The sequence below is a fragment of the Cavia porcellus genome, unplaced genomic scaffold, assembly GCF_034190915.1.
Source record: "Cavia porcellus strain 051 isolate PalLab524CR breed Dunkin Hartley unplaced genomic scaffold, mCavPor4.1 scaffold_23, whole genome shotgun sequence".
In the NCBI taxonomy this organism is placed as follows: domain Eukaryota; kingdom Metazoa; phylum Chordata; class Mammalia; order Rodentia; family Caviidae; genus Cavia; species Cavia porcellus.
Window position 1 is genome coordinate 7,859,095 of NW_026947506.1, and position 133,406 is coordinate 7,992,500.

Genomic DNA, 133,406 nt, shown 5'->3' on the forward strand with positions numbered 1-133,406 from the left:
CATTGCATGTGAGTTCCTGGTATAAGCTGGATCATATTGTATTTCTGTAGACCTTCCTCCTACAATAGATATCAGGTTGGTATTTACCAGTGTGTCAGTAGCAAGGCTGTACTTGAGTATATCACTATTGTCAACTGAACTGCTTTAGCCAGGTGGTCATTCAGGATATAACCAGTTTTTTTCTCTGGTATGACAACTCTGCATTGTAAAGAATCATAACCATTGAAACACTATTTTGCTTAAATGGTTATATTTTGACTTGTGCTGTTTTGTTGTTATGCCCTCTTTTATCTCAATCTCCTTTTTTATTATTTACTTTTTTATCTTTTTAATTAAGGGAAAAATAAATAAAAAATAGCAGGATATATTATAGTAACCCACTTTGATTTCCAATTAACTTGATTTGAAACCCTGTATTGCTCTCACCATCTTGTTTTGACTGATTTTCCTCTATTCTGTTTTGCTTGATAGTACCAAGTTCAAAAGTATAGGCAACAACTGTGAAGACAATAAGATTCATTATGACGCCCATTCTGGTTTGACTATTATCTTCTTATGAAGTTCTGTAATGTCCCCAATGTTTTGGTTTTATTGGTTTTGTTTTTTACTGTTTTGTTCAATTTTATTGTAACTGATGATATAGGCAATTCTTTTTAAGATAGCAAGAGGCAGTATGGTAACCATTGTTGATCACCTTGTATTTTGTTTTTACATTATGCATTATGTCCATTCTTTCGATGTGACTGACTCTGTTTTGTTATGTCACATTTGGTTTTACTCTCTTTGAAAAAAAGTAATAAGAACTGTGGGAGTAATAAAACCCAAAATACGTAATTGTCATTGTACAAAAGAGAGGAAAAGAAAGTGCTCTAAAGGATATAACTGCATATATATTTAAGTGTATAAGATAGATAACCATATTACTGAGTTTTGTTGGATCATTGAACAGAACTGTTTGCAAACTCACTGTTTGAAAGTCCACTTTATATGCTTTAATTTTGTAACTTGAACAATGATTTCTAAGATGACAATACATAATCTATTAACTAGTGATTTCCTACTGTTTATTTTTCCTGAAATTCTGTATAACTTGTACCCTTTTCCTGTTTTTTTTTCTTTTTCTCCTTAAATAAAATTTTCTAAAAAAGAATCATAACCATCATGATAGTATAGCACCAAAGGAATGGGTCCTAAGTCAAACAGATAGCAATGCCTCAATCTTAATATATTGGGAAGGTAAGCTCTTGGGATAGACATAAAGACCAAGAACCCGCTATCTCTAAAAGACATCTGGAGGAACAAACACTTCCTAGGAAAGACTTGGCACCAGCGATAAGGCTATCTAATGTAAGAAATCTAAAAGCATCAAAGGAGAAAACAAAATAAAACAGAAAATGACAATGACACATGATGACAATCCCACATGCTCAGCCCACCCAGGACAAGTCCAGAATTCAAAGAGATAGAGGAAATCAGCAGTCAACAAATGGAACTTTTTGAAATTTTAGCAGCAGGACGGAAAAGGCGAATGGAAGAGGTCACAGAAAAAAATCTCTAAAGTGAAGAAAATAAATAAACAAATGATTATTAAAATGAAAGACGTCAAAGCAGACACAGATAAAGAGAGGAGCTCAGGAAAATGATGGAAACCATGGATGTCCACCCAACACAGGTAAGAAATGGAATCAGTGAGACAGATCCTAACAGAAATGCGGGAGATTAAAAACCCCACTGGAAGGATTGAATCAGGGTGAGGATTGAATGCAGGTGAGGATAATTCTGTCCTCAGATCTAGAAGAAAGGGGTATGGCTAACGACCAAGAAAAGAAAGATATCTTTAAGATAGCAAGAGACTCTGAACTGTCAATCCAATAGCTATGCCATGCAGCAAAGGACCACATAAGATTGACTGGGGTCAGGGAGAAGCTGGAGACAGCACAAAAGTCACTAAAAACCTCTTCACAGAAATAATGGCAGAAACTTTTCAAAACATGGATAAAAAGTTGTCCAAAATAGATTGTATATTAACTGCCAAAACATGTTTAAGTAAATGTGGAGGATTTGAAAACATCCCTTGACCACAGTACAATGAAACTGGAAACTAATAACCTTCCGAACAATCAATGGGTCACAGAGGAAATTCAAGACAAAATTAAATAGCATATACAATTAAATGATAACACTGATACAGCATAGCAAAACATGGAACACAATGAAAGAAGCCCTATGAGGGAAATTTATAGTGATGAACTCACACATCAAGAAAATAGAATGAGCTTAATTAAGCCACCTAATGTTGAACCTTAAACTTCTAGAAAAAGAAGAACAAATTAAACCCAAAGCTCGTACAAAGGGAAAAATTATAAAGAGAAGAGCAGATATCATTGCAATAGAGACTAAGAAAATAATACAAAGAATCAATGAATGAAAAATTGGCTCTTTAAAAGAATAAATAAAATTGATAAACCATTAGTCAAACTCATTAAGAAGAGCAAAGAAGAAAACATAAATTTAAAGCAATTAAGAATGAAAAGGGGGGAATCACAACAGATCCTACAGAATTCCAGGAGATTATCAATACTTACTATGAGAACCTATGTTTTACTAAGATGGATGAATTTACTAACACAGATGAAATGATAGATTCTTAGATGCAATCAAATGGCCATAAATAAATAAAAACACATAAAAATTCAAAATAACCTAATGTTAGCCAACAAAATTGAAAATGTAATTAAAAATTTACCTGCAAAGAAAAGCCCAAGCTCTGACAAATTCTATAAGAAACTTACAGAAGAACTAATATCACTAGTGCTAAAACTCTTTAAGGAAATTGAAAGGGAAGCAGTTCTTCCAAAATCATTCCAAGAAGCAAGTATTATCTTGATTCCAAATCAGAGAAGAAACCAACCAATAAAGAAACCTACAGGCCAATTTCCCTGTTGAACACAGACGCAAAAATCCTGAATAAGATACTAGCAAATCATCAAGAAGATTATACATCATTATCAAGTAGGATTCACCGCAGGGGTGCAGGGATGGTTCAATACAGGCAAAATGATAAATGTAACACATCAGATTAACAGAGCCAAGACAAAAATCACGTGATCATCTCAACAGGTACAGTAAAAAGCATTTGACAAAGTCCAAAACCCATTGGTGATAACAGTCTTATAGAAAATTAGAACAGATGACTTTACCTTAATCTTATAAAAGCCTTCTGTGACCAATCAACAGCTAACATCATATTAAATGGTCAAAAATTGAAAGCTCTCACTCTAAAATCAGGAACAAGACAAGGATGTCAATTACTACTTATTCAATATAGCTCTGGAAACATTAGGGCAATCAGACAAGAGAAAAAATACCAGGAAAAAAGATAGGAAAGGAAGAAATTAAACTAGCATTATTTGTGAATGACATGATACTCTACATAGAAGACCCCAAGAACTCCACTAAAATCTTGTAGATTTAATATCCAAATTGAGCAGTATCACAGGATACAAAGTCACTCCAAAATCAACGGCATTGCTGTACACAAGCTGCAAACTCACAGAGAGAGGGTTTATGGAAAGCATATCCTTCACAATAGTATCTTTAAAAATGATATACTTAGGAATAAATATGACAAAGAATGTAAAAATATGTACAGTAAAAATTACAGTACCCTAAAAAAGGAAACTGAAGAAGATATCAGAAAATGGAAAGATATTCCTTGCTCTTGGATAAGAAGAGCCAATATAGTGAAAACGGCCAGCCATTTAGATATAATGCAATTCTAGTGAAAATACCATTAGCACACCTCACAGATCTAGAGAAAACACTCCTAGAATTCATTTGGAGCCAAAAGAGACCTAGAATAGCAAAAGGGCAGGTAAGTCAGGGGGCATCACAATCCCAGACTTGAGATTATGCTACAAAAATAGTGTGATAAATTCAGTACAGTATTGGGGGAAAAATGACCCGAGGATAAGTAGAACAGAAGATGCAGACACGACCCCAAACACACTCTGCCACCTTATCTTTGAAAAAGGAGTAAAACATATTCATTGGAAGAAAGACAGTCTCTTTAATAAATAGCACTGGAAAAACTGGCTCTCCGCATACTAAGACTAAAACTGGACCCGTGTCTATCATCATGCATTAAACTAAAAAAAAGGATCAAATGTCTAAATATTAAAAAATACCAAATCTATCAGGAGAGAAAATAGGTAGAATCCTCAAAGATACAAGTGTATGCAGGGACTTCATGAACAAACCCAAGAGATATATCACAAAGAATCAACAAATGGAATCTCATCTTATTAAAAAGAATTTGCACAACAAAAGAAATCATCAACAGGTGAAAAGACAACCCACAGAGTGGGCAAACTGTCCCTCAGACAGAGGACTTATATCTAGAATATGTAAAGAAGTGGAAAAAGGCCAGAACCCCCAAATTCAAAGACTCAATCTAAAAATGGGCATCTGAGATGAATACACAATTCTCAGATGAAAAACTACAAATGGCAAATAAATACATGAAAAAATGTTCAACATTGTTGATCATTCAAGAGATGCAAATTAAAATAGCAGTGAGACTGCATCTCTCTCCAGAAAGAATGGCTCAAGAATCATCCAGAAATCAACCAATAACAAACGCTGACCGGGCTGCAGGGGAAAAGGAACCCTTCTCCACTGTTGGTGGGAGCGCAGAGTGGTACCACCACAGTGGAAATCAGTGTGGAGATTCCTTTAAAAACTAGATTAGAGGTCCCATTCAACCCAGGTATTCCCAGAAGAACTAAAAACATCATACCACAGTGATATATGTGCTCTGTTTATAGCAGCACACTTTGTAATAGCTGAATCTTGGAAGCAACCCAGATGCCCATCAACTGAAAGTGGATAAACACAGAAGTGTGTATTTATATATACATATAATGGAGCCCTACTCAGCCATAGGAAGGATAAACTGGGGATTTTAATAGGTAAGAGAATGCAACTCGAGACCAGACTCATAAGTGAAATAAATCAGAACCATACGTGTAAACTTCATGCTGCATTGTTAGTCTGAGAAGCTGAATAAGATACTAAGGTCCAAAGTGTACAACAGATATTGTGAATTGGGAAGAAATTGCTCAAAGAGAGGACAAACTGTGGTGGGGGGAGGGGAAGGGAAGGAAGGGAAAAAATATATATATATACACAAGATAATTAACTTAACTATCTTAAGTTACACAACTAGTTTCTTTAGTTCATCGAAAAGCAAGGTTTGTGCTGACCTTGTTTGTACTTTGAATAACTACTACAAAGACAATACACAATATATTAATTATCGTAACGCTCCTACTAATGTTTTGAAACTGTGCTTTATTGTTATTTTTTCTTTTCTCTTTAAAGTTAAAAAAAGTTACCTTCCAGTTGCTAATTCTGCCTTCAACTGTGTATAACTTGCTGTTTAACCATCTGCTAAGTTCTTAATTTCAGTTATTACAGTTTTTAGTTCTAAAATGTTTCAATTTAGTGTGTGAATTAAAAGAATTTTATTGGTCATGTTATAGACTTTCCAGGTCTCTGCCAAAAGTCATGGTCCTCCCTTTTATTTCCTTGATCAGAAGTAGCACAGTTCCCACCCCCCTCCCTAAATCTATGGCTGGTGTTGCTCCTGTCTGGATTAACTGCGGTCCATTTCTGTTGTCTGCTGCTGTTCTCTTTTGAGCATGTGTGAGACTCTGGGCGTGTGAGTGTTTGTGTGTACACATACTATGTTGTTTTCTCATGCACCTCGATGCTATTTTTAATATCTTTGACATCACAAAAAAAATTACAGAAACAAAATCATTGCAAGTTTAAGATGTTGCTACCTCCCCAAATGGATTTAGGTTGGTTTTTGCAATCTTCTAGCTTTGTTAAACAGAACTCCGACTTCTAAACACAACTTCAGAGATTCTTATGAGTTAAACTGGATGTAAGTGCTTCTGGGTCAGATTTCTCCTAAGGATCAGCCCCACAGCGCCCGGCTCAGAGCTGGGAGGGTTAAGGAGAAGCTTTGGACTCTGACCCCTGGAAGCTACCTGGAGTTCTCCTCAGCTCTCAGCCTCTCACCCCTCTTCTGCGCTGTAGCTGGGGGAGATTTTTCAAAGTTAAGATCACCTTTGGGTTTCTTCTCTTAGATACTAATCATATTATTCTTTACAGTCTTGATGCATTTTACCTAATGTTTAACAAATGTATTTTGCCAGGCTTCATAGGAAAAAGTTCCAAATGGCCTGGCCACACTTCAGGAGGAGTGTCAGGTCCTAGAAGCGGTGTGCTCCCCAGGAATCCACCATGGCAGCTCCTAACCCCAGCTCACAGCCAGGCAAGACCCCAGCAGAAGGCCTTCATGAGGTGGATGACCTGCTGGTGAATTCTCCAAAAAGCCTGTTATATTAGTGCGGATTAACCTGGCCATGAAACCATTCAAACACATAAATGTAGACCACTATCCTTGAGAGATTTTCGGATGACAAGTCCTTCTCCAACCGATGGAAAGATATATCAGAGTTCACACAGCCCAGCAGAGCTTGGGGGCACACCCACATCGAGCCTCACCTTCTCCACCCTGCTCCCTAAAAACCCCACTGTCAGAGCCCCTGGCACCAGGGAGGAGCCCAGGGTCACTCTGTGTCACCCATCCCAGACTTTCCCGCACCGGGAAAAGTCACCCAAATGCCTCCTGCCTCCCCTTGAGCTCCCTCCCCACCTCTCCACGGTGGCTCAGGATATATACATTTAATTAATTCAGCTTTACCTCCAACGTGTGGATAGTGGGAAATGTGTCAGATTTACATGGCGGATAAATAACAAGAGCTTCCCCAGAGACTCCATCCCGGTGAAAGGGGGTAACTGTAATTTTCAGCCGTGAGTAATTGTACATAATATAATCCTAAATGATTTTTCTTCTGTAATTTCATTAGAGTTTAGAAATTTAATTAGATTTTGAATCACTTTGAAATAAAGTAGCAAAATACCGAGAGACGGAGAGCAGTGGTTATTTTGTCCTCGGAGGCCGCCTTCTTGGTCTCAAACTGGCACGTCTTCATTAGGAGGAAGTTTGCAGAACTTCTTGATATATTATTGTCTTTCAGAATGGACTCTGAATAGGTCTTCGGAGAGCATTAGAAGAGTACACAATTATTACGCACTCTCTTCGTGAGGTTTAAGATCATCTGCCTTGCATATACTTAATAAAAATATGTCTCTAAAGTTGCTTAAGAAACTATGGAGATAGGAAAGATGTTCCTTGAATGCCCAATGCTGTTCCTGGATTATTAGCAGCTACCTGTATGTTATGATGCAGCGCGGGGCTGTTTGCTTAACTTTAATGATTATGTAAGGTTTATGGTTATTTTTATTGCTGCAACATATGAACTGTCATGGTGGCTGTAATTAGAGGCAAGCTAAAGTGTTACCGCCGCAGCCCCCTGGGAATGAGGAGCAGCTACTTCCTTCTTATCAACTTTGCCTGTGTGCAAGAGTTGTCAGGAAAAGAAAATTAAAGGATTCAAACTGAACGTGCAGTCCCTGCCTCGAAACAGGCTGTGATAGAAAAAGACCGCAAAGGACATTAAAACTGGGGTGGTGGGTAGGAAGCCGTGGGCATCACTGTGGACTCGGGACGGCAGAGTCCTGTCTGTGGCTGTGTACAGGATGTGTGAGGGGCAGAAAGTTCCAGAAGAGGCTTTCTGCAAGGTGGTGCCTCCGGAAGCCCCTGGCGGGGGAACAGGAACCACCCTGCAGGAGCAGGTCTGCAGCTCTGTACACGAAGGCTGCTCAGAGAACCACAGCACACTGGTCCTTCGGCACCAACAGCATCTTCTCTTTCAGACTTTCGGGAACAAGGACGTCTCATTCATTTTTATTCCACCAAACACACAGAAGTGCCAGGTATGCAACAGGAACTCAATGAATGGATGGATGGATGATGGATGGATGGATGGATGGATGGATGGATGGGTGGGTGGGTGGATGGATGGATGGATGGATGGATGGATGGATGGGTGGATGGGTGGATGGATGGATGGATGGGTGGATGGATGGATGGATGATTATACAGCCCGAAGAAACCAAAGGCTATGGTGAAAGTTAAAACCTAAGAAAGAATCAGTAGTGATGCCTAGATGACACTGAAATAGAGCTCTCCTTGGGGAAGCCAGCTGGTCATTATAAACCTTTTCAAAACAAGCACACTCTTGGATGTGCAAGGGTTAGGGTTAGGGTTAGGGTTAGGATTAGGTTAGGGCTAGGGTTAGGGTTAGAGTTAGAAATTTTTCCTACTGCTGTGAAAAATAATAAAATGCTCATCAGTGCTGGGGCTGAACTACTTCGTATGCAAGAATCGAGGTCTTGCCCTCCTGGCTTTTCTGTATTTTCCAAACATTTGATGCCAGCAGAGTAACCACTGCGAAGTCTGTTAGCTCAGCCTACTTCAGTTCTCCCCCAGCACTGCCCCTGGAGGTCCTGTCACCCTTGAAGGCTTTTACAGAATCATCTTTGTGTTTAGCCCCTTGGTGATTTCTCCCCACAGAAACTGTGATGTTATATGTTGATTATCAGCTTAACTTAGAGGTGGCTAAAGAGTTGGGGGAGCACACTCCAAGGTCTGTGGTGACTTGAGATTATATCTGATCCCTACCCTCTTCTGTGGCCCTTCTCTTGGGCTCTGTGTGCTGGCTGCCATGGATTGAGCAGCTCTCCATCACCATGTCCTTCTGCCATATGCCCCCACCTTGGAGCAGCTGACTATGGACCGAACCTCTTGAAGCCATGAGCCAGGTTACATGTCTCCTCCTTTAATTCATGTGCCTCAGGTATTTTTCCAATGCTGCTAAGAGCTAACACAGACACTCAAACACAGTCCCACAGAAAATGCACAGTGACTCCAAGCCACAGAGCTGCACTGAGTTTTGTGTCTGTCCTTTGCTTCGGAGGACCGGACCACGGCCATGCATGGCTTTCAGTGTGGCGTAAGCAGTTGGGGTGGAGGCTACTCCAGGGGCAATTCATGCCCTTGCTCCCTGGCCTCTATTTATGCTGCAGTTCTGGTGAAGGTCCCCAGTGGGACCACTCTCCCCACTGATTCATACCCTGCTGTCATTTTTATGAAACTGAGCCTTTAACCACATCCTAGTTAGAGCAGTCTGGAGGAGCTTCCTCAGGAATCAAACTCCACCTCCCAGCATGGCCTCAGTGACTCTGGGTGTGTGTTATGCTTGGTCCTTTCCAGTTCATTGCACTGGTCACCCTCATGCTAAGCCTGAGGCTCCCTGCCTGGTCATCTCCACAAGGAGCTGAGAGGCGGGAGCTGGGGGAGCTGGCAGAGGAGATGAGCTGCTGAGCCGGTCCTGAGCTCTAACTAAAGATGGGTGTCAGGATACTAAGGGAAAACGTGGGGCCCAAGATCAAAAACAAGCAGGCGGGAGAAAGTTAGCAGCACCAGGGTGGAGGAGCAGACCTGTAAAAATAGAGAGGAAGCTGGACCCTGTCCGTGGCTGCTGGGCCAGCACTCTGGGGTCCAGTCACAAATTTGGGGCCGTAAAGTGCTGGCTCTGAGCCCCGGTTACCTCACTCACAGTGGTGCCCAGAAGCTGGGTTCATGGCGTAGCAGGCTGAGGTGTGGGTTAGGGTTAGGGTTAGGGTTAGGGTTAGGGTTAGGGTTAGGGTTAGGGTTAGTGCACAGGTGCGGCTGGAGCTCTGCCAGGGGCTAGGGTGCTGGATCCCATGCTGCCCGCATGCCCCTGAGCCCCAGTTTCCTCGTGTGCAGAATGAGAATGACAATGATGAGACCTGCCTCCCCTCACCGGGGCTACTCCAGGACAATTCACACCCATGCTGCCCGGCCTCAGTCCACCCCAACTGCCTACGCCACACTGGAAGCCAAGCGTGGCTGAGGTCCGGTCCTCTGGCTTCTCCTGGTCTGATCCATCTGCCTGTGGCTGACCCAGCTGGGCCCAGCTCTGAGGTGCCCCCTGAGCTGCCTGGCCTGGTTCTCATCTCCTTCCCTCTTTCTCCTCCCTGGAGGAGGGGTTAGAAATAGGGGCTCATCGCTCTCCCGTGTGTAGCTCAGCATCCCAGCTTCTCCCAGACACAGAAGGGCCCGCAGGTGCCAGGAAGCCGGGGTCCTCGCTCCTCTGCCTCACTGCCCAGCAGTCAGACTTGCTGCTGGTCTTCCTGGCTCGTTCCCACCTGGACTAAGTAGGAGCAGCGAGCCTCCCTGACCTCTTATGGGCCCTCAGAGAGAAGGAAGGCAGGACCTCCATCTTATCTGTCTCTGCTTCCGCAGCCCCCAGGGCCACCATGGCCAACACACCTCAGACCCTCCAACCCATCCTGCCATATGCAGGCACTGAACCAGATGAGATGTGGACTCCAGAGTTACAGACTCTGTCCCTAGGGAAGAGCCAGGATGCAGCCAGTTGGGTCCTGGGGGCCACAGCAGGGGACACGGGTCAGAGAACATTCTAGAAAGACTCAGTCTCTGCTGCCTCCCCAAGGCAGTCCCTGTTTCTCTTGGGGGGTCTCACACTTCATCAGCCTCTATACTCCCCAGAAACATCCTGTATAGCAGCAGCCCTATAAACATGTATCAGAAAGACCCTAGACCCCAAGGACCCCTTTCAGATAAGGAAAGAGATGAGCAGCTTGCACAGGGTCAACACGTCCAACACTGGGGCTGTGTGATCCTCAGGTCCTCCACTTCTTAGAAGAGCCCACTGTTCTGGGGGAGTTGGAGCTTGGGCTCATTCCTGGGAGTGGACCCAGGACCACAGAGCCCTTTCAGTTCATCTAGGCTGCTTTGGCTGAAGCATGGTATCCAGGTGTTAACTGGGGACAGCAAACGGCCTTCCCTCAGTGCCCAGCCACTGAGGTTCCCCACCCATTGCTAAACTAGAACAACTGAAGAGCTCAGAGCTTCTCCTCCCAGCCCTGCAGCCCCCACATGGGTTCTCCTCTGTACAGAGAAAACCCAGGATTCCCTGGCACTGTACCCTTCTCTCGTCTCACTGCAGAAAGCCTGACCAAGAAGCGCCTTTCTGATCTTCTGGATTGGAAGCTCTGCCCACTTGTCCTCTCCTGGGCAGCTTTGGAGGAAATGTTCCCTATTGATGCAGAGAACACTAAAAATACCCAAGCAGGTCAAAAAAACACATCGTATGGTCACTGCTGCCAACTGGGGCATGCTGGGACACAAATGCATGGATTCCACACAGTTCTACTGGAAAGGAGGAAGTCCACGGTAATCTGCATTGGCCTACAAGGACAGAGCTCGGAGACACCTCCTAGGACAGCTCTGCGTGTCACCTGTGCACTCCACAGGACCTGGAGCCATCAGCAAGACCTGGGACTTAGGAGAAGAGTTTCCCACATGGGTTTTACCCTGCCTGTTTTTCCTGGAATGGACATAATATAGACTCCGTGGCTGGGAATCTCATTGCCAGGGGGAGGGAAGTTCCTCATGATTGGCTCAGCTGTCATTTTGCCATGGCCTTTGAATCAGCTTTTTCACATCAAAGACAGGAGAGTCGCCTGGTCTTTGGTCAGCTTGGAGTCAGTCATCTCAGACCAGACAGTTAGATGTCAGCTTAGAAAGCCAAAGCGTTGAACCCAGCTCCGACCTTGCAGGGCAGAAGCTGGGCCCAGACTCCCACATCCTTCCTGAAAATTAGTTCTTCCCCACAGACAGAAGCGGCTAATAGTTCCAGGAGAGATTTAAAATGAACCGCTGCCTAGAATGATTTCCTTTGACATTGTTTTTCAGAATATACCAAATTATGCAAAAGAAAAAAATTATCTGTACATTTTGTATGTAAAGAGCTTCTACCTTGAGTCACATTTTACTGTTTTGAGCCCAAAGTACATGATAGGATTGAGAATAAAGAGCAAATAAACTGCTTTTCTGCATAGTTAAGAGTTACAGAGATCAAATGATGTTGGAACACAACTAAAAAAACATTTAGCATTTCAAAGACCATTCATAAAATAGTGCCCACATGTATTGATTGACTATAAAATCTCTTCAGCACTGATATTTTTTAAAGAGCCCCTGCATATAAGGGTGGCTCCAAACAGAAGGAGGGAGAGAGAGAGAAAGAGAGAGCAGACAGACAGACAGACAGGGAGAGAGACAGAGAGAGAGATCTTAGGATCCAGCTCTCATGGAATTCATCACTGTTAGAGCTACTCAGAGCACCAGGAATTTGGGGTGCGAATGTTGAATAAGGCACTTGTATTCCAGTACTTTGAGGATGGAGGGCACCCCTGTCCTGCCTCCCAAGCTGAGTAGGGAAAACTCTCTGGGTAGTTCACCGTGTTCCGTTCTTTTCCCTAGAAAGCCTCTTCCCCTACAATGAAGATTCCATTTGCCCCACATCTTTCATGCCTCCTGGGGACGCCACAGCCCCCAAAAAGCGGTGGTTTTTAGCTGGCCCCTGAGCAGCCGGTGTCTTGGAACTGTCTCCCGGAGAAGGACACACTTGTGGCTCAGACAGGGCTCTCTGATACAGTGCAAGTCCTCTGCTCAACAACCATCTAGAGCAGATGAGAGGCCAGAAGATGGGAAGGACCACCTTCTTCACACCATTAATCAGGGGCTCCGCATGTCTTCTCTTCTTAGCTCCTGTCTTATCCTTCTGTGACTGAATGGCTTTCTTCTCACCTCTTTGAGGCACTGGTTTGTCCTGCAAAAGTGAACTGCTTGAGAAAAAATCCAGACTTCATTCAGGGCCAATCTAGAAGACCAGGCGTTATAGTTGAACACCAGATGTCAATATGAGAAGTTTAGAAGTTTGACTAAGAGACTCAGCAGGGAGCCAGGATCCTTGCTTTGTAAGTATCCACATCCTGTGCAAGAGGAGGGCACAGAGATTTTGTGAGTGCTACCTCTGCCCTACGGTGTGGGGAGATGGGTGGCCTGCATATAATATAAGGGAAGAGAAGAAGTTTGCTTTCTGCCTCCCTTTTGTTCTGGCTGATTTTGCTGGCTGCTGCCTTGAAGTGTCGTCCTGGTGCCAGGCCACCCTGCCTTGGAGCCGGCTGATAATGGACTGAAACCTCCACAAACTGTGAGCTAAATAAACCTTTTCGTCCTTCATTTCGGAGGTCCGGTTTTTTGTCCCAGCAAGGAGAGAAAAGTAACCGAGACATCAGGTGAGCAGCCACAGGTAAAGGTGAGCAGGTTCAAGGACTTGCCCATGACTTCCATGCTTGGTGGCACAGAGGCCACCCTTGGGGACCAGTCTGTGCTTTGAAACAGTCAACACTGGCAGCTGTCAGGTTCGCCCTCGTCCCTCAGTCCCCACTTGGGATCCACCTGTCCACACCTACAACTCACCTCATCTTCCGATCATTTGCTCTCCTTAAGTATCCCAACCTTCCAGGGAAATAAAAGCTTGATTTGCTCTATTCTTCTGGTCATACTGCCTTGCCCGATCTCCGATCTCCACTCACCTTTCACTAGAATTAACAAATATCTGATTCCCAGAGACACAAACCACCACTATAGAAGCTAACCCGAGCCCTGCTTCACTCTGGCATCGATCGAGTACAAGCCAGGGTCACGGGAGGACTTAGGCTCCATCAGGCTGTGAACATCATGTGCACGGATTGGGGGATCCTGAGCTTCTCCTGGGTGCCAGGCACTCTCTTGTGCCTCCCTCTGTGCAGAGGCTCCAGAGCTCTGGCTCAGTGTCTACGCCCCCAGCCCGCTCCAGCTCAGCCACAGCAGGTGGGCCATTCCAGACACAAGGGGGGGGGGCGCTTCACTTCCTCACTTCCTTGCTCTGAGCTTTCCCTGAGGGTGCAGTCCCCCCTCCCCCAGACCCCTGCTCAGCTCCTATGCAGCCTGTGCACTTGGGGCGGGGCAGGTGACCACTGCTTCTTGTCCACTCAGACAGTGGGACCAGGTGCCTGAGGACACATCCCATTGCCTCAGTGGGAAACGGGTGACGCTTCTCTCAGCGGTCCTGCAGGACGGGTCTCTATCTGGCTCAGGTGTCTTGCTCTCCACACAGACCCTCTTCCTTCCTCCACCTGCCACCTTCTGCCTCCTGCCATGACTTCCCAAGGGATTCTTTGCAGCTGAGCATTCATTTGGGGGTAACATGAACAGGACAGTAAAGCAGAGAGCTCCCCTTCTCCCCATGATCTCAGCTGCCTCTGGGAGGCCAGTGCTGTTCAGTGAGATGCTGCTGTGTCTGCTGAGCCTCCAGATAGCTGCCGTGTGAACTCTGGGGACACCTGGTTCCTGTGGTGTCTGATGCAGGGGCAGAGGGGCCGCTGAGCGAGGGAGGAGTGGGAAGCCCATGGGGGTGTGGTGGGCAGGGACATGTGAGAGGTGAGTTTAGCACAGCATGGCTAGAGGGATCACTGTGGTGTCCCAGTTGACTCCACCCCCACCCCGTGTGGACGGTGTGTGTGTGTGTGTGTGTGTGTGTGTGTGTGTGTAAGGGTGTCCTGTGGCACTCAGAGAAGGTCCAGGTCTCATACTCGTGTCAGTGCTGTACACAGAGGAGCCCCACACCCCTTAAAGGAACTTGGACCTCCAGGTGAAAGATACAGGCTCCTGGGACGTTGGAATGTGGAGCTGCACCCCCAGGTTTTCGTGGCAGGTGGGGTCAGGGTGAACCTTCCTGCCCAGAGGCTCCTCTGCCCTACAGGAGCCATTTGAGGGCCTTGTCTCAGGGTCTGGAGTTTGAGCAGGGATGAAGCATGGGCCCAGGTTAACACCAGGGACCAGAGGGTGCTGTTTCCTGGGAGTGCTGTGGCCCAAAAGAGCCATGGTCCTGCAAGACAATATTATTTCCACGTTGCACTTCACAGCGTGGCTGTTGGCAACTTGGTTTGAGGACGCTCTGTAGACCCCACAAAAGCCCCCTGTTCACTGCCCAGGGGAATGACAGCAGTAGTGCCGGATGGGGGCAAAAATGAGCCAGATTGCTGGGGACTTCACGGGCTGAGGGGGCCAGGCTCCCCGACCTATCCGCTCCCTTCAAAGTGGGTCCCAGGGACCTGACCCATGGGCCTCAGGCTTGCCTGTCTGCACACATACTGCGTGTATGTCCCAGTGGGTAGGGGACACTCGGTGGTGCCCAGTCACAGATCCCGGAGCCTCTGATCTGAGCCTTTTCCTCTTGAAGCTCCTGTACTGTGTCAGGAGCTGTGTCCCTGGCCCACTTGGAAGGCGGGTACCATCCTATACCTAGCAACATGACAGGTCACAAGCAGTGTCTTCTGGCGCCTTTTGTGTAATAATGAACTTGTCCTTCAAGGGACAACAAACAGTTGCAAAAGCCTGGTAAGCAGGACCACCCACTTTACGGATGGGAAGCTGAGGGCCGCTGGGTCTCGTCTGATCACTGCACCCACATACCTGAAATAAACAACACCTCAGAGAGAAGGCTGGCTTTGGCTTGCAGGTCTGGAGGACCCAGACCGTGGCCCAGGGGCCCCATCATTGTGGACCTGTGGGCAGGCAGCTCATTGTGGAGAGCAGAAGCACACAGCAGAACAGAACAGCTGATCCCAGCCAGAAAGCAAGAGAGGACGAGAGCAGGGGCACGGGTCCTGCAGTCCTTTGGTGGCACAGCCCAGCGACTGTGCGAAGCTCTGCCCACCCACAGCATCTCCCCAAACAGCCAGTGGGGGGACCAAGCCTCTGGGGGGGGACATTGATGCACAGGACTGCAGCTCCCTTCCAAGGTACAGCTTGCAGGGTGGAGCGGCCGTGCCAGGGTGCAAACCAGATGAGCAGGTCTCTGATTCTGTCTTAAGTGCTGCTTTAGGGACCAGCAAGTGGGGGTGATGCCGGGTCTGATACGGGGCGCACTGGAGGAGCACGCTGAGTGTTTCCGGAAAAGCATTTCTCAGCCCAAATGGAACCAATCGCCTACTGGGACCCAACACCCCAGCCTGGTGCCTCCTACATGATGACATTTATTTCTAATGATTCTGGGGCTATATGTCCAAGGTCAGGGCGGCAGCAGACTTAGTGTCTGGGAAGTGCTGGCTCTCTGATTCAGAGGACTGTCTTCTGCAACCTCTCTGGAGCCTCTTGTATGAGGGGCCTAATCGTATTCACAAGGGCTCACCTCTGATGACCTAATTGTGTCCCCAAGCTCTGTCTCTTAACTCTGTCTCCTGAGGAGTAGCTTTCACCAATGGGGGGCGGGGTGGGGTACAAACCTTTGGATCACCCCATCCCAGTTCCTGGGAGCAGGAGAGATGGAAGCAGAGGTAGGTGAGATCGAAATTTGCTGGGGACCTGGGAGAGGGTGTATCACTTCACTACTGGTTAGTACTGTTAAATTCTGACCATAGGCTTCATCTGTCAGGAACCGTTCCTCTGCAGGATGTCCAGTCTCTAGAGTGGACCAACAAGAATAGACACCTGGGAGGTTAATTCAAAGAGAATCCTGTTAAACCTGTGATAGAAGCAAGATAAATAAAAAATAAAAACTCGGGGTACGGGGGATACATTACCTCAGTGGCCCAGCAGTAAGACCAGACTCGGGGTTCTGCCCAGTACAGATGATGGAAATCAGCGGGCAATGGAATTGTGCTCTCCATGTAGGAAAATCTACCAGGACCTGGACTCCATATCCGGCTAAAATACTCTGCAAAAAGAAAGGTACAATGCATGTGATTAAGACAGATAAAGGCAGAGACTTCCGCTGCAGGAAAGAAATGCCAGCAGGTTTTCTTTTGCCAGAGGGAAGTGATCACAGGTGGATGCAGAGATGCAGACAGAAAAGTACAGCAGAAAGCAAATTTGTCTAAGTAAAAACAACTCTGGACTACATAAGACAAATAGACTAAATGGACCCGCGGAATTGTATATCTGAAATACATGGTGACGGAAAGTGACAAGATAAGGGGGTGAATGGGGCTACGGACTAATGTCTTATCCCAGCAAGGAGCGCTGAAGACATTAATCTGTATTAGGCGCTAATAAGCCAGTGATGCACTCTGCAGTCTCTAGGGAACGACTCAAATTAGCAAGATAATATGTAAGAGACTTGCTAATGAAGGAGAAAAATAGAATAATTTTAAAAACACTTCATCCAAAGAGGCAAGGAAAGAGCTGCAAAAATATAGATGTAAATCTGTGTGTAGATGCTATAAGTAAACATAATAAAGGTGTGGATCATTCAGGTAGAGAATGAGCTGCTTACAAAGGCACCTGGACAGAGTAAAATTGGGGAGAAGGCCTGGCAGAACCCTGAACACAGGTCTAAGTGCCAGAAGCCAATCTGAAAGGCTGCTTGCTGCAGGAATCTGAGGATGTGACATCCCAGAATGATGGGGACAGTAAAAAGGCCTGTGTCCCCCAGATAGTAGTGTGGGGAGGAGGGGATGGCCAGGTAGACCACACAGGATTTTGGGATGGTGACACTGTTCTGTGTGATATTAGCCTGGTGCGTTTGTATCAAAACCACAGGCCAATGCCAAGAGTGCATCCTGACTCAGGCTGGGGTCTCTCAGTGACAAAGCTGTGGTTCTTCAGCAGTAGCAAAGGCACAGTGTGTTTACCCTGAGCTTTGAATACTGGGTCAACTGTACAGGAACATTGGCTAGCTGAAAAATGTCACCTGAACAATGTTTGACCGACTGTGATTTGTTATTAACCACGCTAAAGTACATTCCCTGCAATCACACAGCTCTGTAAGGAAATGGACACAGAGCACACGTGACTCCTCTTATAAGTGAGATGGCTTTTATTTATCTATTTTTTACTTTTTGGTACTGGGGATCGAACTCATGACCTTGCACTTGCCAGGCAGCCACCGTGCACTGAGCTATGTCCCTGGTCCTGAGATGGCTTTTGAAGGGCAGATTGCTGGCTAGTTTTCAAATTATGATAGCCCCTCCAGAGATTTCTTTTAGAAAAAGTCACTGCCAGAAGTACATTTCAGTGACCCAGAATAGGTCATTAAGCTTTCTTACTCAGGTCTCATATTAGTTCTGCTCAGTGAACTCAATCTGTCACTGCAGCAGAGAATGCTAACTGTGTTCAACCTGGCAGATAAAATGGCTGCATTCGAAGCCAAGTTGAATTACGGGGGCAGTGTGTGAACAGTGGGATTTTGGATGCATTTCAAACATCAGCAGAGATTTTAAAAGGCACTGAGCCAGGGTCTTCTTTCTTTCCACTGGCAGTGATCACATATCTCACCTTTCAAGAGTTTGAGCATTGTTTCCCAGACACAAAGGATCTCTGACTTGGGAAGGAATGGGGTGTGACCCGCGTGTGAACAAGCCAGATGAATCTGAGAGGATCAACCACTGGAGGTCACAAATGATAGTGGACTTAAAAATATGTTTCCAACAACTTCATATCTCACACGTCCTGGGCTACAGTCAAGGAGGAATATCCAGACATTGCCCAAAAGCCCTCCAAAGCCTGCATCCATTTCCAGCTTCCTGTCTTTGTGAAGCAGGGTTTCTGCAGTGATGGAAAGCGAGACGAGACAGTGGAGTGGACTGGACATGAGCAGCCCTTCAGGTGACTCTGTCACCCATCACTCCTGGATGGGACCATCTAGTTGCAGGGCTCCCATCGATTCTTCATTGGGGTGAATTACAGAATTATTTTATTATATATGATGATGTAATAATGCTAGAAATACAGTGCATAATAAATGCAATGCACCTGGTCCATGGAGAAACTGTCTTCCACAAAACCAGATTCTTGCTGCCAAAAATGTTGGACCCCTGAATTAAAGGCTACGGAAGGGATGTGCAGGTTGTGGGTGGAGCACAGATGCAGTGCTGTTTTGTTGAAGATCCTGGAGCACCTGTGGGCTTCGGTGTGCAAGGTGACCCTGTAGATCATCCCCCAGGGCCACCAGGGATGAGAGAGACAGAGGCACAGTACTCCCGAGGGAGGGAGGAGGCCGCTGTAGCAGTGAAGCTAAGGGACAAGGACAGGGTGACAAGAAAGGGGAGGGTGGACTGAAGGACAGGACCCTGCCGTGTTCACTGTGAACAGGAAGAGAAGGATCGCTGGCCCTTTCCATGGGTTCCCAGGCTCCCACTCTGTGCATGGCTTTGTCTGGTTTGGCTGTATCCCCACCCGAGAGGGGAGCCCATTGGATGTGTGGCCCTGCATGTTGGGACTCTGGGTGCCCAGAGTGGGTGTAGGCTGGGACCCCATATGCCCTGTGGGCCCTACACTCTTCTCACAGTGGGTTCTGGACAGCGTGGATGCTTGAGAGAGTCCTGGAGGTGAGATTGTGGACTCACCTCCAGAGGCCCAACTTCACCAGTCAGGGCAAGAAGTGGGTGCTGGCCATCAGCGGCTACAGGAAGCCTGGGAAGGGAAAGGATTTGTCCCCAGGCTACGCCTGAGAGTCAGCCTGAGTGTTGGGACCTACTCCATCCAGCCCAACGGCCTTTCTGCCCTGTCTACTTTTCTCACGGGAAAGAGCTGACCTGGACACCACACTGCCTCCCTCTAGGATCCTCAGCCCCAGGTAGCCGGGAGGAGCTGTCACCTTCTGAGAGACGGCAGCTCCTTCCACCGCGGGAGCAGAGCTGTTTGGTTTAAAATCCTCATAAAAGCAGCAATGCTCATTTCCTGTATTGGGTTGTATTTCCTAATTATGGCCCCAAAGGAGAACTGACGCAGGAGGAGAAGGGGGCAGGGGGCTGGCCGCCTTCCTCCGTGCGTTTAAATAAAGTGTGATTAAAAGCGCACCCCGCGCATTTCCTAAAGCGCTCACCTTCCCCCTGGACCCGTCTCCGGGATGCAGGATGGAACTGCCTGAAAACGTGATCAATCCCACGTAAAAGTAATTGCCACTTATTTTGTTTATAAAGCCAGCTCTGCCAGTGACATCAGATTAGACTTAACTGCATCCTGTTTTGATGCTAACTAATATTTGCCCTAATACTGAGCATAAATAAGTAGGAATTTCTCCTGAGACTCCCCAGATATTACATCTTTAATGGGACCTAATAGTCAGAGGCGGGCCGATTGCCCTGCTGTGGGATTGCAATTATGCACGGTCTCTTTTCCTCCTTTTTAAATTTCACAGAGAGGAGCATTCAAAGCCATTAAGCCTTCGCCAGAAATGTTGGATAAAAATACAACCAGCCACGTGCAAACTCTACCATCATCCATTCCGGAAGGTGACAGCATTCCCCGGCGGCAGTGCCCTGTCCCAGGCTTCCCGGCAAGTGGCCGCTGCCACCCCCAGTGGTTGGCAGGAGCCTGGGCAGGCTGGAGCCCCGTTCCGGGAGAGCCTGCCCTCCCACACCTCCGCAGCCTCCCTGGGTGTCCCTGACTTTGGTCTAGGGCTCTGTGAGAAGGCGGACGGGATGGGGTGGGATTAGGAGGTGGGTTCATGTCAGAGTTGTGTCCAGAGAATCTCAGGCTGCAAAAGCCCGTTGGGAACCTGTGAGAAGCCCCCTTCTTGGGACTGTGCCCACCCCTCCCCTCCAGGGGCAGCTGCCAGCCTGCACAAGCCTCTCTGCCCCTAAAGACCATCATCCCTCTGAGACCTGTTGGTTTCAGTTAACTTTTGCTGCTATAAGCAAAACCCGGACCTTCTGTCTTACAATGTTTAGCATTTTTTTTTTTTTTTAGTACAAAAAAGCACAAAGAAACCATACTGACCCACGGTTCAGACTCTGGAACTGACCACTAAGAGTTGACCTATTGCTTCTCCTGTTTTGTGTAGACAATGTTTGTATGTGCATTAGTAATACACACAGGCAGATACAAAATGGTCACTGATAGAAAGCTTCAGCTGAAACCAGGGCTCTCCTGCTCCCCTCAACTCCGTAGTCCTCTCGAGTTTTTATAATTTACGTAGGCGGTTCCTCAGATCCACCGCTCCACAGCCATGGATCTCCCCACCACGGCTCAAACATACTGGAGAAGACTCAGACTTTCTGTTTTCTTACTGTCCCCCCAGAATGCAGTGCGGTGAGTCTTCCCCTAGTGTTCACGTTGTGCTAGATGATTTATATATAACTCACCTAGAAATGGTGCAAGTTCTACAGGACTATGCAGGCAGATAAACACTACCCCACTTTATAGAAGGGGGTCATAGCTTTGAACACTCAGGGTCCTAGGCACCCCCCAGTACTAAAGGAGGACTGTAGGATGCGTGCATAGGTACTCAGAGAAAACAAGAAATACCATTTGGCATTTTCCGTTTTCGTAAGTAGTTGTAGGATTTGAGGTTTGCAAGGAAATGGATTCAATATAAGACATCTCATTTATAGGATTATTTTATAATGTTCACCCAAAAAGTTAATTGCAAAGGAGTGTAACAGATGTGTTTACACTAGAGATGCAAAGAATCCAGCTGAGGGCCTGGATCCCATGGCAACGTCCTGCACGAGTCCAGCTGAAGGCCTGGAGCCCACGTCACTCTCCCATGCAAGTCTGTACCAAGGACCTGCACTGGGAAGACCCAAAGGCCAGTGGTGGGAGCTAGAAAGTCTGCCCCAGCGGGGTGAAGGAGATGTGCCAGCAGGCGAGGGGTCTGCAGTGGAGCCAGGAAGTGATCATCAACATAATGACCAGAGTTTCCCTGAAGACAACCACAGCCATCCTCAGAGACAGTGAAGACCTGAGCTCCTCTAATGATAACAGCCAAGTTCATATCAGGGAACCAGCGTGACGGACGAGCTCCTACAGGAGAATCCGAGCACCATCTCCCCCCACCCCAACTCTCTTTTTACGCTGTGGGCAACAATCCTCATGTGGGCCTTCCGTACCCAGCATCCCAGCATCGTGCTGACCCAGTTCAGCTGGGTGTCATCAGTTACCTGCACTATGGCATACAGTGATGTCTGTGTATGGTTTTTTTTTTTTTTCACTTGTCGTTAAGTTTTTGAGCTGTGTCCTTGTTGATCTCTTTCATGCTGACCATCATGTTCCTAAGCATGGCATTTAATTTACCCACATGCATGCACGGTGCTGTATACCCTCTCCCCAAACACATACCACACTGCCTCCTGCGGGTGGGCTGCAAGGAAGCCCTGAGCAGTCCTCCGGGCCTCACACTCTAAATACTGAGCCACTCCTAACTTCAAGGCTATGCAGCCACCACCCTGAGACAGATGGCCGCTCCTGTAGCTGATACCCAAGGGGAACATGCTGAGTGATGGGGTAAGTGCATTCTAAATCCCTTCTGGTCTGTGCAGGGCTTTAGCTGGCCATACACAGTCCCAAAATAAACCCTATCAGAGCTCAGGAACATCCGCTGTGCTCTCAGGAGGAATTAGCTCAGGACTGTCTGGGAAACAGACTAAAACTCTTTCACGTGGACAATGCCACTGGGCCTCTGCTTGCTACTGTTGCTAAGTTAGTGTGGACTTTCATTCGTATACATTTATATTTTTAACTACAAGAATATGAAAACGTGCATAAATATAGAGAGACTCAAAGTGCCATTAATACAGAAATAGCAAGTTACAGCTGTGTGATCTCAAGGCAATGAATCTCTTTTAAAAATGAATTTATCTGTAAATATTTATAGTTACAATGTGGCATTTCAATGCATGTTCGTGGGGTATAAAGACCAGATCAGGGTAATTACTGGCATCTCTATTGCCTCAGGCACTGTTACATTTATATCCAGATATCTCCCAAAGTCTTGCACATAGGCGGGGTTTGGGGAGGTGATCAGACCATGAGAATGTGATACCCATCGGTGGATTAGTCGAGGGATGCCTTTATATCTGCGTGTGTTGCTAGGAGATGAAGCGGACTGGACCCTGGCTGGCCACTGGTGGTGCAGCCTAGAAGGCTCCATCACCCTCCTCCTCCTTTGGTCTCTCAGTCCTTCCCAGCACCAAGCCATGAGCTGTCGCTCTTCTGCCTAGTCACCTGCCTTGGAGCCAGCCCACTATGGATGGCAACTTCTACAAACCGTGAGCCAAAGGAACCCTCTGACCCTCAGAGCCCTGAGTGTCAGCTACTGTGTGTCAGTGAGGATGAGGGAACAAAGGCAGGCATTGAGCACTTTTTTTGTGTTGGAAAATCCAGGATGCTCTCGGTTCGGTATTTAGAAATGTTCAATTGCTTGTTGCTAGCCATGATTATCCCACGTGAGCCAGTGAGCCCCGACAACCACGCCCACTTGGTGGAAGATGGACGGGACCATCTCAGCAGGTCGGGAGGGACATCCAGCACGCCCAGTGACTGACCCACTCGGAATGGGGCCCCAGGTCTGAGGCTCCTTGTGCCTACGACACCACCCACAAACAAAACGAACCTGACCGAGCAAGTGCTGGCCCCACTGCCACCGAAATCTAGGAGGCCACAGAAACACGTGAAATGACACCATTTGGAGAAAATCAGAAAAATTCAGGATACAGGGAGTTCTGCAGGATAATCTAGGTCGTCCAAAAATAAATAGAGTGGAAGGGTGCTGCAGTGGATGATTTAAGCAGCATGAGAAGACTTGTGACCAAACCAAAAGTTTAAATGTGTTAGGATCATCATTATTACAAGCCAGCTGTGCAAAGATGCTATCTGCACATCAGGGGAAATTGAACACAGAGAGGGTATCAGACAGTGTTAAGAAATTACTGTTGGCTATGTCCTCTGTGGCTACGTCCAAATCCAAATCCAAATCTCCCAGGTAAACTCCAAAACAAAGACGGAGAGAGAGAGAGAGAAACACACACACACACAGAGCAAAGAAAACTACCCGGATCCCATGCTCTCTCCAGTTAAAAGACAGAACCTGTCCAAACTTTAAATGACTTACGTGAGCAAAGAAACAAACACATTACAACAGGGAGAGCTAAATGGACTGTGGCTGGAGAAGAGGAGCTGTCCGTAGGGGCACCGAGAGGGATACATTAGCCCTGTGGTTTTGGGTTAGGGTTCCGGGCTCCAAAAAAGATTAGACAGAATCGCTAAGTGGGTCGGGAGACTGTGTGTTTGGGGAAGCGTGAGTGGACTGGGTATGTGTCACCAGGGGCCACTACAAGCAACGATGCTCACTAGATGTGGGCACAGTTGGCATCCAGACCTTTGATTTCCAATGGCACATCTGCTCAGAGAAGCCAGCACTGTGTGACAAAATAAATGGCTCCCGAGCCGCAGCATGGTCAGATCTGCAATAGTTAAAATATTAAAAAAAAAATGGCATTATAGATAATGTTCTGTTGCATCCAGGAACCCATCCAGAGGTCAATCAATCAATCAATAGGGCAAAAATTTCTTCCTTACAGTAGAGGTCAGCTAACAGGAGAAAATTTGAAATGAGAAGTCATGGTTTGCTGATCATCAGTTTCCTTCAGGCAAGAGCTATCAACTGATGCAGAAGGCGAACAGAAAAAGTTTGAGGTATTGTAGTTAGAACTGGGGAAATATTTCAAGTGTGACGTGGTTATGCTATTATATATAAGAAACATGGAGAATATTGAAGTTGTAAGTAAAATGTAGACAATATAATTTATTAATATAATTGATGGGTTATAGATTAAAATAGCTGCTATTCATCCTATATGAGCATCCTATGTGACCTATTGATGAATATGCTATAATATTTTGTAGTTGTGTTTGGTTTAACCTTCCTCATCCCCCTAATAGGATTGATATGATGGTTAAAGATAAGATTAAGGGTTGATTGATTGCAGAGAATTATTGGAAAAAGATGACTAAGGGAGAGATTTTTTGTCAAGGATCGGGGGAGATGTGTCATATACATAGGGCTAGTGTTAAGGGCAGAAAATTTTTTCATAGTAAATGTATGAGTTGATCATTCGAAATGGAGAATAGGAGGCTCAAACTCATAAAAATAGGACTGTAAGGGTAAGGGTTTTAGCATAAAGTTTATTGTGAAGGTTTCAGGGGAATTGATTGTTGGCATAATATTAAAGAAGATAATAGTTGTGGGGGCATTTATTATGATGATGTTTATGTATTCGACCATGAAAAATAAGGCAAAGGGGCCAGCGGCACATTCTACGTTAAACCCTGAAACTAGTTCTGATTCTCTTTCTGTTAAATCAAATGGTGCTCTGTTTGTTTCTGCTAAGGTTGAAACAAATCATACCATTGCTAATGGTCATATAGAAAGAAATAGTCAAGTGGTTTTTTGGGTCTCTATAAAGTTTACTAAGGAAAAAGGCAGAGAGACGACCTGGTAACCACAGATTTCCAAAGGGAAACAGTAACTTTACATTTTCTTGACTGGTCAGAGGTGACATCCCAGGAATGGCCCCAATCCTGTATCTCCCGAGACAATGCACTGAGCAAAGCATGTCACACGCGTGCCGTGGCTCTGCCCTGTGCGCCAGCCCTGACTCTAACCACGGGGAACTTTAGAGGTCCCATACCGGGGATGTTCTCCAGGATAACTGGCCTGTGTACTTTGAACATGTAGGTGTCAGGAGAGACAGGAAGAAGGAGCTCGGGACCTTTTGCTGAGTGGACGTAGATGGAGAGAAGACAACTCTGTGTCCTACATGATTTGGGGTTTGGTTTGTTTGTTTGTTGCTTCTTTCGATTTGCTTCTGTTACAAAGAATACCACGGGGCAAAATCTGAATAAAGCCTCTAAGTTAAATGTAGTCTTACATTCAGTCGTGGGCACAGGACAAAATAAAGATTTGAGTCCCTCCTTCAAAACTATCAGGCTGCAGACCAGGAAGCCAGCCTGGGTCCTTCTGAGGCGCGGCTGTGTTGTGCGGCTGTGTGGGTCAGCGCCCAGTTGTGTGATGTGATTTCTTGTAGTCCCTGGACCCCAGCTATGCACCAGAATGACTCAGTTTAGGCGAAATGCACACTGTAAGATTCAGGGGTAAATGGACCTCATATCCCCAAGTTATTTTCAAATGGTTTAGAAAAGCTAAAATGGCTGTCTCAGGAGGAAATTGCCTAGTACATTAACACTGGAAATCCTAAAGAAACAGAGTCCTTTGTACCATTTTGGCTTTGAGTCAAAAATTACGAGTTTTTAAAGGATGCAAAGTAAAAATGATCTATTTTATCTCCATGATGGCCTGTCGCATATATCTTTTTAAACATCGATGAACATCTATTAGATATGTTGAAATACACATAAAGCAAATATTGCAAAAAATTAGTCATCGTGTAACCAAGGTGCTGGGTGTTTGAGAGTTTATTATCTGCCCTGCTTCCTTGAGTACAGAAATTCACAACCGAGTCCCATTCCTGTGACTCGGTCATGAAATGAATTGGCCACTAAATGAGGAATTACTTATAGTGTGTATAGTACAGCATTCACAACCAATGAATGGTCAAAGGGAACTCTGCCTTGATGACTTGGCTTTTATTTGTGTAACTCTTAGAACATAAAACTGCAGTTCTGTACTGTGAGGTGCAATCAGCACAAATTCCAATACTGTATAAATAAGATGTACTGTAGCCAAAAAAGACATTGAGTTACTATAAACAAGATGCACCGAACTGTACAATAGAAGAGATAAGTCGTAAGCCCACACAGGAAGGTGAGAAGCTGGAGGGGGGTCAGCACAGAGGAGGTCAGCGCCATGTGGGGGGCAGCACCAGCAAGAGGAAACAGGTCTGTTAAATGAGGAATAGCTGTATTTGAAATTTTGAAATTTAAGAAGTTTGTTTTGTAAGTCATTCGTAATTCCATCTGGCCATCACACCATTTGTGTGGAATCCCCTCCAGCCTTCGGGGTGAGACACATAGTTCTTGTTGCAAACACCATTCTGACCCTGCTTGTTTTGAGTTTGATGTTGCCGTGAGCTTTCTAATTGGCTGCTTTATGGCTGCGTCTTATCAGCCGGCAGTTCCCTAAAGCACCTCTCATGTGGACGTTGCGGCTCGCTTACGCAGTGCACTCAAACACACAGTGCTGGTCCCTGCTTTTAGTATCCTCTTGTGAAAGATTTCCAGGTGAGCCGTTTCTGGATCACAGACATGGTCCTGTGGACGAATCTCAAAGTGCTTTGCAGATTGCTTTCCAGAAAGTGGTGCCCATTTACGCCATAAGAGGCCAACTGCTGGGAGCAGGCATGAATTTTTTACTGGTGCTGGGGTTGTGCTGCGTGCGTCTTCTGACTTCTCTTTTTCGAGCTGCTCTGTCACAGTGTCTCTGTGTGTGTGTGGGGGGGGTTAATGTATTTCTGACTCAGCCTGGAAGGTGTTGCCTCTCCTGTTGTGCGGCCCCCAGTGGTTTTCTTGTATGAGCATCCACAGCGACGTCCTTGAAGCTGGACATCCCGAGAGGAGACCTGTGCTATGATGCGGTAATCATCACTCAGGACGCAAAAGTTATGTTTGTGTAGAACGTAAAACTTCGTGAAAGGACTTTCTTTAGCCAAAGGCTCTGGCTCTGTTGTCATGATCAAAATAAGCAGGCTCGTTATCTGGCCTTCACAACGCTCTTTTTGGACCAAGTCAGACGATCTCCTGAGAAGTAAAAGCAGATGGGGTTCATAGCTGTGTACAGCTAATCCATAGGAGCAAAAGCCAAGCAGCTTCTACTCTACGGGAAAAACGACTCTCCAGGGTAGATGACTGCTAAATAACTACGCCTGAAACTGACAAAAAAAAAGATACAGGCACAGGGTGCAATGCCCACATTGTCCCAAGAAGCAGCTGATGTAAGTTTAGGCCAGAGCACAGGTGACAGTGCGTGGTCCTCCGTGCCAGGGCACTGGCGTCACCTGAGAGGTCTTCTGCCTCTTCTGTCTGCTCCCTGCAGTATGCACTAGAGCATCACACGTTCACGTGTGGCAGGGTCAGTTCTGGTGGAAGCTGTCTCTGGGGGGATGGGCACATGGGGGGCTTCTTGAGCACCTCCGGCTGCTTCTCCACTAATAGCTGCACCTCCCAAATGTGCAAGCAGATTCCTACCATTTGGATCCCGATAGAGTTTCAGTTAGTGGTGAGTCATTGCACTAGGAGTTGCCTGAGCTCCGTGGGAAGGTGAGCACAACACTCTGGCTCTCATGGCTACTCCAGTCTGTGCACACCCTCAGGGCTTGCTCACACCCACCGGAAGCAATCAGTTCACACCGGAAACACTGCAAGAGGTTCAAGAACCACACTGGTTTATATCAGAGAGGATGTAGTCAGCAGATGAAGATTTTCCATTTGCTGTATCTCTTTTGGAGAGGTGTTCTGTCTCCACCCTACTCCCCCACCATCACCCTGGGTTCCACAAACATAGCTCCTGTTTATGATAGATGCAGCCACACCCACTCATTTGCATGTTGTATAGAGATACAGCTGCACCTGTTCATTTGCATGTATCCAGGGATACAGCCACACCCACTCATTTGCATACCCTCTAGAGATCCTATTGAGCTCTTGTGCAGAGATGAGTCACTGTGACAGGAAACTCTAATGGCCCACAAAGCCTAAAATATTTATTATCTGGCTCTTTAAGGTGATGCTTGCCAAACTCAGCTCTCCCCAGCATTAGATCCATTTCTAGATTCTCCCCAGGACCTCTCTCTTATGAAGGGCCATGTTGACTGTTTTCTGGATTCTGCCTTTAAACTTGCATACTTCTCCCAAGCCTGCAGACACGCACATGGAGCATGACGCACCTTCACTCAGCCAGTGGAAGGACTCACAGGCAGCAGGCCAAGGGAGGAAGGTGCAAAGGATGCTGGGATTATTGCACATCACACTTTAAGAGGCAGAGAGTGGCTGGGGAAGCTGCTTGGTGGGGAGTTCTTGCCTAGCATGCTTTGGGTGTGACCCCTAGCACTTGAGGCTTAGTCTGTACTGGGAGGACCTTCAGGACCCTAATGCAAGGAAATCTGACCCCTGAGATGAACTCCCCTTGCCATTTCTGCCATCAGCAAATGGGCTCTCGCTGTCCTGAGATGGAAGGCGACATGGGAAGCTATCTTAGGGTGCAGGAGGGAGAAAAGGAGGGAGCTGGCTGTGGGACCCCTGCCAACCTGCAGCTCGGTCCAGCTAGGGGAGTGCAGATCCTAAACCAGTGATCTGCCTGGGAAAGCTGTGCAGAGAGAAGCTGTCTCTGACCTCTGGCACCAGCTACACTCCTGACTTTAGCAAAGAGAGGCAGAATGTGGCCAGGGCCCAAAACCTCTCATCCGGACTTTGTCAGCAACAGATGTGAAAAGGTGGTGACATCATTAGCTATGAAAATGCAACACAGAAGCATCGTAAGGACTCTTCCTCCTGCTACTAGGATGGCTAAAAGCAAAGTCAGACAATAGCAAGTGTCATCGAGGAAGTGGTGGAAGCAACCCAGCCAATCTGCTGCTCGGGCTGTAAAATACTGCCACCGGAAAACAGGGTGGTCATCCGCGGATAAACACTGTTGTATTTCTCCAAAAAACAAGGCCCCAGCGAGATGAAAAAAGAATAGGGCAAAACGATGTCGTTTTAAGAAGCACTTTTATTTTAGCTGGCCCAGCAACACAGTGCAGATGGAGTTTGCAAAGCTGCGCAACTGAGTTAGAATTTTGACTGATTTTTATAGTTCATTTATGATTAGCTCATTGATCATTAAGTACATAGCGATGAGAAACAGAAACAAGGTGGGCCTTCGTTCCCCTTTGCTTGAGGTCAGAGGCATTTCGCAGTGGGTGGTTAGCCAGTTCATAGCCCTTGGCCTGCCAATTCCAGGAACATTTGTCTCTCATAAAGGGAACAATGGTTGACAGAGCATCATTTGTCTCTTACAAGGGGAACAAAAGTTGACACAGCACACAGGTTACTGGGGGGGGGTGACGTATTACAGAACAGCACGATGACGCGGTCAGTTAATTTATAAAAAATTTATAACAATGTGGTTGGTGCTCCAGGTACATGGTTACTAGGGCGATAAGTATAGAGCATAACAACACAGAGTGACCCTATGACCCAGCAGTCCACTGCCATGTAGGTACCCAAGAAAAATGAAAACAAATTCTCACCAAATTAGCTATTCACAGTAGTCCACCCAACATGAAGGAATAATAAACAAAATGTGGTACGTCCATACAAAGGCGCAGTGTTCAGCCGTCAACCCGGAGGCCCATTGCTACAATGGACACTGTGGCCAGTCTTATAAACTGACCACTCAGCCACTTCTCATTATGGTTTCTGTTTTGCAGAGACCAGGAGGCCAGAAACTACATTGTTGTGGACAGAGTTTCACAGGTGAGCTAGTGGCCAGATTATGTGGGAGTTGACGGGCATAGCGGAGGCTCTGACCACACAGCAGGACCCAGTGTCCTCCAGGATGCCCGATGATAGAAGCTTTCAGCTCTTTTCTGCAGCTGCAGTGGGCTCTCGGGGCCCGGGTGCCAGGGGCGAGAAGCCATGGGTGGTGGCAGCGTGGAATTTGGCTGGAGCAGCTGTGTGTGCGCACCCTCAGGCAATTTCCTGGCTGTGTGGCGGCCAAGTTCATTCCCTGTTTCTCCCAAAACTCTGCAAGCAGACTGGTATGGTTCTGAAATCTCCTTTCTGATGAAGCTGACTGGTATGACTTTGGCTGATTCCTAGTAAAAATTCTCTCCAACACAGGTGGGGAGCCCAGGGCATGAAGAGTTCCTGGAGATAACTGTGCTTTCAAATACGATCCCTTTCCAACACATCCTCTGAAAGAAGCCACGTGAATTTATAAGCATCTTGCTGAAATTGTGAGGAACGGATATCAAAAGTTTCCAGAGAGGAAGGGCTGGTAAGTGGAAATTAATTATACACTTCCTACAATTATGAATTTATAATGTGCAAGAGGCCGATGGTTTTGTCTTTATTTAGAACACTCTGTGCTTTATTATATTGAAGATAAAAAAAATTATGTAAGTGTTTTGCGGGTTCATTTCTGACCTCAGTCCTCAACACTGTTTGTTTCAAAATCTTCCCAACAATGGGGTTTCAAGGAAATCACTGCTGGCCTTGGCACGGATTCCTGGGCAGTCAAGATGACAAAGCCAGCAATTAATTGAGCGTGGACAGTGATCCTGGCCATTATCTTAAGCAACAGTGAGCGAGCCGAGCTGAAGATGCTAAACTACTTGCCAGCCACAGCATTTGCCACCGCCGATGCAGCCTGTGATTTCTCAGTCATCGGGGCCTCACCTTCCCAAGCTGACCGTGGGCTCCTGATCGGCCAGGACTCTCTCTTAGCCCCAAGATTCCTGAGCCTCTTGTCCACCCCAAAACCCCATCTGAGAGCCAGGAAGGGGGTCAGGGCCTCAGGGCATCTGTCCTTGCTCTGCTTTGAGGAGACTGCTGGGAAGAGAAGCCAGTCAGGCTGGCTCTGCTCTGCTGGACGGGAGAAGGATGCCACCCTGCTTGCTCTGGGTATCAGGATGCAGAGTGGGTTCCCGGCACCAGCACACAGCAGGGGGCACCCCCTGAACCACACTGTGATTCACAGGAGAGGATGAATGTGAGGGCTGTGACAAGGCCATTGCTAAAGTAGTGCCTATTGCTTGGTGACACAGAGCTTGCCCCGCTGGCTCGGCTCACGTGGCTTGACTCTTGAAGCTGAGACATGAATAATCCAGCAGCACTGGGTCTCGAATTCACAGCTGCTGAGGGCTCAATGACCCATGAGGCCACCCTTCCCTACAGTCCGCGGTGGCTCTGCATGGGGAGTGAGTGCCCGCCCTCACCCCAGCTTTTGGGGCTCAGCTCCTTGCCACTCCTCCTGGCTTCAGAGCCATGGTCTCCTCCTGCTCACAGGCATCCTGTGCTTTCCCTTCCCCAGGACATTTGCATGTGCTCTCCCCCTCCTTTCACACTCCCCAACTGCTTGATGATGAGTGTCACTGCCTCCTTTGGGTCTCTGCTCAGTGACAGCAAGGACTTCCTCTCCTCAAGCTAAGCTTACTTCCCCTTAGAGCTTTTAAACACTTGTTCATCGGGAGAAGAAAAGTTTCAAAGAGCTGTGTGATTCCAACCAGGGTGACTTATTCACAGCTGAGGGGCAGAGTGACGCACATTCCCTTCCCTTTTCCTCATTTTGGCTCCCGACTGAAATCTGGGACTGTGCACAGTCGCTGACTATGTCTTTGATGTGAAGCTCTCCTTACATCACGTCGTGGGCTTGCTGGCAGCCACCGTTCCGTGACAGTGACCAGCAGAGTCAGTGCTCACCGCTGCCGGCCTTCCTCCTGCGGAGCCCCCCTATTTCCTTCTCAGTGGCCCGCTCCACTTCTCTACTCCTGACCTGTCACTGAGGACCAGACCGTCGGCACCCTTAGGGAATGTGGCGAGGCTCACAATTCTTTGAAGTGCTGCACCAGGCTGTGACTCTGAAACCAGCGTTCAGTACTTCACACTCCAGAAGCTCATGGGTCCAGGGTGCTCCCGAGCGGGTCCCCAAGTCATCCAGGCGAGTCCCTAACAGGTGCTTTCCCGGGGAGCTGAGTGGGCTGAGGACGAAGCTGGAGGCAGCAACAGCGGCAGCCAGCTCGTGGCCCTGAGGCCAGGCCTGCAGCTCTGGCTGCTCCTGGGTGGGACCTGGGCTCAGAGCCGGAAGCTTTGAACACCATGGGGTGAGGCCACAGCCTTCCGGACCCCGAAGCTGCCTGTCCAGGCGGGAGGGCAGGTCGGATGACAGCTCCGGAGTGCGTGGAGAATTAACTAATAAATGATTGGGAGGCGCTCGGCAAATGTAAAGTGCTATATAAATGCTTAATAGTAACAACCGCCCTGTCAGGCATCCAGGGCTGCTCCTGAGCACTGTGGTCCCTGCGTAATGAGACTGAACCCTGCAAAGTGCTTTACAAATAGTAAATAATTCATCCTCAGGGCGCCCCAGGGAAGCCAGAAAGTACTCCTCCTGCTTAGAGGAGCAGAGAGCCAATATTTGCTGGGGCTGCTCAGCCAGGAGTCCTTGCAGAGCCGAATTTGGATCCTCAGGGCCCTGTGGGTCCAGTCAGGAGGCCTGGGCCCGGGCTGGGAGGGGGCCTGGACCCACTGAGATCTCAATGGTCGGATTCAGGGAGCTGAGGGCCGGGGCTGGGAAGAGAGAAAGGCCCGAGCAAATGAATAAAGGAACCGGAGATGACTTTCTGCTGCCCCTGTCCTTGGCCTTTGAGGAGGCTGGATGCTTCCAGGGCCGTGAGACTGCAGCAGCCACGGGGCCATTACAGAATGGGGAGCACTGGAGGGGAAGGATTTGCACTCAAGCTCCTGTAGCTAGGGTACAGTGTTGTCCTCCAACTCAGGGACAGGCCTGCAGCACCGGTCTAGACATGCACCCCTGTCTCTCAGGGCTCACAGCCTGGCTTTAGCCAGGGAAACAGCTCAGGGCAGTGGGAGAGGTTGGGGCCCCCTGGCCGGGCAGGAAAGTCCTCCAGAGAGACTGCTGCCAATCAGACCTCTAGACCTGTGGACAGGGGTGTCCAGCACAAGGTGGCCAGGTGGGAGAGGGTGGGCCAGAGCCCTCACAGGCCACAGGGCCTTAGGGGCATCTCAGGCACCTTGTCAGCTGTGCCGCCCACTGGGTCACTGTTCCAAGCCCGTTGCAGCCAGGTTCAGAGGAAAGTACAATGTGGAAGGAACAGGGTGGAGCCCACACAACGACCCTGTCATTGAGCAGCAGTTAGGAGAGGAGGGGAAAGATCTTTCCCGGGTCCAGTACAGGGGGAGGTGGAAACCTGTTTTCACAGTCCCAGGGGCCAGTTGCATGTGTTCGCATAAGTGTCCGGCAGGTAACGGATTCAGCTGGGGACAGGGGACAGAACAGTGAACTTGCACAAGGACCAGCTACCAGGACACAGATGGAGCAACAGGACTTGCACCAAAAGCTGATCACTGGGCTTCTAAGGTGGAGTCAGAGTTTCCACAGTGGCACCCGAGGAAGCCGGGAAGGAGATGACACGGGAAAGGAACTCATTTCCAGGAAACGGACTGGTATGGAGGAGCCTGGGGAAGGGGCTGCTGGGAAGGGCATGATGCCAGAGGTCTCCTCAAGCTTCTCTCCACGGCACAGCCAAGCGGTTAGAAAATAAGGGATGTGGAATTTATGAGAATTGTATTGAATAAGAGTGAATCAACAGGCAGAATTCCGGCTGCATGCCCTGCAGGAAACACGCCTCCTTCCCAAGCATCCTGCAGTTTTTACAAAGAAACCATAAAAGCCTGAAAAACAGAAATCAGTCATGCAAGGTTGACAATGCAAGTGCAAACAGAAGGTAATGATGCGATTTAAATGCCCGAGTGGAATTTTTTAAAAGTTGATGGGATGAATTCTTAACTAACCTTCGAGTCATAGAGGTCAGATTTACCATTAGATATTTTGGGTAGAAAAAAAACAAAAATATTGGATTTTGAGGACTACGGAACGTGAGCCACAGTGGAGGCAGAGAAGAGTTTGTGACCCGAAGTGTGTGAAGCTCGCAGGGAAAAAGCAAAGGAAAGCCTAAAGAGAATAGGCAGGAGGAAACAAGGGAGCAAACAGCAGAATTAACCCCACAGCAAAGCAAGTCAGCGTGGGGGCTGGGGATTTAGCCCAGCGGCATAAGCACCTGCCTTGCATGCAGGCGGTCGTGAGTTCGATCCCCAGTACTGGAAATAAAAAATAAAAAATAAAAAAATAAAAAGCAAGTCAGCAGAAAAGGCTGTACCTCAGGAGGAATTGGTAAATCCTCTTCCAGCCGGCCCTCCTCGTGGGGGCACAGAGTCGGGTGAAAAACAGTAAAATGAAGAAATCTTTGTGCAGCTAATCAAGAAAGGGAGAGACACACAAATAAACATGAAAAGAGGTGTAATCAAGTCAGTTACAAAGATTATTATAAAACCTCATGTGGAAATTTACCCCCCAAAGTGCAAACATGAAATCAACCGGGATTTTAGGAAAAGAAAATTGCAGCAAAGATTCCAAATGGCTTTACACAACCAGAAAGCTGGAGGGACAACACCCACGTTGTTCGTTACAGTAACTTTTCAAGGGTGCACTGTAGCCAAATGGCCAAACCCAGTGAGTGTCCCCTTTTGCTAGGAATAATGAATTCTGAGATCAAAACCGCTGGAGAATGAAGAACACAGCAAATCCCCCTCACTCGGGGTGAAGTGACATTCGCTGATTCCAAAACGTGACCAAGACAGCCTCAGGGACGTGAAGCCCCAGGTGTGAAGGTGACTAAGAATATGTAAACAAGAGGTAGGGCCAGCTTTGCGCTGTGATCCTGTGTGGGGAGGTGAGTGGGACCCTGGGCTCCGGTTGTCTGGGCTGCTGCTACCACCTTAGAGGAAGATTAAATATTAGGAAGTCTAGTAACATACCTAGGGAGTGGAGTATGAGGGATATGTCAACAGATACTCAATGCAATGAAACCAAACACAAGACTGATTTTCTTAAAATTTGAAGGTTGAATGGTATGTTCCAGAACGGCAAAAGACAACCTCAAGCCAAAATAAAGAATTAATTCATTAAGACACAGCTTTATCAGCTTTAAAAGAGTTGTGCGTGCCTCTCATCCTGGCTACTCAGGAGGCTGAGATAGGAGGATCTCTTGAACCCCAAGAGTTTCAGGGCAGCCCAGGCAATATAATAAGACCCTGTCTCAAAAAAGAAGAAAGGGGGCTGGGGATTTAGCTCAGCGGCATAAGCGCCTGCCTTGCAAGCAGGCGGTCGTGAGTTCGATCCCCGGTACCGATAAAAAAAAAAAATTTAAAAAAAAGAAGAAAGAAAGGAAAAAAGGGAGGGGGGAAGAAAAGAAAGAAGGAGAGAAAGAGAAAGAAGGAAAGGACGATGGAGGGATGGCGGGAAGAAGGAGAGAGAGAGAGAGAGACACAAAAGCCATGACCAGCAGGGTTGGTGACCACTGCGTGCTCCGGCTGGTGAAAAAAGTTATGGGGACATGAACTAGGCCAGTTCCAGGAAAAGAGCTAAAGTATTATTCACAGACAACACCAGCGTAGATTTTTAAGTCTCAAGAAAGTTGACCCAAACCTTGTTCAAATCAGGGAGCTAACTAAGTCCAAGAGAAACAGAGATACGTCAAAAAGATCACCCGGCACCAGCAATCATTATTTCAAAGGCCTGTAGTGAAAGGACTTCTCCACAATCGACTCTTAAAGTATAAAATAGCCACGAATAATTATGCAATCAAAAAACTGACAAAAGTTTATATATAAAGTAATATGTTAATAAATGGCAAAAAAGAAATTGCAAGTATATTGCAAAGTTGCCAAGGGCCTCATAAATAGGGACAAATAAATGAATAAATGAATAAATGTTCGTCGCTTTCCAATTAAACCGTTAACACAACCTCTGTCAAATACCAGTGGAATATTTTAATGAAACAAATATTCACAAAATAACTCAAAACTTTGAAAAAAAAGAAGCAAGTGAGAAACATTGGAGGCATTTTTTGAAGCGAGGGGACTTCTTGTGCCACATTTTAAAGTATATTCTAAAGTTCCAACAATTAAGTGTTTTATTGCGGAAGAATCTGCAAACAGATCGATGGAGCAGACTAAAGAGGCCCAGAGAAATGTCAAACTGTGTGAGAAGGAGGATGGTGGTGAAGGGAACATCGCGCCCTGGGGAAAGGGGACAATTAGTCATCAGATGGTAAGCTTGTTTACAAAGGGAGCCTCAGAAAAGGGTGTGGACACCTATCAGCCATTACCGAGAGGGGATGGGGAGCTAATTCAAAAATCAGCAGTAAAAATACCACAAAGGGAACACGGGTGGGCGAAAAGGCACAGCCTATGCATGACGGCCATACACAGCTTATGTAAAAGTGTCACATTTGAAAATAGAAGGGCAGGCCCCAGGCTGGGGTGCAGGTTAGTGGTACGGGGTGACGGAGCAGCCTTGAGGGCTGGGCTCCATCCTCAACACCAAAAATATATGTATTGGACTTAAACAGACGAAAGGAGAGAGCAATTTCTGTTTTTGTTTTCTGCATTGAATGCGACGACTCCCTACTATGGACACAAAAAGGAACCTCAGATGGGTGCGTAAAACATGCAGATTCCCCGGAAACAGCTTTGTAGTTTATATGAGGAGCATCAAACATTATCCATCTTTAACTTAGTAATTCCGTTTCTGCAAATCTACACCCCAGAAAGAACAGGTCACAAGAAGACCGAAAGACACATGTGTGTGAAAAGCCAGAACAATATTATCTTTTCCCCAAGTCTCCCTATAATTAATTACTTAATAAGTTCTTTGGCTAAGTTCACGTATTTTAGTTAAGATTCATTTTTTAACCTTTTATTTGAAGATGATGGAGACGCAGGAGTGTGCAGTCCTGAGAGATAATGCAGAGCAATCCCTGTGCCCTGTGCTCCATTTCCGCAAAGTGTGACAGCCTGCGTAGCCATAGTGCAATCCCAGACCGCGGAATGGATGTGGCACCACAGGCGTGTCACGGCTGGGCATATGCATGCCCACGTTGGTGCAGTTTCATCACATGTGGAGGGTAGGGGTCCCCCACCCCAGCACAGCAAAGAAACCACGGGTTCCCTTGTGTTGGCACAGCTGGCTCTGCCTGCCTTGACCCCACCCAAGCCTAGGTGGTCAGTGACCTGCAATTCACCTCCCTCATTGTGACATTTCTGAGATGTGGGAGGCATCAGACAGGGTGGGACCCTTGAGGTTTGCTTTCTCAATCCCCCAAAGTCCCTCAGTGCCTCCCAAGTTGTCACATGTAAGCTTTGTCTTTTCATCACTGAACAGGATCTTGGTGTTTAGGTAGGAGCCTAGCAAATCTAGGATAGACAGGAACAGAAACTGACTCAAATTCCAGCATGTGGCAGACTCATCAGGGCAAGTCATCACCATGCAGGGTCCTAGGTGTGTCTCAGAGAAGAGTCTGTCACTGTGAGCCAGGCAAGTCTTCAGGAGAATGTTCTAGGATTGCCCTCTGAGAAGCAGGGCTCATGTACCTTGAAGACCTTGGGACAACCCCGCTATACCACTGACCCAAACTCTGACCCAGCTAAGGAGGAGTTTCAGGTGGTTTCCAAAAAACAGCAGACTCTCTTGTTGGAAAAATCAACCTCAGTGTTCATGGGTCACCATCCTGTAGGGCAGGTGTCCCAGCCGTGTACTGATCTGTGGCCTGTTAGGAACCAAGGCCACGTAGCAGCAGGTGAGTGGTAGACAGGTGAGCAAAGCTTCATCTGTAATCATGGCCACTTCTAAGCGCACTTACGTCTCCGCCTCACAGCAGCGTAGATTCTCATAGGAGCTTGAACCTATTAGGCTGTGCCCTCAGGGAATCTAGATCGCCTGCTCCTTGTGAGAATCTAATGCCCGATGATCTGAAGTGGAGCTGAGGCAGTGATGGTACCACTGGGGAGCAGCTGCAAATACAGATGAACACTGACAGAGAGGTTTCAATGCACAGAGAGCACAGTGGATCCGTTGTTTTCAGATGAGGGCAAAACTCTAACAGTAAGTGGCAAGGAACAAGCTGCATCTCATGGCAGACTGTGAGTCAGAACCCCACCTTTATTTTACTTTAATTCACCCTTTATTTTACTTACCTATCTGCACCTCTTTCCCGTACTGTGCACTTACCTCCGTCACTGTTTCTGTGAGCCCACAACTTTAGCCTAGGCAAAATGACTGAAAAGCCAAACGTCCCTGGAGAGAGTCTCTAAAAACAGGCAAAGATCCGATCATGAGGCAGCAGGACAGCAGCTGTCTAAGACAACTGCACTTAGAAACAAACACCAGGAGTCCTACTTACAAGTCTTTTGCACAGGCAGCTCCCATCCTCTCAGCCCGTTTGGTATAACACGTGGAGACCAGCAATCCGACCGAGCCATGAAAACTTCAAAACTGCTTCACCACATGGAGTCCAAGCATCCTGCATTAAAAGAGAAGGCTTTGGAATTTTAAAAACATCATAACAGTGCAGAACAGAAGCTCGCTAGTGGTTACCAAAAATGCTAAAGCTGCTAACCCCTTTACCATCGGTGAGGAGTGGATCCTACCTGATGCTAGGGACAGCTGTTATAAACTTGTAGGGAGGCTGCTGTTCAAAAGGTGGCACGTGTTCCTCTGTCAGCCGGCACCTTAACTAGATGCACTCATAAACTAGTGTAGAATGCGGAAGCACTGTTTTTAGGGTTAATGGGTCACAGTGGTGCAAAGTCCAGGTTGACAAAGCTACCACTGTTGACAACAAGGCAACAATGCTTGGCTTTTTTGTTTGTTTGTTTTGTTTTTAACTATAGTTTCCAGGAGGATGTGCATGAAGATTGATCCCTTTTGTTACAACCAATACCACAGCTGCAAAACTCTTCAAGTCTTTGAATGATTACATTCCAGGAAAGCTGAACTGGGTATTTTGTGTTGGTGTAGTCATGGACAGTCCAGATGCCATGACTGCACAGCTGTTTGCTCTCTATACTTGTGTCAAGAGGTTGCTGCTGAATGTGAGTCTGTGTAACATGATCTACAGACAAAGGACAGCTAGACAAAAACTGTCACTTGACCTTAATGTTTTGCAGGAAGACGTGTTTAAAACTATCAGCCATATTAAAGTACATGCGCTTAATTTAGAACATAAGACTGGGTTCAGTGGGCCATCCCTTTTCTGTTGTAAGTTTGTACTTTAATGTAATAGTAGCCAACTGTGTGTTTGGTATTTTCCCCTAAGGGAAACTGGAAGCAATCTATACGTTTCCCACTTGGTGTGATGTGTGGCAAGGTAAGTGCATACAGGCAAAGGTGATACCCATCTTTATGCTTAGTCTAACTGGTTTTCTATCTGTTTATCCACGCATCACAGAGGGTCCAATAGACCCACAACACTCCAGAATTTGCTTTTTAAAACTATTCTTGATTTTTTGATAGAAGTAGCCCAATTCAGTAAAACAGCAATGGAAAACAAGATTTGTAAGTTTTTATAGGAGATCAAAAGTGAATCATCAGATTATTCATGGATGATGATGAAGATGATTCAGGATGATAAAAATGTATGCTTTCTTAACTGAAGAGTGGTGTGGGTGGCTGCTGCTGCTGCTGGGTTGATTTTGATGTTGTTCATGTGAGCCAAAGTTCCGGGAACAGTAAAAAGAAGCAAGAATTGACTGGCACAGGGGAACGCAGACCTCCCTTGATTCGGATGAGGAAGAAAACAGGAATGTGAACACATATTTGACTAGCTGAAATGCTGTGAAGTAGCCACACAGCCAGATGGCACGATCCAGTGTTAGAACTAGGTCCGAAAATATGGTGAGGGTCTTGGAAAGAGTGAAAGGTATTGGACAGAAGGCCAACACTGCCATTCAGGGTTGGGAATTGTAGAAGACAAATGGTACAAGATGCTGTGACATATACAAAGATAGTAAGCTGAATGATGAGCACAGACTAGTCACCCCATCTCCCAAACTAATTGGAACGTGACATTCAATGATTGGTTGACAAGTTTCCAGCTGATGTTCCATTTGCTAACAGAACACAAGTTGACCAGTGCAGGCATTAGATACAGGAACAAAGGAGTCTTTCCAAATGCTGTGATTTCAAAACAGAGAACTGTGTAGTACAATCTTTGAATTTTAGGAAGATGTAACATTGGCTTCCTATGTGTCAAAAGCAAACTGATACTGCTGATACTGCTGATGTCACATTTCACCGTGATGCAAATACTGATAGAGAAACCCCAACAAAACGGAATCCTGAGATGGAGACTTTCAACAACAAAACAAACATGGGGTCGACATTCTTGATGGATTATGCAGCATCTAGGACATCTAGGACCTGAAACACAAAGCATTGGCCAATGGCTGCGTTTCACTCAATCCCAAACATAAATAGTTTGGCAGTTTACAAAAAAAATGACAAGTGCAAAGTGTCACTGAGAAATTTTCTTAGAAGATTGGAACAGGAGCTCATAAGAGATCATTTACAGCAGAGAAAAACCAAAATGTTTCTGCTCAGGGAACTATGCAAAAAATATTGTAGAGCACGCCCATGAGCTGACAGATGGACAGGCAGGCACAGCAGCTCAAAAACCACAGCATCTACTATGACCAAAGGAAAAGAAAAAAAGATGTCAACTCTGCCATATAGGAAAGGACAGGAAAATAGAACATACGTGCTATCACGTTTGCACAAGTAAGCTGCACTTGTGTGGAACACGCCGTTGTCCTGTGTGAAGACTGCGTGGGAGAGACAGTTGAGGCAAAGCTTATTTTTGTTTGGGTTTACACTGCTGTTCCCACAGAATTTTATTTTTGATGTAACCTTTTAGGTTTTGTAAGCAAATAAACAGCTGATGTGAAAATGCTGATCTCTATTCTAAGCACTCATTACATATTTGATCTTTTATTTGACTGATGTCTTACTTCCCTGCTGAGTTCATATTATACAATATAATAGGAACCTCCTGACAAAACAGTGAGACCACCAAGATGCTGTTTGTCCTACAAAAAGTCCAGGAAAGCAAAAGACACAAGCTGTCAGTGAGAGCGACACGTGTGTGTGGAACCTGGCGCTGTCGTGCGTGTAGACATGAGATGAAATAGAGATTATGTTTTGCAGAGTACTCTTGCTATGATCATTGTATTCATATAAGAATTTATTTCTGATGTTCTTTTTTAGACTTTGTATGTCAAAGACCAGTTGATGCTGAAAAGTTTAGTGTTTTTTATAAGCACTCAATCAATATTAAAAATTCAGTACTTTATTGTTGTGATCTTTTTCCTGTTACTCATTGTTTAATATAATAGAATTCACAAAGTTAAAATTAATAATTCATCAATAGAAATATTCTAAAGAATAAACGTGGGAAAGACCCATGTTTGTGAGCTTTGATGACAAAATTAGTCATATGCTCCGAGGGCTGCTTCCCATTTGCATAGTCATCTGCAGAGAAAGCCTGGCTAGACAAAAACTTTCACCAGAGCTCAGTGTTTTGCAGAACAATGTGTTTAAAATTATCAACCACATTAAACTATGTGTCCTTAATTCACATCTGTTTGTGCAGCTCTGTAAGGAGATGGAAACAGAACACACACGTCCTCTCTGACACACAGCGTGTTATGGCTTCCCACAGTGCCCAGCTGGAGGCCAAGCCTGTGACACAAGGACCTGGGGGCACACCAGTGCAAACTACATCAAAGGCGTGCAGTGCTCCGGGGACTTTGGCTCACGCACCCTGCATTGAAAGTGGTGCGAATGTTTTCCTCCGGGATGTGCGTTAGACCTGGACATGCACAAATCTCTTTCCCACAAGGCAAAGGTGATTTCGCTGCGTTCTTGGAGATGCACTTTGCTGCTACATTTCCAGCTAGGCGGAGGGAGCGACAGGGTACACGCCAGCCCTTCCCAGGTCGTGGTACCTGTATGACACAGGGACTGAGCTGTTAAGCCCACCTGGGTGTGAGGTGCCAGCCACCATGCCCACCTGCCCACTGCTAGACACTGACATTTCTGAAACCCACTCCAGCCACCCTGGGAAGTACTAGATTCAAGGAGCAGAAAACGGAGGAAAAGAAAAATTTTGTGTCTTACTTGTCTGATTTGCAGAGTCACTTGTTGCTTGGGTTTTGGCTAAATGCAGAGGGGGACACAGTGCCACCACCCACAGAGGGCATTCAAGGCTGCCACCGGGAGGCCCTCTGCCTTCGTGTCCACAGATCTGCTGTCCTCATCCCGTGCAGAGTCACCCTCCCCTTTGCTGGCCTAAAAGCGTTAGTTCCAAAGTGGGCAAGGCTTGAACTAGGAACCACAACAATGATTCCACTGAACCGGAAGCTGGGTTTTCCCTGGTCACTGTGGCCTCCTGTTTCTCTGAGGAAACAAGCTAAACAGCGAGTCACAATGTGGCCAGGGGTGATTGAGCCAGACTGCCAAAGAGAAACTGAACTCTTACTCCACGATGGAGTACAAGAGCTCCCTTAGGGCGCCTCTTAGAATTACCATGCCCTGTTACTAGATTCAGTGGAAAACTACAACCACCCAATCCAGGCAGAGTGACAGGTGGTCCAGAGCCTTCAGGAATGAAGGAATGGGTCACTCCAAAAATGGAAAGATCCAAGATCTGCTGAGGTGCTTGCTGAAGGCCAAGGGAATACACAATGGGTGGTGGTGGGGGAAGCTAGTTCTACACCAGCTGTGACCTCATGATCGGCTACAGAAGGCTGTAAATGTACGATATCTCTCCCAATTCGGTTCTAATGTAATGCTGATATATCCAGTACTGGCTCTTAAGGATTGTTAGCTCTGTGTTGTAATGTTCAAAGAGTAAGCATCACCCAAAGAAAATTTACCTTCTGTCCTGGGGAGGGAATTAGTACATTTTTGTTTGTACACGAGACAGTTATAACATGTTAAGAGTAATTTGAGTGGGCATTTTTATCTGACAACAGTTTAAAAACAGTGTCTGGTTGCCAAATGGATGTGGGCTGGACTGTAACAGTGGATTGACTGTGTCAACTTGAGGAGTTCAGAAGCTTGCTGAATCAGCTCAGTAATTCCACACCCTAGGGTGTAGAGGACCCACCCTAGAGCAGCTTGTCACCTGGATGGTACAAAGGGGAAACGAGGAACGACAGGTCTGTTACTACTCTTTGAAGAAGCTCCAGTCTTCACCTTCAGCTTGGACATCATCTCCTGGCTTCTATCGCAGACCCATCAGACTCCTCATATGGACTTGCACGGAACACTGCAGTGAACCTTGGGTCTCCAACACGCAGACACCCTCAACTCTTCCTCATCTGACTCGGAGGGTGACCATTGTAAGCCTTTCTTATACATCTGGATATTTCGTGTTACACCTGTTTCTCCAGTAAAACACTGACTGATACAGAATAGGAGCATGTTACTGATGATCTGCAGGCCATTCCCGCCCCTGTCCCTCCACAATGTCAGCCTTGCTCTTATCAGCAAGGTCACAAACTGGCCTCCTCTGTGCCCACACCTGCCACTGCCCCATCACCCCGCCCCTTTACACACATCTTGCATGCTGGGCTCCCTCTGGGGGTCTGCTCCCAGCAAGCCCAGCTTGGGACCAAAATAGCCTCCCGTCCCTCAGGCAACCAGCTTTGCAAGACAAACAATAAAGCAATTTTGTGAGCACCATTGAGAAGCGCAGGAGAGAGTGTGCGTCCAGTCAGACACGGCTATGATGGAAGTTGTGCGTCCCATTTACGCCCCTAGTTGTTCGGAGTGAGTCAAGTGGCTTGAAAAGGACCTGCTTGTCCTCTTTCTTCCCTGTCTTCAAGAATGCATCCTTAGCAGACCACAGAGGATGTCCACCCCAGATACACATGGCAATGCCTGAGTCCCCTTGGGGAGGGAGACTGAGGGACTTCAGATATCCCAAAGATATCCCTTGGTCCCTGTCTGTCAAGCTGTCATCCCAAGCTGTAAATCCCATTGTAGAGGCCTCTAAAGGCAAGGGCCTTGCACCCCCAAGCCCAGCTGACAGCTTTCCAAGTTCCGCTGTGCTATAACCAACTTTGCAAAAGCAGAATCCTTGGCTCCAAACCACTAATGAAGTCCTAGCTCCAGGTTTAATTAGTTTTCATTGCAATATTAATGATCCCAACAAACCATTTCAACTTTCCTGTTGCACAGCTGGAATTCTTTTATTTGGCATTTGGTCTCTTTATAAAAGAATCCCCCATGTACCTTCCTCCCCGCTTGCCCCATCAAGAGGGAATAAGATCACATTCCTATTTTGCTTATCACTTTGGCCAGCCCGGGGACAGTAGCTTTAATAATTTTGAAACTGAGAGCATTAAACACATCACAAACTGCCATACAAATAACATATAATAGAACTCCAGGATTTTAATTACAGTGACTAATATATGTACCAATCCCGAAATCTCTACAGCACCATTAGGCCACACGTGTGGACATTACGGAGAGGTTTCAAATTTGCACAAGGTATGTCATTAGTTGATCCAAGACCTTCCAGGTCCTGAGTTCCCACCTGGGACTCAGAATTCATTTGTTGGGCACTTTGAACCACCCAGCCCAAAGCAGTGCTATTTTCATTAGTGACAGTGAAAAATGATGTAACAGCTCAGGTTGGCTCGCGTTGAGGGTGCTGGAGCTGCGTGCAGAGCAGGCGCTGGTGGATTCCACGCCATCTTTATTTACTCTGTTCCTCCGGTGGAGAGGAGAAGCTGCAGCCCCTGAGGGGGCAGAACTCTGCCTCTCCTCGGGTCTCCAAGCTCAGCACCCAACAGCTATGCTCAGCACCCAACGGCTTAGCAGCCATGCTAAGCTGGCAGTGAGAGACCAAGCTCAGAGACACCCTCAGTGTGACGGTCCCCCGCAGGTCCTGCAGTGGGAGCAGTGAGGAATGCAGACTGGGTGACCGAGGGAGACACCATGGAGCTCACCCTGGCTATGGACACCTACAGCAAAGTTCATCCTCCAGCGAGGCAGGAGCATTCCACCTTCTTCCAGCAGAAGCAGAGAAAAGACTTTAGTGCCCACAGCTCAAGGAGCAGATCAGTCAGGTCCACTGACATGGTCTCACTGCAGGACAGTGCCTGTGACCATTGCCTTCAAACTGTGCCCCTGCCTCTGGCCTAGCTTTGCATTCCTGATGCCCTGGCACACACGGTGGCCAGAAAGCTCTTCCTGGAGCATAACCCTTCCCTGATTATGACCTCTCAAGACCGTTAGGTGGTATCAGGTGCAGTGACAGGGGGCCAGTGCTGTTGGATCTCATGAGATCCATCTGTGTCACACTCCAGGACTTCCTTCTGCTGGGCCCCAGGGCTCTTGGAGAGCTTTCAATAATCAATCCTGAAACAGAGAAGGAGGATAGGACCCGGACTGTAAAATAATTGGAAATAGAGACCCGAATACTTTGAAAAGATACAGAATCTTGTTCAAGGAACTAAGGTAACAGCTTGAAAAATGCACACATAACTTGTTCGTCTTTATCTCCCAAGGACATCAGTTCTTACCAAATTGGTCACATATTCAGTTTTAAGCCCAAGGAAAATTCCAGGAGGTTTTAGTTTTTTAAAAATGAAAAATGACTCTAAATTTACATAGAAATGTGAAGAGCCAGAATAGCTAGGTCAAAAGTCCTGGTAATCAATACTGTGTGATCTGGAAGTAAGAATAAATACAAGTATACTTTACAGTTTTCAGAAATGAAAAATAAAATCAGGTCCCCCACCTTAGTTACTTTCTCTGTTGCTGGGATGCAATATCCAACACCTACAACTCTAAGGAGGAGAGGGTTATTTCAGTTCAGTTTGTAGAAGTTTTAATCCATAGTCTGCTGGCTCCAAGGCAGGGCAACCTGGGAGAGGGGCGTGATGAGGGAGAAAATTTTAACAGCATGGCATCAGGAATCAGAAAGGGATCAAGGGAGGAGGAGGGAGATGGACTCTTCCATGCCACATTTCCACTGATCCACCTCCTCTGACCAGGCTTCCTAGCATCACATTTAGAAATAACTCATCAGTGGGCAAATCCCCCAATGAATACCACACCACCATGATCTAATCACCTGTCCCAAAGCCCCACCTATGAGTACCTGAGGCTTTGGGGGACATCTAGGTATAAACCATAACATCCCCTGTGAGGGAAGGAAAATCATGCATGTACTAGTTATGTTGGGTGGTCCAAAGTACCCAACAAGTAAATTCTGAGTCCCAGGTGAGAACTCAAGACTCAGAAGGTCTTGGATCAACTAATGACATACGTTGTACAAATTAATACATGCATGATTTGTGCAATTAGTACATACACGATTTTACATGATTTTTCTTCCTTCACAGGGGATGTTACTATACTTGGTGCTAAGTGATCATGAAACAATGCTTGAAAACTTCTTTTTTTTTTTATTTAAGAGGAAAAAGAGAAAAACACAAAACAAAACAAAGCAGTGTAAGGTTACACATAATACAGAACTACAAAAAAAAACATAAACTTCTGAGATTAAAAAAAGTATTACTAATCTGAGATTCCTTACCCATACAAAATGTGAAATATAACAGAAAAATGAAGAGGCTTTTACAGATGTCAAGATTTGGAAAATGTACTTGACACAAACTGGGTCTTATGTGTTACTCAAGGGTACACTTCAGCCAAACAAGGGATTCCATGAAGAATAAGGAAAAGACAAGATTCACAGGAAGCACTTGAGTTGAGAGAAAGGAGAGGAGAGGAGAGGAGGAGAGGAGAGGAGAGGAGAGGAGAGGAGAGGAGAGGAGAGGAAAGGAGAGGGGAGGAGAGGAGAGGAAAGGAGAGGGGAGATCCGTAAGAGTCACATGTAGTCAAGATCAGAAACACAGGAGCTACAAGAGGGAGCTAACAAGAATTTTTTAATGACACCTTTAGAGTGAGTTTCTTAGATTATTTTTTTATTGCTATGATCTCAAACTAAGTGCCAGAGAGACTGGAACCCATAATTTCCAGTAACTAAGGGGGATATAAAACCTCCTCTCTGACCCAAGGCCTGGGGAAGGATTAGGGTGCCAGCCTGACTCCCCCACAGCTGCTGCACAGCAGGTGGAAGAGGAGCAGCCACCCTCTTCCTATTCATTAGCACCAGTGAGCTGGATGTGCCCACACGATGCCCATGGAGCCAGGGCCAGCTGCCCACATCCTGCCTCACACAGGCCGCCAGCAGGTGACCTCATCTTGCCTGCAGATGGACACAAGGAGGCCCCGTGGAAAAGCCATCTCCTGCTTCGAGTCAGGCAGCAGAGGTGGCCCACCCTGCCTGCTGCTGCCTTTCCAACAGAACCACGAGGTCTCTTCATTCTGCACAGCACACTCCCTGTATGAGCTTCCCACTGCCATGGAAGAAAATTAACAGAAACGTCACGGCCTGAAATGACACAAATATCTTATGATTCAACAGATCAGAAGTCTGTTGAGGGTCTCACTGAGCTATATAAGGGCACTGCCAGGATTATGCTCCTTTGGGGGGCTCCAGGAAAAAATCCATCTCCCTGCCTTTTCTACCTGCCTGCATTTTTAGCATCTGCCCCCAACCTTTCCATCTTCAGAGTCAGCAGTGGGCAGACAGATGTCCTTTATGCTGCAACTCTTCCAGTTCTCTGTTCCTCTAGCAAAAGTCCTGCTGGTTACTCTGGACCCAACAACATAATTCCAACCGCAAGTTCATTGGCTTTCACTGTGTGTATTATTCCATTTTCTATTGCTATAACAAAATTCTATAGGTTGGGTGTTTGTAAAGAGGTTTGTTCAGTTCACAGTTTGGAAGTCCAGCCAATCCATGATGCCAGTTCTGGCAAGGGCCTCTCGGTCACATCATAGCAGATGATGTTGGGACAGAAGCACATGCCAAAGAGAAACACTGCCAGACAGGAAAACAGAAGTGAAAGAGAGGGGAGAACTACTGGGCTTTTTTTTTTTGCAACAACTTTCTTTCAAGAACTAACCAGGATCCCCCAAGAACCACCTAAATTTCTTCAAGGGTCACTCTCTATCCCAGTAACCTAATCTTTGTTTACTAAGGTCCATCTCTTGAAGGATCCACCATCTCCCAACACTGCCCCAGTGAGGACCAAGATTTCAACCTATGAAACCTGGCAGACATACTCAAACCCCGTGCAAATGAAGCACCCTGAAATATAACATTCTCGGATTATAAAAGTTAAGATGAAACATCTTTAGGGAGCCTTTATTAACCATTATTCTGTCTACCACTTCTACCCAGAGTGCTACCCTCATTTACCCCCAGCAGAATGAGTCCACTCACGAAGACTGCCAGAACCTGTCTTGCCAAACCTGAAAAGAAAAACTGCCTGCTAAAAGATGAGATGTGATGGAATCAAAGGTCTCCTAATGTATTATCCAAAATTCCCAGAATAACATTGAGTAATATTCATTTCAAAACCATGAAAATCATTAACTTGAGTGAAAAGATGATGAAGCTTTGTCCCTGCAGAAATGAATCAGATTTTGAAACTGACAAACATTGTAAGGCAACCATCATGAAAATTAGGTACATCGAATTGTTCTGGTTTGTGTCTAGATGTCCCCCCAAAGCTTCATATGGCCCTGGGTGGGGCTTGTCAGAGGTGGCTGGATCTAGAGTGTGTGATGCTGGGATCATGGGTGTGTGGTTATTAAATTAGTCTGCTGATTGGTTTGACATAGTTCTGGGTAGGATTAAGGGTGCCTTACCCTGGTCACCCTGAGCATGAATGCTCTCCACCCTAAGGGTGGGTAGGCTGGATAAGATACAAGGAATAGGCTGGGGATATAACTCAGTGGCACATGAGTGTGATTCCCAGTACAGAAAAAAGATACAAGGAACAGAAAGAGGGTTGCTGCTTATCATATGTTTGATCCTTGTTGTCTGCTCCCTGCAAGCTTTGTCGTGAATGGTTTTTGTTCTCTGATGCCCCTCTGCCAAGCCACCCTCCTTGGACCAGCTGACTACAGACGAAACCTCTACAAACTGTGCGCCAAATAAACATTTGTGCCTTTAACTTTGGGTGTCAGGTGTTTTTGTCTCAATGACAAGAAAAAATACCATGACATGAATAATGATAAATTCTGTTGAAACAAATAAAAAATACATAAACTAAAGGCAAAGAAACAGCCTACACCCACAAATGGAAAGTATAGGCAAAAAAGTAAATACATAAAAGTTCAGAAAACTTAGACATTTAACAAAAGATTTAGTATTTGTACAACTGGAATTCCAGAAAAAATGAGAATAAAAGTGGGCCTTAAAAAATATTCAAAGAAATGTTTTAAGGGCTCAAAAATTTGGGGAAGCATATAAATTTGCAGAATCAAGAAGCCTGCCAAATTTCAACAGGATAAACCAAGAGAAAATCACATCAAAGCAATGAAACTGAACATCTGAGACAAAGAAAAGCTTAAAGCAACCAGAAAAAGATGACTCTTGACACTCAGGGAAATACTTGAATTGCAGACAATTTCTCATCGGAAACTAGGGCGTCCAGGAGAAAATGGCACCACAAGTTTAAACTGATAAAAGAAAAAAATATCAACTTTAGATTTCATATCCAAGGAAAGCAGCTTTCAGGGAAACCTGTAGCACTAAACATGCTCACATTAGAAAATAAAACAAAAGGAAAATCCTCAAACCAGTAATCTAAGTTCCTAGCTCAAGAGGCAGAGAATGCAGAGCAAAGTAAACCCGAGACAAGCTTAGACGGAATGAAGTCATAAAAATAAGAGCAGAGTTGATAAAATTTTAAAAGGAAATAATAAAGAATATCAGTGAAATCAAATGTAGGAGTCAGCATGTGAATTTCAGAAGGACACAACTGAGCCCATAGCAACGCCCAAGTAATTTCTCAAAAAAGCACAGGAGTAAGCTGACGGGGGCACCACAGCCCTGTGACACACGGTGTTGGGGCCCCTGGACGTCCCAGTGAATGTGGCTCTGAGCCTCATGTCCCCCAGAAAAATTAACATGAAATCGATCACACATTTACAGGACAGGCTCAAAACCACAAACCTCTTAGAATAGAAATAAGTCATTCGGATCTAGAGGTAGCCAAAGAGCTTTTAGACTGGATCTCAAAAGCACCATCCATGGGCCAGATCAAAATGAAAAATTATTTCTCTGCAAAAGACCTGACCAAGAGGCCAAAAAGCCCAGGAGGAAATATTTGCAAAATCTGAGAAGGAATTACACCTAAATATATAAAGAGCTTTCAAAACTCAGGGTTCATCGGGATAAATAACCCAGTCAGGAAAGGGACAAAAGATATGGTCAGTTATTTTACCCAAAAGACTCTACAGATAGCAAATAAACACATGAAAAGACAAACACTTTCAGCAATGCACATTCTTACTGCTGTGAGCTGTGGTCGTACAGCTATCAGGATGGCCAACATCAAACAACCTTTTAAAAGCGAGGCTGAGGGCTAGAGACCACTGTATTGCTGGTGGAGATAGAAAGCGGTACAATTGCTCTGGAAAACAGTTCAATACTTCTTTAAAAACTAGACAAGCAGTTATCGGGTGGTCCTGTGATCGCCCTCTCTGGGAACCTACCCCACAGGGATGGGAATTCATCTTCACACAAAGTCCTGTGCACATGACAGTGGTACCCAAAGCTCGGGAAGGGTTTGTGCAATGTACAAGCTGATGGGTCTCAAGGAGAGTGGTAGGTCCTCCTGGGCAGCCTCACCCCACACTCTGCAAGCCCGGGCTCCTTCCTGTACACTGCCTGTAACCGTGCTTTGTCTTGGTCTCTGACAGAGCCACCTTATGTAAAATGCCTCCCAGAATGGTCAGCAAAGACCAACTAAAGGCCAGCAACAAAGAGACCTAGAATATATGACTTTGCATGACTGCTTGAACCATGGAAGTGTGAGTAAAGTGCAAGGGCACAAGTGATCACAGTGTTTCCTGTACAACTGGGCACCCATTCGTGCATTGTTCATCCACACATCCAGTTATCCATCCATCCATCCATCCACTCATTCATCCACCCACCTAATCATCCATGCAGTCATCCATCCACCTGTTCACCCCTTCATCCATCTGTCTATCTATCCATCTATACCCCCATCCATTTATCTGCCTGTCCAGCCTTCTACCCATCTGTCTATCCATTACTTGTTTAGACTTTTGCTGAGCTCTGGGAGCCCAAAGGTACCAAAGCCTGGAGGTCCTGCTCACCCACGAGCAGCCTGTGAGGGGTTGCTCCTCCCGCCCTTTCTCTGTCCTCTCAGTGCAGCACCAGGATTTGCTCTGACTCCCTGCCCTGCCCAGGTGCACACTCCGGTGGGAAAGCTCACACTCCCAGACCAGCACACTGCTGTCCTCAGCACCCAGTGTGGATTAAGCACCACAACCTGAAGGGTCCAGACAGGCAGGGTGACGTGGGTGAGGTCACACAGGAGGCTCTGTCAGATGCTTCAACCCCAGCCTGGGCTGGGGTCAAACATGACCATAGTGGGTGCTGTGTCATTGACAAGTGCCAGAGCTAAGGGCAGTGTTTGGGCCACCCCAAAGCCCTGGCATGGCCCAGGAAGCCAGGCAAACCGAAAGCGTAAGTGGAAGGTGCCTCGGGAGCTCTGGGCAGGGGCAGAGCCCGAAGGTGGTGACCAAGGAAGGGGAAGGGAACTGGTCAGCTCAGAGCTGGGAAGGGACAGGGATGTGAGGGAAACTGACCCTGAGGGCTCTTACCCAGCAGGGATCGCCGGGCATTAACACTTTCATGGGGAAGAAAACACATGCAGTGTGAAAAGTCCCACACCAGCTCCTCAGGGAGGCTGAAGCAGGAGAGTGATGGGGGAGGGGTCAAGGATACTGGAGGGATCAAGATAAAGGTAAGATTTGGGTGAACGGAAAGGGGAGGGAGGACAGAGCCCAGGTGACCCCATCAGGACAGCTTGTCACATGTGCCTAATGTGTGCCAGGCCATCATAAGCACCTAGTGTGTGTCAGGCACTGCTCTGAGCCCCAAGACAGCATCCAGTTGTGTCACTCAGCCGCACTGTGGGCTAGTTTTGACCCTCCTGGTCTTCCTAGGAAGAAGCCATCTGACATCTGGGAGACAGTGGGAGGGGATGTGTGTGCACCAAGGAGCCATGTGACTCCAGGGCCAGGCATCCTAATAGGACACCCAGGTCACCTGCACTCAGCAAAGAACAGGACACAGCAGGTGACAGCTGACTCAGTTTTGTATGTGTCTTGGTGGCCCAGTGCCAAGCTACAATCAGCTGCGACGCCGTGAAGCCAGGGTGAGGAGCATGCTTCCACTCACGGTATGCTGACCCCAGCATCTGCCTCTGCTGGATCTGCTGGGGACGCATAATCCAGCCCAGTGCTGGGCAGCTCACCCTAAGCCCAGTCACCACCCAGCCTGGATGATACTCAGCTTGTACCGGAGACTTCGGATTAGCCAGGGTTAGTCACCATCAAAGAGCTCCCTGCATAAAGGGCACCACAGAGCCATTCCAGGGCAGCCCAGACGGCAGGGCAGCGGGCATCCCACACCCCAGGGTCTGCGTCATGCGCCCTGTCTCCCGCCTGTCTGCTGTGACCCACCATGCAACAGCCAGCTGTAAATTTCATTCACGACAGGTTGCAGGGAGCTGAACGAACGGTGGTCCCTTAGGAGCTGTGTCCACACCCTAACTCCAGAATCGAGGATGGTGATCTTATTCTGAAAGGATCCCTGCCTGGTCCTCAAGCTCTTGTGATGAGCCGATCTGGAGAAGTGTCCTTGTGTGGCAGGTAGGCAGAGGGACGTGAGAGGACAGCAGAGGAGGCAGGGACTGGAGGGAGGCAGCCACAGGCCAGGCAGTGAAGGGGGCCGCTGGAAGCCAGAAGGGACCCGGGGGCCCCGATAGAACTTTAGGGTGCAAGCTCTGCTCATACCGTGGGTTTGATTCCTGGGCTCCGTAACTGCGGGAGAGTAAAGTTCCGTGTCCCAAAGCCACACAGGACACAGTAACCGGTTAGAGCGGCCATGGGGAAAGGCCCAACACACAAGTTGACCAGGGCCGCCGACCAGAGTCCAGGCTGCTGCGTGCAGCACAATCTGTGACTGCACTGCTTGGGCCACACGGCGGCCCGCTGTGCCCTTGGCTGGAAAGGGAATCCTGGTTGCATCTGCGCTTGGGTGTGGAGCTGCGGGCAGGTGGAGGAGATGAGAAATGGGCCTATTTATAAACAGACAGGGCCCCAGGGTGGGCATGGGGTCAGCCGAGGGCTTCAGCAAGGTCAGAGGCCCTGTGGCAGGGGACGCGGACATCACAGGGAGGAGCGGTGCCTAGCGGAAGGTGGGGCGGAGCGGGGCTCTTGGGCTCTGGACAGCCGGCTCTGGTCCCCTTTGGAGCAGGAATGTCCAGCTGGCTTCCAAGTCATATCTGGTGTCGGGGCAAAGAGCAGATTCTTCCTCGATGCCTCATCACCTCTCTGGGAAAGAAAGCCAGCACTCGGGGAAGCGCCCTGCACAGCCGCGCCACGCTCCTGACACCCACGGGGGACACTGGTGCCAAGCAGGTCTCTGAGTCTCCCACACAATGACTGCTCCCTGCACAGGGCCAGGCGGAGGGACTCGGCCGGTGGTGTCTTTGCCCAGAGTCGTCCCACAGAGGGCAGGATGCTGGGCACTGTGCCAGGGGCGCAGCTGGCAGTGACCCTGCAAGCGAGGGGCCTCTCACCCGTGGGTGCTGGGGACAGCTGGACAAGGGGAAATCATGGTGCACAGGCTGCCTCTCTGGGCCCGTCCACAGGTCTGTGAGGGAGGCAAGGGGTCCTGTGAGCCGTGGGCTGGTCACATCTGTGACTGTATCAGGTGACATTTCTCTGTGCTGTTGCTCCAACAGAAACCAGAATGTTGGCAGAATTTCCCTGCCCAGGTTCAGGGCGGGAGGTGGGCATCAAGACTTAATGAGCCTCAGATTCCAACTCCAATGCCTGCCTAGCTGTGTGACCCTGAGTAAGTCACTCAACCTCTCTGAGGCTGGTGTCCCCGCCCATGACACGGAGATGACAGTCCTGTGTCACCCAGCTCTTGATAGGACTGTAAGGGTGACCAAAGCTCTAGTCCCATGGGGGCCTCTCTGAATCTCTGGCTTCTCCTTCATCTTTCTTTTGAGAAAGTCTTTGGTGGCCACAGGGCCTATCCATGCCAGCCATGGGTGTGGCCACAGGGTGGGCCAGCGTGTCTGGGCCTTCCAGGGCTCCCCTGGAGACTGGGCACCATGGAGGTCTTGGGCAGCCCTGGGGGTTGCAGGATCCGGCAGCTGCTGCCCCTTGAATTCCAAACCTTTCATTTCACACCCACATGTCACCCCAGAAGCTGAGAAGTGCTCCCCCTCTCCCCCGTGGAGCTCAGCTCAAAGTAGAAGCTGAATCTGTAGATGATGGGGTGACCCATGGGGAAGTCTGGCGTCTAGCTCAGGGAGCCCCAGCGGCTGCTCTCAGCATCTCACAAGGTGAGGAGGGGTCTGTTTCCTCTCCATCTCTTCCTCCTTTCAGTGGAGGTAAGCATGCCCCAGGCCCAGGGACGCAAGCTGACCCCGGGCTTGCTTCTGTCAGGCTACAGGGGCTCCGTGAGCTCCAGGCTGCCTCCCTGCTCCTGCCCACCTTCGTGTGAGCTGGGACCCCAGGAGTCATCGGGGGGCTCCATTTGCCAGGCTTAGAGCTAAGAGTCCCTGCAGGGACAGTAAGGGGGCATCAGAGGCCAGCCGGGTCTCTCCAGGGCCCTTTGCTATGCCCCTGGCAGAGCTGTGCTTCTCCACACACAGGGCAGAACTGACCCCAGTCCTCCCCTGAGCTGTCACTGTGTCCCACAAAGCCTTCCTGAGCACCCCCAGCTCCTGGGCTCCCCAAGGCTGCATCCTGCTGCTCTCAGGCAGGTCCCCCCTGTCCACACCACACAGGTACACAGATCACTGCCCAGGGCTCCCCCAGGCTGTCCCCACCCCCAGAAGCTCTCAGTATCCCTCCCCGCTTCTGAGGGCCCCCTGTGCACAGGGGCCAGACCTCTTGTCCAGCTCCAGGACCACACGCACACTTGAGGGGTTCCTGAGCTGGCAACCAGCGCCCCCCCCCCCCCGCCAACACACACATGGAGACTCTCATGGGGGAGGAGAACGAGGGTGCCCTGGTTCCCAGCTTGAATGGAGCCCCTGCCTCCCCTCCAGCCACATCTGCCTACTGTGGCCTTAGCTCTCTGCCTTCACTGGTCCCTGGCTGCCCCAGCCCAACAGAGCCTGGCAAGGGTGGAGAAAGCCTGGGAGTGTGGTACAGTCAGGGTTGGGCACACTGGACAGATGTGGTTGGGGGGGCAGACCCTAGGCCATGACTGAGATGGAGGAGAACCCCAGAATCCACCCACCACAGGGCCTCGGGATTTGCATGGACTCCATGCCGGGCTCACAGGAAGGGACGGTGCCTACCCTGAACCAGGCTAACTCTCCAATGGTCGGGCATCAGCATGTGGATTTGTGCCACCCCAGATCATGACAGAGAGACGACTTCTCTGAACCCACACAGCCCTGTTGCTCCCTCACTCTGGGGTGGGGCTACCGATCTGTGTGTCCGCAAGCTCCTCCCCAGGACTGTGCTGCTCCAGGTGACAGCTGCCCGCCCTCTGGTCGGCCACTGTACACCAGCCCTGATGGCAGCACGGGGCCCCACAGAGCTGTCCCCGAGGAGCTGATCCTCTGGGCCCCGCTGCCCTTCCGGCTTTCACATCGCGGACTCTAAGGCAGGCCCTGCCAAGAGCCAGTAGAGGCAGGACAGGAACCCAGACCCAGTTACAGGTGTGCACAGCCACAACCAAAGAGAGCCAAAGACACCTGGAGGGTCCCCAGGGCAAGACCTGTGCCCCACGGTAGGAAACGGGGAAGGTTAACTCATCAAACGTGCATTAGGGAGGCCTGCGGAGCACAGCACCAGGCAAAGCCACTTTGGATATGAGTCTCAGGCTGCCCCAGAGTGGCCGTCCCCAGCCTCCCTGAGCCCTCAGCAGCTCTGCACACACAGGGGAAACCAAGCGCGTGCGGAGGAGCAACAGGGGTTTGTGTCCCGTGGACCAAAATGAGGAGACAAGGCAGCCCCTCTCAGGAGCCCCTCTCAGCAAGGAGAGAAGCCAGGTGAGAGCAGAGGAGCCTGGGGACCCACAGCCGGGTGCACAGCTGAAGCAGCTCCCGGGGTGACGGTGCGCGGGAGACCAGGGGCTCTGCCCTCCCTAGAGGGGCTCCTGGGTGCCACACTGAAGGCCAGCACCCATGGGAACTGAAGCTGATGTCACAGCACTCCAGAAGGTGGGGAGACCCCAGGTGGGGAGCAGGGCTAGCTGGGAGAGAAGGGCCTGATGATGGGGTGAGCAGGCTGGGGAAGAGAGAGCCAGGGCCTCCCAGAGTGTGTCGAGGCACACATGTCCACGAGCAGGCGTGACAGGATTCACTAGAGGAGCAGAATCAATATCAGTTATACGTCTGATTACACACGGGTTTATGAGGTGGGTTTGCCGGATCAGAAGGGCAAGAGTCCCAGCGGCTGCAGGGTCGGAGCAGGAAGATGGTGAACCCACTACACACTGGTGAGGCTGACCCCGCAGCAAGACCCGGAAGCCCCCTGGCATAGTCGCCACCGTGAGTCCCCATTGGAAAGCCAGAGCCGCCACCGGGAAGGCAGGGAAGCAGAGTCACCTCCAAATGGCTGGAGGAATGGGGGGGGGTCCAAAGGCAATGGTGAAGCCCAGCTCCCCTCTGAAAAGGGGGGGCTTCCTTCTTCTCCTGCTTCCCCCCACCCCCGGTATCTGCCTGTTGGTTGGTGCCGCCCTACCCCAGGGGAGACCAGTGTTTTGGCCTCTGTGTCAATCCCCCAAGATGCTCTAGGGCTCATTACACCCTGCTCAGAGGTTCCTACTTGAGTTGAATTGGCGAATCACAAGTAGCAATCATGACAAATAAGCCATGCAGAGAAAAAGACATCCAGACAAAGTAAATAGGTGGGGGCCCAACGCTTTACTGTCTACACCCCGTGAATCTGTCCAAGGCACCCCAAATTCCTGGATGCTGTAGGCTAATTGTGGCCCCGAAAGATGTGACTGCCTCCTGGACCCAGAGGCAGCGGTGAATGTGCACGTAGTTGAGCAAAGGGGCTTTGCACTGTGATTACATTAAATGAGGAGGCCATCATTCTCCAGCGGGCCCTAAGTCCAGCAGAAAATTGTCCTTATGAGAGACACACAGGAGAGACACCCAGAGAGTCGGAGTCACGTGAGCTGGAGGCAGAGATTGAGCAACCACAAGCCAAGCAACACCAAAGCCACAAGAGGCAGGAAGGGTCCTGGCCCAGAGCCTGCAGAGGGAGCAGGCCATGCCCAGCCTTGGCGCCAGACTTCTGGCCTCCGAGCCGGCGAGGACAGGCTCCATGGTGTGGATCTACCAGGTTGTGACAGTCTGTGGAGAATCACATACCCTTGAGAAGGGGTTCATATCTACATCTTATAGTCCCAGGGGAGGTCCTTTTTTAATCTTCGTAAAAAGAAGAACACACAGCTCTCACCACGGGGCCCTGGAAAGCCTTCTCCGCCCAATTCTAGAAGGACAGCTTGCAGCCTTCAAAGAAGCCAGCAGACAGCAGCTCCTGGTGGGCCGGATCCTCATGTTGTCCAGCGGAGCTAAACACAAGATCAAACGCGCATGCTGTCAGCACGCTGGCCCACTTGGGCTGTCTGGTTGGTAGCTTGCCCTGTATTCTCTAAAGTGTTATTGGCTCGACTTTTCCACATTCCCAACAGGGACACAGTATTTTTCTCAGCAGAAAAAAAGGGGGTGGGGGGAGAGAGCTGTGGTAAATATGGTGTCTTTTTGCAAAAATGACCTCTCTAATATCAGGAGACCCCTCCGGCAGCCCTGGGACCAGGTCTTGCCATTATGAAGCGTGGCCGGTGAGCACCAGAGCTGCAGAGGGCGCTTGTCTGAGGACAGCCGGCTCCTGCACAGCCACGCAGCAGGCCGAGTCCTCCCACCTGTAGATGGGGCTGCAGCTGCGCCTGCCCCCACCTCTGCCTCCTTCCCGACCACACCCAGGACCCAGCCTTGTCCTTCAAGTCAGTTGGTGGCTAAAAGTCCCAAGTGCCCTCCAGGCGGGGATAAATAACAGATCCAAGGCCCTGGGATTCCCGTTTCCTCTTTTTAACTGAAGGATAAATCACTGCTGTTAACTGTTTTTACCTGGCTGCAGGAGATGATACATCGCCATCTTTTAAGAGAAAATTAAGCCTCTAATTCCACAGCGTGTGTAATAAAATGCACTTCGGCTCTCCGGGCTGAATCTATGGCCCGTCGCGTCCTAATTTACTATTTCGACACAGCCTGAAATGCTCTGGAGTTATTAATGTGGCAATATATTCACACACAAAACCTGGCCTTCAAACGCCGTGGAAGCACTTAATTAATGCAATGGATAGGTGTAGGGGAGAGACGGGGTACCAGAAAGAGGTGTCAGCTAGGACCTGGGGACATGGCCAGCCCTGTGGAGCCACCGTGGTGGGCGGTGCGCTGGTGCCTCCTCCTGGAAGGCAGAGACAGGGCATGCCCAAGGAGATACCCCATTCCTCCCTTGCCTGGACCCCAGCTGCGCCCCTCTCTCTCTCAGCCACAAATGCCCCAGATCCTGCCCTTTGTCCTGCCTCTGCCACAGTCCACGGGACACCTGCAAATGCTCCTGCACGCTGTCCACATGCACGTGGGGCAAGACAGCCCCAGGCTCTGAGCTGTCCTTGCTGTGTCCTAGAGACAAGGCCTCCGCGATGCAAGATCTGTCCTGATGGCGCAGGCAACGGAGCATGGGGCCAAGTCTCAGCCTACGACACAGGCTCGGGGCACCTTCCTATACACCTCCGTCCTCCACCCTCTTCCAGCATGGACCCAGATGACCACCAGTGCTGCCACAATTGCCATGAGCTTTCTCCAGGACGCGGGCACCTCCTGCGTGGGGGACAGGTCACTGCGAGCATTCGTTTAGCTGCGGTTATTACAATGAATCTGTTCGTGGTCACATAGACCCAGGGCCATGCCTGGCCCACAGAAGACAACACCACTGTGTGTCAGCTGCAGACGGTACCTGCATGTTGTGAGTGGCTTGACGGTGCTCCACACTGAGAGCACTCAATCAGCTCAGGGACAGTGAATGTCTTGTTTCTCGTCTCTTGCGTGCAAACCTCCTGCGTGACTCAAGGGAGTCACGACAGACGTAGTGACAAGAATTTGGAAAATACAGAAGCCAGGGTTTCATTCCAAATGAGCCCAATGCTCCAAATCCTGTGCCTTAGTCACCTTCTGTGTCACTAGGTCCCATCAGGGGTTCCCTCCAACTCCAAATACCCCACCACTGCCTTCCAGCCTGCTCGGTAGAGTCTGCTCCTGGACCCAGAACCCAAGTGGGAAGAGATAGGAAAAAAAGCCCCCCCCCCGACGGAGCCTGACACTGAGTCCCTAAGCCAGGGACAGCGCTGCTGACCACCTGCTAGGAGGTGGCTATATTTAGCCCATGCCTGACCTCAGGTGCTGGGCAGCAGGAACAGGAGCCCAGCGTTAGGGGGCACGAGAGAGCCCGCAGCAGCACCACACCACCCTAGCAGGGCAACCCATCCGGCTGCTCCAGGAGAGCGGGCGCCACCCAAACACAGTTTGTCCCCAGGAACAAGGAGAGCTGTCTGAGGACCCTACACCCCGCCACTTTGGGCCTGGGAGAAGTCATGACCTGGCAATCTCACTGGGAGTTGGAAACCCGCAGCTATCAGCTCGGTTACAGCCGGAGGAATTCAGCAGAGGGCTTAGGAGCATGGCGGGCATAGGCTCAGTCTCCGTCTGTGTCGCTGGGCTACAGCCATGGGGAGTCAGTCATTTGTGTGCCCGGCCGGAGGGGACCTCTTCTTCCCGCCCATGGGTTCTGGGTTCATCCTCCTTCTCCAAGAAAAGGCTCCAAGCTCCGTGGTCTACAGATATATAGAAATCCCCACCTCTTTCAGGGTCCAGGAGAGTCACAGCTGGGGGCAGGGAGCAGGCTTTGCAACAGCAACCTGACCTCTGCTCTGAAGTGTCACAAAATTGGCTTGAAATGGCTCTTGTCAGCGCCCCCCGAGAGTGCTTTCAGCACCTGATTAGAGGAGGCTCCTTCCTGCGGGGCCCCTGCCTGCCTGTGTCTGTCTCAGCCCCAGAGGAGGAAGCAGAGGCCGAGGGACACAAGGGGACCTGCCATCACTGGGTCAGCTGTGCTCCCCTCACCAGCTCTGCGAACCAGACCAGTCACCTGTAGACAGAGAGGATCCTGCAATCAGAGGCCCCATTTAGCCACTCAGAGTAGCCTCCGGTGCTGAAAACTCTGTGTGCCCCCCAACATGGGGTGAGCCAGGCAGCCGGCTCAGGGACGGGCTGTGGCGTGCTAGACTGCTTATTCCCAGCACCGCTGTCATCCACAAGCGACAACCAGCAGATGCGTCCCACCACAACAGTCTAAATAAGTCTTCCCCAGAAATGTCACCGTCACGGCGCACTTGAAAAATCCCAATGACCTGGAAACCCACAGCACGGTGCCCAGAGCCACTGAAACCAGAGCTGCGGGAGAAACCATCAGAACAGGGGATGCTTTCCTCCCGATGCTTAGGGACAAAAGGGCATGGAAATTTCCAGGCGGTGTGACAGTAACTGCATGGGAGAGAGAAAAGAAAAATCAAGGAGGAAAAAACGAGTGGGTTAGCGGGGTGCAGGAGTGCAGCCCAGAAATGTGGAGGCTGAGGCAGGAGGACTGCCGCACAGAGTTTAGTAACGGTCTGGGCTACAGACATAGCAGGGCCTTGTCTCACAGCCTGAAAAAAGATGATGGAGGAGAAAGAGAGAGGTCAATGGCTTTGTTTTGTTTTGTTCACGACAGTGTCTTCCTGTGTAGTTCAGGCTGGCCTCGAACTCACAGCAACCCTTCTGCCTCAGCCTCCTGACTGCAGGCACTGCGGGCCTGCACCATGGCGCTGGCTGGTTTTCTGTTTTCTTGCAGGGAGCCTCTGCAATCCCGGCTGCACCCTAGTTGAGGTCTCTGCCCCACCCCAGCCCTCTGCACCCTGGCCTTGAATCCGAAGATTGAGGGCCCAGGTAAGGCAGCAGTGTGGCCTGCAGAGTGGGCCGCCCACCAGTAGGGGGCAGAGTGCCAGCCCAGTGGGGCTGCCCTGTGTCTCCAGGTCTGAGCCTGGCCCGGGGCACAGGATCCCTGGCAGGAAGCTGAGCTGTGCCCCAGGGCCTATCTTCAGCTCTGGAGCTGCACAGTGGGCTGTGATGAAGCTTGTGGGCACCAGGCCCTGTGGACAGAGCCCTGAGTGTCCAGCTGCTATTCTCCCCCGGGCCGGGCAGCGTTGCAGTAGAGGGAGGAGGCTGGGGTGAACCAGCCTCGGTGCACCCGGGAGCTGGGGGCAGGCTCGTACCCACAGGCCTCAGTTTCCGTGTACAAGGAATCTTGAGACTGGGTGGCCTCCCCCACTCATCTACCCAGCTGTTCTAGGACCTCTTTAACCATCCGTGCTCCGCCCAAAGCCCTTCCAATTGCGAGAAGTGAGAGAGGACATGTTTTATTTCTGTAGCACGCACAATGACACTACCAAGAATTCTACTGAAGACTCCAGAAAATCAGCCCCAAAAGTGGGCATCAGCTTCTTACTGTTTAAGGTGAGAGGGCAGTGCCAGGTTTGACCCAGGAACCTGTCTATGCACACATCCGTACACACCCACACACTCAACCAGACACACTCAAGCAGGCACACTCTGCCACACACTTTCCACTACAGATTCACACTCAGCTGTACACACAGACTTCCACACACGCACACCTGTACACATGTCTAACCCACTCTGTTGTAAACACACAAGGAGACTCTTAGGCAGAAGACCACTCTGTGGACCCAGGGGATGGAGGCAGCTTGGGTATGGATTAGTCAGAAACGGCCCTGGCCACTGGGTGACAGTCCCTGTGCTGGGATTAAGGCAGGTGGCAGGCTGGGCCACCTGGGGTCTCTGGGGAGCTCCTGTCCTCCGCGCCATCTGGGTCTGAGCTGCTCCTCTCTGTGGGCCACCAAGGAATAGAGGACTCCCTTGTCCCTGCCCACCTTTCCGCGGTCACCCAGGTGGGCGTGGAGGAACAGAACAGCCTCGGAGGAGGTGGCAAACACCCCAAGTCCTGCTGGCTTTCCAGCCACCAGCAGGAGGTTTCCTCTCCCCTCTGTCTGGCAGGCATTGGCATCATGATCACTGTTAGAATAGTTCCCTGGGGTGTGGCTGGCTTGGTGGCTTCATCTTGCTCCGAATTAAAACTGGTCCCTGGCAGTCCATTCAGGCGGACGTCATTCCCACAGATGCCCTTGGTGCTGGTGGCATCAGCTCTGTGTCTAAATCTCCCTCTGCCATCCTTTGTTTCAAAAGGCCCTGCCTCTGCCCTGCACTCACCCCTTTAGTAGTTACTGGACCACTTAAAACTGTCATCTCTGGGGCTTGTTTTAATAGAAAGCAGAGCCTGACACAATGGTGAACACCAGCAATCCCAGCTATTCAGGAGGCTGAGGCAGGAGGATACAAAGTTTGAGATCGGCTTGGGCAACTTATTAAGTTTCTGTCTCAAAAATAAGAATTGAGTAGCTCAGTGGTAGTGGGCAAGCCCCTCTGGCTTCGATCCCCAGGACCAAAAGAGAAGAAAAGCATAACAGCCTGATGGACCCTGTGATGATTAAACCTAACTGTACCAGCTTGATTGTCTTGGGGGCTTAGCAAAGCCAACTACGGGGTGCATATGGTGGGATGTGGAGGCGGGGCCTTGGGCTCCATCTGTGGTCCCTGTGTCCTTCCACTGCTCCTCTGCTCTGCTTCCAGGCCACCATGAATTAAGCAGCTTTGCGATATCTCACCCTTCCACCATGACGCTCCCGCCTTACAGCTGCTGACCATGGACTGACTCCCCCAGAATCAGGAGCTGAACTGAATTTCCCATCCTTCAAGTTGCAGGCATTGGGTGTTGTGTCCCTGGGACAGAAAAGTGACCCATACAGGCCCCCATACAGCGTGAGCAGAGTCTACTGGACATTACAGAAGTACAACTCGCTCCTGCTCTGCATACAAAGCCTGCCGGGGAGCCGGGCTGGCCATCCACCTGGTACTGGACTACAGATGCCAGGAGATAGCACTGCTCCTTTGAGGAGGGGTCTTTCACTACTGGGCGGTCCAGACGCTGGCCTCTGAGTCCTGCCCCCACTGCGGTACCCTTGGGCAAGCAGCCAAATGGGGCGGAGCTGAGGCAGACTGCCCAGGGAGCCTGTGTCCAGCAGCAGGAGACCTGCACCCAAGCAAGAGGTTCATCAGTGTCTCCACAGGCAGCCGTGTCCCCTGCTGGGCCTCTAAGGATCCTGCCCAGACAAGACCTTGGCAGCGGGGTACACCAAGGTCACCTGACTCTGTCACCCTCCCCTGCCAAAGGCCAGCCATCATGCTGGCCACTACACCAGGAGCTGGAAATGCATCCTCAGGAGGGTCCCTGTGTGCTTTCCCCTCAGGGAAGCCAAGCCCCCGGCACAGGGCAGGGAGGGGTCCCTGCAGGCACTGGCCACAGCTCCCCCAGAGTGGCCTGTGTGCCTTGCCCATCTGCACAGAGCAGGACCGAGTATTGTCACAAACCATGCAGTGTGAGGCCTCTGGCTTTACCTGAAACCCTGGGAAGCTGAGGTTGGAGGCTTCTTTACTAACTACCTTCTAATTACTAGGCAAGATGCGAATTGAAGCCACCAGACACACTGTTACAGTGGTCACTACTGCAGCAAACTAATATAAAAAATCAGGAAATCCAGGGCTTGGACAAGGATGTGGCCTTGTGGTTGTCAGCAGCTCTGCAGGATGTCTCCCGGAGCCGGGCTCGGGCACCAAAGCAGGCAGAGGCTATACCAGAGCCAAGAGGGATCCACCCAGCCGGGAATAGAGAAACAAGAGGCCTAGACACACAGCGCAGAATGCCTGCCTTCAGGGGCAGATTCTGGGACACATGCCACCACAGTGGCGAACTCCAAGGGCGCCATGTCAAGGGAAATAAGCCAAACACAGAAAAGGCAAATACTAACCTGGTGTACGCCCATCATCCCAGCCCTCTACGAGGCTGAGGCAGGAGAATCACAGCTTCCAGACCAGCCTGAGCCCGGGCCATTTGGCCACTAGTGTGAACCTGTTTCAAAATAAGAAATGCAAAAGGATGGAGTGTATTTAAAAATACCAAACTGTGCCCCCAAAACGATGATGGTAAATTTTGTGTTGTGCGTATTTTACTACATCAGAAAAGAAAATCACAGCAATCCAAGGAGACTTTGGGAGGAAGTGAATAGGATTCCTTTGCAGCGAGTGGATTTACCTAAAGTCTCCTCGAGCTGGGGGCAGCATGGTACCCAGAATCCAAGGACCACACTGCGCTCTTCCTAAGTGCAGAAACGCCCCCCTGAAGTGACCACCAGGAAGGGGGTCACGAGCTCCTACCCCAGTGCCTGCATCTGTGACTGTGCTGCCCGCTCGGGGAAGGCAGAACCCTTCACACCCCCTGTCCCTCTGCCTTGCGAGGGTCCCGGGCTTCCGATGTGGGGAGATGGATGCTCTCGAGGGGACACGCGTGTCACTGGGCTCTGAGACTGCTGAGTGTGGACGCTTAATAAACATTCCATCATAACCATCTTAATTACTGGGTTACATCATGTCTGTCTTCGGTAGGATATAAATAAATAATGCCATGATAATAACCAGGCTCTCGGGCAAGGCTGCTCGGTGTGAGTTCCCGCTATGATGCAGGCAGTTTCAATAAATTTGGGTGGGTTTCAGATTTCATAAAAATATATGGACGCAGGGCAAGTAATGCTTCTGAGCCTGAGAATGGCATTTCCGGAGCAGAGCGCTCCCCAGCTTCCTGCTCTGGGTGCCTCAGGCTTGCTTTCCCCCCACTCCCAGGGCACCCGGCTCTCCGAGGCTGGAGAGTACCCGAGCACAGGTGACAGGGTGAGGGGCTGGCAGTCACGGGACCCTGCTGAGGTCTCCACCTCCGGGCTGGCAGGTGCTGTGGGGAGGGGAGAAGCAGGGGTCCACACCAGGGGCGGAGCGGGCTTGCAGCTCAGCTCAGCTTCTGCCCGTCTGTGAGTGTGCCACCCCCAGGAACCCCCTCTCCCACCAGACAGCCAGTCACACAGCAGTCCCTGCACAAACCTCTTGATTTTTAAATGTAGTCAATCCATCAAGCTCTTATAAAACCCAGCCTTTTGAAGCTCTAAGGGGCCACAACTGGCCCTGGGCAGCCTTGGACAGTGTAGGAGTTTAAAGATGATGATCAAGATATGCCAGGAAGAGAAAGTGCCCATCCTTCCCAGAATGCTGGCAGTGGACAAGTCCAGGATCAGCCACCAGCTCTGGCATCTTCTGGATTCATTGCATGACTCCCTGGAAGTCCCCTTGTTCCTCTTCATCCCTGGAAAGTGGGGGATGACAAAGTTGGAGGACTCTGGGTGCCAAAATGTGACACAGTGATATGAAGCCCTCTGTAGATCAACCAGTACTGTGCTCTACTAGGGACCCACAGCCTCCTGAGTTCTCCCCTCCAGAAGCATCCAGAAGTCTCTAGACTGTTCCAGAAGCTTCTGGAAGCAGAGCTAGTCGTGGAAGACTTTGACTTGAATGCCAGACCTAATGCCAGAGCAGAGATGGTGACTCACAAAGCCACCTCCCAAGGGTGTACAATGGGCTGTGCCTGCCTTACATGTACCGTTTCCCATCCCGAGAATGGGAAGGGATTCCTCTGAGCAGCTTCGCTGTGCAGGCTGGGGACAGCCATGACATCCTCAGGTCCCCACAGGAAGCCAGAAGCTCTGACAGTAGAGGTGAAAATGATGGGTACAAACACCCACCGCACCCTCCCAGCAGGAACACCATGCCGAGAGCCAAGTGCCTCCAATGAGTGTCGATGGGCTTTATCGACCCTGCTGCAGCCACCTGCATCCTTCTTTTTTTCTGTCCTTGTCGTTTTGAGACAGGGTCTACCTGTGAAGTTGGGGCGCTGGCCTTCACTTCACTGCGTAGCCCAGTTAACCAGGTGACCCTCCTGCCTCTGCTTCCCGGCAAGCACCACGCATACGGCTTGCACAGTCTTAAAGAAAAATTCAACACCGCGCGCTTAACTTGCAAAACATTCATTGGTCTTCTCTATCTTTATGCTTGCAGTATGGTGTTTGAGGCTCTTCACAGACACAGACATGTTTGCTTTTTGTCTCTGTGGACACAGGGTTTTGCATGACGCCACGCGCTCCATTTTACCCCATTGCATCACAGCCCACTCTAAATATTTTTTCCCTTCGTCAGAGCAGCCCGAGGTGTGGCCTGGATGTTTAATTGTTCCCGATGTCTCTGTCTTTGCCAATGTTTGGGGAGCCGCTGCCCTCCTGAAGCCACGCCGTATCAAATAACCCTAAGTGAGGCCACCAGACAGAGTGGAGTCTGCGGCGCAGCCCAGGCGGGCCCAGGTGCCACCTCCCTTGCCACGTGGCTGGCAGGGCAGGCTCAGATCTCGCCAGGGTCAGCCGGGCCCGCGTCTCCGGCTCCCTGGCCGTGTCTCCTCCCCGGAGTTGTCTGCCTGCCTGCATCCTCTGGTCCTTTTTTGTCCTCTAGCCCAGGGTTTCCTACAATCACGGGCCATTTCAAATGAACACATTTAAAGGTTCTGAAGTTAGGATAACAAGTGCTCAGCTTCAAAATCACTCCTCCCTGTGCAGGGGCATCTCCCTGCAGGCTACACTGCTTTGAAGAAAGCCCCAGCCACCGTGGGATTCCATTCTTAAGCTGAATGCTCTTGTGCCTGAAAAATGAGCGCTGAGTCCCCAAGCCATGCAGCCCAGCAGTATCCCTCTGTCCCTAGGCGTCTTGTGACTGTTTGCAGGCTCGGGAAGCAGCGAGGCTTTGGATGGTCTCTGACCACTGTCCTTCTGGTCCCTAATCAGTAGGCTTCCCCTGCCCCATTTTCCCAGAGCTCGTTGTTAGGGACCTTGGCTTTCCTCCTGCAGGCTGCCCGCAGGTTTCCCAGCTTCCCGGCCTTGCTGACTGCCCCTCGAAGTGTCATCTCACTGCCATCCCTTGCTGTGCCGGTCATGCGGGGACTCGGTGGTCGAGCCCAGGCAGGAGGGCAGCTGCTTCCCGCTGAGTCTGTGCTTTCTCAGCGGCCCTCGTGGTCCTGGGTTTCCTGGGATTAGGAAAGCTTCCTTGCTAGGAATCTGAGGGGCTTCCTGCGCCCAGCACCTGGCGCTTGGGACCACAGTGCCCATGCTGTCCACTCAGTGACCACGCTGTGGCCCACTCTGTGCCATTTCTCAGACCAGGCCAACCCCACCAGCCCAAGGGATCTTAGAGTGGTGGGAGCTCCTGGGTTTGTCTGAACTGCAGGGCTGGAACACATTCAGTGAACGTTTTATTTATAGCTGTTTTTATGCTCACAGAGAGACAAGCTGCTCCCCCACACATATGGGGAGCCTTTCCTGATGGCACCTTGGTTTTTTTCACAGACTCCCCGGGAGGTGTCTGATGGCCTGCCTGCCTTTCCGGCGTGACAGGGTGTCGTCTTAGGTACATTTTTTCTTCTTTCCAGTGAGGATATCATGAGGTTTAAAACCCCAGGTGAAGTGTGGTGGGTTGCAACTCTGTCCAATGAGCAATCCTTTCCTTTGTAGGAGGTCAGGACTGAGAGTTTATATTGATATTCCAGCTTAGTAATGCAAGATTTCACTCAAATGTTTTAATTTTCTCCAACATTAAAACAGTCTTGCTTTCTAGTGGCATTAACTTATTTGCTTTATCTTATCTATCTGTATTTTGGCGAACACCTACGATTTTATTTTGCACTTAATTTTGTGGTAGGTTGCGCCCCGTTCTGGGTATTAATCAAATTACTGTGTTTTAAAGCCATGTGAGACAGCTCCTCTCTGGGAAATTAAGCCACCTACACATTCAGCCCGTTTGTTTCACTCTGTTGAAATCGAAGTCCCTCAGTTTTTAGGCACTGCCTTTAATTTTTTTTAATTTGGGTTTTAAAATTCTGCAAAACAAATCCAGCTCAAATCCACCCACCCAGAGGAAGGGCGGGCTCAGAGGAGCCCAGCTCCCCAGTTCCGCCCCTGCCCCACCCACCCTGTCCCATGGGTGACCATATTTGGTGATGGTGTTGCTTTTTCTGCTTCGTGTTTCTTTTCAGTCAAAGCAACATGCACGGGTGCAATCACCTGCAGCCCACCTGAAGTGAGTGGCTGATGAGCTGGGCCTGTGTCTCCCCTCGTCCTGGAGTCGGACCCCACCAAGAATGGAAAACGGTTTTTGTCCCTTCCTACAGCTGCACCGGATTGCCCCACAAGGAGAAGCCCAGCCTCACCCCTGGCACACTGCCGTTCACCAGTGATCATGCCATGCAGCCTCCAGCACTGCCTCCATGCCACACTGCAGATCTGGGAAGAGGCCAGACTCCTCCCAGCTGTGCCAACGGGGGGGGGGGGGATCTGCCAAGCCCCACCTGACCGGAAATGGCACAGACAGCTGGATCCACTTGGCTTTGGGGACCCTCACCCAAAGGCCTCTGGGAAGCCAAACCTCAGATCAGTTGGAGGATGGGTGTCTTCTAATCACTTTCTCCTTGTGGAGACACAAGGCCAGACACCACAGTTCAAAGAAGAGGTTCGCTTGGGCTCGAAGTTTGTAAAGTTTTCAGTCCATTATCCACTATTTCTGAGGCAGCACAGAGAGCTCAGGAGAGCAGCTTATGGCCTGGCACCCGAGAAGCAGAGAGATCCAAGGAGAAAGCTGGGGGAGAGAAACCTTCCAGACATGCCCCAGGCACCACCTCTTCTGGTCAGACCCATCTTCTAATTCCAAGGCAACTGTAAACCCCATAACCCATCCCAAAAGCCCTGCCTGGAAGAAAGACACTCCTGGGGACCCTGGATAGAAGCCCTGACCTCCAGGCTGATGCATAACTCCCTGAAGTCGAGTCCCAGTGCCGCCTATGGGACCCTCTGGAACCTAACTTTCCACTGCCTCAGAGATGGAAAAGATGCCACACGGGAAGGGGCCCTTGGTGCTGACACCCAGGAAGAGCTCCGTATTCAGAGCTCCGTGTGGATCCGGCAGCAGGCACAAATGCATTGGGAGGGCTTGGGACCCAAGGTGCCCAGAGAGTGGGCTTGGATCCCTGCACTCAGCGTATTTCCCCCTCTGGGGGGCCCAGGAGGAACCCCAAACCCCAAGGTCATCGTGGAGCAGTAGCGAGAAGTGGGGAGCCCTTGGAGCAGGAGGGGACCATGCCCCATGCCTTCCCCTGTGTGCTGGGTACATAAAGCACTGATGGCTCCATAGAAGCTCTCCTGAGAGCCAGCACAGCCCAGGTACAAAGCCAGGTGGCTTCTGTAAGTGACCTGTACTGTGGAGAACAGAGAGGGGCTAGTGTGGTGAATGTCTAGCTTAAGTTCTAGAAGGACAGAGTCTCTGCCCTCCATTCTTTGTTGACAGGAGGTTTAATTCCTTAGGGGCCCCACATTTCACAGCAGGGACAACAATACTCCTAGTGACCCAGAAACAGCTGCCCCAGCTACTGCTTCCGGGGAGTGTCCTAGTGGGATACAGGAAAGGAGGCCCATGACCGGAGAAGGGCTGGCCCCATCCTGTGCATGATACAATCACAGTGCACATCCCAAGTGTCCTTTTACACCTCCTAGAAGCCACAATCAAAGGGCAAAAGAAATTGTGAAAGTGAATTTTAACAGTTATGAAACCCAGAGTACCCAACCACAGATGTGCCTCAGCTTCCGGTAGGTGATGACCAGTAAACCCAGGGAGATGCTGGACTGGAAGTCAGAACTGCACAGAATGTTCTGTTCTGGGTACCTACTCTATGCTTTCACACCGTCATGAGGTGAGAGCTGGTGGGTCGGGCCACTTTGGGCCAGGAGTCATCTGTGTGAACACCACTGAGTTATCTAGTGGGGACTTTTTTGATGATGTCTTTGAGTCTGTGTGCATCTCACAGTGTGTCTCAATGTAGACCTGTCTCGTAAGTGCTCGCTCTCTCAGATGGCTTTATTTATAAGGTGGAGAAGGACCCTACCCCCCAAACTCTCAGGTGCCCCCAGGCTGGGTTTGGTAGGCGCTCGGATCCAGTGGGCTGCTGTACTGAGTGGTGCATCCATCCACTGATGTGTCCCGGGGCTCAGTGTGCTAAGTAACTAGGGTCAGGCTGGGAGAGTGGGGGTCACCCGGGGTGTGGCCTGGAAGGGTTTCTCTCCCTCCCCTGATCCTCCTTTGCCTCTGTCTTCCCCACCACCATGCTGTAAAGTGCCAGTCCTCCAGAGCGGGCCTTTCCGCTCTGCTGTTCCTGCCCTGGAGCTGCCCCCACCATGAACTGAACCCCCTAAGTGTGGGGAGCCCAAATGCACCTCTCGTCTTTTAAAATGTGGGTATCAAGCATTATGCTCCAACAACGAGAACACGTCTAAGACGGCTGGTCTGTGTCCACTGGTGTTGGGATCAGCCAGCTAGGATCCTTGCCCCAAATCCAGCCCAGTACAGCTCCCTAAGCTAAGAATGGTCTCCACCCATCCCCATAGTTGGATGGAAAATCGAACACTACTTTTGACATGCGTAAATTACATGAAATTCAAAGTTCTACACGTGCATTCTCACGGTTTCTGGGTCGTGTCCCCTGCTCCTCTTCGCTCAGAGACTGTGACTGTGGGCATGAGGAAGACCCTCAGGCTGTGACGCTGCAGGACCCGGATGCGGCTCCTCTGGACCCTGGCTTCCCAGGTACCTGGCAAATCTGAGTGAGGAGCTTCCCGCACCCCTCTCCCCAGCTCCACAGGGAGACAGATCTCGCAGCTGATCACTGTGGCGTGGTGGTGTCTGGTGGCATCTTAGTTCTGTGTTTCCCCCTTTCACACTGGGGGTTCTCTCACCTATTTGGTTTACACCATTCACATTTGCTGAGGACTTCAGCAAAGAGCCCTGAAAAGGGACAAGTATCCTCCAGGGTGACCCTTGTGGAATTGTGACAGTCATTATTCTGATTGCCTGGCTGTTCAGACAGAAAGAACTCTAGCCCCAGGAAGAGCCCTCGGCTGCCTGGGTCTGTGGGTGGTTTTTCCAGCTGTGATACAGTAGCTGGGGCCCCGCCCGCCCAGGTCAGCCCCCCGGCCAGGCACAGGACAGCTCTGAGCAGCACAGGTGCCAGCCCAGGGTCCCTGCAGGCAGCATCGCGTGCACAGACCCCTCGAAAGGCGAGCTGGGTCTCAGCCCCAGAACTGGCCTCCTCTGGTGGGTGTACCAACTTGCCACCAGCCCTGAGGACACAGGTGCCAAGACAGGGCACAGATTCTCAGATTCCCACAATGGTCAGAGCCAAGGAGGGACCCAGGCCAGGGAGAAGGCCAGCGAGTGGTTGTGGGAAGAGGCTGTGTCATGGGCCTGGGCTGGCAGAGTGGACGATTTCTCCCTGGCCGCTGTCAGCTCACGGCCTCTGGACCTCTGCAAGCCTGTTTCCTCATCTGTAAGGCCAAAGCACTGACTACCGTCACTCAAGCGAGCGAGAATGTGGTGCAAGGAGATGGCCCTGGCTTAGGGTTAGGATGCACCAGGCTCCTGCACGAGTCTCCTGAAGAAATCTGTCCCTGTGGAGAAATGTCATAGCTGCTCAGGCCAGGATAGTGGGAGAGTCCCGTGGGTCACTGGTATCGTCTGAAGGGAAGGGAATTTCAGATGCCTGGAACCAGAAATTAGCTGCAAGGCCCACGCCGCTCACCCCTCGGCCCCAGCTTTGGACACATCTCATGGACATGGATGCAGAACGGGTTGACTTTGCCATGAGATTTGGCAGCGGGTCCTCCTGTGAGGGGAGCATAACCCGGCCATTCATGCCCACACCGGTAGATAGATGCTCACCTCTCAGGGCCCCAGGGCCTCCGCAGGGATGGGACTCGAGAACGCCATCTGAGGACAGCTTTATTTACGCTCTTGCAGAATGTACACCGGGCCCTGTTTTTCTGGACGGTCGGGGCCAGGCTGGCTCACATAGCGCCCATGAGGCTGCTACATTTAGAATAGTGTCTTCACTCACATTCTTTCCACGCAGCTCACGGCTGCTGGACTGGAAGGCAGGGGTCACTTTGCCTGGGCCAAGCCCCCAGGAAGACCGCCAGCTCCCGGCCATGAGACCCTGGGTTCTCGGTCGAGAGCTCAGCTGTGCCCTTGCCCCAGGCTGGTTTGCACCAGGGCACCCACCGAGCAGAGTGTGGGAGCCACGGTGTGGGAGGGTACAGGCTTTCCTGGAGCCAGGGGACTCCAGCCACCACCCACACGCAGGTTGGCTGGGTGGGGCCGTGAAGTAGGCCTTGGGGTCTCACTGAGACAGCTGCTCTCCTGACTCTGCCCCTGACGCTGGCGGCCAAGCTGCCTGCCACCACCCGGCCCCTGGGCTATTTTCCTTTCATAGCCACTTTGAGCAAACACCGCTGGTTCCCAGCTCAGAGCACAGCTCTGGGTTCCTAGGATCCTACCCCAGACCCTCCTACCTGGGAGGAACTGGAAGCAAGTCAGGCCAAAACGTCCTGAGGAAAGGAAATCAAGTCAGGAAAACTGGGGATCCCCCCAAGACTGCGGCTCTGGTTACGATCGCCCCCAAACCGCCTCCTGCATAAGTGACACTTGGCAAGGCTACATTTCCCAGCACCTGGGACCAAATGATTTGGGACAGGCGCAGCGGACACAGGGACTGCTGCCCATTTGTTTCTGTGTGTCACAGGAATGATGGTAAGCAGCACATCGAGTCTATGATTTTTCAGCTCTTGTTCGCCCTAATACTCTGCTCAAAACCAAGCTAAGTTGATCTAAAATTCCTTTGAAGGAACATCGTCGACAAATGCTGATACACACAGTTGTAGGTGTGGCAGAATCATGAAAAAAACAAACAAGGGCTAAGCTTTGAGAAGCCTGGTGTGCGGGCACAGGGTATGAATGTCCGCGACAGGCTAAGCTTTGAGAAGCCTGGTGTGCGGGCACAGGGTATGAATGTCCACGAGCTTCTGCAACTTCAGCCCCAAAGAGCACGAGCACCCTCTCTACCTGATAAGTGGGTAAACTGAGGCTCACAGCAGCAGGGTGACTTAATGGGCATCTCCCTCTTCAGGGGCTTGGGGAGCTGTTCCTTCCAAAGTACTTGGAATGAACGTGTGCAGACCCGGTCCTGGGCCCCCACCACCAGCAGCGTCGAGGCAGGAGGTGGTGCAGTGCCCTGGCCGGGGCTGGGGCAGAGGTGGCTGCCCTTGAGGAGCCCCGAGCGGGAGGGGCAGTCCACAAATAGATCAGTGATACTGGTCCTGCAGAGTTCCCGGGGCAGGGGCACCGCGGGGGACAGGGCACCTGCCAGGGACTGGTCACCTCCATTTCGTTGGGCCATGAGAGAGAGGAACATGAGACAGTTTTTGGAAAAATGGGAAAATCTGTGACACTAAATCTGGACAGTGAGTGGACCCTCAGGGGGCCAGCTGAGGGAGGGTGAGAAGGGCCCCCCAGGAGCTGGCATGGGTTAGCGAGCATTCTTGGAAGGAATTGGGGGTGTTTGGACAGTGTGGGGAGCTAGTGACCTTGGGCCAAAAGAGAAGGTGGTCGTGGGACGGCTGGTCAGAATGCTGCCCTAGAAGCCAGGGGTCCCCTGCCTGGCAGAAGGGCTTTGCCCATTGGCACCTGTGCCGTGTGAGGGACCGGGCGGTTGTGGCCGAGCTCAGCGTGGAGCCACTTACCTGCCTCTTCCTGATTACTCACGGCCTGCGGCACTGTCCCCCGAACCTGAGCCTGGCCTGTCCCCAGCCTGCAGCTGGCAGATCATTACTCCAAACGCTCGGCAGAGGGTGGCTCCTTACTCGAGGAATGCAGCCATGGCCCGTCCAGGGCCGATGATGAAACGGGCTATTTCTGCCCAGGGACATCAGCAGGCCTCCCGGCGCTGGCCCCAAAGCATACAGGCTCATGTTTTCCCTAGACGCACGCTTCCCTTCCCACCTTGAGATATTTTTATTTGCGTCTAGATGCCCGAATGGCTTTAGGAGTCACTCGGATGACCGCGGGATCGTGGGGAGGGTCCAGCTAATCGGCAAGCAATTTCTTGACTCCCTAAGTTATCTATTACCGGGGCTGATCTGGGTGTAAAAATAGCTGCTGAGGCTGTTTGTTTAATCTGACTGCTACATGACACCACGCGGGTGTCGCCTGGACTGTTTGCCTCTTCCCCTCCGCAGCACACTGGTCCCCGCCGGGTCTCTGCCGAGGTAAGCCCCTCGGACTCCAGGGTCTGGCCGTCGTGGGGCAGGGTGGGGAAAGTCAGGAGGCTTGGGTCTCCTGTCCTCTGTCCCCGGGCAGCCCTGGCCAACAGGGGCAGAAGCCTCCTGGGCTGCTGGGCAGGGCCGGGCTTTCTGGTCCGGGAGGCCTGGGGAGCAGCAGCTGGGACGGGTGGTGAGGAAGGAGCGGCACAGACACAGGCGGGCCCCTTGGCATGATCAGGCCACTGCCAGCTGATGGCAGAGGGGACGTGTGCCCGAGGCGGTCATGGTGCGGGGCGTGTGGAGTGCTGGGGCGCTAGGGCTGTGGACCTGCTGTCTGGACTGTGTGCAGAGGACTGGGTCCCCATGCATGAGACTTTGTCCTTCTCTGTCATGTGTCAGGGTTCTCTGCTCCCGTGCAGCTGAGGGAGCAGTCACTGCCGACGTACTGGTCCCTCTGTGACCAGCGGGGCCACCTCCCCAGCTACAGGTGGGGCAGCAGGCCAGAGGAGTGACCCTCTGGTCTCCCCCAGAGCCGAGCCAGGCAGAGTCCCGGCAGCTGGAGCAGGGAGCATGGCTATCGGGACATTTCTGGTGTGTGGATGCTGGAGGCCCATGTGTCCCCTGCACAAATCCCTCCCCAGGCCGCCTGTCCCCACACATGATTGGGGCCCAGCCAGCCTCTGGTGACCTCCTGGGCCAATCTAAAAAACAAAAAAAATCTTTTCTTTGTGGAGAACACTTAACGGTTGAGAAGAATAGCTTTGACTATGTATGAAAAGCTAGATAGCCTCAAGAAAAGTTATTTCGGATTTTACAGTGCCACCACAGGGTAAGAACCCTGGAGAATAAACTTTACGGCATGGATGGGAAGGGATGTCTGGTCTTCCAGAGCCAGAGAACTGTCACCTCAGTAGGTGGGCCGGGCACCTAGCTCCGTTGGCACCTGGCCATGCGCGCTCCTTTGTATATGGTCTATGATTTGTTTTATACCACACCCTCAGGGACCATGTGGGCTGCAGACTGACATCCTTGGCTAGGTTGCCCTTTGCAGAAGGTGGCTGCCCCTGTGATAGCAGACCACCCCTGCAGGAGGCCAGTGTGGCCCTGCATACCCCGGGAGAGCAGAGGAAGTTCCAGCTGGGAGGCCAGCCGCATACGGTCCTGGGGACCAGGAGCTAATGCACGGGACCTTTGCCCTCCACAGCCCGCTTTCAGGTCTGGCTGGCACAGGAAATGTTCTGTTTGCTGTGGTGGCCCTGGAAGGCTTAGCTTCGCTGTGGAGTCACCAGCTGTGTGTCGCGTCCGTGTGGCCAGCAGAGCAGGGCAGATTATGCTTATCGAGTGGTTTATAAATAGCCACCTCCTCCGGGTGACCCAAGTCCAGCCCATGTCTGCCCTGGGTCTCCGGATTGGGAACCACTGTGCCTGTTCTTTGAAGATGGAGCTCATCAGGTGGGAGCTGCTGTGTCTGGTGGCCAGAAGAGGCTATTGGCATAGGGGTCCTGGAGCTGAGGGCCCTGGGCCCCGAGATCAGGCAGAGGGAGGTGTGAGGGATCGGTGGGCAGGTGGGAACAAGTGCGTTCTCCAAGCCACCTGTCCCTGCATGTGCTGCCCCTGTCCTGACCCCAGGAATCCCCTGGAGACCCTTGCAGGAGGAAGAGGGGAAGCCTAGGACCTTGAAGTAGCCCGTCTCAGCCTCCTTCAGAGCTGGGTGTGGCCAGGCTGGGCTGCTTCACTCTGTGTGTCCAGCACCAGTAGAGAGAAGCCAGGGCAGTGAGGGAAGGCGACCAGAGTGGGGCACGTGGTGCTGGTATGCACATGGTCCAGCCAATCCACCTCCTGGGGCTCAATGGCAGGTCTCCTTCAGTCAGCTGGAAGCTCCCAGAGGCCTCTGCATCAGCAGGGCTTTGGGACATGAGCTGGAGAGAGAGGCCAGGGGAGAGCTAGGGGTCCACTTGAGGCAGAGGTGGGGACACTGAAGCATCAGGTGTCACCCTGCAGGGGTCCCAGGCTCCTGTGGGACTCAGCTGCAAGGGTGACTATGGAGTCTGAGTGACAGCAGCTTCCGAAGTCAGGGAAGGTACAGGGATTCCCAGCAGACTGCGGGGAGAGGAGGCATCCTCTGCAGAGCCTGCCTCAGGTGGTCCCAGCCCCGTGTACCAGGGAGGCCTTTGTCCCCAGGACCTCGGAGCCCTCTGTCCTAGGATACAGCATCTTAGAGGCACTCTCTTGATAACAGGGACACTGTCTGTTCTCCATCCATCCCCCGAGGACCCAAACTAGATGGGACACAACCCAAGGACCCACGGTTTCCTGGGGTGCAAGCCTCCTCCTTCTTCCTCAGGTGGACTTCTCCAATGTCGAGCATCTGGGGAAGGGTCCTGCCTCAGCCTCTCTTGTCACAAAAAGTCACAGAGCATGAAGAAGCCGGGGAGGAAATGCTTAGTTCTCCTCACCACTTCCCACAGGCTCTCGCTGTGTCTGGAGGCTGCTTCCAGATCTGTGCTGCTGAGCCCCTCTGCCAGGGCCAGGGCACGATGGAGCAGCCTTGGCTGGCTTTGTCCTGGGGCCACCAGGCTGCCCAAAGCATCGCCAGCCTCTCCCTTCCTCCAGCCACTCTCAGAAGCAGGTCAGGTTGCAGAAGTCACAGTCAGACACACAGAGCTAAGCATCTGGGGTCAGTTACAAGCCCTGGTCCCCCACCCTGGGCATCTATAATTCTCCCCAGGCCAGAGTCCTAGTGGCTCTGTTGTGACTCTGAGGTCACCCAGCATGGTGAAGCTTGTGAGCCCCTTCCCAGGGGCAGGACTGAGGTGCGGGAAGGTTAAGCAATTTGCCCAAGGACACACAGCTCAGGAAGGGGTCCGAGGCTCAGTGGCCAGGTGACGTAGTGCTCTAGAGCACCCAGAAGACCCAGGGCGAGAGGCTGCTGGCCCTGTACGAAGCTACCTGCTGGTCTGGTGACAATCAGTACCACAGCTAGCCCTGCATCCTCTCAGCAAGCTCCAAGCTTCAGTCTGCCCCTCTGTGAAATGGGAACGACACTGGCACCTGTGCCACAGGGCCCTCACAATCATTACCATATGAGTGCTAGGCACCCAGCATGTGGGAGAATCCTAAGAAATGCTTTCTCCTCTTCCTGTTCCATTTGGGGAATTTTTTCTCCTGCTCAAACCACAGCGTGGGTCTGTCCCTTCCAAGGTAACCAAGGAGAAAGCCCTCTGTGCTCACTGCTCAGCTAGCAAGCAGCTGACCCCTCCCAGAAGGGCCACTGGACATTTGCACATGACTGTGCATCATCCTGCCCTTTTGAGCAGAGAGTGTATCAGGGGTGCTTCTTTAGCTCTCAGGGTGGATCCCTAAGGGTGATGTTTCTAAGCTGTGAGGCAGGCCTCAGAGCACACAGGACACCCTCTCTTTCCCACTGCCTACTGCAAGGACCTGAAGAAGGTAAAGCTTCCAGGTCACGTTAGCAGAATATGAAATACAGCTGAAGAGCAAGGTTAGCCCAGGTCAGCTCAGCCAGCGGCTGCCTGGGAAAAGCAGACTCCTGTTCCCAGGTGCACTGGCCCATGTGCACAGGGAGCTGCAAGACCCAGAGGTGCAGGAGAGCATAGGTGGCCCGGGGGACCCAGAGGACAAACTCAGAGGTGGCTTCGAGGCTGGAGGCCCTCACGGCTCTGATCGGGCCCTGGGTCAGTACCAGGGCTTTACCACCACCTTTGTGGTGGGGAAGGGCAAAGCCATCATGGTGGCTCCAATGACCCCTGGGTTACAGGCTGGTGACTCTGGCTTCTATTAAGTGGCATGGGAGTCTTGCCATGCTCCATGAGGCAAAGAACTGAGGCACAAAGCCAGCGTGTCATTTGTTGAGGGCCACACGGAGCTGGCACAGCTTGTATTTGAGCCCTTCCCACCAGCTTACAATGCCCCCACTTGGGAAGCAGAAAGGCTGTGCATGGCCCTTAATTGTTATTTGTGTTAGCACATGTCTGTGGCCTGTAATGATCCTGGCAGAGAGTTGGTGCGTGCTAGGGACACCGCAGACCACACATCCCAGAATCCAGGTGTGATGTCCACAGGGAGGAGACACTACACCGGGGACCATAGCTCTGAAGATGAGCTCCCAGAAAACCCCCGGGAAGGACCGGGAGTACCAGGCCACAGGGCGCTCCAAGGGAGAGGGTGCATGAGCAGGGGTCTCGGACTCTGTAAGGAGACTCAAAAGCAGGAGGCAGGGATGTCCTACCCCACGCCACCCTGGACTCTGTCTTCCTCCTCTATAAAGACCAGGAAGAGTGCAGCTGCTGTTAACAGTAATAACATTAATCAGTAATACTGGGTTACACCAGCTGCTCAGTAAGCAAGAACATCTTCCCCTCCACATTCATTCATTCAACAAATAAATGCCCAGACCCATGCAAGGCACAGACACTGTGTGGGGACTGTGGGCCCAGCCTGGAAGCTGAAAGGCAAGGCCCAGCCTTGGACCCACCAGCAGCGGGTCTCCTCCTCTGCCCACCCTGAGCTTAGCAGTCCGGCACTGAACCTCCAGTCTCCAGGGCACACTGAGTCTCAGAATCACTGAGGGGCAGGTGGGTTTGGCATGGAAGACCCCAGCCAAGCAGCACGGCTGCAGTCACTGGGGCAGTGCATGTAAGGGGGGCGGGTTTGGCATGATTTTCCCTTCCTCGTGGGACTCTGAGCCCGTGCTCCATTGCGATGTAAGTGGAATTCGTTCCCTGTGTCGAGGGAGACAGCTATGACCCACCTTGCCACGGGAAGATGTGCAGAGTGGCCCCTGCGCCTGGCCCTTTGTCCCCAGCCCGCTGTCCCTGTCCCCAGCACTGGAGCAGCATGGAAAGAGCAGAGCAGAGCCAGCTTGCATTGTCCCGATTTTATGGTGGCATTTAGGTGACAGGGCCAACACGATGCAGGGAAGTGCAAGCCCGGGGGCTGCCCCTGCTGTGCCCCTGCTTGCCACATCAGTGTTCTCAGCCAGGGGTCTTTGGTCCCCAGGACCCCAAGGGTTCCTCAGTGCTGCCAGAAGACACCTGCCAGAAGCCACTCTGCGAGGTGCATGGCGTCCACTCCGCCTTGCAGAGGAGACAGAAGCCCTGCAGTGCCAGCTCGGTCCGGTAGACCCAAGACCTAGGAGGGCTTGCACGGTGGCAGGGGCACTGGCCTGCAGTTCAGGCTGAGTGACGAGGAGGTCCAAGTGTCTTACCTCCTTGAGCAGCGGTCCTGCCAGTCTGCCTCCTTGATTCCAGCTGTCACCCCACAGGCAGGCAGGTCCCTGAGGTCCTGTCGCCCTGTGTCTGAGACAGTGTGAGAAAGTGACAGGACAGGCATGGGGCCTCTGTGTCCCGAGCAGTTACCCCAGCAGACAGGCACCAGACACCTCGGAGCCCACAGGAGGAGCCCTGGACCCTTGTTGGGGCAGCCCCAAGTATCACGCAGGCCCTCAGTCCACAGGGCTTCCCTCCCTCTTTCCCTGCATGATCTCTGATTTCTCTGAGCCAGGGGTCCAGCCCTGGGCCTGTGACGCCTGGAAGCAGCACCCCAGCATGACCGACCTTCACTGTGCCAGCAGGCCCTGGCTATCTCTCTGAGCAGCACCCCAAGGCTTCCAGGGAAATAGCTCACATGGATTCACAGATGGGCTATGTGGGCGGAGCAGGCTTCAGGTGAGCTGAGCCTTCTGCCAAACAATCCAACCCCCAGGCACACCCCGGGCTGTGGAGTGTGGTTGATGTAACCTCACTCTCCCAGCAAGCAAGCTGAGCCATCCCAGCAGTGTCCTGCCCCAGACTCAGTGGTCCTGCAAGTGCGACTTGGTTCGTGGGGATTCAGGTTTGTTGGGCTGGCAATGCCTTCGGGCCCAAGGCCAACCACCACGCCCATGTCTGCCATGGCTCTCACCAAGCTCTGAAGCCCCAGGTCACCCAGGTAGCCAGGGCTGCTGCCCTCCCCAGGTGCAAGCCTCAGGCCTGTAGTCCCAAAGAGGCCAAAGCAAGACTCGGGACTTTTCGTGCAACTCAGAGCTGCGCAGTCTGGAGCCGTCGGTGATGAATGTGCTCTTAACAAGCAACGCCCAGGCCTGCCCAGGTCAGCTCTGCCTCAGCTCTGTCCTCAGCCCTGATAGGCAGCACTACAAGTGCTCCATGAGTAGCCGCGCAGAAGGGCTTTGAGCTCAGCATGCAGAGCTCATGACTCCTCCAAGAGCGTCAACGGAACTGCAGATATACAAAGCTCAGAAGGGGTCAAGGATGGACCAATCCAGAGGGCAAGGAGAAGCCATCGTGGGGTACAAAGCAAGATTCTAAGGCCATGCATGGGCTGCTGCCCAGATCCAGCTCCAGAGCTTGGGAGACGGACAGTTCCTCATCTATGCCTCAGTTTCCCCGGTTGTGCCAAGGAGGAGCTGGGTGAAGGCATGGCCAATGAGGGTTGAACTGGCCACACAGACAGCTCCTGTGCCTGCCCCTCCCTGGAGGCCGGGCTAGGAAATCCTGTTCTACTGGATGCTTGTGCCTGCAGGACACACTAGCAGTGACTGTCACCAGCCAGTGCCTGGTCCTGGACACCCGCACCCCTTGAACTCTGAGAATTCTGGGTCCCCACATGTAGCTCAGGGCAGGCTATGTGTGTGATGGGGCATGGCAAAGCCTGTGGGCCACGCACAGATCAGAGCTTGGTCCACCCAGCAAGCTACTCCCGAGGCTGTGCCTCTGGAGCCGGACCTGGGAGAGACAGCAGAGGTGGTGGTGAGTCTGCGGGGTTCTGATAAACCAGCACTGTCACCCTGCAGCCTCCTGCATCCGCTGGCTGAGCAGCGGAAACACCACTCAATCAAGGCGATTAAACCACCCCAGAGCCTCAGCTCATACCGAAATGGGGGGGGGGGGCCAGCGGTCAGCCCCACAGCAGGGTGGACCCAGTGCTTTCCACGAGAAAGACAGATGGGTGGGGTAGAGCAGTGACCCAGTATCCTCGGCCCAGCAGGGTGCCCTGAGAAGCTGGCAGAATCAATGCCAAAGCCTGGGCCGAGGAGACCCCAGGAAGTGACACCCAGCCTGTTTGGCCAGCCAGGCCTGCAGCTCTCCAGAGCCCAAGCGGGGGCTAGACAGAGGGGGGCTTTCGCCTGGAGATACCCCAGTGCTTCTCTGTCCCTACAGGCTGTGTGACACTGAGGCATCCCCACACATCTCTGTGCCGTCTTTCACCTCTGAGAAAATGGTGCCCACAAGTTGCATTCCCCTCCTGCCACCCTTAAAGGGGTGTGGGGATCAGACCTGCAGGGTGACATGCAGAGGTGGGCATTGCTGTCACCGTGTCCTCCCCAGGGTACCCGTGTCATCATCCCGGCTCAGGCTCCCATACCAGCTTCCTGCAATTCGGATCCATCTGGGGCCTGCAGAGCCATGAGGCTTAAGGCTGCTACTCAGGAAGGCCATGCACGGTGACTTCCAGACAAGCCATTGTCCGCCATGAGTGTGCTCATGTCCAGCCTGGGATACATCCAGGCTAACAGAGGAGTCTGCGTCATCTGAGCCCAGCGTCCGTGGATGTCCTGTGAGCTCCAGGCCTCAGCTACACCCCACTGCTGTGCACGGACCCCAGGGCCACACAGCCTGGGTCCCAGCCTGTCACCCCCACCTGCAACCTGTGGACTGTTGGCATTTCCTTCAGCATTGTCTTCTTATCTCAGAATGGAGGCTGACCAAATGCTCATTTGTGGTGACTCTGCATGGGGGCCTCCAGTACCACCAATCAAAGCTCTTGCCATGCGGGACCGGACCGGCTGGCTCCTTAGCCTTGGATCTCCAAACACTGGCTGCGGGCGGGGCCCCTGGGACAGCCTGGCACATGGGGCTGCTGTGAGTGCACCTGCAGTTCCAGTACCCCAGGAGCAGAAGCGGGGGACCGTGGGCAACCAGGTGACTTCACGAGACCTGTTCCCAAAATGAAATTTAACAAAGGGCTGGGGATGTGGCTTGGCATACAAGCTCTGGATTCAATCTCTAGCACCAAAACAATAGAAAAATGAATGAAAATGTTCCAGAAGAGTTAACATTTATTGGTGACTGGGAAGAGATGTGTCAGAGCTCACCTCAGAAGAGGACGGCCCGTGGCCCGTGCTCTCATTTGACTGTATGATCTGTTCTGATCAGGAGGGCCCTTCACGAGGAGAGGAGAGCCATGTTCACGCCTGGGCTGCACAAGTATTCGCCTCGCATGTGTGCCTAGGTACCAGGTCCCCTCTGTGTTCCTGGGTCATGCAGAACCAGCTGCACCATGCAGGCCGGCTCCAGCTTGCCACAGAGCAAGCACCACCTGGACCCTCACCTGTGTCCCTGTGTAGCTGTCACCCACAGTGCCACTCCTTCACCTAACAGGCACCCAGGTGAAGACACACAGAGTCCAGAGATGTGCTGGCCTCGGAACATGTGTGTCCATAGCAGTGACAAGGAGACCAGAGCGACAGGTCCCCTGAACATCCACAAAGCAAATGCCACAGGTCATTTCACGCCAGTGCCCTGTCCGTCTGCCCCAGCTGGCACCAGCCCTCCTCCCTGAGCCCTACATAGGACACAGGCAGGGGGGTGGGCTTAGCACGCAGTGATGTGACTGACACAGTCTGACTTTCAGAACGCCCTACGACCCAGGGTGACGGTCTCTGCTGCTATCTGATTCCTCCTCTCTGAGCCTCAGTTGGCCCTGGCAGAGGGGTGAACCAAGATGAAGCCCTGCAACTCAGAGCATTGCCAAAAACGTAACTGAGCTTTCCTGTCGGCATGCTTAGGGCGCAAAACTACGCGGGTCCCTCCGAGGGCTCGAGCAGCTTCCGGTGGGGGACAGAGAGAGCGATCTCCAGTTTCTAGATATCTGGGTGACACTCGTCATGCAATCTGTCACAGGGCCACAGGAGCTTCAGGGAGGGCACCACCAGCTGGTGAGTCATACAGGCCTCACCGTATGGCCCAGGCCCCAGGAACTCCGGTCCGCTCCAAAGAAATATGCTCCCAAATCCTAGTTATTACCATTACTACACACCCCCGACTAGATGGACATCCAGGCTTCCCAGCATGAGGAGGGTTTTGTGGATGCCCCCAGGGCTTGCGTTTCAGATTTGCAGAATGGGATTGTTTTAATTAGCTTATACTTCATCCTGAACACTCAGAAAATCCTCCCAGATAGCTTTTTGGTTATTGTAGCTATCGTGACAGACACCCCAGCCTCCTGCCAACAACAAAGCTAATATCAAGGACCTTTCTAGCCTTCGAGTCTGGCCAGGCAGGTCCCCTGCACTGTGAACCTGAGTCACTAATCCAGTGAGCAAAGAGGTCTTGGTCAAATTTTACTAGCAAATAAATAAATAAATTCACAACTGGGCCAATTGTATTAGGAATCCCAAAGGCTTACAATAGGCTCCTGAAGATTGCTTGGATAGTGGACAAATTCATAAATATTAGAAGAAATACGAATTAACCTTATGTCGGATTTCCCCAAAAATGCCGATGTCTGGAATTTTGCTGAGTTCGAGTGTGAATTTTTTAAAAAGGACTGCAGGCCAATTACATTACAAATTATAACCACGGTATTGGTGTTTAAAGATGGCTTTCCAAGGAGCAGGTCTTGGCCCTTTGGTCACTAACATTACTGTCCCTCTTTTTTCTAGATGGGCTGTAATAACATCACAAGTGGGCAAGAAAAGAAATTTGGAAACACCAGACCCTGAAACCCGGTGAGCTGGCACATGCAAACGCTGCTGCTGTCACGGGTATGTGTGGGGCCCAGCTGCCCGTCCCCGACACAAACGCCTGAGATAATGAACCTGTTTCCATAGGTTTTCGTCCACGGTCATCGGGCCTGTGAAGTTCTGGACACCATGTCTGTGACTGTCTGTACTGCTGTTTGGAATTAAGATGGGACCTGAGATCAGTTAGGCCCCAGGCAACAGAACCTGGGCACACAAGCAGAAATAAATTGGATTTAGGGGTCCAGGAGCGGAAGGGCGGGGTTGGCAGAGCCTGAGCCCCTGGAACTCAGGAAAAACAGTCAGTTGTCCTTGGCTCTGTCCTGGGTGTCATCTCCACGCTGGCCAGAAGCTTTGTCCTGCACCTTGACTCTGCACACCAGGACCAAACACGGCAGTGGGAGAAGCGATTCCCCAAAGTGAAGATTCTTGGGGGAGGATGACATTCAAAAATCACAGCAGATTCCTACAGACAGACAGTAGGCTTTTACATGACCCTGAGAGTCTAGATTTCAGACTGTACCAACCTGATTTTTATCTTGAAATGGAAGTATAGGAACCCCAGGATTTCTGGGTTCATCACCAGTTGTGGCCAAGTGCGAAATCCCAGCACTCGGGATAGGAGGAGACTGCACCCCAACTCTGCACTGTCCTGGAGGGTGCTAAGGACAGGAAACCTGACTCACAGTGGCCAAAGCCACTAAGCTGCCCCTAGACCCACTACCATCCCTCAGAATGCATAGTCTGTCATCAAGGACCCGGCTCCTCACTGCCCACGATGCCATCCCCAACAGGACGGGCTTTGGTGGTCATGGCAGCTTGCCTTTGGGTTGCAGACTGACTGCCTGAAAGTTATGACTGAACTCAGTCCCTGAGAATCTACACACTGCCGTCCTAGATCCAGGACTACACTGGAAATAAAGCCGAGGTTTTAGGTGGGCCCTGATCCATTCTGCCTCAGATCCTCTTAAAAGGGGACACGTGGACCCCAGACCAGCAGCAGGGGAAGGCAAGGCAGACCCACAGGGTCCCAATCTGCACCAGCTCCTCCCTCCAAGCCCTTAGAAGTCTCCGGCCCTGCAGACACCATAGTTCTGGACTCAGGCCACCTGTGCTCAGAGACACCCTTCTGGTCATGGGCACGTGGCCTGGTGAGGGCCTGGCAGAGCTGTGTCTTAAGTTTCTAGCTGGCTGTCATGCTCAGAGTGAGAAGAAAGGGCCCCCCTCGAAGGGGACCACACCTTGGGTCAGGACACAAAGCCTTTCCTATACAATCCAACAGTCCTGATTTGGGGACCAGAGACTTGGACCCCAAAGAATCGAAAGTCGAGTCTAAAAGCAACATTTGCACACCCACATTCACATAGCATCACCCGAAGCATCCAAAAGCTGGAAGCCGGCTGTCTATGCACCAGTGGGTGACAGGCACACACGTGGCATGGTCCTCCCGTCCACGGGGTCCTGTCTGTAAAGTGGGTCCAGAGCATCCAAAAGGCTCCTTAACAAACAAGCCTAGATGCCTTTAATGGTCATTCTTCCCTAAGTAATGCGCAAAGACCACTGCTTACAGAGCGTTTGCTCTGCATCTGGCTTAGGCATCTAGCCGTCATTCAAAATGTACAGGAGGGTTTTGTAGGCTGCACGGAAATAATGCACCTTTTACATTAGAGACCTGAGTGTGGGTTCCATAGGGAGAACAAGGGCAAGTCACACGGACATCAATGGGTGACCCTGTGTGTGTGCACAGATGGACACAGTGAGATAGAGACGGAGGAGAGGGGTGGGGACAGGCACAGGGACAGCAGCAGGAATAGGTGTGCCTAACAGATATGGTTCAGCCTTAAAAAGGAAGGAAATTCCAACACAACCTGCAGCACAGAGAAAAGCACTTCAAGGGCTCTATGCCAAAGAAATAAACCAGAAACCAAAAGACAAATGTCGTACCCCTGCGTTCTTCCCACGATCCTAGAGCAGTCAGTGGCGGGGACCAGAAGGAGAAGGGAGGGTGCCAGAGGCTGGGAGAGACCTGGGGAGCTAGTGTTTTGCGGACACAGAGCTTTGGATGGTGGCGTCGCTGGCGCCACATTCACAAATGGTTAAAACGCCAAATTCTCTACCATGTCCGCTTCAGGACAAGTTTTTAAACAGAAGACAATATAATAAAGGAGTGTGGCAGGAGACCCAGGGGTGTGGAGTTACTCAGGGACGGTGGTGGCAGCTCTCCCAGGCCCAGGGAGGGGCTGCAGGGACAGAGGACAGCAGAGTGTCAGCCACATACGGCCATCCTGCCCCCTCTTGGCCACCAGCTCCTCTGCAGGCCACGCTCAGGCCTGACATCTAGGCGCTGAGGGCTGTGTCCTCCTGTAGGGGGACCCGATGAGGGACAAGCCCCTGAGCTCCAGGGTTTAGGGGACAATGAGGGGACAGACAAATAAGAAATCAATCTAACTTTAGGTCTTGCTCAGTTGCAGGATAAAAAGCCAGGCAGTGGAGGAGGTGGGGGACACCCCATGGGGTGTCAGGAAGCTCACACAGACGACAGCTGGCTTCAGGCTGTGTATCAGTCAGGCTTCTGCAGACCCAAACCAACAGGATGTGTGCAGGGAGAGACAGAGAGAGAGAAATCCATTTAACCCAGACTAACTTCTTAGCCACCTTCCGAATACTCAGTACAGCACTGCTGACTGTAAGCGGCATGAGGGACCGGGGATCCCTAGGACTGATCACCTTGCAGACTCCAAAATTCAATCCATTGGGCAGCACCTCCCTGTCCCCACCCCGCCCGGGTCCCTAGCAGCCACCACCTCTGCTCTGCTTTGGGGTGCATTTTAGAATCCTCACACAATCGGTATCATGTTTGTCTTTCTGTGTGTGGTTTATTTCACTTAGCGTGAGGGCCCTGTGGTCACCTGTGCTGTGACAAATAATGAGATGTCCCTCTTTCTCGAGGCTAAGGGACCCTCCACTCCATGTCTAGAGCACTCGTCTTTATCCATCCATCCACCCAGATGCTCAGGGTGCGCCTGTGTCCCCCTACTCAGAATGCCCCTGCTACGAGCACGGCAGTGCAGGTATCTCCTTTAAGGGTCTGGTTTCAGTCACTCTGGGTCCATATGCAGAAGGGAACCTCTGGATCGGAAGGTCCCACGGTTTTTGGTGTTTTCTGGGACCCCATGCTCTTTTCCGTGAGGTTGTTTTATGTGCATTCCTGGCAGCAGAGCACAAGGGTCCTTCTCCCCACCGCGTCTTATACCTAAAGTTCCCTTGGGTTGGTGGGCGTTCCTCGACTCAAAGGCACTGTTCTCACGGTGCAGAAAGGTCCCTTTGTGTGCCCACTCCTGGCATCTGCTGGGCTCCCCCTTGGCTGGCTGGTGCGGTAGAGAGGGGAACTTGGACTCCAACGAGCTGGCCACGCTGTCTGGTTTCGACAGGAAGCCACCGGCGCCCTGATGGATCATCTCGGGGTTGTTGGGGGACTCTCGCTCCCCGTGGCTCTGGGGTGCTGGTGACTTCCTGGGTTCCCTGATGGGGAGAGGTGTTGAGTGCCTCTTCCTATACTTTTCCTCCCTTCTTTTCAGAATTTCTCTCCAGGTTGTGGCTAAGTCATTTGCTTTTGCTTTGTTGTTAATCTTTTTGCTATTGATTACATGAGGTCCTTATGTATTTTTGGATATTAATCCTTTATCAGTTATACAGTTTGCAAATAAGTACTCCTACCCATTCCAAGCACGGCCCTCTCACTGGATCAGGTGCTCCCTTTGCTCTCCCAAAGCTTTCTGGTTTGACGTGATCCACTTGTCCAATTTTTGTTTTCATTGCCTTTGACCTCGCAAACATGCTCCCGTTAAGACTTTGCCTATTCGATGAGGCTCACCCGCACGATGGGGGAAAGTCTGCCTAGAGTCTCGACTCTAAGGTCAGTCACATCTGAAAGTGTCACAGCAACATCTAGGCGAGCGCTGCACTAAAAGCAGCTGCCGGTCACCGGCCAGGTCATCATAAAATCGGTCATCACGGTCACCACTGCCCACCCAGAACAGCAGGGGGCTCTTGTGTGGAGCCGTTACGCAGGACACCCTGCTCACACCATACTGTCTTTTTTTTTACAGAGAAAAAGAGAATCCGCGCTTTGTGATCGGAACTGGTCCCTAGGAAACTGCGATCTGGTGGGAAGTGGGCTGCACCTGGGCTTCCAGCCTCACCGCCCAAAGGCCCCCAGCTGACGGGGACATGCAGGGTAACAAGAAGGGCACAGACGGCTTCAGCGACTCCTCCAGCATCGGCAGCGTGCTGGATGACGCGGACCGGGAGGTGAGCAGCCTCACCGATCGGGCCTTCCGCAGCCTGTGCATCTCCGAGGATGCCTCCTTCCACGACTCCGATCTGGCCCTGTCCCCAGATATCTCCCGCCAGAGGTTTGGGCCGCTCCACCAGGGTACCATGAACCACACCCACAGGAAGAGCGGCATCTGGAGCCAGCTTCCAGCGCAGGGCACAGAGCACAAGGGCTGGGCAGCCACCTTCCATCAGCAGCCCAAGTACGTTCAGGGGGAGGACAAATACCCCAAAAGCAGCCCCCCACCCGCACCAGCTCAGTGGAGGCTGGAGGTGCCGGTTTCGGGTCTGCGCAGCAGCAACAAGCCTGTTTCCAAGGTATCATCCCTGATCAGGTCTTTCGACAGGACTGAGCGCCAGCGCTGTGACAACAGGCCACCCCCCAGCAAGCCCCCGGCTCTCAAAACCGCCCCCAAATTCGCCCCTCTTCCTGACAGCAGCGTTAACTTCTGCTTCGACTCTGCCTTCCTGACGGTCAGGAGGGTGCCCGCTGAAGTCTCCAGCACTCACCAAGGAAGCCACCAGCACCCCCAGAGCCACGGAGAGCGAGAGTCCCCCAAGAACCCCGAGATGATCCATCAGGGCGCCAGTGGCTTCCTATCGAAACCAGACAGCGTGGCCAGCTCGTTGGAGTCCAAGTTCCCCTCTCCACCGCACCAGCCAGCCAAGGGGGAGCCCAGCAGATGCCAGGAGTGGGCACACAAAGGGACCTTTCTGCACAGTGAGAACAGTGCCTTTGAGTCATGGGACGCCCACCAACCCAAGCTGCTCGAAAGAAAGACCAGTGCTGACAGCATCCCTGAAAACAAGGTGTCCAAACAGTATGAAGATGTGACGCCTGTAACAGAAGCCCACGCAACGCATCACAAGGTCTCACCCTGCCCCATGCGGCCCAGCTGCGCTCAGGAGGAGAATGTGCCAGCTGCGGGAGTTCTGTCCACCTCTGGGCTCTGGGGGTCCAGGGACCCGGGAACCCAGGGTTTCCACATGGACGGAAAACCACCCAGTTCACAGCCCGACCCTCAGGGGAAGCCGACCCAGCCTCCGTGGAGAAAGCCAAAGGCCAGCAGGGGTGGGAAGGAGAATCTGGCAGAAGTCACCGAGGAGCAGAAACAGACTCACAGGAGAAGCTCTGCGCTTTATGCAAAGCACAATGCACAGGTGCACCTCGCAGAGAAGGACACCATGGACCCCGCTGGGGACCGAAACCTGCACTGCACCCCTCCATTCAATATCAGCAAGCTCCTGACCCCCATCATCCCCACCAAGCATGCCCTGGAGTCACAGGACAGCCAGCCCGAGGAACCCAGCCCCTCCCCACCGGTGCAGCTGAACGGGTACCAGGAGCGGGAGCCCGGAGAGTGTCCGCCGAGAGACAGCTACAAATCCAAAGCGCCCAGCCTGCTGTTCAACCTCAAGGACGTACGGAAGCGTGTCAAGAGCATCTACAGCCCCTCGCCGCTCTCCAAGGGCTTCGATGAGAAACTCCGGGGGAAGGCGGACAGCAAACCAGAGCCCATGAGCAATGGAGTGGAGCTTTCCAACGGGGTGGAGGAGGAAAGCCCCCCAAGTGAGCTGTCTGCAGAGAGGCCGGCCGAGGGCCCTTGCACCTCACACACTGGCACCCAGGGCCCTGCAGCCCACCCTGGTGAGGCCTCAGCGTACAACCTCGGCCCCCCTTCCATGGCTGCCACGATCCCTTTCTGTGTCAACGGGAAGGCTGCAGGCAGGGACAGTGAGGCAAAAGATGCCGGGGACAGGGACTCAGAACCTGGCTCTTCCAGGTCCACCTGGCATCCAGACAGCAGGGGACGTGGCCCCAGGAAGCACCTGTCCCTGAAGCTGTGCCCCAGGGAGCCCGAGGTGGAGGTCGGGGAAGCTGCAGAACAAACCAAGCCCCCCCAGCTGGAGAACGGGCTCTTGCGATCCATCTCCCAGGAGACAGAAGCCGAGCACGAGACAGGGCTTCAGAAACCACCTCTGGACCAGAAAGTCTCTCCAGGGCCCCTGTCCCCTGAGGAGGAAGATGTGTTTTACAGCGACAGCCAGTCTGACTTCATGCCAAGCTTCCGGAGGAAGACTAAGTTCAGCACCAGCTCTTCGGATCAGTCCTTTGCATCGTTTGGTGATGATCAGCAGAAGATGTGGTTTTCCGAGAGCCAGCGGGAAGACAGGAAGAATGATGTGAGTGCAGGTGACGGTGAGACAGAGAAGGAGGACGTGACAGGGACAGGAGATGCCATGAGTAACGGGCACGGGAGTGGAGGAGAGCGCAGCCAGGGTGCAGCTCTGCAGAGTGCGGGAGGACCATGTGCAGGCAGATCTGGGAGGGCGTCTGCCGAGGAAGCAAAGCTCAGAGGCTCTCGGATGGGGGAAAGCAAGGACACGGCCCTTCCACAGGCCAGAGACCCCACGCCCTGTCCGTCTTCAACCGCAAACAGGCACCCGCTGTTTACTATTAAAGACAACACGCTGAGGGCCACCCCCGTGATCAAACCTGTCATCCTACCCCTCCTGAGGACCTTGTCCTCAGACGACTCGCTTGGAAGTGGCCACAGAGAGAGAGAATCCCCAAAGCAAGGCTGGGGTGAGGCTGCAGGAGGGCGTGGGGCCCTTGAAAGCCAGGAAATGCCCAGCACCCTGACACCCGCTAACACAGGAGGCTCAAAACACAGGGATCCCGGGCAGGTGTCCTTGGCAGCTGAAAGGGACGTCTCTTGCCCAGACCCTGAGGGGAGTTTCTCGTCTCCGCCACTGGTGGGAGAGGGTCACAGGATGAAGCCATCCCCCGACAGGGCACAGGAAGTCGTGGCTAGTGATGGGAGGAACAGGCCTGCAGACTGGAGGAAGCCCAGACGCATCCCCACCATTGCTCTCCCGGAGGGTGACCTGGAAGAGCAGCCGGCCCAGCAGATACTGGCCACCTGCTGGGAGGAGCAGACTCTGCAAAATATCCAAGGCCACTTTCTATCTGCACCCAGAGCAGGGCTTCCCGGGAGAAGACTGGTCCTGGGCGAGATGGCCACGTCCCCCAACTCCAGCTCCCTGGGGGACAGCAGTGCCTGCTCACCTTCTGCCAGCAGCCTTTGGGACAATGGCTCTCAGGGCCCTGGGGACTTGGGTCTGATGCATGAGGAGCCCCCTGGCAGTGCCAGCCCCTGCGCCAGCCTAGGCCCCACCAAGATGGCACGGCGGGAAGACCTGATGCATGGCCTCACGTGGGAGCCAGAAGGCCCAGATGTGCAGCACCAGCCAGCCACCGAGGACCTCCGGGAGCTGTCCCCAAGAGGCTCCATGCTAGAGGCGACCCCCGGCCCTGAGAGACCTGAGCCTCCAGCTCAGCTGGAGAGGACAGCCGAGAAGCCCCCCGCCGTGCCCCCCAAAACGGAGAAGGCCCTGCGGCGAGCGAAGAAGCTGGCCAGCAAGCGGAGGAAGAGCAGTCAGGTGCCAGAGAGGCTCGACGAAGCCTGTGAAGGTCGTGGGGGGACAGAAGGTGGGCCCCGGGCCCTTGGGGAGGGACCCCGGCTCCCCACCGTGCGTGCACTGCCCCTTCCTGCACACCGCCACTCGGTGTCCGGCGTGGTGGAACCCATGGGAAGGCGACCATGGGGGGGCCAGCCCCTGGCACCACTGCACCCGTACCCTGCCACGCAGAAGGTCCTCCAGGACCCACAGTCTGGGGAGTATTTCGTCTTTGACCTGCCCCTGCAGGTGAAGATCAAGACCTTCTACGACCCTGAGACCGGCAAGTATGTTAAGGTCTCAGTCCCCATCTCTGAGGGGGGCCCCCTTGAGCCACCTGGCCAGGACGCCCTGGCTATGCCCTACCTGCTGTACCCAGGCCTGCGGCCTGTGCCCGTCACAGCACTGAGGCCCCTGCGCTGCTCCTCCCAGCTCTCCGCACCCACCTTCCTAGGGCAGGGCCTCCACTCTAGGCCCCACAGCGTCCACGACACAGGGCCCTGGCCCGCCACTGGGCCTCAGGGGGACACCAGCCCACCCAAGGCTGCCCAGCACACACGAGCGCCACTCAGGGGCCCAGAGGATGAGGAAGCGGAAGCCCCAGGCCTGGCCATCATCTCCACCGATGACCTGGAGGACTTTGCCACTGAAGGCATTTCCTGAGGGTTACAACAGACTGACCCCCCACCCCCAAAACCAAAGAGCTTACACCCCATCCCCTCAAACAAGCAGCCTCTGTCTCTCTCATACAGACGTGCGTACACACACACACACACACACACACACACACACACATACACACACCAACCATATTCAGCCATCTGAGATCCCGAATGTCCGAAGGAAGTGGGGTCTGCCAGCCTGCTCAGAGGAGGGCGCTGTTCACGTGGTCCATCCCTGCTGCCCCGTCCTGCCCCTGGCCATCCTGCCCTGCCTGAGCCCTGCCCCAGGGTGATGTAGCTCAGAGGCTGGGTCTTCAGGGCTACAACCCCACCCTTCCTCAAGGCCAGCTGGCCAAGGAGAGCCTGGAAATGCTGAGCCCTGTTGTGGGTGGCACAGCCCTCCTGGGGCGGGCCAGCACACAGCAGCGGGCTGCAGGTCACCTCAGCAGTCCTGCAGAAATGACCATAAGGAGGATGAATTTGGGTGCTGTTTTGTTCCCTGCAGGGAACTTGCCTCCCAGGGATATTTTCTGACAAAGAGAAAGCTACCATCTAAAAACAAAACAAGTTTGCCAACCTGCTTCCCTCCCTGGGCTCCTGTCTTTCTTCTGCGGGCAGTGGGGGGTGCGGCCCAGGAAGTTCAGGGTCACAAGCCAGTCGTGAGGCCACATAAGGGCTGGGGGTCTGAAGAGAGCCTCCTGGAGTCCCCTAGTCCTCCAGCTCCTGCTATGCCTTCCTGGGTCAGGGCCTCTGCTAGTACCCCAAAGGCAAAGGGAGAAATCCCCAAGCCTACTGTCAGGAACGGCCCAGGGAAACTGAGTCATACTCTAATGGCCCAGGTTAGTGGCTGGTTCCTGTTCCTGACCTTAAAAGGCAGTGCTTTCCTGAGTCTTCAGCCTCTTGGGTTTGAAGGAAAATCTTTAAATCAGCATGGGAAGGTGAGGTGGGTAACTGGCCCTGCTCCCTGCGTACTGAACAGGTCCCAGCGTGGCTTGCAGCCCATCCTCCTGCGGCTCCCCTCCCCAGCTTCCCCAGGGCCTCATCAGTTTCCCCTCGTCCTGGGGAAAGGCAGGCTCACACCCATCCCTCCTCCGTTAGAATCCCAGCAGCAGGATCAGCTGAACAAGTCCAGGGACCTCGCCAGACACATTGTGTCATTTCTAACACCTAGAAGGTGGGGAGGCCCCAGCGAGATCCCTGACACCTCAGTCCACACTCCCAGGTCACTGCAGGGCGGGGTCCTCAGACTGGCTGGGGCAGAGGACCTCAGGGTGGCACTCCGGGTGGCTCCTGTCTGGACAGCACTGTCAGGTGCACGGAGGAAGAGGGACCTGCCCAGGTAGGAGGTAGTGAGTGCCAAGTGACACTGAAATGACCAGCACTGCCCCCATGACATGAAGGTGCAGACACAGGGACAGCTTTGGGTGTCCTGGGAACTGAATCAGAGCTTTGCATGACCCAGTTACATGCAGGGCTTCCAGGAAATGATGGCCAAGGTCCAAGTCTGCATGTCGGTGAGCATTGATGGGGGTCATCTGTGTGTCACTGAGAACGCACTGCAAACCTGAACTCTGTGCACACACAGGACACTGCAGCCCAAGCAACATGTGACACAAGACACGGCCCTCCGTGTGGCTCTCCCTTCACTCAGGCTTAACAGGAACTCCGGGCCATGCCAGTGAGCTTGTTACCCCGAGTCACGCCCAGGTTTCTTCCACGTCACCTCTGATTGGGGGAGGAGGCATCAGAGCAGAGGGCTCACCCCATGCACCTGGCTGGGCCTCTCCCCCACAGCCTGGCCCCAGGCGAGGTTCCATCCTGTCTGGGCTGTGTGGTCACGCAGTGGAAACTTAGCCACAAGACAGCTCCAGCCCCACCTGCGCCTCCCCTGTGAGACTCTCAGGTTCTGAGAAAAGAAAGCTGTAGACATCAATGTCCCCCAAGATCATGATGAATTCAGACTCCCCAGTGCCACCCCAGAGCAGACACCACACGTGGGCCAGCATACCAGGCAGCTGCAGCCAGCCAGGGGTCCACCTGCAGAGACCTTCCAGGAGATGGCTCACAGGAGGACATGGACATTCTAGGCTCCTCAGAAACCCTGATCCTCTCCTTGGGCTGCTATGGCAAGGGCCAAGGGCCACCAAGGGGGGCAGCAGCTCTGCCCAGAGCCACCCAGGACGTGGCCATTCTCAGCATCCTGGCTCATCCAGCCCCTGTGGCCACCACACCCTCCCCTCCCTCCTGGCTGCTCCGGGTGGCCCTGCTTTGAAGAGGGTGCTCACTAGAACAGAAGGCCCCCTTCCACAGGAGAAGCCCAGGACTCCAGCAGCACAGGTGTTACCTGGAGATGAGGATGCTCTGCCCATCCTCACCCCAAGCAGGGAGCCGACCTTCACCTTGTGTTCCTGTAACAAAGTACCCGAGACTCTGTACTTTATAAAGACAAGAGAGTACCCACATCCTGGTGAGGCCCCTGGCTGTGGCACAGGATCATGGGGAAACAGAAAGGGAACTTGTGGATCCAGAGGACCGAGAATGGGAGCAGCACAGGAGGAACCAACCAACCACACCCAAACCACGGTGCTGTGGCCCTCACTTGCTAACCTGTAGTTTGCTCTGTGATTCATGTTACCGTCTCAGAACTTTCCTCCATCCCAAGGTGGGCCCCACCACACTAACCCCAGGATCCCTGGTCCTTTTACGTCATTGGTCTTCCCGGCATCTCCCATTCCCATTCTTCCTGGGTGTTAGGGCCTTCTGCAGGGCACCCAGGCAGTGGCACTGTGGGCACCTGCCTGCCTCCCGTGGTCGCTGCTGTGTTTTCCTCTGAACTGAGGGACCTTGGGCTGATATCTTCTTCTTTTCATACAATGTTGCTGGTTTTCCTTAGGATCCCTGTGCTTTTCTACCAGCCTATTCTTCCTTGATAATTATATATCCATCAACTTTCCATTGCCTATAAGCTCAGGCTCACAAAGCTTTAGGGCACAGACAACACGTAGACAAATTCTTCACCAGAATGCAACATGCACAGCCTGGTCCAGTTCCAATGGAGTCCTCACTGTATCTGAAACCTGCTGATCCTGGCTGTCCCTGTCCTCATTCCTATTAGCATTCTAATCTTCCGGGCTCTGTGTTCCCATCAAGCTCAGCTTATAGCATTCAAAGTCAGCCTTCCTTTTCTAGCACAAAATGCCTGATGCACATAATTGAAAAGAGGAAAGGTTATCTTCAGCTCACGCTTTCAGAGATTTCAATGCGTGGTCAGCTGGCTTCAAGGCAAAAATACAGCACAGGAGCCTAGTGAAGAAAAACTCATCTCAACCAGGAAACGGACTGCATCAGAAGAGATCAATTAGTAAGAAGAAAGCCAGAGACCAGATCTAATCCCCTGAGATCACGCCCCACCCAAGACTCTCGCAGACACACCAAGAAGTGTGCCTTACTAATCTCCTAGGCATATCGCAAGCCAATCAAGTTGACAATCACAATTAACCATTGCAGAGCTCAACACTGAAGGTGTCAGTAAGGGAGGTGAAGAGTTAACCTGGTGGTCACCTCCCCAGCAGAGACTCCAGCCAACATGGCCATCGAGGCAACCCTGCGGCCGCTCTCTGGAATCCATGGCCGGTCACATATCTGCCATAGGAGTGATGCCCCCCACAGGCCAAGGCCAGCCCAATGCAGCTCCAGCCTCTCCTGGGCCACCCAAGTTACCACAGTGTTAGCGGATTCAGCCACTAGAGACTTCACGGCCCAATATATTGTTTGCAGGCGGAGCCTGGGAGGAAGGGATGGCCGCTGCCTTTGCTCTCACTTCCTGCCCTCCACAGGCTGAGCACATCTGCGCTGGCCAAGCCCCTTGGCCACCCTATTGCTGCCCTTAACCAGTGGGCCACAGATTGAACCTTCTGAGAGTGAGCCACATAAACCGCTCCTGTAAATTGTGAATGTCGGGTATTTTGTCCCCACAATCAGAAAGTAACCAAGGCACACACCTACACCCCCTGGTACGCTGATTTCCCTATCGGCAGGTGCCTTCCTCTGGGGAACCTCTGACCAGCGCTCAGCACTCCCATCACTGGAGAAATGTAGATTAAAACCACAGCAAGACTCTGCCACACTCATCAGGAAGCTACTCAAAACAGCACTAGAAAAAAATGGGAAAACAAGTGCTGACTAGGTTTGGAGAAACTGGAACACCTGTGCACTGGCATGGGAATGCAAAATGGCACAAGTGCTAAGGAACATTCAGCAGTTCCTCAAAAAGCTAAACACAGAATGACTGCATGGCCCAACAGTTCCACTTAGGGGCATTCATACACACAAAAAATGAAAGCAGGCACCAGATAGATATTTGTCTACTCACATTCATAACAGCTACTCATGACAGTAGAAAAGAGGAAGCAATCCAAGTGTCCCTCTCTGGGTGGGAGATACAGAAAATATGGTATGTCCATATAGTGGAATACTACACACCTTTAAAAAATCACTTCTGATTCACACTAGAACAGGAATGAACACACTAGAATAGGAGTGATCAGTGAAATAAACCAGCCACACGAGGACCAAATGCCACACAGTCCCACGGCTGAGTCTGATTGATAGCTGGAGAGGGGAGTGTGGTGGGAGACACAGATTTGCCGTTTGACAGGTACCGAGTTGCAGGTGAGGATGAAAAAGGTCAACAGGTGATGAATACTTAATGCCATTGAATATGCTTTTAAATATCGCCAAAATCATACACTCTAGGGCATGTATATTTTACATTTAAAAATTAACCAAACAAGCCATACATGCCCATGCAAGGCATCCCATCTGCCCACAGGAAATACCCAGTGCCCCTGGAGCCCAGAGTGAGCTGCCCTACAACCCCTCTCCTGTCCCCTTCCTCCCACAGACAAAGAGCAGGGGACAGCACCAGAATGGGGGCCCCAAGCCCTGGGTGAGCCTGGACAGCCCGCCCAGCCTGCTCTGCCTATCCCCGCAGGAGAACATGGTGGAGGAGGAGCCCTCACTGGGGTCCCCACCACCAACTTAAGCCCCTCTGCTGGCCCCGAATCTCACAGCTGACCCCCAAAGTCCCAGCTGCTTCCCAGATGTGGTTCCCACCATTCCCCAACACTGGCCTGGCCCAGTCACCCTCAGCCTGTCCACTCCACCTCCAGGTTGCTGTCAATCTGCAACCCTAGGTCTCTCCTGTCACCACTGGCATCTGTACCTCACAAGGTCCCTGATTCCCATGGGCCCTGCTTCCTGACCACCCCCCCGGGGCACCTCACCTCACCTCTCTCCAGCCTCCTGCTCCCCATGCCCTGAGAGCACGGCCTCCTCCACTGCTCCCCGAGGACCCCAACACTGTGCACTCCATGGCCCAGGCTCCATGGGTCCTCAGCTCATCCCTTCTCCTGCCTACTTCCTGTGGCAGAGCTCACAGCCTTCCCCTGTGGCCTCCTGGGATGTTCAAAGTGCCCATGGTGGTCACTGTGTCCTCTAGGAGATGTCCCGTGGGTCCACTCTGCTCCAGGACTGACTCCCTCCCTGCCACGCTCACATACCGTGATTGCTCATTCACTGTTGGTCCTGCTCACCACTCGAGGCTCACTACTCGGATTTGAACGAGGGAGTCTCACCATCTACATCCTGCCGAGCCAGGGCCGCCACTGTGCCAGGGACCGGGTGGGCCATCAGCCAAGCTCGCTGGTTTGGGCAGCATTCCTGTTATAAACAACTGAGTTGAAGCCAGAGAAAATAGACAGAGGCAGGAGGACTGCAAATTTGACAGCAGCCAGACAACTTAGTAGCTTAGGGAGTCTCTTAGTTACTTTTTACTCATTGCTGAGACAAAATACCTGATGCCCAAAGTTGGGAAAGAAAAGGTTTATTTCTTACAGTTTTTGGAGGTTTCAGTCCATACTTGGCTCCAAAGCATGTGGTATGGCGGGGCCACAGTTCATGGTGGCTGCAAACAGCAAGGCAGAAACCAGCAAGAGAGAGAGACACGCCCTCCTCCAGCCATTACATCACATCCTGGCTCCACCCTTAGGTGGGTGTAGCACTGATGCCATCAATCCAAGCACTAGACAATGAACCATCACAAATGCACAATGCAAACTCATGAGGCCTGGGGGCCACGGACATAAACCATGAAGGGAGACTCTCAAAATAATAAGTGAAGGAGAGGGGAAAGACAAAGGGAGGGCTAGGGTGTGCAGCCCCTGGCCTCCATCCCTCACTGCCCATTTGGGGACACCGCGCTCTGCTCCATGCAGCGCACACACCTGCAGCCCAAGAGCAGGTGCCCTCAGGAAGGAGTCCTGGTTCACGACTGATCTTTGAGGAGAAATTGCACACCTGCCGGCAGAGGAATCAAAGGCTCACCTGCCGCTCACAGTGACGCCCAAAAGCCTGGTTAGAACAGAACTATTGCTTGGCCCTGAGATGGGAAATGGTGACATGAGGGAAATCACGTTATGTGAAAGTGGTGACTGAGCCTGAATCCCGTCCGCCTCCTGCAGAGAGCCACCTGCACATCACGTCCATTTCTTTATGGATTTTAGAAACAAGAGACTCTGAAGGTTCCAGGAAGTCCAACCCACCACATTCCCAAAAGTAAGTTCCCACTGTTTCCTTCGAACATGTTCTCGAGGCTCCAAACCCTGAAACCAATGGACCCTGACAAGACACATTTGTGGAGTGCACCATGGTGCCACCCCTGTGCCTGCTGAGTCCTAGAAAAGGCTGCACTCTGCCACGTTACCAGGGAGTGCTGGCAGGGCCACCAGGTGCCAGAAGAAGGGAGGGACCAGTCCTCCCAAAAGCCCGAACTGTATCAGCACCTGACCTGAGCCCTTCAGACCCTGGCAGAAGGTGGGACGGGGAGGGGCTTCCGAGACCATCTGGGCTTTGGACGGCTCAGGAGAAGTCAGCTCAGTCCACAACCTTCTGCAGGACACCTGTCTTCCTGTCACCTGGGCAGGTGAGATGTGGCCAATCAGAGTGACATCCCAAGGGCCGTTTTTATTTAAACCAGGGCTGCCACTGTATCTTTCACGGAACTTGTATCCTGTGATGGGATACGATGGAATCCATGTAGAAAAAGTTTTTTCTTACGTTCCACAAGTAAGCTCTTAAATGCCAATGCCAATGGCTTAAGTCAAGCACCGTAGCTGGCCAAAGGACATGTTGTACCACAGGCTTCTTCTGCTCTCCCCCAGAGCAATGGGGGCTCTGCATGAGAAAGGTGCTGGACCGTGACCAGCAGGCAGAGTAGGACCTGAAGACAAGGGAAGCAAACAAGGCGACCCGATGATGCGCCACCTTATCACCTGGAGGCAATTTCCGGGCTGCCAGGCAGGGAAGCAGAAGCCAAATTGTGTCTGTCGATCTGGATTTGCTGTCTCAGAAACAAGGGTTTCAAGGGGTCAAGAATCCCACCGTTCGCTGGCAGAATGCTGGGAAAGAAGTCTAGAAATGTGCAGAGGAGTCCCCTCAACTCCTTGTTGGAGTAGTGAAGTTTGTAGTGTGAGAGGAACCTGCCAGGATCAGGAAAAGAACCCCCAGAGGTGCTCAGGCAGAGGGATTCCCAGAGTTCACTCAATGCAGAGAACAGTTCATGTGCAAATGCCCTGGGAGACCCTGGGAAGCGGACAGAACCTTCAGACCCCACCACCTTAGGGACGGGGCTCAATCAATCTAACAGGAGCTCGCTGTGTGCTTGAGAGTGGTCAACACCGGGTAAGTGCTGCTGTTTATAATCAGGCAAAAGAGAGTTTAGTTCCTCAGCTTCACTGTCACAGACAAGAAGCCCACAAGCCACAGGTGAGCAGGGAATACAATGCATAGCACTCTGGGAGGCTGAAGCAGGAGGATCGTAAGTTGGAGTCCAGCCTGGGCAACTTAGTAACTCACTGAGACTTTGTCTCAAAAAAAAAAAAAGAAAAGAATATAACAGAACCCAACATCCAGCAATGTAAAAACCACAACACTCAGTCTTGGATATGACAAAGCCTTCAAAGAAATAAAAAAATAGAGTTCATAACCAGGAAAAAAAATCATCATTCAATAGGAATAGATCCTTAAATAAAAGAAATGATGGGTTAGCAGCCAAGGACCATGAAGGACTATTTTAAATATTTTCTGTATGTTACAGAACATAGAGAAAATCTGACCACGCTGAAGAGAGATATATGTATAAAATAACTGCTTATGATTCTTCCCCAGAGTCAAAACAAACAGGAAAGGTAAATGTTTTTAATCCACTCAGGACAGTGGCAGAGTCAGGACACCACAATTAGAGACACTCGTGAAAAAATCTTCAGGAACAGGGCAAGGATGATGGGATAAGTGTATTTGGAGCAAAGAGGAGCATCCTGAGGAACAAAAATAGCAATCTGTATTTTTCCTAAAAAATAATAATGCGCTGTATCTTTGATCACACTGCATATAAACTACAAATACCTCTGCATTCACTTTAAGTCATCTCTAGATAATTCATAAAACCTAACGCAGTGTTTAAGTGCTGTGTAAATCACTGCCATACTGAACCCTTGAGGGGACAAAGACAATCTTCCACCTGTTTAGTAAGATGCGATTTTGTGTTTTTGACCTGCGATGGGTTGAGGGTGAACCCCTTTAACGCAGTAAGGGGTGGGAACTAATTGTATCTGCACCCAGAATCCCAGATGACTCCCACTGATTTCCTTCTCACAGGAACAAATAGAAGCTGCAGGAGAACAGAAAGCACTTAAAGTTTCCCGGAAACAAGTGGTCATACTACTATCTGTCAAAGCAGATCCTCTAGGGAGAAGTAGAGAGGGTCACTTCTGAATGGTAGAGGGGACACGGCACCCAGATGTCCATGTGCCTAACGGCAGGCCACTAAAGAGCACCAGCAAATTAAAACCAGAACAAAGCAGCAGAACCATACAACCCCAGGCACTGGCCAGGATGCAGAAGAACAGGGATCCGGTGCACAGCGGACCACAGAGCCACCAGAGCCAGCTCTGTGACCACTGACAGGACACCAAGCCGCACAGTAGCTTCGGATTTTAGAACTTCTGCTTTCTTGCAAGGCCATGGGCCGAGAATGCCAGAGCGACTTCACCACCTGCTCTGGGCCTGGGGTGTCGGCCAGGGTGAATCTACCTGGCTGTCCTCGGCCCATGGGTACAAGGGAGGGCAGAAACCTGCTGCCCCAGGAAGCAGGAAGACCAGAGCCTGCTAGGGCGGCACCTCCTGGGGGATGCAAGAGCGGCCCACCTGTGAGGAGCCCTTAGGGCTTAGACCCAAAGTGTCCCCAAAGCCTCCCACACTCGTAGGCGGGCCTTCTGGAAGGTGACTGGGTTATGGAGCTGACAGCTGACTTCCTGTTAGGACATGGGGTCTGGATGAGAGCTGAGTCACGAGGGCGTGGCCTGGAAGAGTCCTCTCCATCCCTGGCCCCTCCCTTCGTCCTCTGCTTTGCGCCTGCCATGCCTTGAGTAGCTCTTCTCCACTGTGCCCCTCTGCCCCGCTGCCCTGCTGCCCTGCCCTGGATCCAGCTGACTACGTACGGACTGAAACTTCCACAAACTGTGAGCCGAAACAAACCTTTCTTTCCTTAAACTGTGGATGTCAGGTACTGTGTCTGAGCAACGAAGAAAGTGACTGAGGCGAGAGTTGAGGCACAGTCCTACCATCAGATCCACAAACCCAGGGGCTACTCCTCGCCCAGTGGCTGAGCAAGCCACTCTGACCCTCAGAACCTTCTTGCGTTAGATCCCAGCCTCAGAGAAGGGTGCTGGGGACCAGGTGACTTAGTGGGCTCCATGCCTGGCCCCTACCAGGTGCTAGTAAGTCTACGGCAGTCACCAGCCCTGGCTGCTCCCCGCTCAGCAGCGGCTCTGGGGCAGGGTAACCTACTGCAGGCTGAGACTTGGCAGCGGATGCCTGGTGAGCCAGGCAGGGCTGAGCCGAGGGCAGAGGTCCCATTTACAGGGGCACAGAGGTCCCGGCCAGCTGCCTCCTTCAAGTCTGTAGAAAAATCTCCAGGAGTGCAGGGCTGTGTAGCACCTAGGAGGTGGCTGGGGCCTCTGGGGTACAATGGCAGGGAGGGTCACCATAAAGGGTGACTCCCAGACCCAGGCACAGGAGGGAGTGCATTTGACAGCAAATACATGCAGCTTCCTCAGAGAAAAGCCGCTCCCGTCCCTCTTCCTAATCCAGGATGTGAGCCTTGCTCCATCCATGCCATGCTGTGGTCCATGCCAGGGCTGTGTCCAGGTCTTGGGGTCCAGCCCTGCATAAAGACTGTCCTGTGTGTCTGCACGAAGGGCACCCTGGGAGGCAGGTTCCTGCTGCTTAGGTCACAGCATGGGGCATGGAAACCAGACAGACCCAAGCTTTCACATTCCCTTGGGGTCATCATACAGACCTCGGCGGGGCCCACAGTGGCCCGATGCATAAGACCGCCCCACCCCTTTGTCTCTCACCACCCAGCACCCAGCACCCCAGAACTGCCATGCTTCTCTCCCGCTCCTGGCTTCTCCCTCAGGGTTTGTCTCCTGCTGACGCCATGTGGCTGAAGATCCGTCTACTGCTTTTTGTCCCTTTGTCTCCATCCAGAAAGCGGACCATAGGAGGCAGCGATGGGTCTTGTTCTCTACTCTGAGCTAAGCACCTAGAATGCAGGAGACACTTAGTAAACAAGAGTAGAAACGGGAGAGAGGGGACATGGGGAGGGCGAAGTGTCACTCATGTCAGCAAGACAAAGTCAGGCATCGAGAAGGGCCACTCCTTCACCTCACAATGGAGTCACCGCAGCAGAGCCTGCCACACTGCGATCTGGCATGAAGGACACTTCCGCCCACAGCTGCCTGTCCAGCCCTGGGTGGACGCTGGCCTTGTTCTTAACCCTGAAGTCAAGGGCAATTATTCCCAAACAACCAATCCAGCCTCCTTCCCTCACTTTACCGTTGAAAACCCTGGCTGCCCTCGCCTCCCTGATCCATCAGGGCACAGGCTGCAGCCTGCAAGCTGCTGCTCACTCTGATAAAGCCATTCTGTGCTGAGAGCCTCTCGGATTAAGTGGATAGTTGGGGGAGAGAGGCAGCGAGTGATGGAGGAGAGAGAGAAGAGGCAGAGAGATGGGTACTGATCACCCCCAGATGCAGACTTCCAGCATGCTTAGCATGGGCCCTGACCCTAGAAACCCATGAAATGACCAGAGTGGCTCAGTACCCGGCTGGCCTGGAGAGGCCTTGAGACTGTCCCCCACACTCTGCAGCCATCCTGGCGTCCACAGCAGCCAGCATCCTGGGGCAGCCACAGAGGGAACCAAGGCTGGAGCCACCAGCCAAGCCGGTCCCAATACACACACCCACTCTTCCCCAGAGCGTGGGATCCCGAGCCACTGATGCTGAGGTGGTTGGCCACTGAGCACTGTGGACAGGCAGGACAAGGGCATCCCAGTGGGCCTCCACCAGAGTCCACAGTGCTACTGAGCACAGGGGAAGATGGTGTCTGTGCTGCAGCTTGAGGAGGGAAAAGATCAGGAAAGGGGGACAGAAAGGGGGACATTGGGGGGACAGCGAGGGGCAGCGAGGGGCCTGGTGTGGCCAGGTCAGTGTCCCAGGGACCCACTCTCCTCGCATGATGCCTCGGATCATCAGGGCAGCAGACCAGGGGCGTGCGTGCTGGGGCGTGCATGGTGCCTTGAGCCAGGTGACAGAGTGAGGACCAGAGCTCTGCACCTCACACCCTCGAGCTTTGTCACCATTGCTGGAGCCATCGTTATCACCCAGGGTCACAGTGACAGGAAATCAGCATCCCCGGAAGTCGGAAGCTCCATCCCAGCATCTGGGGTGAGCAGTAGCAGCAGGAGCTGGGTGAGGGGACTCCCGGGCTCTGCGGTACCCAAAGCTACTGGGTCTCCCCAGGCTGTTAAAGGGGTGGCCTCCCAGCCCCAAAGGCTTCCTGAGAATTCAGTGCCAGGAGACAGGGCTGGGGGCAGTAGGGAGAAAAGTCCCTGGGGTGTCAGCATTCTAAGTCCCATGGACGGGGTAAGGGGGCTGTGCAGGCCTCCTGAGGACACTGAGGCAGAGTTGAGCCCGAGGGGCACTGGGGAAGCCAGGAGACAGGCCCAGCGCTTGGCATAGGAGGCCCCAGGTTCAGGGCACAGGGGGGCTGGGCCTTGCCCAAGCCCCTCCCTCTGAGTTCCCCCACTGAGTAAACAGAGATGAATCTTCCACACAAAGAGGGACTCCGGCTGATGCCTTTACTAATTGCCAGCAATAAAACTGCTAAATAAAGCCCAGGGATGGAGAGATGGATCTATGGGAGGCGTGCCCGACAGGACAATTAGGCCTGAGAGATGAACCCCTGTGTAGACACCCGCACCAGGCATGGATTATTAATAAAATCAGCCCTGAGCTCAGCTGGGGTAAAGGGACAGGGCCCCGGCTCCCTGCCCCACCATCGGAGAAGTCCTCCAGGATTGGAAAGCACACGTGGAGAGTCAGGCAGGACCCAAGAATCCACCACAGCTCAGGCCAGGCCCAAGTCCTCCTTCCAGATCACCATGGCTAAACCTTAGCAGCTGAAAACATGCATGCGGATTATCTTCTGTGGGTCAGGGGTTAGCAGCTAGGCTGGGTGCTTGTGGGTCATTGTGAAGCTGTAGAGGGCTGATGGCCTGGGTCTCACCTGAAGACAGGGAAAGGGACACTTCTGGGCCACCCGTGTGGCCTCTAACCCTCTGTTCCTGCCTGCAGACAGGACAGCTGACTTCACACAGAACCAGCAGCCAGGATGGATGCTGAAGCCTTTGCATGGCTGAGCTCAGGGCCACAGCCAGCAGCTCTGAGTGACCCTCTGATGTCCACAGTGCAGGGGAGGGGGCTCCACAAGATGCAGGGTCATGGGGCTCATCTTCCAAGCTGCCTGTCACACCCACTGTGCATACCGGGGACAGAGTCGGGGACACAGGGGCTGAGAGGTGGGGACTGCAGCCGAGAGACTAAGGAGATAAAAGAGGGAAGGGGGAGGAGGAGAACTGAGCCCAGCACTTTCAGTACCTCAATGTACTCAGTACTCTGTCTTCAAACCAATTCACATTTCCATCCAAACAAATTACCTGATGGATCCATTTCTCCCTCACCATGGCGCTGTGTTGTTGCTGCTGCTGACACAGAGTGGCCACTCCTCCCACTCCATCATGGGATGCCTGCTCTGCTGTTTCCCTAGGGGGACAGGAAGAGGCCCAGGTCCCCTACTGGACCATCTGCAGGGAGGCCAGAGGAAGGAGCGGTGTCCACCTGCTGTGGCCACCCCGTGGACAGCAGGGCACTTCTCCAGCCAGCAGGCAAGGGGCTCCTGAACCTTGGGGCCCATAGGGGAGCATGCCTCCGCTGCAGCCAGGATGCAGGAAGTAAGGGGCGGGGCCTGGGGCACATGCCCAGGAGAACACTGGTCAGCTATGCAGTCATCCCTGGACGCTTGAGAAGTCCCTGAGTCCAGGAGCCCAGTTATTTCAGGGATAAATTGAGAAAAATAAAATAATAGCAGCTGGTTAGGGTTAGGGTTAGATTCCAGCATTAGAAGCTTAATCTCAGTTCAGCAGTATTGATAGGGGGAACTGGAAGAGGTGCAGATTAATAGGGTGAAAGCCCTCATACCAATGTTTGTTAGAGAGAGCTTGTTGAAAACTAGGGTTTTATTTTTCAGCATGTTATATCGCAGCCAAATGGGGCACCTCAGCCATGAACTTACCTCCCAGTCTGCGGAACCGTGAGCCAAAATATTGCTGTTCTGCAGAAACCAGCAGCACAAAATGGACTGAGACTCCAGCCTCACCCCGGAACCCAACCCCGGAGCTAACAGACAAGAAGCATCCGGCTGCGCTGACGCACACAGATGGCGCCAGTGAGTCACAGCCACGTCAAGCCTGCAGCCTTTGGCTTCTCATCCTTCCCCACCCCTACCAGGGTACAAACCATACCTGTGCTACCCACTCTCCCCGCTGCCCCATCCTCCCATGGCCCATGCCTTTGGGACTACATCAACTTTTTTTAATTGTGTTATTTGAATGTTTAATTGACACACAATGACTACACCTATTTATGGCGTCCAGTACAATATTGCAACATACAAAAGACAGTGATTGCATCAGGCTAATCAGCACAGCCATCTCCTCATGCAGGTACCATTTCTTTGCATGCAATGATTCTCAACATAAATATACCGATTTTCCCACAGGCAGAATTTCCCACATATTTTGCTGGCACCCCTGCTTGGTGCCCTCCTGCCAACATCAGCCAGTGATTGGACAGTTCACTAAACGGTCAGCATGCTATTAGTATCAATACTAATAGCAGTGTTGTGTTATCCCGGACACTGGTCTTGGTTATCTTGTTAAAAAACAGTGGAAGGAGAACATTGAGTTGCTCATCAGAACTAAAGCAGAAAAAAACACAGATCATTAAGCACATGGATGCATGGCCTCTGCCTGCCCCGTGATATCCACCTGTAAGGAATGAACAGCTGAAGATTGTCGGTTGGTTCTGGAAAGGAATAAGAAGGATGTTTCTAGAGGCCAGTGCCATAGATAGGTGCTGCAATGGAGAATGAGCTGCAGAACATTCCAGAAGCAGAACCAAATGGAACTCTCCCCAAAATACATATTCAAGAGGAAAAACCAGTGGGTCCGGAAAGCTGGCATTTGTTTAGAGGGGGATGTTGCATCTCTGAACAGATAAGGGGATGTCGGACCCAAGCTGCAGGGGCAGCTTTGGAAGGAGAGGTGAGGAGGAAGGGGCCCTGACAACACCTCTCTCTCCCGAGTAGGGGAGGGTGGGGACCCAAGCACAGGGAATATCCTAAGGCCCTGTTCGAGCCTTGTACCTCTCTTCGAGTGCTCTGCGAAGATGAGCAGGCTGGTGTGTCATCACACCAGCTTTCTCCACCTTGAAAGCATTTTCCTCTAACAAGCAGAGAAAAAGATGCTGGACCTCGATCTTCATCCGGGAAATACCAGTCCAAGCCACAGTAACAGAGCACCCTGAACTCACTGGAACTGGTGCTTAAAATTGTTTAAAATGACAACATTGGTGAAGATGTAGAGAGGTCAGAACCCTTGGGCACCGTTGATGGAAATGAAAATGAGCCGATATAGGAAATGATAAGACCCTTCCTCAAAAATTAAAATTACAATAGAACCATCACGTGACCCGCAATCCCACTTCTGGGTGTCTCCGAAGGAATTGGAGCAGGGACTTGGGCCGATATTTACACAGTCGTGGGTGAACAGCCTCATCCAAAGAGCCAAAATCTAGAAGCAACCCAAGTATCTACTGACGGATACAGGGATACCTATAAAAATGTGGTCTACATGCTCAGTGCAATCTATTTTGTCTTCCAAAAGGAGGAAATGTGAGCTGTGTGAGCACATGGATGAGCCTCGGAGACGTCATGCTCAGTGGAATAAGCCAGACAAAGGACCAAGCTTTGCATGAGTCCACTAATATGAGGTCCCTTGAGGCATCAAATTCAGGGAAACCGGAAGTCGAAGGGTGCTTTCCGGAAACTGGGGGAGGTCAAGTGGAGACTGTCATTTGATGGGGACAGAGTCTCAGTTTCACAAGATGGAAACTTCTGGAGATGGATGTTGGCCATGATCACCCCACGCTGTGAGTAGTCTTAACCCTGCTGAACTGTACACTTAGAAATGGCTGAGATTGTGGCTTTCCTTTTGTGTATTATAGCACAACTGCACAAATTAAAAAATAAAACAATCTCTTCTGTCTCGTAATTGTCCTGTAGGTTAAGTGACTAGAACTGGAGGTTTAAAAAGAAGTTCTGGGAGCAGTTCTGGAATCCTGTTCTGTGAATGTCTTCATTGTGCTGCCTTGGCCACCTGGGTGTTCTGAATCGACTCAAAATTTTACTTTTGTGGTCATTTTGACTTTCAAAAAGAGCCAGGAGTTGCCCAGCACCAGATCTGGTGAATGAGGTGGGTGAGGACAGAAATCGCCTCAAACGCTCGGTCAGTTGGGAAACATCAAACCCTACAGTGAGTGCCTGTTTACTGTTCCTTTAGAAGATTGTGGACCGACAGTTCGTGGACACTGAAAAATCACAGGCTGAGGCCCTGATCCTCAGTGACACCATGATTAGAGGTGGGGCCTCTAAGGATGTGAGGAAGGGGCACTGATCCCCCAGATCCCATCCTTATAAAGAGAGGCACCCAGATGTTTCTCTCATGTGCCCCCACGCCCTCACCCCTTGACCCGCCTCCTCCCCAGCTACACACATGAGGGGAAAGGCCACCTGTGGACACAGAAGAAGGTGGCCAGAAGGTGGCCACCTGCCAGCTGCAATAAATCCTTCTTCGAACCAGCCCAGATGGTGCCCTGATCTTAGACTCCCAGACCCCAAACTGAGAAGTCCATGTCTGCTGATTAAGCCTCCCAGCCTATGGTGCTCTGTGACGGCATCAGACTGAATAACTGACCTTCTGTAGAATATTTAGTGTTTTAAGTCATTGTGAGTAACAAATCATATTTAATGCTGTCTTTTAAAAAAAAAAACTCTACAGCTACTGTGTGTGACCCTATGTACATCATGGGCTCTAAATAAGGATTGAAATGGATCAGTAGTTGCCCAGGACTTCTGTAGTGGACTGGAGGTCCACTTAAACCCCAGCTGACCTGAGTCAGCCTGGTGCTGAGCATGGATGGCCCACCTGGGAACTGTTGCCAGCATACAAAGGAGACCTGGAGAGGAAGAACAGCATTGTGGGATCATCTAAGTATTGTTGCTGTTTGGAGCCATTGGTTGTCCTGGAGGAGCTCGTCATGCTGGCTCCCCTGACATGAGCTCGGCTGTTACCATCAGGGGAGCTCGAGACCTTGTTGCCGAGAATGGCTGTGGTTCCCTTTGGGGGAGCTCTGACCCTTACTTTGAGCATCGCTTCCTGGCTCAGGAGGGGAAGATTGTGCTGTTCAATCTCCAGAAAAAGCTTATCACTCTGGCTTCCTGATATGAACTCAGCTGTTCTCAGCGTCGGAGCAGCTCGGGATCTTGTCATCTCTGAGGATGGCTGTGGTACTGTTCGGGGAGCCCTGGTCCTTATTTTGAGCATCACTTCTTGGCTCCAATACAGAACCCTCTGCTGGCACAGCTCCTTCACCCCGCTGGCACAGGCTCTCTAGCTTCCACCACTGACCCTTGGGCCTTCCCAGCGCAGATCTGTGAATTAGACTTGCATGAGTCATTGTCGTGGGCTCTGGGTTTTCAGCTGAATTCGGGCAGGTCATTGCCATGGAACCCAGGACTCGGCCAGGTTCTCTAGGCCTTGGGTATCATGGACAGGTTTCCTGCACTTCTTGTGTATTTGACTCTGGGTGACTAGCATACAGTACTACTATAGAGTACGTGACCTGCGTGTAATTGTCCTTGTGATCCCGGACAGCAACAACTGGCACGGCATGAGGGTTTCTGTGGGTGATGGAACAGTTTAATACCCAGATTTACAGCTGGTTTTCTGCCTCCACTTGGGTCCCTACACCGTGCCTGTGCTGGTTTGCTGGGGGGCCACGCAGTGGCTCCCTCCCTCTCAGGTAGCTGAGGCAGAAAGACCTTGCATCCCGTCCCAGCCTATGGAGGGCTCCTGCCTCAGAGCAAAAGGGACTGAGGATACAGCACATTTGCCTAACACGTGCAAGACCCTGGCTTTGACCCCCAAAAAGTTATCCCAGAGGAAAGGTAGGTGAAAAAACACAGAAACACTGTGCTGCTCTTATGAACTATATGATCCAAAAAATGCAGTGAATGTTTAAATTTTTTTTAAGAAATTATTACAGGAAATGACACATTGCCCGTAATCCCCCTCAGAATGCTCTGATTGTGGCCACCTAGCAGATGGAGAAACTGAGGCTGAAAGAGGCAGGGGCCAAAAAAAAGAGGCAGGGGACATGAGAAAGCCCCACAGCCAAGGGCGGTGCGGGATCGTGGATTCAAGGCCAGGTCTGGGGACACGCAGCCAGGCCCCACTCCTGCGCTGGCCACCTCAGGCTGTAGTCTGCGGGCTGCCCTCTGGGCAGGTACAAGGACAGCCTGGGGCAGGCACTCATCCGGGCGGTGAGCCGAGCAGCTGTTCCCGTCCCAGCTGTGCGTGCTTCTGTCCCCGCAGATAAAGTGCTCCACTTAGGAGCAGCTCCTCCAGGCTGCGGGACCATTAGCCCTCTGCCTCCTGGAAAAGCCATTTGGCCAGCACTGACAGATGTGGCCATTACAGGATCACTTAGCCACTCTCCCTGCCCCAGAAGACCGGGGGAGGGCGGGGCTGCTCGCAAAGCCCTGGGGGCAGGGGTGGGGTCTTCAAGATCCACTTCCTGGGGAGGCCTCTTCCCAACCCTAGAGCGAGGCCACATGGAGGAGGCAGCAGGAGGCAGCCTCAGGCAGCAGGGCACAGCCAGTGACCATGTCCTCCTGCTGTCACAGGCGTCACTGCCACGGCCTCGTGCACTGACATCAGGGTTACCCCCATCAAAGATGGAATGGAGGCCCAGAGAAGCCCAGCTCCGTGTAGCTGCTGCAACCCTGTTGGGATGTCACTGTTTGGGGGCTGGCGACATGCACCCAGCACAGAGAGAGGAGCACTGAAGGGCAGACCAGGCCCCAGAAGAGGAGGGCCCAGAGGAGCCTCGTCTGCCCAGAGACCTCAGAGCAGGGTCAGCTGAAGTCCCAGCCATCCAGACAGAGTGCGGAGATGAGCCTGTAGGTGCTGCCGATTGCCACCAAGACCCCTTGGTTTGTCTAGAGGTGGCTCAGAAAGGTGGCTTCCTTGTTTGTCCCCATTTGGGCAGAGCACAGGGCTGATCTATAATGCCCTCCCAGCAGAGGGGCAGGATCCCACCCCTCACACTGCCTCCTGCTGGGACGGGGCGCAGACCCCCACCAGCCTGCTTTGCCAGGAGGGAGGAGGGAACTGCTCCCGGGCACAGACTGCAGAACCCGCTGCCTGCCCCGAGTCTGCACATTGTCCTCCTCTCCCAGATAGCCCAGGTTCAGGGTCCCTGGAGTCCAAACTCAGAGATGAGAGATTTGTCTTCCCTGTGAACACGGCTCATGTGCCCCAGGTCTGAGCTGGGAGTGTGGTGGACACATTCAGCCTTGTACATCTATGCACAAGTCCACAGCAGCTGCCACACAAACTGCTTGGCCATGTCCCCGCGTGAGGCCCAGGATGGAGCTGTGTGGCTGCTTTTCTTAGTGAAGAGTCTGGGTCCTTCCCCATCTCTGTCTTCCGGGAACACAATGACCACTCACATGGCAGTGGGCCCAACTCACCCTCTTCAGCTACCTTCCCCCCCTCCCCAGGCTCACCAGGTGATTGGACAGGCAGTATGGGCGTTGTCAGCTGAACCAATGGCATTCCTTCCCCCAGAAGGTGTGTCCAGCTCCGCCCACACAGAGCCTAGGGCCTTACACTGGAGGATGAAGCAGAGGTCATCACTGCAGGGCTGGGGAAAGGGGTGGGCCAAGGAGGGTCCATCAGCTTCAGATAGTGTACAGGTTCCCCCCAACCTTAGGCAGTTGGCCCAGCAGTCAACTGGAACCCCTTGACTCTATCCTGTCTTTCCTGTGGTGTGGTTGGGGTCTTCAAGGCTTTGCTGTATGTGAGGCTGGTTGGACTAAACCAGCCATGACTCTGAGCTTCCTCTGGACCAGGCACCAGGCATCTATCTATTCATTTACCCTGTGAGGGGTCCTGGGAGGCGGCGGCCACTCTTATGTAAGAGAGAGCCCAAGCACAGACAGGTTAGTGACTTGTATGGAATCACACAGCCCTAAGAGATGGGATTTCAGACAGGCAGATAATTCCTGCTTCCATCCATCTCTGAATTTGTCAGCTTCCCTTCAGGACAGGGACATGGTCCGCAGTAGAGGACTTGCTAGCATGCGTGAGGCTCTGGATTGGATCCCTGGCATCACAAAATAAAGTAACACCACAGAGGCTTCCCTTTTCTTGATGAAGCATCAGAGCTCTCTGTTAAGTGGGCTGGGTGAATTTCCAGCCCCTTCATGATGGGCCGTCTAGGAAAACCATCTGAGGGGCCTGGAATGCTAGACAGGCACCATCTCTTTGGTGGTTACTTGGCCTGCTCAGGGACAGATGGACACACACTGGAAGGCCAGATGGACTGGCCCAGTGGAAGACCAAATGGGCCAGGCTGACCACCCTGTCAGGCCTCTCGCTCAAGGCAGAGAGGCACCAAGCGGGTCTGACAGGGCTCTGGGTGGTACGCTCTCCCCTCCCAGAGCCCCGGGCAGAGGGCACATGGGTACACCCTGGCATCTGTCAGTCATGCAGGACCGAGTGGCCTGCACAGTCTCTTTGCTCTCTGGGGTCTTAGAGACAAGCTGGTTAATTCCAACAGTTCATGTGTGAGGCCCTGGCTCTGTGGCTGGCATGGGGTTGAGCTCCCTCACGTTGGAAGTTGGGAAAGGCTGCCCAACCCTCCTGACCTCAGCTGCCCTCTCAGTGAAACAAAAACAGTTGCAGACCTCCCCTTACCCAAAATGCTTGGGACCGGAAGTGCTTCAGATTTCAGAACATTCCGGATTCTGGAATGTCTGCACGTATAGAAAGGGATATCATGGGGATAAGACCCAAACTTACCCGTAAAATTCATGTATGTTCCATACACATACTCAGCCTGAAGGAGTCTGTAAGTATTTTGTGCATGGAATATTAAGTTTCACAGTGTGAAACTTTCCGCTATGGCATCATGATAGCACTTAAAAAGTTTTGGATTTTGGAGTCTTTTGGACATCAGATTTTCTGATATGGGACACACAAGCTGCATGTGCAGTATGGGACTGAACAAGATCACCTGAGCTGATTCCCAGGCTTTGAGACAGTGGCAGGCTTGAAGGAAGCCCGTCCCAGCCAGCTGAGAGCCCAGGCACAGATGTCCCTAAAACAAGTGCCAGCTGGGGAACACTGTGAGTCCTCCAGTGTCCCCCAGCTGGGGGGCAGCTCTGAGACCCACCAGTACAGACCCTGTCACCCCCACTGCTGCTTCCCCTGGCAGCCCCCCACCTGAACCATGCTGGCCGCTGTGCCTGAGCCCGGAGTACATTAAAAGCATTCTCAGAGTGCTCCAACTAATAAATGAATAATAATAGTTACTCAATCCTTCCATCTGAGGGCCTGAGCCTCCTTCCCAGCCTGAAGCCCTGCTGCCTTTTAAAAATACAGCCACTCTGTGAGCTTCTGCAGAGGAGGCGGCACACAGAACCCTGCTGATGGCTTCTCAAAAGGAGCCTTGGCCGAGGAGGGGCCCAGGGGTCTGGCGAGGCCACGTCCACCCATTTGGAGACAGGCCGGGCTCCTGCAGCCGAGGTCGCCTGAGGGTGGGGCGCTGGCTTGCGCAGGGCTTGCTGGCTTGCTAAAAGATTCCCGAGCCAAGGCCTCGAAGTTCCCCCCACCTGAAAGTTTCCGAAAGCTTTCCCTCGGCACACTGGGCGCTGGAGGAACAGACCCCACCCAGCCAAAAGAACAAAGACAGGACCTGGGCTGCGTGGCTCTCTCTGGACTCCTCTATATTTATTTGGGTATTTAAACAAACAGAAACTACAGCATGCATCGGTTACTTTTGTTTGCCTTTGTACACCAAAACTAAGTACTCATAGCTCTGTAGAGGTCCGGGGCTTGCTTTTCCCTTTCCGAAACATCAGGCAGACTTTTCCGATGTTACCCAGTTCTGCACAGTCACTAGAGTGTCTCGTCATGAATTATTAAATCAGTGCTTCGTGGTAATACATAATTTCTTATCAATTATTCATGCTAATGTGTGTGTAGTTTACTTAATTGTGTTATTGACGATCAAAAGTAATTTCCTGAAAGTCCTCAAGGACACAAAATTTAATCAGCGTAACTACTTTTCGGATGCAATGCTGTTAAGTATTCTTAATTTGCCCAACAGTTCACTTATTTATGTACCTTTCTGGAGGAAATACGAGTTTAATCAAACAATTAGATTGAAGAGTTAGTGTGCATAAGGGCTGGAGCTTACATTGCTCAACCGAACATTCGTAATTACAGGGACCGGAAGCTACTTTGCCGCTTTTTGGCAAATCGCTCCATCTCTGTACTCAACAAGCAAAATACAGCAGGAGGAAGGAGCTGACTTTTTTTTTTTTAAAGGAGACAACGTGTTTTATCAACAGCTTTGCAGGAATCATGGACGAGGCACGATACACTCAGGAGGATTATGGGGTGTAGAGGATCCGGGGAGGGGAAAAAGGAGGGGGGGGGGATGTGAACGTAGAACCTTCTGATTGTAACTGAACGGAAAGGACCTTCATGAAAGCAGTAACTGCTTGCAATGGAACCCCATGAGCAAAAGCCACCAGATTGTGACCCTCTGGGCACCGGGCGAGGACAGGGCTCAGGCTATTGCACTTTTTCCCTTTGATGTCTTCAAGGTCATCATCCACACGAGAGAAGACAGCCATGCTGGGCAGCAACAGAACCCTCCGTGACACTCGGCCCCCTGGAAAGGATGCGCGGCGCCCAGGAGGAAGCCACCTGCCTGGGCTCCATCTCTGCACATGCCAGTGACTGTGACACCATCACTGTATTTCCTTCCCCTCTTGTAACGAGCTTCCCACAGGCGGCACCGGGAATTCCAGGAAAGGTGGTGAACCAGATGCCAGCAGCTTTCAGAGGTGTCCTGGGCTCCCGCTCACTCCAGTCTCCCCTTTTCCTGGGCCAGACAGCTGGTCTACAGTGAGTCACCCCTGCCCACTTCCAGGTCTTTTCAGGGGACAGATGTGGCCCGCAGGGTGCTTCAGTGCTGGGGGCTCAACATGCTCTGTGCCCCAGAGTCAGCTGGGCGGCTTCCAGAGCCAGGGGCAGCTCTGCCTGTGAGAGCCATGAACTGTGCACCCAGAGAAGGCTGTGTTCCGGGGCCCTTTCCCGCCCACCCCGCCCCGTCCTGCCCACCCTGAGTCTACACTCCCCATGGAGAACGGGCTTGCTGCTCTCTCCCCAGCCCAGGGAAGCACAGTTGGTGATGGTTTTCGAACAATGTGACAGATTGCTCCATTGCACACCAGGGAGACAGCCTACGCCCTGAGATCCGGCTGACAGAAGGGGCCAAGGACACCTGTCTGGGAAGGGAAGGGAGGGCTGGTGATGTGAGTCCATCTACCTTCCTCTAAGGGGTGTCACCAGAGGCCACTCCAGTGCCACCTTGGCCCGTGGTGACCTATCACTTAAGAGGCCAGGACAACACAGCCCACCAGCGGGACCCCAGAGGGACTCTCCAAGCACCCAGAGAGTTGCCGGCCTTGATTTCCCCTCCTGGGCCCCCACAGAGCCTGGCTGCAGGCTGTCCTTGCTGTCGAGGGTCCCCAGGGCCAAGGCAGGGAGAAGCAGCGGGCAGGAGGGGCGGAAGCAGCGGGGCCCTGCCGGCTCATACACCCGGCTCGCCCTCGCTCTGGTCCTTGACAGACGATGTCTTGTCCTGGCCACCGTCGGGGGGAGCGGGCTTGGTGGCAGGGCCGGGGCTGCTGCTGGCGGGCGGCAGGAGGTTGGCAGACTGCAACACGGCCTCCGAGTGCTCCCGGGCCTTCATGCGCAGAGCTGCCACGCTGGCCGTGCGGTTGCTCTGGCAGCCGTAGGTGGGCAGGAAGGACAGTCCCATGGGGTCCGGGACACAGCAGGAGCAGAGTGGGCCACCTGCACCGGGGAGAGACAACAGCCCATCAGGGTCCTACCACTGTTTGAGGGCTGGGCATGGCACGTGGATTACATTTCCAGGCTAGAGGGAGAAGGAAGTGCTCAGGACCCCCAAAATTCCTACAGAACCCCCAGTGATCTGCTGAGGGCCCCACAGGTCCCCACAGTGCCAGGAGACCTGGCTGACCTCACTCCTCAACCCAGCCCTGTGGATTCAGGCCGGACCTAGGCCTGCACCGCTGTGTCACAGATCATGAGGACCAAGGTGTCGAAAAGCATCCTACCCTCCCCGAGCACTCACTGAGGGACACTTTCTGGGTACTCTAAATGTACAGAGGAGTCAGTGACCCCATGAAAGGAGGGTGGGTGGTCCCAGATTAAAGAAGCCAAGCAAAGCTCAAGAGAAAGGACGTAGCTCCTTTACAGTAAAGAAAACGTTCGATTTTCTTTCAATTTGTAAGGTAGCTTTTGCTGTCTCTAAGAAGCTGTCAGGACCCAGTACTGACCTGTCTGGGCCTAAGCATCTGCTGCTCAGGTCCCTTAGATGTGGCCTGGCCTTGAGGTTAGGTGGAGCAAAATCTGAGAATGAGGCAATGGCCAGGCTCAGTGCCCTGGTCAACCCCCTACCCAACCACAGCCTCTCGGGCAGCCTTGATCTGGGGTCCAGGTCTGCACTAAGAACAAGGTCCCAGGCCCCCTCCTGCCTGCCTCCTGTCTGCCATGATGTGGAATCCCCTTGGCAGCCACTCTGGGGGCAAGGGCAAGAGAAATGAGCCAGAGTCCATGGAGCTGTTGAAGCCACCCAGATCAGGGCCACCTCTGGAGCTCAGCCTTCAGGGACAGCTGGAATGTCCCCATCCTCCTCCCCAAGGACAGGTCTGCGCACTGTTTGCGAATCTTTCCCGTCTTTCATTATTCTGCTTCTGCTCTGGAGTGAAAAGAAGCCACTATCCACCATCACTTCTCATCACCATGACAACCAGTTGAGGGGACACCAGCCCTCAGTGGCCTGGGTGCCAGGGGAGGGCTAAGTGCCTCAGTTTGACACAATGGCCACACAGCAGGGAGCAGACACCAAGAGGAGCACAAGACAGGTGGCCAAGGCCAAGTGCATGGGGTGCTGACCTGCTCCCTGGCCCTACACTGGGCTGGCCACCAGCCTGGGCATGTGTCACTGCACCCTCTGGCACCAGACCCTGGAGCCAGAAGCCTTCCTGAGGGTGGGGATCCCCAGGCTCTTGGCCCCTGCATGCCCTTCCGAAGGGTACCTGCTGGAGAAGCCTGGAGGGGGAGACTGGAGTATTGAAGATGGGTCCCTCTTGGGTGGGGGCCACCAAAGATTTTTATTTCCTCTCTGCATCTGTTCAGATCTTTTCCCACATTTCTACAGCCAACATGAATTGCCCCTAAACTCAGAAATAGAACTCTAATCATAAATGAGTATCAGAAAGAGACAAATGGAGGTGACCAGGCACATCTGAGAGGTCAGCAAGGGTCCACGCAACCTTGGGCTGCCACGTGCTGAAGGCCCCAGAGGAGTGTGGCTGGGGACCCGGGCTCTCTGTCAGGTTCTGGGATGGGCCATGGCTGAGTCCTGGGCCAGTGGCCCGGTGTCAACAGCCTGGTTCCTGCCCCAGCCTGGCCTTGCTCCAGTGTGACATTCAGGGTGACAACTGCCTGTAGGTTGCAGAAGTGACAGAGTCCCTTGCCCTGAGCCACCATATATGGCTGTGCAGTTACCCGCAGTGGACCCCAGAAAAGCCACCAGCAGTGACACTCCTGGCTTTGCAACCAGACTGGGAGATTAAGGGAAATTCATGCACTCACGGAACCACGGCTGGAGAGCTTGTACCCATGACCTCCACCCATAGAAGCTGGGACCAACTCTCAAGGACTCTAGAGGCCCCTGTGGTCAGAAACTATGAGTGTCCATGCAGACTGGAGCAATGCTGCTTTAAAACCAAGGACCCCGGGACAGACCACGATATGGATGAGCCTGCTGGACACAGACGAAACATAAAGGGGCCATCACAAAGGAGTGGACGCTCTGTGGCCCCACGTCCATATAGGAGTTGGGACCATCACAGAGAAAGGAGGCACAGGGATGGCCACCAGGGCAGGGGGATTGGAGAGCTGGAGTTCAATGGAAACTGTCCTGAGCATCAGTCTTGAGCTGTAGCCACAGGGGAGGGGTTCCCTAAATCCCAGGATACACAAGTGTCTCAGGAGAAAATGACCCAGCCTTGCTATGGACCTCACCTGCAGACAGCCTGCCTCCCCACCGTGGTACTAACGCGCTGTCCGTAGCAATCTGGCTCAAAGAACACTCGTTGGGGAGTTCACACAGGTTCAGTGCAGATGCGGTTTCCCCAAATATCTTCTGTCCACAGATGTTTGGATCCAGAGATACCAGGCCTACAGGGCTCACTATGCACTTTATAGTGAAATGTATACTTCAAGTGATTAAGATGGTAAAATTTATGTTAAGCATACTTTTGAAAATATAATAATGATTTTTTTCAAAAGCCTATTAGGGTCACAGGGAGTTCCAGCCAAAGCATCCCAGGAAGTTAAGTAACATACAAAGGCACTGAGCTTCCCGCCTGGCTGCTACTGCCCCCAAAGACCCCCAGGGTCCCTGGGGCCCTCCCCACTGCCAGGTCAGGGACTAAAGGACATGCCATGGTTTTGATAACCAAGATCACAGCTCTCAAGGCCACCCGAGTCCTCTACACCCACATCCAGACATCAACTGTTGTGTCCACCAGAGGGGCCTTGGCTTGCCAGGGACGTCAGTGTCTAAGCTACAGCAAGAAGCCACTGACCATGGCGAGGAGGACCTGGAGGCCACCAAAAGTTCATCCTTCTGCCCGGGTGAGGGCAAGGATGGAGGCCTGGGTCTGGGAACAGACAAGCTCGACTCCAACAAGCTGGCATTTCCCAGGGCAGGGAGCACAGTCAACAACAATCTGCACCCACATATCCAACAGTCCTTTGCAGGTGTGGCTCAGCATGACCTCGCAAGAGTTTGCAGTGACCCACACAGGCAAAGCTGGCTTGCATAGAGGCAGAACTAAAGGGGAAAAAAGGTGGAAGTCTTTCTCCTCTCTGTGATGGGCGGGCCATCAAGAGACACCTCTGTCCCTGCTTTCCCTGCCATCTCCCAGCACCAACAAGTCACCAGTTGTCTCCACCTGCCACCTGCCCACAGCAATGTGGTCCCAGCACCTTCATGAGCCTTTGAGGGATCAAGGGGTTCTCGTGACTTACGATAACACTGCATCCCACTAAGCCCAAAGTGTCAGTTGAAAATGCAGAGAGCACTTGAGCTCTTCAAGCTGGCACACTTGCCTTTGGGACAAAACCCACAGAGCACCTGGCCTCTGTTGTACACTAGCAAAAAGAGCTTTGTTATATTTGTATTATATCAAAATAATTGTAATGTGGCCTACTGTTCTGTTGCATTTTTCCCCCCTCTGGGTGACCTAATTGATATGTTAATCAATGCTCCCCTCTGTAAAGAGTTGTAAATCCCTAAAAATCTTACCTAATTGATATGTTAACTATTGTTGCCCTCTACAAGTAACAGATGTGATGCTAGAATAAGCTGACACAGAATGTTAATTACTGCTAGATCACTAGCCTCTGCTAAGGAAAACAAAGGTGTTCCTCATAAGCAGTTTTCTTGATCCACCCCATACCCCCTTACTTTGTAAACTGTGTTAGGTACTTAAAGGCGGCAAGTAGGGAGGAGCAACACATAGCTTTTGCAATCTCCAACTGCACTGTGTTGCTGTGCCCAGGATAAAATAAACCAGAGCTGCTTTTTAAAATACGTTTTTGTCTCATATTTTGAACTCGAGTTTGGGGGCTCATTTGTGGATTACAAGAGCCTCCAGCCCTCAAGCTACCATTGCTAATGGAAACTATGCAAATTAAAGGGTGACTCAGGTCACAGCTTATTTCAACATTCAGCTCTAGTCACTGAGCCCTGGAGACCTCAACTCATTCTGCACCTCTTAGGGCACCCAGATAGACCAGACCAGCAAAAAGGTGCTGTCCCTGCAGAGAACCAGCTTTGGGGGCCACGCCCTCCTGCTCAGGGACACTTCCCATGCCTCCTCCCAGCTGGGTCTGCTCCTCTGTGAGGTCCTCCAAGCGTGAGCAAGATTACATCCCGCACAAGAGACTGTTGAGGAGGAAGCCTGGCTGTTTTGGTTATGTTTTTAATCTATCAAAAAATCTATAATCATGAAAGACACACAGTAAAGTAGCTAGGAAGTTATCCCCATGTGAGATAGGACAATGACAGGCTACCAACTGTCCACTGGCCCGATAACAGGACGCTGGCTGGATAGCTGCAGTCACCTAAATAGGACATTATGAGGAGACAACATCACAGCAAAGAGATGCAAAATACCAGGTTTAGAAAGCAGGTTAGGAAACAGGCAGTCAGCGTGATCCCGTTTGGGTGTTGGAGCTTACAGTGCCCTCACAGAGTGCAGGCTGGAAGCTGGATTCCCCCCAGTTTGAAGGCTAAAGCCTTAACCTCCAAGGTGGAGGAACGGAGAGGGAGGGGGCTTGGGGAAGGGGTTAAGCCACGAGGGCCTTTATAAAAGAGACTACAGAGAGTTGCCTGGTGCCCCTCCAGACTCGGGCACAGCAAGAAGACACCATGTGTCTGTGACCCAGCCAGCACCTTGACTTGAGAGACCAGTGACCAGATCAGTGGGAATAAACTGCAGCTGCTTATAAGCCATTCCATTTATGGTGTGTTGTTACTACAGCCCCATCATAGGGATGGATGGATGGATGGATGGATGGATGGATGGATGGATGGATGGACAGATGGATGGATGGATGGATGGATGGATGGACAGATGGATGGATGGATGGATGGATGGATGGACAGATGGACAGACAGCAGTGTGACTGACAAATACAGTGAATGTTTACATATTTTTAAAAAATTATTACAGCAAAAGATGCATGGTCACTAATTCCTCTCAAAACCCTTCCTCTCCATTTGAACTTAAGGTGTCTTTTACTATAGCAAAATTTTTAATTCACCCTGTAATTTGATCACTTCTTGTAAATTGAAACACACACACTCACTTACACCCGTACATAAATATATATAACATTACATACACATACAGCCATCCCTCAGTATCCACAGATCAGTTCCCACACCCCTGCTTACATAAAACTGCATGATATTTGCGTGTAACCTACGCATTCTACTGTGTGCTTTTACTTACAATACCTAACACCACGTCAATACTACGTCAATACTTGTATTTTTTATAGCACGATGAAAGAAAAACATCTGCACATGTCCACTACAGATGTAATATTTTATCAAAGGTTTTCTATCTGTGGTTGGCTGGATTCACGGATACGGAATCCTCAACTCTGGGGGCCGACCGCATGCACACAGAGTATACATGTATATGTACACGTAGATCCATATCCATGCTCATTTGGTATTGAATAGACACACAAACTTACTACACACATAAATTTCCTTATAAATACAAAACGCAAACAAATTCTAAAGCTTTATTTTATAAGTAAGTTATAAAATGTATGTTTATCAGAGATATGTACATAAATACATATATTTAAAAATAAGATTTTAGGGGCTGGGGATTTAGCTCAGCGGCATAAGTGCCTGCCTTGGAATCAGGCAGTCGTGAGTTCGATCCCTGGTACCGATAAAAACAAAAAAAGACCAAAAAAAAAAAAAAAAATAAGATTTTAAAAGATGCACCAATACCAAAGTCTAATGGTGGATTCTGGGTATTGTGGCTTTTTATTTGCATCTTGTTGTACTGTCTCCTTTTTCTAAACTGCCCATATATTACTGTCACTAAAAAGTGCCCTTGTGATGACTTGTGCTTCCCTGGCTCCTCCATTCAGCCCATGGGGACCGACATTCTCCTTTAGGACAGAGACCCTCTGAAGGTGCCAAGATTAAAACCAGTGAAGAAGCTGAGATGGCTAACAACGTGCCTGCTGTTAACCAGACATGGAGTGGAGGACAAGCCATGAAATTCCCCCAGAGCACCCACTGGATCCACTGTGGCTTGGATTTTCCGTATCTACCCACATCCCACAAATAGAAAGCTTGGTCCCTGCTGAAGGGGCCACTGAGAGCTGTTGGAACCTTTAAGAGGTGGGGCCTGATGGAAGTGAGGTCACTGGGGGCGTGGCTTGCGTGAGGTCCCTAGGGACTACTGACCCTAGCCCCTCCCCCACGTCCCATCCTACTCGAGGTGAGTGGCTTTGCTCCATCACACACTCCCTACCACACTGTTCCTGCCTCACAGGTCCAAAAGATCTCCTTGGCAGCTTAATTGATCATGGACTGAAACCTCTAAAACTGTGAGCAAAAATCAGCCTTTCCTCCTTATAAGCTGTTTGTCTTGGAGATTTTGTCACAGTGATGCTGCACTGACTAATCCAGGCTTATGATCATGACACCTATGTAGCCCAACCAATAGGCACCACCACCAAAATCCACGACAGAGTTATCTGACCCTTAAATGCAGCCTGAGAATATTTTGGTGGGAGAACATACTATCTCCTGGACACTAAATTAAAACACACAATTAGATTTCCATTAAGTTACAGCAAATTCTGCTGAATTGATCTAATCGGCCTGCATTCCTCTATGACATCATGCTTTAAAGGCTTGGCTTGAACATAAATACTTAATGTAATAAATACAGTCTGAAATATTTGATCTCCTTGGCAGCTTAATTGATCTACTACAGAGACTGACAGGAAAAATTAAGTTAGTTCTGTCTCGCTCTACCCAGTGTGCATTCCCATCATGCGGTAGATGAGGGCTCGTGGTAGGGGTGGCCGGAACTGAGGAGCCCTGTTTCCTTCTTGAAATCCTGGTTAAACCAAGAAGTCAAACCAGAAAATGAATGCATGGATGTATGAGACAACAAAATAAATAAATGGATGAATGCAGGGGCGCACATACGCTGTGAGTCTTTGTGCCCATTCCTGAGCGCTCAGGGGCCTGGGTTAAAGCTTGGGGCTAGCTGTCTGGCAAAGCCTCCTATAGTCACGGTGGTGAGGCTTTTCGGGGGATCTGAAAAGGTCCTCCCCACCTGGCTGGACTCAGACTATGTGATGCTGGGATTAAAGATGTGTGACTGGAAATCAGTCCACTGGTTGGTTTGCCGTAGTCCTGGCTAGGATAAGGTAGGAGTGCTCCACCCACCCTAGGGCAGGCAGCCTGCAGATGATATAAGGGACTGAATGCTTTTGCTGTCTTCCACCACCACGAACAGTTGTCCCTCTGCCTCCCTGTGCCACCCTGCCGTGGAGCCAGCCAACTATGGACTGAAACCTCTACAAACTGTAAGCTAAATAAACCTTTTGCCCTTTAACTTCAGGTGTTGGATATTTGGTCTCAGCAATGAGAGAGTAACTAAGCCTGCAATTCGGAACACACTTTCAGCTGCTGCTGAATACCTGCTCATGACGCCCCGATGCACTGCACGGCCAGATCATTTCTGTCACACTGCCCTCACCAAGAGACCCTGAAGTGCCGCCTCCTGCTCCTGTCTATGACCTTCAGGTCTTTGCAGCACAAATTATGTTTGCTTGTGTGGCCTCCTTGTTGCCAAACTCACCGTAAGCGGCCTCCTCCTGCCCCGCTCCCATGCCCCTAGCCCAAGCTCTTCCACTTGGTACAAAACAAACTCTCTGTGAGGATCTCGAGAAAGGAGGAAGGGAGGGAGAAGCCGCTCTTCCTGAGCACTTTGTAGCTCCTTGGGATCACAGCCCAGGCCACTTAGCACCTCATGGAAAGAAACACTGGGATCACAACAGTTCACTCATCTGATTGGTGCCCAGACTCCTCAGGATAATTTGGCAGGTTCATTCAGTTCCACTGCCTCTCATCCTACCTCGGCCTTAACCCCACCTGCTGCGTTAAGCTCAGGGTCTCAGCTTTCACTTATTCACTCAGCACGCGTTCATTGGCAGGAGCCAGGTCCACTTAACATTCAGCGACCTGGCACTGTGGCAGTCTCAGGACCAGCGTGGACATCCTTTTCCTGTTTGCACCCTTTGCAGGGTCAGATAAGCCATATGAACAGCCCCCAAACGGAAGGACCCCACAGAGCAGCATAGCACATGATTCTAGGCTAGATTTTCCACCCCTCTATAGCTTGGGTCTTGGTCCCAGCTTATGGAGCCATGGGGGGAGGGGAACTTTAGGAGGTGAAGCCCTGGGGGCAGAACCTAGGTCACTGGAGGTGCGGCCTTGAGGGAGGTGCTAGGATCCCATCCCTCTTCCTCCTCCTTCTTTGTCTCCTGACCACCATGGAGGGAGCAGCTCACGATGGACTGGGAGGCCATGGGTCCCAAACAACAGGACCAAGCAACCATGGACTGAATCCCTGAAACCCTGAGCCAAAACAACCTTTCCTTCTTGTAAATTGAGTATACCGGGTATTTTATCACTGCAATAGAAAAGTTACTAAAACAATTCATCTTCTGGCATTAGCTCCAAGCATGTGAACCCCTAGAAACAGGCCAAGGTCTACAGGACACAGGGCCCTCCACCCCTAAACAGCTCCCAGGCCACCTCCCAGCCTTGCATCCTGACCCTCACCACAATGGCCAGCATTTTCTGGACATTCGGGCATGCTGAGCACAGGGACACAATGATAGAACCACTACACATGACCCTTGTGACCCTCGCGTCACAGGTGAGCCCAGAATATGCCTATGGTGACCCAGTCATTAAGCTTCATCATACTGCTTTTCAGCCTGAACTCCTACACATCCTTCAAGCTTGGCTCAGAGGCTCTGGGAAGCCTTCTCCCGCTCCACAGAGGGCACCCCCACCCTTCTGCACACTCTGGGAGCAGGTGACCAGCTCCTGAGTGAGAGTCTGTGCTCACCTCAGCCAGCCAGCTCCTGCTGTTAGGGATGTTCAGAGTCTGTGGAGGCTCAGTGGCTGTGGAATGAAGCCCTGTAGCCACTGAAGCCCAACAAGAGGCCAGCGATAAGGGCGCAGGGCCAGGGTCAGCTGCAGGGACTCTGCAGAGGGGCCCCTCCCGAGGCCCAACAGCAGGAAGGAGCCGCTACCTGTGCTGGTCTGAGTGGTGCATCTGAGCAGCCTCCTCTCCCACCCCTCCGAGGGAACCCAGGCCCCACCCAACCCTGCCTGAGCCCACCCAGGAAAAGCCACGTGGAGAGGGGGCCTTGGCTCTGCCCTGTCACAGCAGTAGATGTGCAATATCACTTGATTGACACCAGACGCAGCTGCCCTGTGACGGTACCTCCCGGGAGACCCTGAGCAGGAGCAGTTGTGGAATTGCCCAGCAGAGCCTGGGGAGACCCTGAATCTGAGCGGTTGAAGCCGCTACTGGCGTAGTGCACAGTGTAGAGCCCTCTGTGTCCAGGGCTCACTCCTCGACCAGCAATGCAAGAAGCACCTTCAGAGGAAGACACCTTCGGGGGGCTTCTTGGTGAACACAGACATGCTTCTGTCCCTGGTGTCATCACCTAAACCATGGCTGTAGCAACCAATAAGGATAAACGAGCCATTTGTCCCTTGAGACCGTAGTGTTGCGTGAAATGACGCTTGCATTACGGTTTCTCTTATATAACAAACTCAAATGAAAAATAAAGAGCAAAACAAAGATAGATAACAGGAAGTCGAAGGGTGGATTATTCTCAGATGGGAAGGAGACTGAGAGATGGAGGAAGCGGGGGGAAGAGGCTGAAAAAGGGGGGCGAGGTGGGTTCAGCCCGGTACCAGCGCCACACGAGAAATGTAAGCGTTGCATGCTGTGGACACACACAGGAAAAATATGTGGAAAAGAAAAGAAAATATGCAAAGACCGACGCACACACCTATAATCCCAGCACTCTGAGAGATGGAGACAGGGAAAGCGCCAGCTCGAGCCCAACCTGGGTAGTTCAGTGACTTAGAGAGACTGTTTCAAAGCTGAAAACATAAATAAACAAACAAGCAAAAAGAAGTGGGATGCAGTTGAACATAAAGATTCCGGGTTTAATTCCCAGGCAGGAGGAAAGAAGGAAGGGAGGAGGGAAAGATAGGAAAAGAGAGAGAGAGAAAAAGAGAATCACAGATCTGTCTCCACATGACCACACCTATTAAAACCCTAAAGAAAACACAAGCGAATAAATCCAGCAGTCTATCAAAAGGATAACATGTCACGTCTAATCTGCATTTATTTCAGGAATGCGAATTCAGTTTAACATTTTAAAAAGCCAATACTGTTCATCGTGTTAATACACTGAGAAACGCAAACTACGCAGCTATCTTAACCGCTGCAGATCATGTTAACACAACTCTCTGTCTACATTCATGATTTTTTAAAATAAAAACTAGGACAAGAAAACAATCCCTTCAGCTGGGAAAGGCTGTCTTGAAAAACTACCATAAATGCCACTGTGAGAACCACAGCTTTGCCCCGAGACCATGGATGGGGAGGACAGGACACTGACCTAGCGGTGACCACGCGTGTGGACATCCACAGAGGCCGTGGTAAAACGTCCTCCGCCAGGGAGACAGAGGAAAGTGGGCCAGGGGTGATCAAGCTGGTTCTGGGGATGGCAAACACAAAGAGGCCCTGAACTGCACGCTTGAATGAATGAATTGCATCATGTATTAATTATATCTCAATGAAACCTTTTACTCCATTGTGTTAAGTGCAATGAGGTGGTATCATCGATATCACTGATATCATTGGCTCCACTCAAGATTACTGGAGAGGCTGAGGCATGAGGATTGCGTGGACCTGGCAGTTCGAGGCCAGCCTGGGAGCCATAGTATTAAACTACTCACCTAGCAGTTTACCGAGCATCACTCAGCAGCAGGGGGTTTAGGCACTGCCCACCCCAAGTCTCTCTTGGCCAGGTGTCATTTCAAGCCGTCAATTAAGTTTTGAAAACTTTGATGACCTGCTGGAGGCCAGGGAGGATCATCCCCAGCGTTCACATGGGCCGAGGACCCCAGGGAGACACCAGGCCGACGGAGCCGCCACAAAACCTGCAGCGCAGGACTCCGCCCCCACTAAGCGCTTCATGCAGTGCTGCACATTTCTGTCCTGCGTGGACAGCAGAGTGCGTGACAGAAAATTCACCATGATGCCGTGGGCAACAGCAACATCTGGCACCGCGGTCACCCGTGCAATCCCTGCAGCCGTGTGGCGTGACGCGTGACCCCTCAGCTCGTGCACCCGCACCTGCACCCCTCAGCTCAGACACCCTGTCAGGAGCCCAGTACGGGGTGGGGGTCTGGCTGCTTCATGGGAGCCGGCTGAGGTCCGAACAAGGGAAGCAGGAAGACAAGTGTGGACCGAAAAGAGGACCTCGGGGCCTAAAATCATCCCTGAGGCTCTGGGTGACACTTGGTGACATTCTCTATTGACTGGGTCACAACAAAACTGCTTGGAAAAACTGTGTTTTTTTTTTTTAATTCACAACACTAAGAAAGAGGAATAAGGGGGCGAGCAGCCAGTTCTAGCTTGGTGGCAAATGCTCCCCAGTGCACACCGCAGACCCCAGTCCTGCAGGCAGGAATATGTTGGGGTATTGGGGAATCACTTGAGAGCCAGCCCACACTCCCTTCCTGCACTGCCCGCACCTCCGTTTACCCCCTCACCCCCGCGTCTCACCCCCACATCTCCTGCAGGAGGGAGGCAGCCTCCAGCTGCAGCCTGTGGCCTCCGGTCTGCTTACCGGGGCCAGCAGGGGTCACCTCCTCCCTGGGCCTGACATTTGCTACTTTACCAGCGGCCCTGAGAGCCCCTGGTCAGCAATGCCCTGGCCGATCAAGCGTGGAGCAGGCCCTCCTCTGCCTGCCTGCACTCTAGCCCCAGCGCTTCCCTCCCTGCAGCAAATCCAGGAGCCCCGGCCAGAGGTCACCCCTCCTCATTAATGAGGCGCGGCCATTAAGACCATGCAGGGAGATTCTAGGTGTTTTCTCCTCTAGACAAGCAGTACTGTCACACAAAGCCACCCTGACAGAGTGGGGTCCCTCTGCCTTCCTGTTCGAGTTTCCATGGAACAGTCAGTCAGCAAACTGGCTAACTGTGAGCCTGACCAATGCGTCCTGCTGGGTGAGGCTAAGCACCCTGGGGTGCAAATCGAACCCCCATAAAGCCCAGCAGCCCTGGCCAAGGGCTGGGTGTAGGAGTCAGTCAGTGCATCCCGAGTACCCACTGTGTGCCCAGCACTGGTCCAGCGTCCTGACTTATGGCCCACTCAGCCTGTCTCTCCTCTGCATAAGGGCCAAGCATCTGCTCAAGGCTTGAGAATGGGGGATACCCGGGCTCACGCCAGGCAGCCACCTCCAGCCCCTGCTGGGATTCCTCCTAATTAAAGGAGAAAGGCCCCAGGGACCTGGATTGCCATGTGAGGCTGGCCCCTGAGGGCCACAGCGGGCGCCGGGCCAGGGGCTGCCAGGGAGTGAGTTCCACGCAGTCCCCTAACTCTAACCCTTCTCCCGCTCTCCAGGCTGAGACCCTAGCTGAGCTGTATGGACCCTTCCTCTTCCGCAAGCCAAGTCCCACTCACTTCGGCCTGAGCCCCTGCCTGGGCTTCCTGCACCATCCACAGCACTGCACGCTGGGCAGGGCCCTGCAGGGGCAGTGGCCTCTCCTGGCCCTACCTTGGATCAGCCAGCTCTGGCTACGTGAAGCCAGGCCCCGCCCTCAGCTGAGGAATAAAATTCAGTCTCTCCAGCTGCCCAAGAAAGTCACCATCCAGGGTCTGCCTCCTCAGCCCGTGTGCCCGGGTCAGAAACATGCTGGGCTCATCTCCCCACTGGGTGCTAGAGACATAAAAAGTGGGGTGTAGATGCCCCATGGAGGGTTTCACTGGCATTCACCTTGGATAGAAGAAGCAACACACAAGCTGCCAAGCCTGTCACCCCACACACGCTGAGCCTGGGCTCGGCTGTCACCACCCTGCCCTGTGCAGGGCTTATCCCGACTGCCCCTGGTGTCCCTGTTCCTCTCTGAAGTGCCATTCGCTCAGTGACCTGACTGCCAGCACAGCTGACTCTGTGTTCACAGACATGACCAGCCACCAGTGGGAAAATCCCAGAAAGAAACTGCATTTCCTCTGAGCACGCTCCACTTTCTTGGTCATTGTACCCTTCTGACACCGGGACAGCCACGTATGTCACATTCACCCAGAACCAGGTATTCTAAGTCACCTAGGCTGATCAAAGCACCCAGGAGTGTGGCCTAGGGTTCACGTGCTGCATGTCACATGGGGGACCTGTGTCACTGCAGGTTTGGGCATCTGTGGAAGTCCTGGAACCAGTTTCCCCATGCAAACAGAAGAATACCATACCCCAAGAGCACACTCACTTTCCAGATGCTTCCAGAGCCCAAACCACCACAGAGGACAGGAGCTGTCCGCACACAGATCGCAAGGGTCAGGGTCCACCCTGCGCAGAGCCTGGGATGCACTCAGTGTTACTTCCTGAAAATCGCTGCTCACTGAGCTTCAGGGCCAACCTACCTCCAGGGGTGTCCACAGAGCAGCCCTGGGGACCTCAGATCACAGGGGCTACCTCCAAAAGACACAAACACAGGCTCAGGTGCTTTTAGATCCAAAGGCAGCCCAAGCCACATCGCCACTGTCACAGCCTGTTCAGTCCATTCTCTGGTTGGTCCATGCAGGTAGGCTGCTCCTCATGTGATGCCAACTGTGTCACCGAGAGAACCAATCAGAACTTAGACCTGAGGCTTCCTGAGGAGAGCAGAGGAGGCTTCTGATCTCAGCTCACCTTGAGGGAAATGCCAGTGTCAACTGCTCAGAGAAACCAGAGACAGGAGGAGCCTGGGAGGAGCCAGGCAGAGCCCGAGAGGGGAGCTTGCTGGAGGCAAGGCCCAGAATGGGGTCAGGGACGCAGAAAGAGAGTCCTCCCAGCCCAGGGGGATTCAATGAGGGCAGGCCACCAGCCAGTGCCACCACACATGTACCAGGTTGGCCCAAAGAGTCGGGTCAACAGCTAGAGGATGTGATTGTGATGTGCTGAAGATGTGTGAACCTCTCCCCATGAATGGGGCCTTGGGAGAGACAAGGTCTAGAGGACGCAGCCCTCATGGGGATGGGACTGAGCCCCGATGAATGAACCCAAGAGGGAGCGAGCTCTTTCCAGCACGGTAAGGCACCAGGAGAAGGTGGCCTTCGCCATACCCAACTCCAGAGCCCAGGGGGATGTCTTGGTTGTTTGCAATCCAGCCATCTGTGGTGGTACTTTGTTATGACTACTCCAAAGAATGAAGCTGAGAATGCTCTGATTTAAAAAATGCAAATTTCTAGCAGCTTCTAAAAATTCCAAAATTCTAGCAGTGCTGGGTCCTTCCTTGTTCCCACTTAGCCAAAAGTCAGCCCTAAGTGGCAAATCTCCCCTGTCCCCACCTCAGCGTCATCCTGTGTGGCTGTTTATGATGGCGGAGAAGTGGATATTCAACCCACTGCTCCCCCTAAGATGGGAGGGTGGGAAACAGGGATGGGGTCCCCGTCCCCGGGACAGTGAACTGGAGCACATTTGCACTTGGGGGAGCAAAGACATGTCTACCCAGGCCGCTCTACTCAGGAGTTCCCAGCTCTGGGGACATCTCAGCACCTTGTTTTTGTGGACAGGCCAGAGAGGGGGTCTCATGGGGACATGACACAGGCCACTCGAGCACAAAGACGCCCAGCTTTGTGAGTGGGCGGTGATCCCTGCCCTGCGTCTGCAGGTCCCTGTGCATCCCCAGGCCCCCTGCAGCAATGCAGTGTCAAAGGAAGTTCATCTTCTTCAAGGCAGCTCCAAGGCAGACTCCAGGGGTCCCAGCCGAGCTCCAGATACTTAGGGAAGGTGCCCAGGAGAGGACAGAGGGAAAGGGATCGAGTCACAGCCCAGCTGGCCCGGTCTAACTGCTCTGGGCCCAAGGACCAGCCCCGAATCTGTCTCCCGTGACCTCTCCCACTTCACTGACCTGACACCTAGGCTTCTAGCTCCTTCCAGCCCTATCAGGGTTCAGCAGACACCCCAAAGCCAGGAGACAAGGGAACAACTTCCTACTCACGGGACCAGCACAGGGCAACCCAGGCTCATATATTAAAGGCACGGATACTCTTAACTGCGCTGGCCCTCGCTGACAGGGCTGATGGACAGTTAGATGTGGGATTTGCACGGCAGCCAGCACCAGCCCCTTGGATGACACCCAAACCCCACTGGTCATCTCCTCCTGGGACCCACTGGCCACCCCACTTCTGCACAGGCCACATCGCCCTTCTCTGAATGCTTGGGTTTAGATTTTTTCAGATTTGGGAACACTTGCATATATACATATATGGATACTCCGAATGGGACCCAAGTCTAAGCACAAGATTCATCCACGCTTCCCACAGACTTGCACATGTAGCCTGAAGGTAATTCTATGTGCTAGTTTAGTGCACTTGCCCTGCGACAGCCACCTGTCACATGAGGTCAGGTGCAGAGGTCTCTCACAGCAACCCACCAGCACTCTCAAAGCGTTAGATGTGGCAGCCTTTCAGATTTCAGATCAGTAGAGGAGGGATGTCCAGTGTGTCCTGCCAGACTGTCCAGCAGGGTGCTCCGGGAGGCCAGGGAGCAGGGACCTTAGAGCTCAGCCTCAAGCACCCACCCAGTGCTCTGTGCCCAGGCATCCCCCAGCACTGTGGACTACCTGGAGTGCCACCTCCAACCCAGGGTTGGCAACCAGGACCTTCAAGGCCTGGGCTTCACCCCTCCAGCACCCAGCACAGCACCCCGACCCTTCTCCCATGCACACCCCGCAGCAGCCAAGCTGTCCTCCAGTGTGCTCCGTGCTTCTCCGGAGCCAGGCACACTTTGCACCCAGATGCCCTTCCCACAGGGTCCCTAGGGGGCTCCACATGGCTGCACTTTGCTTCCACAGTGGCAATGCAGTGCCACCCCGGGGGAGGGGGCCCAACCCACCTGCCAGAGAGGAGAGAGACCCCAGACTCCAGCACAGCAGAAGCAGACACCCCCTGTCCACTGTCTTCTCCCTGCACTCAGACCTCAGAGACAGACACCCCATACCCTAAGACCCACTGCGGGACTCAGCTCTGTTCCAAGACCATGCCAGTGCCCAGCCTGATCCTTGGACAAACTGCTCTGTGCCAGGAGTTACCACAGATTCAACTCTTTCTTGGAGGGAAAGTGCCCCTGACATCCCCACAGGGCAGCCCCCCTGGGGTCACCCCCTCCACGCCTCAAAGACCGTGCCTGACAGTTCCCATCCTTCATGTCAGGACAGCCACAGGGAGAAAATCCTGGCAAGCCACAAATCCTCAGTCTCAACCTTAAGCACTGGAGTCCCTGGGGAAGGCAAGCATGCCAGCGGCACAGACCCCAGGGAGTCCTCCGTAGCAGGGGGCTACCGAGTCCTCCAGGGGGCACCTAAAACTGCAGCCGGGGACGGGAAAGAAGCTGCAGTCTAGCAGTGGTCACTCTGCAGAAATGACCCCAGGACAAGCCCTCTGTCTGTTGGGAGGACACTTGACAACACATTCAACAGCATGCTTGGGTGTGCAGCGGTCAGTGGGGGACACACCGTGACGCTGGCTGTCACAGAGAGCAGCAGAAGGGAGCCAATGGCAGGCGGGGCTGGGTTGACTCCCACCCTCCACCAGATGGCCAGACCAGGCCACGGGCTGGAACAGACTAACCTTTTAGGGAGGCCACGTGGGACAGGGCCTGGGCGTAGGTGGC

General features: G+C 51.9%; 2 protein-coding genes and 1 long non-coding RNA gene across 5 annotated transcripts in view; 1 reads left to right on the forward strand and 2 right to left on the reverse strand.

Annotated features, from left to right (window-relative positions):
- Positions 1-35,760: 35,760 nt before the first annotated feature.
- Positions 35,761-74,302, reverse strand: LOC106026836 (uncharacterized). 2 transcript variants are annotated; one of them, XR_001200407.2, is made up of 5 exons: positions 74,167-74,302; positions 65,558-65,816; positions 64,438-64,538; positions 38,617-38,736; positions 35,761-38,523 (listed from the first exon to the last, which is right to left on the reverse strand). It is a non-coding gene; the product is annotated as an uncharacterized LOC106026836 (long non-coding RNA). The 2 variants fall into 2 exon arrangements; XR_010042230.1 differs by lacking the exons at positions 35,761-38,523; positions 38,617-38,736 and adding an exon at positions 57,179-57,969.
- Positions 74,303-74,407: 105 nt separating this feature from the next.
- CUNH10orf71 (chromosome unknown C10orf71 homolog) lies at positions 74,408-93,492 on the forward strand. 2 transcript variants are annotated; one of them, XM_003466062.4, is made up of 3 exons: positions 74,408-74,691; positions 84,368-84,469; positions 88,555-93,492. In XM_003466062.4, exon 3 carries the CDS (start codon positions 88,676-88,678, stop codon positions 92,903-92,905), a length of 4,230 nt encoding a protein of 1,409 aa, XP_003466110.1. In that variant the 5' UTR covers positions 74,408-74,691; positions 84,368-84,469; positions 88,555-88,675; the 3' UTR covers positions 92,906-93,492. The 2 variants fall into 2 exon arrangements, with proteins under 2 accessions (XP_003466110.1, XP_013004064.1); XM_013148610.3 differs by having other exon boundaries at positions 84,368-84,433.
- A 22,419-nt stretch (positions 93,493-115,911) lies between these two features.
- The window catches only part of Drgx (dorsal root ganglia homeobox), a 25,336-nt gene continuing 7,841 nt past the window's right edge, over positions 115,912-133,406 (reverse strand). Inside the window, exons 5-6 of the mRNA XM_003466130.4 lie at positions 133,364-133,406; positions 115,912-116,638 (exon numbers count right to left, since the gene is read on the reverse strand). The exon at positions 133,364-133,406 is cut by the window's right edge and continues 70 nt beyond it. Of these exons, the coding sequence (XP_003466178.1) occupies positions 116,373-116,638; positions 133,364-133,406 (309 nt within the window). The 3' untranslated portion in view covers positions 115,912-116,372. The remainder of the gene's footprint in view (positions 116,639-133,363) is intronic.

Bases quoted from the DNA above. Each gene is read 5' to 3' on its own strand.
- CUNH10orf71 (XM_003466062.4), top strand. From the start codon at position 88,676: ATGCAGGGTAACAAGAAGGGCACAGACGGCTTCAGCGACTCCTCCAGC.